This window comes from Trichosurus vulpecula, chromosome 6 (assembly GCF_011100635.1).
Source record: "Trichosurus vulpecula isolate mTriVul1 chromosome 6, mTriVul1.pri, whole genome shotgun sequence".
Classification (NCBI taxonomy): Eukaryota; Metazoa; Chordata; class Mammalia; order Diprotodontia; family Phalangeridae; genus Trichosurus; species Trichosurus vulpecula.
Window position 1 is genome coordinate 92,808,770 of NC_050578.1, and position 113,323 is coordinate 92,922,092.

General features: G+C 38.7%; 1 protein-coding gene across 1 annotated transcript; it reads left to right on the forward strand.

Moving 5' to 3' along the window:
- Positions 1 to 3,484: 3,484 nt before the first annotated feature.
- Positions 3,485 to 108,271, forward strand: C6H4orf45 (chromosome 6 C4orf45 homolog). Its single transcript, XM_036764984.1, has 6 exons — positions 3,485 to 3,488; positions 6,351 to 6,583; positions 36,520 to 36,578; positions 105,398 to 105,587; positions 107,216 to 107,338; positions 108,215 to 108,271. Exons 1-6 carry the CDS (start codon positions 3,485 to 3,487, stop codon positions 108,269 to 108,271), a joined length of 666 nt encoding a protein of 221 aa, XP_036620879.1.
- The last annotated feature ends 5,052 nt before the right edge of the window (positions 108,272 to 113,323 follow it).

Genomic DNA, 113,323 nt, shown 5'->3' on the forward strand with positions numbered 1-113,323 from the left:
TTTGGGTTGGTTTTTTTTTTTTGGTTCTGTTTCTTCTTTCTCATTATTCATTCCATTGGTTGTAATTCTTCTCTGCAACTTGACTAGTATATAAATTAATTCAATGCGAAGTCATACGTGGTAGTTATATGAGATTCCATGCCATCTTGGGGAGGGAGGGGGGAACTCAAAATTATGTAGAACCACCTGTTGTAAACTAAAAATAAAAATAAATTAAAAAAAAAAGAATGGCTGTCCTATGACATAACTTCACATGTCAGATGGATACCATATATCCCTAAGTGAATTCTGAACAGAATTGTCATCAGCAGCCGGCATTCCAAATGATTCTCTCTTTGATTATGTTTGAAGCAGAGTTACCTGATCTAAATTTTTGCTAGAATAGATATTTTCAGTTACATTTTCAGAATAATAGCAGGATGGCAGCCTATCTCAAGATTGCGTCTATCAGAAATCAATCATACCAACATAAAAAGAATGAAATAATGATAACAATAATAATCTAGGTCTCACTAATATGCTTCCCTGCCCTGGTTTGAAGATTTCCTTATATGAGTCTATATAAGACTATATAAATCTATATAAGTCTTAATAGATAATACTACTCAGACCTTCCTGAGCCAAATTCCACTAATGGGTCCTATCCCACAAATTCAGTGATATAGAATATAAAATTGAATTAGAACCTCTTGTTCAGCTTGCTTGTTGCCCACGTTTTGTGCATTTATGTATAAACATTTGAGTCCGTGTGTTTTATTGCAAGTTCTTGCATTAGATTTTGTCTCCCATAAATTTCTGGGCAACTCTCCATTTTTTCCTATGTTGTAGCTATTCTCTAGTGGATATATGAAGATAGTCTTCTCCCACCATATCTTTTTTCAGTTTAAAATGCTTTTGATTAGACTTGGAAGATGCCATGTGCAGACCAATTTTTATCGACCCTTGTTAAGTGCATACCAACCATGATCAAGAGCCTACCATTTCTACATTTTAGGCTGTGGTCTAAAAACTGAAATCCTGATCAGACACTTTTCTCCTTAACCACCTACTCGCTTCCAAATTAGCCTCTCTCTTACCAAATAAGATAATATTTGTAAAGCATTTAGCACAGTACCTGGCCCATGGTAAGTGATTAATAGATGCTTGTTCCCTTCTCTTCTCCAACCTTTGCCTTTGATTGTCAGAGGTGTTGAAAACACCACCTGTGCTTCAAGGGTCTCTGTTTTTTGCCCAAGACTTCATAACCTTAGTGATGCTTTGTTAGATTCCTTCTGGTAGTGTCATTGGTCTACATGTAAATCACTGGAACAGTTATCTGATTTGACAGATACATGCAGGTTGTCTGTCTAGACAGTAGAACTCTAACTGGCCACAAGAACATTGAACCTTAAACTGCTGCAGGAAGTCCCCAACTACCACTCATCATGACCGTTACTTGGTGAAATCTTCCCTGATGTTAGCTATGTATCCACTTCATCACATCTGGGAGGACAAACAGCTGTTTCTTAGCAGATGCTCTCTCTTTTCCAGGAAGAGCCTCATGTCTTTTTGTCTCTGGGTCTTTGGGGAATATCACAGAGTCCATGATTCTCTTTGTCCTTTGTGCTTTATCAAAATTTTTGGATCCAGGTAAAATCTGGGACACACATCATCAACCTCATCATTTATTTCTCATGTGGGATTTGCCATTCAGTAAGCATTAATTCATTATCTGGAAACAAAGTGATTAAAGAGCTATGTCTATACCCACATAAATTTTGTTTGGAAAGAATGATGAATCACACATCCTTCTCACTTTCAATATTTTCTAAATTTTCTAAATCCTATGTTTGTTCATAGGCTACATCTATTTTCAATCTTTTAGTAGGAAGTGGGGCATTTGAGGATGTGTTATTTCTTTCTTTTTTGCATATATTAAACATACTACAAATTCTTGTGTAGATTCATTGATAAAAGGAATATATAGAAAATATACTACACAGGACTGTGCACAGGCCAGAGGTACCAGAACCAGAAGCTTAGATCATGACTCTAAGGTTTGTAGCCACATTTTTTTTAGGAAAGGCACCTATCCCCTACCAAATTTTGGTAGAGGGGGCATCATGTCTTCCCTTTTAGTTTCAAACTCTTAACCTGATTCTGCATTCAATTTCTTTCTGTGTTTGTAGTTCTTAGGTCTGGTCCTAAGTTATGACACTGCCTATTTTTAAACATTACATCACACTCACAATATCTCTGGCATATTCATCTATTCTATTTTAAAATTCACTTTCTCTAGATTATGTAGAATTATATATTTTTTAAAAACTTATTTAAATGATCTTTTAAAAAGTTCTTCCTTTATTCTAACTTGGTTTCCCAAATGACCAAGTACTTTTCCCATTTTTGGTCCTATCTATCATTAACTTTATTTTTTTAAAATAAAAAAATTGAAGAATGTTATTTTAACACAGCTAACAAGCATAAACACACAAAGCTCTAAGTATTCTTCATGCAAACCATTAAGTGGAAAAGCATAAAAGGATGTTTATTTATGAATGTAGTAGAATATTATTGTGATATAATAAATGAGAAAGAGGAGGAATTCAGAAAGGGAACACTAAACACAAAGGCAGAATCAAGAGAATAATATTCACAATGACTATAATAATACTAATAAAACTAACACTAAAACACAGCCAAGTGCAGATCAGAATCTAGGAACAATCTTGGTGGCAGAGAACAGGTGACAAAGCACATGTTTTGTCCTGGTAAGTAGAGAGATGGGGGAACGGGTGTACAATGCTATATATAATACATGCTGACCAATGCTGTTGATTTGTAGGTCAGTATTAGTTAACGGATTTTCTTTGCTCTGAGGGAAGATTCAAAGGATGGTATACATCAGGAAAGGACTAGAATGTATAGTGAGGTAATGGGAAGAGAAGTTGATCAGAATACCCTTAATCAATTGATTCTGCCTACCCCACCCCACCCCACTCCTCATCCCCATTGATAAAGCACTGAAGATAAGTGGCAGATAACAGAGACAAGCCTGTGTTAAAGTCATAAATGAAATGCAAAGAAGGACTTATACTTTGTTACTTACTTTAAGAACTGTGAATTTCTCTGGTCAAAATTGATGGAATTAGAGGGCAGCAAGCAATAAGCTGAAAGGTGGTAAGCCATGCCCATGGTCCTTTAAAAAGTAAGCAAGACATTCTCTAAGTAGTCAGTTGCAGCAGGAGACAGCTCAAAAAGTGTGACCTCTGGTAGCAGAGAAGAGAGCCCGAAATGGAAGAACACAGGAGTAGCATGAGGACACCATGAATTGGGAAGGGACATTGGAGTTATGAAAAGTTGGAAACATGAGTTCTCCTTCTCACATCTGTTTTCTACATGAAATCACATAATGTCACCCAACTAGTCACAGTCAAGAGGGACCTGAAGGGGAAGCTACGTTCTCATTTAAAAGTTGCACTGTGTCTACCAAGATAAGGTCAAAATGGGTACGTGATTCAAACGTAAAAGGTGATATCATAAGCAAATTAGAAGAGCAAGGAATAGTCAGATCTATGAAGAAGGGAAGAATTTATGACCAAATGGGATAGAGAACATATGAAATGTAAAATAGATGTTCGATTATATTAAATTAAAAAGGTTTGGCACAAACAAAACCAATGCAGCCAAGATTAGAAAGAAAGCAAAAAACTAAGAAACAATCTTTACAGCAAGTGTCTCTGATGAAAACTTCATTTCTTAAATATATAGGGAACTGAGTCAAATTTATAAGAAAACAAGCCATCACCCAATTGATAAATGGTCAAAGGATATGAATAGGCAGTTTTCAGAGAAAGAAATTAAAGCTATCTATAGTCATAAGAAAAAATGCTCTAAATCACTATTGATTAGAGAAATGCAAATTAAAACAAATCTGAGGTACCACCTCACACCTATCAGGTAGGCTAATATGACAAAAAGAAAAAGGAAAATGATAAATGTTGGAATTTGAGAGGATGCCCATCAATTGGGGACTGGCTGAACAAGTGGTATTATATGCATGTGATGGAATACTATTGTGCTATAAGAAATGATGAGCAGGTGAATTTTGGGAAAACCTGGAAAGACTTACATGAATTGATACTGAGTGAAGTCAGCAGAACCAGGAGAACATTGTACACGGTAACAGCAACATGGCATGACAATCGACTTTGATAGACTTAACTCTTCTCAGCAATACAATGATCTAAGACAATTCCCAAAGACTCATGATGGAAAATGCTATCCACATTCAGAGAAAGAACTATGGAGTCTGAATGCAGATCAAAGCATACTATTTTCACTTTTTTGTTGTTGTTTTTTCTTTCTCATGGTTTTCCCCTTTTGTTTTGATTCTTCTTTCATAACATGACTAATGTGAAAGTATGTTTAATATGATTTTATATATATATATATATATATATATATATGTATATATATATATATATATATATATATATATATATATATATATATATATATCTGTATATCCTATATCAGATTGTTTTCCATCTTTGGGAAAGGCTAAGGGAAGGAAGGAGGGAAAAAATTGGAACTCAAAATCTTATAAAAGTGGACGTTGAAAACTATTTTTACATGTAATTGGAAAAAATAAAATACTATAAAAAAGAAAAAATGCTATCTACATCCAGATAAGGAACTGACAGACTCTTAATGTAGATCAAAGTATACTCTTTTCATTTAGTTAATTTTTTTCATTTTTTTTCCTTTTGGTCTGTTTCTTCTTTCATAATTGTGACTAATATGGAAACCTATTTTACATAATTGCACATATACAACCTATATCAAATTGCTTACCATTTTAGGAAGAGGGAGGGGAAGGAGGGAGAAAAATTTGAAACTCAAAATCTTGTAAAAATTAATCCTAAAAATTATCTTTATATATAATTAGAAAAAAATTATTAAAAACAGTTGCACTGATTTTGCACAAACAAAACTAATGCAGCCAAATTAGAAACAAAACAAGAAACAAGGGGAAATTTTTACAGCAAGTTTCTCTGATAAGGGCCTCATTCCTCAAATAAAAAGGGAACTGAAACAAATTTATAAAAATAAGAGTCATTTCCCAAATGATAAAAGCATATGAACAGGCAGTTTTCAGAAGAAAAAATCGAAGATACCAATAGTCACATGAAAAAATGCTCTAAATCACTAATAATTAGAAAAATATAAATTAGGACAACTGAGCTAGCACCTCACACCCAGAAGATTGCCTAACATGACAGAAAAGGAAAATGACAAATGCTGGAAAGGATATGGAAAAAATAGATACACTAATGCATTCTAGAGAACAATTTGGAACTAGGCTATGAAACTGCACATAACCTTTATCTCAGCAATACAACTATAAGGTCTGTACCCCAAAGAGATCAAAGATCAAAGAAAAAGGGAAAGGACCTATATGTACAAGAATATTTATAGCAGCTGCTTTTGTGGTGGCAAAGAAGTGGAAATTGAGGAGATGTCCAGATGGAATACTATTATGCTATAAGAAATGACGGAGGGGAATGGTGTCAGAAACATGGGAAAACCTATGTGAACTGATGCAGAGTGATGTGAGCAGAACCAGGAAATCATTGTGCATAGTAACAGCAATATTATAACAATGATCAACTGTGAAAGACTTGGCCACTTCAATCAATACGATGATCTAAGATAATTCCAAAGGCCTCATGATGAAAAAAATGCATTTCATCTCCAGAGAGAACTGATGAACTCTGAGTATAAATTAAAGTATAATTTTATCACTTTTTTCTTCTTTTTGTGGTAACATGGAAATATGTTTTGCTTGATTTCACATGTATAATTGATATCATATTCTTTGCCTCCTCAGTGGGTGTGGGAAGAGTTGGGGGGGGAATCTGGAACTCAACATTTAAAAAGAAAAGAACGTTAAAAATAAATAAGTAATTGAAAAAATAACAAATGGGTAACATGTTCCTCTATGTGGTCCTAATATATTTAAGAGGAAATTTTTGGTTTTGTCTTTTTTCAGGTAAGTTCCATCTCATTTCTTGTTTTTCATCTCTAGAACTAATTCCTCATAATTTGATGCATGAAACATTGCATCACCAACAACTGGGATAGGTGAAGAATGATCTTTGGGCTTTCTGAGCTAGTAAGTTTAAGTATATGAACACTGAAAAGCTATGTTTGAGGTTCAAGTAGTTAGTCTCTAGGCACTAATATTCTAATATTACTATTCAAGAGAAAAGAAACAACTTGACCAATATAAGATTAGCCAAATTATCAACTAACTTTTGAAGATCTCTCTCTCTCTCTCTCTCTCTCTTTCTTTTTTACCTCCTCAGGTCCAGATGGTGTAAGAGTTTGTAAACCAAAATTACCTGCTAATACTAAATACATTGGGGAAAAGCGTCCAATATTAGGAGCAACCAGTGAGCTTGATTACTTATGGAGGCCTGCCCCAAATAGAAGTTTTACAGCAAGACAGAAACATTTCTGTGTTGGTGAAATTGGTTGGGGAATTCCAGAATTGAGTTTCATCAACCAATCAAGACTTGAGACAAATATGAACTTTAAGGTATGTCATTCACACACTATCTTCTGGTTTTTCATGGGAGAAAGTTGTATATTTCCCTAAGAAATGTCATCATACTTATGTGAGATGTTATTTTTCTTGGTTTTTCCATTTAATAGTATTTTATTTTTTCCAATTACATGTAAAAATAGTTTTCGACATTCAATTTTGTAAGATTCTGAGTTCCAAATTTTTCTCCCTCCCCTCTACCCCTTTCCCCTCCCCAAGACTGCAAGGATCTGCTATAGGCTATACACGTACAATCATTTTAAACATATTTCCACATTAGTCATGTTGTGAAAGGAGAATCAAAAGGGAAAAACTGTAAGAAAAAATAGAAAACAAAAAAAAGTGAAACTAGTATGGTTTGCTCTGCATTCAGACTCCATAGTTCTTTGTCTACACATGCATAGCATTTTCCATAGTGAGTCTTTGGAATTCCCTTGGATCATTATATTGCTGAGAAGAGCTAAGTCTATCACAGTTGATGAGCGAGATGTTATTATTAGCCCTTTGTAGAATAAATTCTTGGTAAGGTACGGTTGGATGAGACAGCCTCCCAACTCCCTTCCAACCCTGAGACTAAGGGACTTCCTTGACATTTTAGTGAAGAATCACAAGCTGAGTCATTTTTAAACTCATAGTCAAGAGCTTTTGCTGGATTGCTCTTTAATGCCCAGCCCTGTTCCTTTCCTTGTACCCTGCAGTAAGTGATAGCTGTAGAACTTGAGCTTGGTGATGCCAAGGAAGAGACTTTGCTGCTCCCAATAATCTACAAAGTAGATGAACCAATCATGTACCTGTGAATTGGATCAGATGAGTGAAAAAGCATTTATTAAGTGTTTACTGTGTGCCAAGTACTGTGTTAAAAGGCTAGAGAGACATCTAGAAAAGCAGGTTGTCTGGGAATTTACATTCGAATGGAGGAAACTGCACAGAGGAAATTTTAGCTGCAAGTCAGATAGAAAGGCCCAGAGGTCCTTAGAGTTCAGCAGCAAGGCAGATGGTGATGCATTTTCTTTAATGTCATTTCTATTTATAAATCCGTATCTGTTACTGAGATTGAACCATTGTCGGAGCCAAGGACTTAAGTGACAAGAACTTTCTTTCCTGGACTTTCAGTAGCTATGGCTACTATGGCATGAGGGTTAGAGTAGATATAGGGGCAATTGCTGGGTTGCTCCTCTCAGTGTTGGCTGGGGATGGTGGTGCTGGGCTGGAAGCAGGGACAGAAGGCATGAGAATATTTCCGGTGCTGTAGGGTTTATCTGCCTTTTGATGGCAGTTAGTGGTAGTGGTAGCTGGGATGACAGGCCCATCTCCATAGAATTTGCTCCCTTGGATAATGGCTTCTAGGCAGCCTAGAAGCAAGATCTAGAGGGAGATGCAGAGGGAGGACTGTTTTTCCTAAGGCTCTCAGACATAGGGTCTTAGACTACCCCCACTGGGTTCTAAAAGGCCATGATGGTCTAGGTTAGGGGTGCAGTACCGGTGGCCTTGAGGCTATATGTGGCCCTCTAGGTCCTCAAGTATGGGCCTTTGCCTGAATCCATGTGGCCTCAAGGCCAGAGGTTCCTCACCCCTGATCTGGGTGATGCTGGTTTTTTACACACCTGGTACATCTCTCCAAAGAGTAGGACTTTAGGTACTCTCTTCACACGAGCTGTGGATCTGTTCAGAAAGTAGACTTCAATCTGTTGTTCAACATTCCAATTCAACTCATCTAAACTTGTGATGTTAATTGTATGTAGTATAGCCTCCTACCCTTAAATGAAATAACTCTTTCTCCAGCTAAAATCTGGGGGAAATAGCCTATTAAGTACCCACTAGACAGAACGAATCCAATCTTGACTATTACAGAAACCATAGCCAAAAGAAAAGACAGAGACAGGCATCTTCAGTTTGCTCCTTTGTTCTTTTCTCCCAAGCCCACCTCTCTGCCTCCATTGGTCATTCAGACAAAATCACTTATCCATCCAGCAGCCCATTCCCCCATCTTCTTTCAACTATCAGCTAAAAAAAGGATTTTCATTTTGAAGTTAGATAAGTCTATGGGGTTATCAGTCAGAAGTTTCCAACCAATTTCTCACATTCACCTACTATTTCTCAAGAAGAATGACATAATGAGTTGAGTACTACCCCATCATGAAGACCTGAGTCCAAGTCAGGTCCCTGACTCATAGCGGTTCCCTGATCCTAGACAAATCACTTAACTTCTACATTGGAAGGTATTTCCTCATCTGTGAATTTCCTCTATCAATGAGATCATGGCCCCTATCTCTAGCCCCATTTTTCAGTAGCCTTTGCACTCAATTAAATTGAAAGAGAGAATCACACTGGTGGACTAAAGTTTTCCCTTAATTGCTTGAAAAAACCTTCAAATACATTCTGAGTGCTAAATCTCCAGATGTTACTGCCAATACAGAAGGTTTAAAAAAAAAACTTTCCTTTTCCACCAAGCTATAAAAACAAAATTGAAAATGGCTTTTCTATAATTAGGAAAGATGTTGGGTTACTGTTGTTTCTTCCCAGATGGGCTTGTTTTTGGTTCTCATTTTAACATTTTATAGTTATTTACATCCTAACAGCTTGCAGTTTAATATAAAAATAATTACATCAGCACCTTTCACCCTTAAGTATTTTATAAAGCAATACATTTTGTGGTGTCATGGGAAGTGTTTGGAATGGGAGGGCCACATGTTGAACATCTGTGAAGAAAGAAAAACAACATTAATGGAACTGAGCAACTGCCGTCAAATACACACACACTAACACACACACACACACTATATATATATATATATATATATATATATATATATACACATTTATTATATACACACATGTGTGTATATATGTGTATGTATATATTACATATGTATATGTGTGTATGTATGTGTATATATACATATATACATACATATATTATATATATATATATATAGGCATATAAATATCTCTAACCTCCACATAACACGAGCCTCTCAAATCTTTACTACAAAGCTTGGACAGATTGGGTTTCTGAAGGAAATTGTAGAGAGATCCTTTTTTTTTAAAAATAAAAATCATTTTTGGATCTAAGCCTGCTCAAAGGAAATTTTTTAATTTGATACTTCAGGTTCTAAACAATCCATTCTCTAAGAAGGCATGGCCATACAGGTAAGAATAAGCTGTAGGTATGCAACTCTCAATCTTTTTCTTTTTTTCCCCAAGGCATTCAATGAAAAATAATGCATATCGAAGAGAGTATAATATATGGATGTTGTAGACATAAGCTCCCCACTTTTGTTGTCACTATGGCATGTGATAGACAATACTCCTCCCAGCCCCTGGGAGTAGTTGCTTCTCTCTCTCTTGAAAAGACTTTATGGAATAAATAATGATTTAAAGACTAGAAAACAGTGAAATTAGCTAGTTGAGGGTTAAGGATAGCAAAAAGTCTGAATTGCAAAGATTTGAAGAGAAAATTAAAAATAATATTAATAATTGATATTTCTATAGGATTTTAAGATTTACAAAGTACTTTATATATTACTTCGTCTACTTTTTGCGGTCAATTCTGCAGGAATTATTACTATTTCCATTTTAAAGACACACTAAGGATTGGAAAAGATCTGCCTGTGATCATGTAGCTCAGTGAGTGTTGCTCACAGTGGCTTCTTTCCTGATTCCAAGCCTAGAACTCATTATGCTACATCACTCTGTGAAGGTCAAGTAGGGCAGGAGGATTGATCTTCACTCTCCAGAAGGCTGACAATGAGTTATGGAGATGATAATAACTTTTCTAGTGCTTGATATTTTGTTATATATGCACCCATTACTATGCATCATTATCTTTAGAAATTAGAGTTTCTAAGATATGCAAAAAAACCCACCAAACCAATAAGACTTTTTGATACGGTAATCCCATTGCTGTGCATGACCCCTTCAGTGTATAAAAAACAGATCACAAATATAAAAAATGTTCCTTACAGAACTTTTTGTGGTAGCGGAAAGAAATGGAAGCAAAATGAGTCCCCACTGGCCGAGGAATAGCTGGGGAAAAATTCTATCATATGAATGCAATGGAATATTATTGCCTAAAAAGAAGTTATTAACACAAGCAATTTAGAGATACAGAGAAAGACATATAGGAACTTATACAAAGCAAAACCAAGCAGAACCAGCCAAATGGCACAGTGGATAGATGGACCTGGAGTCAGGAAGAAGCAAATTCAAATCTTACCTCAGATACTAACTAGCTATGTGACCCTTAACTGCTATCTGCCTCAGTTTCCCCTCTGTAAAATGGAGATGATAATTGCACCTACTTCCCCAGGGTTGTTGTGAGGATCCAAGGAGATAACATTTGGAAACTGCTTAGCACAGCGCCTGCCACATAGAGAGCACTACATAAATGTTAGCTATTATTATCTGTTTTAATGTTAGCTATTATTAAAAAAAAAAAAAGAAAACACCAAAGACAACCAACCTTGAAACAATTGCAATGACCAGCCTTGAACTCAGAAAACAAATAATACATACTTCCCTCCTGTTAGTGGAAAGGTAGAGGATATGATTGTGTTGCCTACTAGTTTTACTTAACTGTTTTCTTTTATAACAAAGGAGGGATTTGGGTGGGTGGGGGGGTCTGCAAGTATATTAGGATTTGCCCATTTTTTTAAAGTGCCAATATTCAAGGTACTGGGGCAAGAACTCACTATTCAAAAAAAAAGACATAAAACTAGAGAACAATTTGGTTGTGACCAGCTTCAGACCAACATCTCACACTGTATTCCAAGATAAGCTCAAAATGGGTTCATGATTTAGACATAAAGGGTGATATCCTAAGCAAATTAAGGGAGCGTGGAAAAATTACCTGTCAGCTCTATGGATAGTGGAAGATTTCATGAACAAACAAGAGATAAAGAGGATCATAGGAGGTAAAATGGATCATTTTGATTTCATGAAATTTAAATGGCTTTGCACAGTGTCCCAAAGAGATCATACAAATGGGAAAAGAACCCACACGTACAAAAATATTTATAGCAACTCTTTTTGTGGTGGCAAAGAACTGGAAATTCAGGAGATGCCCATTAATTGGGGAATGGCTGAACAAGTTGTGGCATATGAATGTAATGGAATTCTATTGTGCTATATAAGAAATGATGAGCAGGCAGACTACAGAAAAACCTGGAAAGACTTATATGAACTGAGGCTGAGTGAGGGGAGCAGAACCAGAACACTGTACACAGTAACACCCATGTTGTACGATGACTAACTTTGATACACTTGGCTCTTCTCAGCAAAGCAAGGTTCTAAGACAATTCCCAAAGGCTTGTGTTGGAAAGTGTACATCCACATACAAAGAAAGAATTATGAAGTCTGAATGCAGATCAGAGCATATTATTTTCTCTCTCTTTTCTGCTTTGTTTTGTTTTGTTTCTTCTTTCTTGTGGTTCATTCCACTGGTTATAATTCTTTGCAACAGGACTAATATGAAAATATGTTTAATGTGAATGTATATGTGGAGCCTATATCAGATTGCATGCCATCTTGGGGACGGGGAAGGAGAGGGAGGTGGAGAAAATTTGGAACGCAAAAGCTGGTGGAACTAAAAATAAATAAATTATTTTAGTTAAAAAAGTGAAAAAGGTTTTGCACAAACAAACCCAATTAGACGGAAATTAGAAGGAAAGCAGGAAACTGGGGAAATTTTACAAGTATCTTTGACAAAGGTCTTGTTTCTTAAATATATAGGAAACCAAGCCAATTTTATAAAAATAAGAGCCATTCCCCAATCAATAAATGGTCAAAGGTAATGGCCAGGAATTTTTAAGAAGGCAAAATCAAAGCTATCAATAGTCATATAAAAATGTTCTAAATCACTAATAATTAGAGAAATATAAATGAGAACAATTCTGAGGTACTACCTTACCCATCAGATTGACTATGATAGGAAAGGAAAATGACCAGTGCTGGAGAGGATATGGAAAAATAGGTATACTAATACTGTGTTGGTGGAGTTGTGAACTAGTCCAACCATGCTGGAGAATAAATTGGAACTATGCCCAAAGGACTATAAAATTGTGCATACCCTTTGACCTAGCAATAATGAGATTAGGTCTATATCCCAAAAAGATCAAAGGAAAAGGAAAAGTACTCATACGTATAAAAATATTTATAGTAGCTTTTTTTGTAGGGGCAAAGAATTAGAACCCAAGGGGATGCCCATCAACTGGGGAATAGCTGAACAAACTGTGGCGTATGATTGTGATAGAATACTATTGGACTATAAGAAATAATGAGGAAGAGGGTTTCAGAAAAAGCTGGGAAGACAAGATGAATTGATGCAAAGTAAAGTGAGCAGAACCAAAAAAAAAACATTGTAGATAGTAATAATATTGTAATAACGTTCAATTGTAACTTAGCCACTCTGATCAATACAATGATCCACAACAATTCCAGAGGACTCATGATGAAAAAAAAATGTTATCTACTTCAGATAGAGAAAATGATAAACTCTGAATACAAATGAAAGCATAGTGTTTTTAATTTTCTTTATTTTTCTTGTGGTTTTTTTTTTTGGCAACATGGCTAAAGTGGAAATGTGTTTTGCATGACTTCATATGTATAATGGGTACTGCATTTCTTGACTCCTCAGTGGTTTGGGGATTGTGTGAAGGAAGAGAATTTGGAATTGAAAATAAAAATTTTAAATAAAACAGAATAAACTAAAAAAAAAACCAGCAATAAGACTTAAATATAAAAAAGAATTGATGTCTCTAATGATTAAGGGCATAGATGTTTTCATGAATCCTGTCTATGCTCTTGCACACTCTCCCCTTCTCCCCACTTTCACTGTAGTATCCTCCTTCAGGTCTTTATCACTTCTACTCATAACACACTAACTCAGCAACCTCCCCATCCAGCCATCACCTTCTGTCAGGGCTGCACAACCCCACCTTTGGGTTTGCAACAGTGCTCAACTCTATCTTCTGCTCCTTTTCTTTTCTTTCTTAAGGACCATGCCTTAAACCCAAATCATTCTGGCTCTTTTCAATAGGCCAACAATAGGTCCCAGCCCTAGCCCCACCTAGTCATTGTTTGGGCCCTGATGGCTCAGAGGGTGGGGCTGTCTCCAGTCTGCCTGATCTATCTATATCTTGCCACTAGATCCAGATGGCTCCTTTCCCTTCTCTCCTTCCTTTCCTGTCCGAATGGGGTATCTTGCCCTTACCTTCTTACCTGCAGGTGCTCTGCCCAAGGGAATGTAAATTTTGATGGCTGAACAGATACATGAGGTAGTGGTTAGACTAGTTGCGTGATGTTGTGTTTAGTCATTTAAACTTTCCATTACTATGTTGGTTAAAATATATGTTGCAAAAAAAAAAAATAGATGGCTAAAGCCTAGCAAGATATTTTGGAGGTTATTGGCTAGATTTCTTTCTTAAAGGCCATGTCTTAAACCCAATTAACTCTGACTCTCATTGATTGGCCAACAATAGGTCCCAGCCCAAGCACCACTTAGTGGTCATTGTTTGGGCCTGGACAGCTCAGAGGAAATGTAAATAGCAACTGTTTCCATTTTGGCTAGAAATCCTGAGGGTCTTCCCCTCCCAAACTGATTTTTTTTTGTTTGACTAGGAGGTAAAAGAAGCCATTCTTTGCCTCATTGCTTACCTAGCCTTAATCACTGAATAGGCATTGTCTCAGTCAAACTAAAACCTGGAACAGACCTTAGTTTAAAAAGGCCAAGGTCTCCTACTGCATCAGGGCCATCTCCAGTCATCCTGATCTGTGTCTTGGGCCTAGATGGTTCCAGAGAAGAAAGTGAGGCTGGTGACTTTGCATAGTCCTCCCTCACTTAAATCCAACTCACTTGCAAGGCACAGCATCACCTTCCTGATGTCATGGTCCTCTCTGAGGACATAGGACAAACAACAAATCATTTCTACCTGGACACAAGCAACAGACTCTGAATTGGTCTCTAAGAATTCAGTCTTTCCTGCTGCAGTGCAGCTGCCAAAATGATATTCCTAAAGTGTACATCTGAGATTCTTCAGGGCTCAGGAAGCTCTAGGGACTTCTGTCTCTCCTCTAAGATTGAAAAAAAAAATACTTCACTGTTTGGCTTTTAAAGCCTTTCCCAATGTGGCTTAAGCATGTTTTTCCAGGTTTACTGAATTTTGGTTTCCTTTTATCTTCTATGTTCCCACCAAACTGGTCGTGTTGCTATCCCCCATATAGCGCATTCCCTCTTTCATCTCTGTGCCTTTCTAGAAGCTCTCCTCACACTTGGAATGATGCCCTCCTCACTTCTGCTTATTAGAATCTCTCACTTTCTTCAAAACTTACCTCAAATACCACTTCCCTCAGCAAGCCTATACATTTGCTCCTAGTTGCAAGGGCCTTGTCTCTGAATTGCTTTGTCTCCGTTTTCATAGATTTTTTTTTATTTAATTTTCTGTGCACATATTTCTTTACTCCTCCTATCCCACCCCAGCCCCAGTAACATCTAAGCTCCTTAAGTCTGGGACTCATACACTTTCCTTTAGATCTTAGCACAGTTCCTGACACATAGTAGGCTCTTAAAAATATGCTTGTTCAATGGAGCCTAAAAATGTTAAGATCTCTTATTGGTTTGTAGCTACCATCTTTTATTTATTTTGTTAAGCCTGTAAAAACCTTATTACGTTAAGCCTATAAAAACCTTGGAAACTCTTTTAAAAGGTTGTGAGTTTATTTTATAGATAGCAGGGATGTGGAAGGTGAGGGGCATGCCGCATCTAACTCTCTTCTTCTACCTTCAAATTCAAAACCTGCTCTCAGGCCTCCCTGTAATATGTGTATACATACATACACACATATACATACGTGTGTGTGTGTGTGTGTGTGTACCTATCTGATACTACCATCTTTTTCTTTATTTTGGCTTTCTCTAAAAGAGCTCTCCTAAAGGAAAGCTGTTGCTTATTTCATAGTACAGAAGAAATTGAAATCCAGTGTTTCTGGTTGGGGAAGGAGCCCAGCTATAACCGGTGGTAGTAGTAGTACCTGTTGTCCTTCAGTTATTTTGTCATATCTGATTCTTTGCGAGCCCATTTTGGGGTTTCTAGGCAAAGAGTCTTGGAGTGGTTTGCCATTCCTTCTCCAGCTCATTTTTTTACAGTTGAGAAAAATGAGGCAAGCAGGGTTAAGTGACTTGTCCAGGGTCACAGGTCACACAGCTAGTATCTGGGGCCAGATTTGTATTCACAAAGACGAGTCTTCCTGACTCCAGACTTAGCAATCTATCCACTACCTACCTACCTGCCCCTTGGTATAAATGGTAGGGGCAATCAGTGCAAGGTAGCCAGCTCCCAGGGGCCCCAGGAAGAAGAAAAAACATGACTCAGGGAACTCACCTAAAACTAAAAAACATCTGCTGATGCTTACCATGAAAAGGAAACCTTTTAAGGTACCACAGAACCCAAGTTCTTGTACACCAGTCAAATCACCCTACACCAAGTAGTGTCAAACTCAGATAGAAAAGGATTCCTGCAGGCTGTATATTGATTTAGAAAACAAGAAATTGACATTATTTATATTGTATTATATTTTTATTTTGTTAAATATTTTCCAATTATATTTTAACCTAGTTGAGGCTGGTTCAGGATGTCAAAGGCAGACTTGAGTTGATCAATCAATAAACATTTATTAAGCACCTATTAAGTGTCAGGCACTGTTCTAAGCCCTAGGGTTATAAAAAGAGGTGGAGGAGAGAGTGACACTGATGATTGCACAGCCCTGCCTCACCTAAATCCAATCCACTTGCTAGTCAAGACATCACCTTCCTGAAGTCATTGACCTTCTTCCAGATAAACAACAACAGCAACAAGAAGTCAAAAGTCCCTGCCCTCAAGGAGCTTACAATCTAATGGGGAGAAACTTGAGTCAGGCTGACCCACTAGCAGGTTATTGCAACAGTCCAGGTATGAGGTGATAAGGTCCTGCAATGGAGTGGTGGTAGCGTCAGAAGAGAGAAGGGGGCATATTGACGGACCTTGGCAACAGCTTGGATATGGGGGAGGTGGAGGTGAGTCCAGGGTGACTCCTAAGTTGCAAACCTGAGGGACTTGGGGGAGGTGTTGCCCTCTACAGTAATAAAGAGTATGGGAGTGTTTAGGGGAAAAGACAATGAATTCTGTTTTGCATATATTGAGTTTAAGACGTCTACTGGACATCCAGTTTGAGATATCTGAAAGGCTGTTGGAAATGCGAGATAAGAGGTCAGCACAGAAATTGGGACAGTGAAGGTAGATTTGAGAATTGTTTGCATAGAGATGGTAAATACGGGAAAAGAAAAGCTAGCCCAGGACATCCAGTAGGTACTTAATAAATGCTTGTTGACTTGACTTGTCAGTGGCTCAAATGAGCCATCTGAAAACTAAATGTAATACCCCTCTTAGCTATGTCCAGGTTCAGAATAATGTCTGGGTCATCTATTTAAAATCACAACGTGAGCCCTTTTTGCTACATTTGCTTAGATGTCTGGTTTCTAGACCAGGTTCAATGACCTATAAATTACTATGCAAAGAAATCAGTTTAAAACAGAATAACAAGGTAAATAACAAGGAAGTGAACCAAGTATAACACTCTCTGAATCCTTCAGGAGAAGGTTAGTCTCTATATCCCCACCAGATTCAGAGAAGGAAGACATTTGGATTAAAATAATCTCACCAGTGTTGAAGTTTAGAGTCGAGAGCCAGTCTGCTGAACAACTTTCATTTTAGTCTCCATGTAGCTAAATAAAGAGCCCAGAACCTTCAGAGACAGACATCCATTAATACTAAAGTGAAATCTCTTACCAGGTGGTTCCTGCCACCAACTTGATCCCTGGTACCATCTAGGCCACTTGTTGTCTCTCCAGATGGTTGCTGTTACCACAGCTTATCTCTCAGCTATTATCCACCAGTCTGCCATCCATAGTGACTCACTGCATACAAGTCTCTTAAGTTGTTTTCATGCTGCAGATCCTCCTTACCTGAGCAGAGTATGTAATAGATGAGGCCACTATGCTATGGGCTCACGCACAGCCTCTTGGAAAATGTAGTCCCAAGAACTCGTCCCGATGATCAAGTTTCCTTTAGACCCATGCATATGAAAAATGAGATCCACTAACATAGTTTTTATGGTGACATCATCTCTTACTATTCGTGGCCAGAAAATTCAGCTGTGGCAGGTAAATGGAGAAGTTGCAAACCCTTGTACCCTCTTTAGGTGGTGCTCGGTGTAATGCCAAGCAGGGTGGGACTTTTTTACTGTTTTCACTTTTGGAATGCTAAGGCAACCAAGTGCTTTTAATGAATCTTGTCTTTGTTTGAATCGAGTCATTGATTGGAAACAATGTATATTGTATGGCACCAGTGATTAAAGATCTTTCCCACACCTCTTTTACTAAGTAGGCACTGAGCCCTCAGGGCCCTCAACAGGGTATATGAGCTCTGAGGTTGGCATTTTGCTTTTGGGGGTACACTCGTTGGAAGGGTGTTGGTGATTTGGCCAGATGAGACGTAGGAGCTCCCTCCCACCCCACCCCAGCTTTGAAAATCCAGACGTTGGTGCCTCTCTCTCTGGTAACTATGTATGTAATGTCCTGGTCAGACAGCTTGTTGATTTCTGTGTGTTATTTGTTCTGTTTATGTAATTTCTGCTTGTAATTTCTGTTTGTGTTTACCTGAAGTTCAGGGTGCTGACTTTTTCCCCTGAACTAAGTGAATGATTTATGTATGTGTGATTAAAGTGAGATTGTAAATCCCTTAAAGTTGCTTTCCTTAGAAAAGCAGATCAAAGGACCTGTGCAAGCAGCCCTCCTGTGTGCTCTTGTTGGTCTTCCACCTCCACAGCAGCTGCCTAGCAACATTGTTGTTACACTGGGAGAGAACACCATGAGTGAAAGTGGCTACAGTGATTACCAAGGGCCGAGGGTTCTGGCCAATAGAATCCTGGTGCCGAAAGGTGGAAACATTCTATGGGGCATGACAATCCAGTCCCTAAAAACCATCAAGGTCTGGGTGGCACTATTTGTAATATGACAAGCCAAAAAGGTTTAAAAAAAAAAACAACAACCCAAAACTATATGAGTTAGAGCTGGGCCTAGAGTAAAGTAGTTGCAGTTGGGTACCAAGGGCAAGTTCTTCCAAAGTCAAGTGACAAAACTGTCAGAAAACAATGTGTTAGCTATTTTTTTCTGGCATAGGCAGGACTAGGTGCCAGCAGCATCTGTTTCCTGATTTTGGCATCCATCCTAGTTCCTTAGGCTCTTTGGGGACCCTATCAATGCATTATAAAATTAGAAGAATATTTCTCACCTATTTTTAACACTTCATAAGAAGATCTCAGAGGTCATTAGGCGAATCAGGATCCAGTAAATACTAAATGTAACTGGGAACCTGGTGATTTCTCTTCCATGCCCTGAGTATGAGTCACTGTGTATAACCTTGGGCAAGTTCAATTCACTTCAGTAAGTATTTATGGAACACCTATTATGTGGTCAGCTAGAGCCAGCTTTAGGCAAAATTGTAGAGTAGGCAAAGTTTGCTTTTGGCGTCTCTGGACTCCCCTCTGCAGAGCCTTTTACCTAGTTTCATCATTTTCTCCCTAATCCAGGCAAAAAGCATCTACTGGGAAAAGTGTTAGATTTGGACCTGAGTCCAACCCCCAGCTATGCTGCCTCTGACTTGTATGACTTTGAAGCAAGGAATTTAACTTATTTGGCTCTCAGTTTCCTTAATTAAGAAAGTGAGGGTTTGACGGACAGGATTGGAACTAAATGGTGTCCAAGGTACATCTTAGCTCCAAATCTATGATGCTGCTATCCAGTGCTCCAAGCTATCCCATCTTTCCTATGAGAAGTGTGACATATAAAAAGTTCAAGAGACATCATTTCTGAGTAATTAATTATTTTATTAATCATGTTAGCATATAATTAATAAAAAGGGTCGGTGACACTCTCCCATGCCAAAGACCCCTCATAGAACCCACTCAACACTTATATGTCTTTGGGAGAGTGGGTGTCCCTGAGGACAGCAATCACTCTGATTGGGTAACAAGTAATGAAAGAGAATGAATATTATAATGAGAAGTTGGGTCTGTTTTAATGAGGGGTCAGGAGATGTGCCTTTGTAAATCATTCATTTACTTCTAAATAACCCCCTGCCAGCTGATCCAATCTCATTATCAGAAATGTCTTTTAGATGCTGACTTGGCCTAATAGAGAATAAAATTTCATAAAGGGATAAATCCTGTGTCTCCCAAATATTTACAATTATTATTTCATAAGCATTCCAGGAGAAAATTTATCTGATCAAACTAGCATAAACCAAAGGAGGCTAGAGAGACTGACTATGACCCATTCCCTTCTCAAGCCCGACGGTGAAGCTTAACACAAAGGACAAAATCACTAATAGCAGAAACCCCGACGTTGCTACAAAAAAATTGCTCCCAGAGCCTTTTGACCAGTAAGTGACCATCAACCCTCAATACTGGACTAGGTGCTGTGAGGAAAGATCACTTTCTTTCTGGAAATATCTAGAAACATTATATTTACATACCTAGATATTATTATTATAAAGATATTATGTGAGTACATATAAAGATATTATATATAAACAAGCCAAATTTGTACGTTAAGAGTTTATTAAGTGCTATAATGGACAGTACAGAAAATAAGGGTAGTAAGAACTCGGAAAAGAGAAAGATCATTGTGGGCTGGAGAAACTGGAAAAGACCAGTTTCTGGGTGAATCTGTTTTGCCCCCTCCATTATAGCCTGTGGTGGTTATTAATGAGATATCTTTCAAGCATTCTGTAGTGAATTATATAGAGTTATAGAATTCATTACAAAAGGAAAAATTGATATGTCAAAACTGCTTTGCAATGAAAGTCTTTATGTGTTACTATTTTATTCCTTATAAAATCACAAAAATTGGGTTTTGATTGATTGGTATTGCCTGCAGTTCAACCCCGCTTTAAAAAACAACCGCCATCCAATATCTGAAAATACAATATTATGGATCAGAGAAATCTTGGGGCAATTAATCATGTTATAAAAGCATTTTTCACTTCACAAAATGTTCTGCCACAGTTTTTCTTTAAATGGAAACTCCCCTGGTGCTTTTCAGTGCTGGCTTTTGGATCATTAACTACTTTGAGAGCCCCTTAGGGTTCAAATGTTAATAGCCAACCGAAACTCAAAGGAAATGAAGATAATGTATATCAGAAATCCTGAGGGACTACAGGGAAAGGAGTCACTGCACAAAGCTTCTGAAGCGGTTTGCCATTTCTTTCTCCAGCTCGTTTTACAGATGGGGAAACTGAGGCAAACAGGGTTAAGTGACTTGCCTGGGATTACAACAGCTAGTAAGTATCTGAGGCCAGAAGAGAAGTCTTCCTGACTCCAGGCCCAGCACTCTATCCACTGCACCATCTAGCTGGCCCTATAGTCTGTACTTTCCTGAAATTTCATTTCTCTTGAGAAGCCACATTTTTTTTAGATGTATTCCTTTCACACATATTATATTGCAGTTTTTCAGAAACATGTTTACTGCTTCAAGTAGGCAATGGATAGCACCATGCTTAAAGCCAAATTCTCCTCATGGGCCAACAGTCTGTTCCAAGCCCCAAGACCATACTGTTCAACATAGGCAGGTATCTGGCAAAGGCTCGTCTCTGATCAAAGGGAGGAAGGGAGGGAGGGAGACAGAAGAACACAAATCCGTCATCAGGACTGGAAAAACAGCTCCAAAAACCTGCTCTGCAGACAATGGGTTACCTGTGTGGTTTTTGTATCTGAAGAAGGACAAGATGATCAGAAAGTAAAGGAACTAATGAAGGGAGGATCCTAGACCCTGGGATATTTACTTGTTCCAGGGAAGGAAGCTTTTCCTGATCCCTCTGGCTGATAATAATAATGATGATAATACTGGAACTGTTCAAGGAGTCACTGATGTGATTTCTTTCCAGTGAGTATCTCTTTGCCTCGTGAGATCTCAAAGTTTCTTTGCAATAAATTCACTTCAATTAATGTTAATTAAGATGCAGTCTTGCATCTTGCACAGACCTGGCTTCAGAGTCAAGAAGGCCTGGGTTCAAATGCTACCTCTGACCCATACTAACTGAGTGATTATGAGCAAGTCACCTGCTTCCTTCCCCTCAATTCTCTAAGATTCTTATTTCATGAATGAGCTGCCAGTCTTCATCAATGGAAGGAGTTTCTACTCAAGAGGGCCAAAAAACAAACCCCCAAAGCCCCTGCCATATACATGACACTGCGATAGGGGTACAAAGATGAAAAAAAGATTGAAAAAAAATTGTCACATACAGTAATAAGCCTCTCCATGTTTAGCTGGGCTGGGCATTAGGCCCTTACTCAATGCCTTTTCTTGTTTATAGAGCTTTCCAGAGCTTAGAACCCAGGATCATCTTTATACAGCATGTATCAATAATTAAGGCAGACCTTTACTGTTTTCTCTTTTAGCACTTATTTAATCAAGTGTCCTTGAAGAGTCTGGCCTTTGTTTCTTTGAATCAGGAGTCTTTGATGACCTCCTTGCCTCAAGGGAAAACCTGGTTTGCATGGGTTTGAGTCGCATGTTTGTGACGCTTTTAGGTCACGTGGTTTTGAATCAAATGTTGTGATGCCCTTTGACCCTGAACAGGATATATAAACCCAGAGGTTGACACTTTCCCTTGGGGCTCTCACTCACTGGAAGAGTGGCACATGACTCTGGGTAAGCTGTTGTAACTGCCTCCTGGCTTTGCCAACCCAGATATTGGTTCGTATTTGGTCTGTTTATAATGTATGTTTGTAATTTCTTTGTATTTGGTCTGAAGGTCAGGTTGCTGGCTTTTCCTCCTGAACTAAGTGAATGACATTTGCATGTTGGATTAAAGTGAGGTTGTTAACCCCTTAAAGTTGCTTTCCTTAGTAAAGCAGATCAAAGAACCTGTGTTGGCAGCTCTTGTTGCTGGTCTTGTTGGATCTTACACCCCGCAACAGCTGCTGCCAGCCAAATCATTGTTACACATCATTAGGGAAGGAACTTAAGGAAGGATTTCTTTTTTCTTTTTGTTCTGAACTTATGATTTCATCATCGTAGGGAGCTCTTCCTCTCCCAAGAATATTAGAAACCCCTTCCTTCCATGTTCACCATCAAGTGCTCTGCAACTTAGACTCTTAGAGAGATTCCTGAGAGCATTAAGAAGTTAAGAGACTGTCCCACAGCAGCAGTCAGTGTCAGAGGTAGGGCCTGAACCCAGACCTTCCAGACATTGAGGGCAGCTGTACCCTTTAGGTCATGTGGTCTCACCCACACATACAGCTTTCTTCATAATAGACTTGCATACAATAGGCAATATAATACATGTGAAAGGAAAACATCTTAAAAAAATGTGGCTTCTCAAGAGAAATGAAATTTTAGAGAAGTACAGATTATAGGGACAGCTAGATGGTGCAGTGGATAGAGTTCTGGGCCTAGAGTCAGAAGACCTGAGTTCAAATCTGGCCTCAGACATTTACCAGATGTGTGATTATGGACAAATCACTTAATCTTTGCCTCAGCTTCCTTATCTATAAAGTGAGCTGGAGAAGGAAATGGCAAACCAGTCCAGAATTTTTCCCAAGAAAAGCCCAAAAAGGAGTCACAAAAAGTCAGACACAACTGAAAAACTACTAGATGACGACAACAACAACACAGATTATAAGCATTGTAAATGGGTTGCCCAGAGATTTTGATAAATTGATAGGTGGAATATAATTTACTGGAATTGGGAAAATTTGCTAAAATTTTGCTTATAAAAATTGCTAAATACTCCATTGTTATTTATTTTCTCATGCAGACATAATGTGGTTTTATCAAAATGTCCTGAGTTGTCTTTTAACTCTATAAATAAGCTTTCATACAAAAATCACAGAATCTTGGAATTAGAAAGAGGATTTCCAGGACCATCTAATCCAACTTGTATCCAAATAGGAATATATTTCTGACAAGTGGGTTGTAACATCTTTTGAAAGATGCACAGTGATGGGGACCCCTGCCTTTCAGGCTACAGCATTCCCTTTGTGATTCTTGGTTTTTCCCTCATGTGGGCCCAATATGTCCATTACTGCCTTTTGAAGCAAAACAGAACAATTCCTAAACCTCTTCCATATAATAGTCCTTCAAAAGCTTGAAGGCAGCCTTTATGTTACCTAAGCCTAAAATAGCCAGTCCCTTCAAACAGTTCTCTTACAATATGGTCTCCCACACTCTCACCACCCTGGTTACCCATTTCCACATGGTTTCCAGTTTGTTAATGTCCTTCATAGACTGTGGGATCTAGAAGTGAACGTGATAACCTTGAGATGGTTAGACCAGGGCAGAATACAGCAGAAATATAACCTCCCACACTCTGGATACGATCCCTATCTTTAACATAGTCTTGGATTGTATTGGCTTTGGGGGTTACCTGTTTACATTGACTCAAATTAAGCTTGCATTCCATTAAAAACCTGCCAGTCCTCAGTCTTGGATCACTCCCATCATCCACTGGCTTCCCTCCTATACACGTGCGGCTAAATGAAGCCAGAGAAAAATCACAGAACTGTGCCGACTGGATCTCTCGCAAATTTATGTTATGTAACCTCAACTAAGCCTCCTTGCTTCAAGGCAATCTTTTTATACCTCCCCAATGAATTAACTATCCCACACTCCACAACAGCTTTTCCAAATCTTTTCATCCCTCCTCAAATCTCCCATGGTTCCCTGCCCCTCCCCCAGCCACTCAGCTGAAAAATCTTGTCTCATATTGCACTGAAAAAATTGAGACAATTCACCAAAAGCTTCCTTTTCTCCCCTCCTCCACATCTCAAATCATCGAAATGCTACTGCCACTATTTTCTCCTTTATCCCATCTCACTTAATAAAGTGGTCCTTCTTCTTGCCAAGGAAAACCCTTCTATATGCACAAGTGATCCCATTACCGCCCATCTTTTCCAGAAGATTGTCTGCTCTATCATCCCTGTAGCCTTCTGGTAATTATGGCATTAATTATGAAAGGACACATTGATATTTGAAAATTGCTTTGCAGTTAAAGTCTTTTCATATTATTTTATTATATCCAAACTCACAAAAGTTGGATCTTGATTAATTGGTGCTGAAGCCTGTAGATTGCAGTTAACCTCACTTAAAAACAAAAGAAAATCAATATCTTAAAATCCAGAATTATTTATCAGAGAAATCCTGGTGTAATTAAGTATGTTATAAAACCTTTTTTCACTCTCATTTAGTCTTCAATCTCTCTGTGTCAATTACTTCTCTATTGTCAACAAACAGGTCTTATGTGTTTCCCATGTACTCTCTAGTACCTATCAGTAACTATCATTCCATATCTCTCCTGTCATTTGAGGCTAAACTACTTGAGAAGACCCTCTACGCTAGGTACTTCCACTTCCTTCCTTCTTGGTCTCTTCCTAACTCTATAAATTCTGGCTTCTGACCTCCTCATTCAACCAAAAGCGCTCTCTCCAAAATTACTAGTTCTATCTTAATTGCTCAGTCTAAAGACCTTCATTTCCAAGTGATAAATATTCAAAGGATATGAACTGGCAACTTTGAGAGGGAGGAATCTAAGCTATCATTAGCAATGCAAAAAAAATTGCTATAAATCACTAATAATTAGAGGAATGCAAATTAAAACTAATTTGAGGCACTTTATACCTATCAGATTGGCTAGATTGACAAAAAAAGGAAAGGGAAAATAACAAATGCTGGAGAGGCTGTGGGAAGACAGGTACTTGAGTACTAGTTGATGGAGCTGTGAACTAAGCCAACCATTCTGGAAAGCAATTTGGAACTGTGCTCCAAAAATTATAAAACCGTGCATACCTTTTGACCCATTGATAGTGCCATTAAGTCTATACTCCAAAAAGATCAAAGAAAGAGGAAAAGGACCCATATTTGCAAAAATATTTATAGCAGCTCTTTTTATGGTGGCAAAGAATTGGAAGCTGAGGGGGATGCTCATCAATTAGGGTATGACTGAAAAAAGTTACAGTATATGAATGTGATGGAATACCATTGTTTTATAAGAAATAACTAAGAGAATAGTTTCAGAAAAACCTGGGAAGCATGTATGAACTGATGCAAAGTGAAATGAGTGGAAGCAGGAGAATAATCTATACAATAACAACAAAATTGTAAAGATAATCAGCTTTAAAGACCTAGTAACTTTGTTCAACCAACTTGAAAAATAACCAACCACAATTGCAAAGGAATCATGCTGCCCATCTCCAGGTTGACAGGTGATGGACTCAGAGCACAAAATGAAGCATAATTTCTTCTCTTTTCTTTCTTTTTTAGACATGGCTAATGAGGGAATTTGTTTTACATGACAATACATAGTTGTTTTTCTTACCTCTCATTGGGTAAGGGAAGGAGAGGAGGTAAAGTATTCAGAACTGAAACTAAAATAAAATTAAATAAAAAACAAGGAAAAATAAAAATAAATCTAATGGCCTTTATTTTCATCTTTCTTAACTTCTGAGCAGCCTTTGACACTGTTGATCACCCTCTTCTTCTTGATACTTTCTCTTCCCTAGTTTTTAATGACTCTACTCTCCTCTGGTTCTCTCCCTCTGTATCTGACCACTACTTCTCAATCTCCTTTGCTGGATCTTCACGTCATACCTGCTAACCGTATGTGTCCTCTGCTCTGGACCATCTTCTCTTATCCCTCTCTACTATTTCACTTGGTGATCTTCCTTGGGTTCAATTATCATCTCTAGGCTGATGATTCTCAAATTAACTCACTCAAACCTACAGTCTCGCTGACTTCCAGATTCCTATCTCTAACCACTTTTTGGACATTTTAAACTGGATGTCCAATGGACATCTTAAATTCAATATGTCCATGACTGAAATAATTATCTTTTCCCCCCAAACTTTCCCTCTTCTAAACTTCTCTATCACTGCTGAGGGTACTAACTCTACTACCACTGCGGGCACTACTGTCATCCAGGCTTACAATCTAGATGACATACATCACACTCAACTCTTCACTCCCTTATACCATCCTATCCCATGTGCCATCTGTAATCAAGGCTTGTTAATTTTACCTTTGTAACATCTTCTCTCCTCTCTCTCCTCAGACATTACCACCACTCTGGTGCAAGCCCTCATCACTTCATGCCTAAACTATTGCAACAGGGGGCTGGTTGGTGTTCCTGTCACAAGTCTCTCCCCACTCCAGTCCATTCTTTACTCAGCTGTCAAAGCAATCTTCTTAAAGAACAAATCTGACCATGTCACACCTTTACTCAGTAAACTCCAGTGTGTCTTTATCACCTCCAGGATCAAATATAAAATCCTTTTGATGTTCAAAGACCTTCATAATCTAGTCCTTTCCAGACTTCTTACACCCTACCCCACTCCCACACACATACATATTCTTCAATCCAATGACCCTGGCCTCCGGGCTGTTCCATGAACAAGACATTCCAGCTCTCTGCTCAGGCCATTTTCTCTGTTCTGCATGCCTAGAAAGTCATCCTTCCTCATCTCTACCTCCTGGCTTCCTTTAAGCTTCAGCTAAAATGCTACCTTCTACAAGAAGCCTTTCCCAAACCCTATAAATTCTAGTGCCTTCCTTCTGTTGATTATTTATCCTTCATATAGCTTGTTTATACAAATTTGTTTATATGTTGTCTTGCTCATTGAGCTCCTTGAGGGCAGGGGCTGTCTTTTGCCTTTCTTTGTATCCTCAGTGCCTAGCAGAGTGCCTGACACATAATAGATGCCAGACCGACTAACAAGGACTGAGGAATTGAGGGCTAGAAGTCATCTAGTCCAACCTTCGATGAGAAACATGGTTTTGGGGATCACTGAACTTCCTAGGCAGGGCCAAAGTCCTGAGGAAGAACCCTGTGATAATCCTTAGGGAAGGCTATACAGACCACAGGACTCCCAGAGGAAGACCAAATGGTAGCCGCCCCTTAATCTGTGGGGATCACAGGGCCTCCTAGGGGTCAGATAATCACAAAGCCCCTGAGACAGGGCCAGAAGTTTCAAGTGATGTCCCCTTAAGAAGGCTGTGCAGAACACAGGGTTCCCCAAGGGAATCCAGAGTGGTAGCCCTCTTAACACCATAGTGGGGGTCACAGGACACCCCAAGACAAGATCCAGGAGTAAACCCAGGACGAACTTCTGCTGCCTATTGCTTCCCTTCACTTGACCTTAGAAAGATCCATGTGAGTTGCCCATTCTCATCCAAAGAACTCAAGACCAGAGTGGGCAGAGGAAGGCATTTTATTACGCTCCTCAAGAGAGCAGCTGTAGTGCTCACTGGAACACTCACACTGATACAGGTGCAGGAGCACCTCCACTCTTGCTAGAGTTATGGTTACTTTACAATCCTTATTTTTTACATAGTTTTCCTAGGTTATACAGTTTATATAGATAGGATAATAAGGATACAGAAGCAAAAGTAAAGTTAATTAGATTTTCCTTGTCTTAGTTTAGGATTAAACTACATTCTTTTACTTCCCCTACTTTCCCTCTTTAACCTATGCAAATTATGCAAATCGGTAGGTCTGGATTCTTGACCAAGACCAGACCCTAGATAAGCTTGAACTGGTTCAAGTGGGTTTGGCCTCTCTAATTCCCCAGACTGCCTTCTCAAAAAGCATGCACATGTGTACAAGCCTCTGACCTCTCACCTGACTGACCTTGAGGCCTGGTTTCTGCTAAAGCTGTTGTGGGGGAGGGCGGGGAAGCACACCTTTAGTTCTGTGGAAACAAAACTCCTCCTCCCATTTCTTACACTTCTTAATTCACAAATGAGGAACTAAGACCCATAGAGGGAAAGTAACCTGTCTAGGGTCACACTGGGTCTAACTGGCAGAACCAGGAGTTCAACCCAAGTCTTCCAACACCAGTCCAAAAAGAGGAAACTCAGCTGATGAGAACCTGAGTGCCTACTTGTTCCTGAGATTTTTTTTTTTCTGGAGAATTTAGAAAATTTCCTAAATGAATTCCTAAATATGCCTGAGTTTATAGTCTTAATAGCAATGGACTTAAGCCAGCTACTCTATATTTGCCTTCCATCTTGGGTAGAAGTTTATGTACAGTGCTAGGTTTACCTTCTCTGGACAATTTCCTTGCTGTGGTATTAATTGGATGTTGAAATTAAGAAAAGCAACTTCAGTTTAACACCATTAGTGACACATGTTTAAACACTGCAAGGCCAAAAATAGATATCCTGGCTATGTTTCTGAAAGTGGGTATCAGCCTCACAAAAAGCGAATATTTTATATCTATCTTTTCCCACAGTCATCATATCAGAAACCATCTCTGGCAACAGATTTGAATCACTGGTTGACCTCATCAACCAACTTGGGGAAAGGGCCTCTTTATAAAAGAGCCTGACTAGTCATTACAATGCCCAAGGGGAAAAAACCCCAAACTAGTTTTGTTTTCTTTTTTAAAAGTACTGCAGCACATTTTACTATAAAGAATTTAAAAAGTTAATACTTCTCTTGAACAAGTAACATAGGGAGGAAACTGAAGAAATCTGATCCAGCATGGAGTGGAATGGGCCCATCTTGCTTTACCATCGGCCTTTAAGAGGACGCATGGATTCTTTCTCAGGATTCGGTTTGGGCAGTGACAAAACCTACATATAGCAAGCAGTTCCTCAAAGTAACAACTTCCCCTCGACTGGGCTCTTTGCTTTCAATTAGCCCACAGCTAATCCCTGGTGTCAAAAAGCAGATTTTGGGGAGAAGATAGCTGACTCCATTTTGTGCTATATTTGCTGTTCTTATATAAATGTACTCAGTGTCTCCTTCACCACCTCCTTTCCCCCATTACTTTACAGTTACAAGAGGAAATTCAAAAGGACTTTGAATAGTTCCTAGGAAATCACCCAAGTCTCTTTATCCTGTCTAGTGGAGTACATCCTGGGAGCTTAACAAATGTTGATTAACTGACAAAGAAAACAAGGCATATGCTGGTCCAGTGTAAATGGCTATGCTAAAGAACACACTTGTTTCTTTTGTAATGATTTAAGCATCCTTTTTCTTTTACTAAAAATTACCTTTTCCTGTCTACGTGCCCTACCTCATCCTACCCAAAACTGCTTTGTAAGCCTGCCTACGTGACCTACCTGATCTTTCTTAGCCAAAACTCCCAGTCAAGTAGCTCAGGAGGAGAGAGTCAGTCTCTGTCTCTGTCTCTCTCTCTCTACACACACACACACATACACACACACACACACACACATATATATATATATATATATATATATATATATATATACACATAAATTTATACATTCACACATAAACATATACATGCACAAATATGTTACATATATATCATCTGTGAACTGTGAGACATACATGTCTGTCACCTGTTGACAGTGTGGGTCACAGTCTTGAGTGGATAAACAACCCACAGTATGCCTGTCTGTCTGCAACCTGCAAGGACCCCAACAATCCTGGTAACACTGGGCTATTGATTGCTAACTGGTTTTATCCATTCCTATTTGCATCAGTTCTTAACAGATATCACTACAGCAATTGAGAAATGCTGGGAATTACAGCGTCCCTTGGCGAAAGCAGAGAAACCCACAAGGTATCTGAATGATATGCACAAACCCCATGTTTAGTCTGTTTGCAAATAGTCGATATTGTATTAACTCAGCATGCTTAAAGGCACTGCAGTAGAAAGAGATAATGTGACCACATCATAAATGTTGGCAGGAGCTCAAGCCTGTGTATTTGGGGGCAGAGAATGAAGCAAGGTTCTCTGCCCTATTTTTTTTTTCTTTCCTTTTTGGGCCAGGGAAAAAAGCAATGCAAAATTCATGCATCACACAATGAAAAAAATTTTAAACTAATGTTGTACTTTTACTCACACTCAAAATAGGAAAAGAATCTACTTTAGATGTTCCATTCACAAGCACTTCTCTGTGTTTCTTTTGGCTCTTTTCAGAGAGCTAGTCTACAATAGGCAACTTTAAACAGCTCAACTCAACATTGAAGGAACAAAGGTCTTTCTTGGGCTGTGGCAAGTCCAGGGCTTAACTACAATATTTAGCAAAATGAACCAAGCAAAGGGGCGGGGGTGGGGAGAATGGGGGAGAATAAGGGGGATGGGGCAGGAGGGAGAGAGGGGAATTAGCATAAGAAAAGATATTCTCAAGTGACTTTCCACTCAAATTTGTTCTAAGGCAAAAGTTCTTGGGAGCTCTGTTAGAGAGAATAGAAATTCTAAACAAACAAGCTTAAGAACTCTTGAAATTAGTATTATTCTACTATTCATTCTAGTGGTAGAGAAAAAAAAAACCCATAGATTTGCAATCCATTATCTGATTTGTCATCAAAAGAGCTGACATTTATACAGTGCTTACAAGTGCCTAGGTACAGCGAGCTTTGTCATTCCCGTTTTGCTGATGAAGAAATGGGGGTTCAGAAAAATTAGGTGACTTATCTAGGGTCACAAAGCTATTCTGGGTTGGAGGTGGGATTTAAACTCACCTGCTATCAATCCACTTTTGGAATCACACCTGTCTCTCTAAAATTATTTGAAATAAATTTGAGTCAATTTAAGACTCACATTTTGAAAAGCAGTTTAAGTCAACAATGCAACCAACAAAGCTATTTAAGCCAAGATTATGCTCAGAAAGGATATGTTTTAGGAATTCATGAGTAAAGTGGAAATGGATTGAGTTCAGAAGCAAAATTCCCTTGCCTTGAACTCATGCCAATAATGGAATGAGGATTGCATTTCTGCAAACTAATTTAAATTGCAAAAAAAATTGTTCATTACTTCTTCCCAAAATTTACCTTTATGTCTGAATTGTAGTGGAAGGTACCAGTATATGACTTCGGTAGGAAATATCTATTTTGGAGTTCCGCAGTGACTGCAAATTTCAAGGTAGATACAAATGTATCATGGTCAGCCATGAGTTCCTGAACACTGAAAAATTCTAACCAGTTGAATAACTTGTTTCTATGGAGATGGTGGTGCTATTTCTAGAACTGGTCTGTCTTTACCTACCTGAAGCCATTTTAGGAAGCAGCAGAGAAAGCTGCTTTTTAATTCCTTAAATTCACTGATTTAACACCACACTGAACACAAGAATCTATATAAACTACAAGTTTCATTAATAAATTAAAATAGTTCAAAGAACATTCATTTTAGAGTAAAAAATGTTTCGAGAAACTTATTACTTATTATTGTCTATTACCCTAGACATCTGTAAGATCAATGCCAAAAACCAAATATCACCTCCCCACCCACACCTAATGACCAGATATAGACATCATTTTGTTTCCCCAGTAGTATTAGATAAAGATGGTGGAAATATTGGTTACCAGAAAAAGCAAGCTCAAGGAAGATTGTCTTAAAAATAAGAATTATTGAAATTATTGAAAGATTTCAACTCAGCACTGATGCCGAAGTCACAAATTAAAGAACAAATTCAGCTTTCAATGAAGCAAGGTGTCAGGAATGGGGTGAGGAAAACAAAATCTGTACAGTCAGCTTTCCAATAGCCACAGGCTAATTAGTTCCTTTTAGATTATTTATAGAGAGATGAGGGGATCACTCCTCCAGCCTATTTATCTTCTTACTTCTACTGTTTCCACCTTTCCCCTATATCTTTCTTTTAAGGAGATGGCCCTGGGCAGCATCCTTTCTCCTCTAGCTGCCGCTCTTTATCATCCTGTTTCCTCCCCTCTTCCTCCCCCCACCGGATCCTCTTCCTTCTCCCCCTTTCCTAGGTTTATTTTTTGTTGTAGTCTTTCCCTATTACTTTGTGAGTTCCTTGAGGTTGGGGACTGTCGCCTTTCTTTTTCATCCCAGCGCTTAGCACAGTGCCTGGCATTTTTAAGTTCTTAATAAGTGTTTATTGATTGACTACAACTGACTTATTACATTCACCTGTAGTTCCCATTGTCTGCTGGAAGAGAATAAATTTTCAGGTCTTATCCTGAAACAGGTAAGTGAATGGAATTTTCTTCACTTATTTAATTAACAGTTCCTGATGGGGGGATTTGGTCCCCTAAAAGGCCAACTTTTAGGGGTCCAGATCCCCGCAATAATTCTCACTACCATAAAAAGCCCCCAATCTCAAAACACTAAATCCCTTGCCCCATCCTTGTGAGGGGTGGGGGGTGCACTGCCTACAGGGTTGGACTCCAGTATTGCCTCGAGGTTGTTTTGCCTGTCACTATTATGAGGAACACAGAGAAGGGATAAACAGGAGATCCCAGGAGATCTAGGTAACCTATCTGCACCTTTGCTTCAGATATTGACCCAATGTGACCAGATTTTTTTTTTTAAGTTTGTGAAACTCTCAAACATACTGACATTCAAGTATAAGCGCAAAAATGCATTCCCAAGCCTAAAAGAAATAACTTTTCCCTACATTCATAGATATACCAGGGTTTGAACAAGGGCACGAATATACTTTCTGTGAAAGTCAAACAATTTGATTCACAACTATATTTTTGATTGCAAATGTAACACATATGAACATTTGTAAAGCAAAGAACAGGAAAAGGTGAAATTGAGCTTTTATAACAGTTTTTAAAAAGTGGATGCAATACATTTAAAACAATAGAATGAAAACTATGCATCCCCATCTGATCTCTTCTCTTCTTCCTCTTTCTTCCTTTTTGACATCACTCACTCTTCCTTCCAGTGACATTGGCTTCTTTTCTGTTCCTAGAACAAGATCCTCCTTCTCCCAACTCTGAGAATTTTCACTGGCTGTTCCCCATGCTTGGAATGCTCCCCATCCTCATTGCCACCTTCTGACTTCCTTTAAGCTCCATCTAAAATCCCACCTTCCACAGGAAGCCTTTCCCAATTCCTTTAAATTCTAGTGCAGACCTGCACAACTTGGCAGTAGGTAGGGACCAAAATTAAAACAGGCATAACCCCTCTGGGCCACAGAGAGGTTTCTAGCAGCCCACCTTCCAAGTAAAGGCATAACTATTGAATAATTGATTTTGCAACTAAACCATATTTTGAAAAAGGGAAAATTCAATTATATCAATTAATTACACTTATTACTTAAGATTTTTGTTTATTATGAAATCATACTAATGTTTAAAAAAATTACTTTGCTAAGCAGTACAAGTTTTACTACATTTTTCAGGTTTTCTTACTATTAGTAACTATTGAAAACACAGTGAAAAGATAACGATTCTCACTCCTCTCAGACTAGAGACAGACTGATGATGGTTGGTTGCCACAGGTCCAGGGACAAACCCAAAGTGGCCACTCACCTGCCAGGTTACATGATGGGCACAATAGTGACTAGTGGAAGGTGGGTTAAGGGGGCCTGGACAAGGTGCTTGTTACATCTTTACTTTCTTTTTTATCATTCACATTTTTTTCGGGCCACCCAAAATCCTTTCGTAGTATTCAAGCAGACTGTGGGCTGTATGTTGTGCAGGCCTATTCTAGTGCCTTCCCTTTGATTATTTCCTATTAATCCTTATTTGTACATATCATTAACACGTGTTCTCCCCTATTAAATTGTAAACTCCTTGAAGGCAGGGACTGTCTTTTGCTTTTCTTGTATATACCCTCAGTGCTTAGCACAGTACCTGCCAAATAGTAGGCACTTAATAAATGCTTAATGATTAACTACTCAACACCTCTCTCCAGAATAAAGCCTTCCCTTGTAACAAATAAGCATAGTTTTTTTTCTTTTAAAAATCCACACATTGGCCATGGCTAAAAATGTGCATTTCCTTCTATATCTGCAGTCCGCTACTTTACTTTGAAGAGGTAAGAAGGATGCTTCATCATTAGTCTTCTGATGATTGTTGGTCATTACTGTTCACTTCGTAGATCAGAGTTCTGAAGTCTTTCTATTTTAGGAATTATATTTTCCATGAAGTTCCAAGCTCCAAAAGTTGGACTGGCTTAACAACTGGGCTAAGAATTTGAATTCCTATGAGATGCTAGCCTAGAAGTACTATTTTGGCAAGGAGATAATTGAAGGAAGATGTCAGAGCTGCTCTGTGTCACAGACGTGGTAGCAGGTCATGAGTCAGAGATGTTGAGGAATGCAGCACCAAAAGGGCTAGATTAGAAAGCTGCCTGCTGAGCTACAAGGAAAACGTGAGGCAATGAGGAAAATATGGAAGCTGTCTAGTGTGCCAATGCTACAGAATGATGACCAAGGGCCATGAGCAGCAAGTGGCCAACAGCAAATGGGAGCAACCATCTGGACCCCCAGATTCTGGAGGTCTGAAGCCTGGAATTCTCCCAGAGTGGCCTGGGCTACTGAAACTTGCTCTGTCCTCCAGGAACTAAGGAAGAGAAACTTCCTTCTTGGACTATACTGGGAGAGAGGGTAAAGGGTTAAGCAAAGGCTGCAGAGAATGGTTCTGTTCTTGTTAGTATTTACTTTTTTATTCTAATTAAATGCTTTTACTGCTTCTAGGCATTTGTTTGCCTAGGTTTCTCTTTGTACAGTAAAAATTAATTATTTAAGATCTGTGTTGACTTTTAGAAGTTCCCAGACTGTGAATGGGTAAAGATATAGCAAATCAAGACAGGTGATTTGCCAGAGATTTTTCCCACAATAGGACCCCAAGTCCATGAGGCATTGATGCCCATTGGGTGAGCAACATTTCTGGTTTCAACTCCATAGAACACGTTGTCCCTCCAGGGTTAAACTCCTTACCTCTAGTACCAAGCTGCCAACTGAAGTCTTGATTGACATCACCTCCCTCAGCCTCCTCTTCCCTTAGGGCTGGAGTACCAAACTCTCCCCCCTTAATGTTTTCCTTTTTAGAAGGCAGAAATGGGATTTTTCCAGCTCACTCCATTCAGCATCCACTGTTCACCCTATTCTAATGCCGTGAAACCAGATGCCTACATGCCCAGTACCTCTTAGTCTCCTCCCAGCCCTGCTTTTCTTCTTTTTATATGTCATCTCCTTCCATTAGATTGTATAAGCTTCTTAAGGTCAGGGACTGTCTCTTTATTAATGATATCCACAGTGCTTGGCACATAGTAGGTGCTTAATAAATATTTATTGGATTGGAGATATTAGGGGATAACTGTAGGCCATAATCTCTTTTCATTCTAAATTTGATCTTTATGCTTTTAATGGAAAAGGCATGAGATGAGGATATTTATGAGAGCAGAAAATAATGGGACCAAGCTGGAAAAAATTGGTAACAAAATATAGGGAACCCTAGATTATTAATAATAGGAGATAATTTTTGTAGATGATCAAAATGGTGAATAATGATGTATATTAGTGGGTTTGAACGTTAGTTCTCTCCAAGTATTGTCAGAACACAATGCTTTTGGAAATAAACACCATATGATCATCCGTAACTTAAGTTTCCTACCCTACCTTATCCTCAAAGTAGGGAATTGTAGATGTGTAAATTTCCTCCTCTAGTGTGGGTCAGTAACTCTTCTATAACAGTCTTACAGAGTTGCCCGAGACACTGAGAGGTTAAGTGATTTTCCCATGAAATAACCATTGTCTAATACTCATCTATTTATTCAATAAGCATTTATCAAGTATATAGTGTTGAATATGTGTACATCTATTACATCTCTTACCATCTTCTGCACTCTTCCCCTTTACCCTGCTATATTTTATTTACCTTTTTTCTTCCTGACCATCTAGCATGGTGCTTTACATATAGCGAACGTTTTAATAAATGCTTGTTCAATTCATACAAGCACAAATGAATGAATAAATTTATTTTTTCCTCTCAGTCTTTCTGTCCAGGAAATGAAACACTGGCTTGCTTGCCTGGTTTCTCCTTGAAATACAATTCAGATTTACCTCTATTGTTCTGCAGACCACCTCAGGGATTCCTCTCTCCCTTTCTGCTAGAAAAGTCTTGGATCCAGTCAGTAACTGTGGTATATTATTTTGTCCCCTTTACAGAAAGGAGAATTTAGAAGACTGCTGGAGGATACTATCACGCATCGGTACCAAAATCCGTGGTGAGTATTTACTAATATATTTTAAGCCCTCCTATGTTCATTGGTGCAATGCTTTCCTAAATTAGAAATTCAGGACCAAATTTTGTTCAGTTTCACCAAAGAAGTCAATGATCTCCTTTCTTTTATATCAGCTGGAGGAGGATATCATTTTGTTACTTGTTTTCAATAAGTTAGCATTAATAAGTACCTAACATTTTTGCTAAGTTCTAATAAGGAGCATGGGAGAATAGGCAAATGGTACAATACAGCATCCAGAACTCTGGGTCTGGGTAGGACAAGATGAGAGACAAGTCCCTGGATTCAAATACTAGCTCTGCATGTGATCTTGGGCAAGTGACTTAACTTCTCTGGGCCTAAGTTCCTCTACTGAAAATTGAGGAGGTTAGACTCAAAGACAGATCTCTAAGTCTATGATCTACGGAAAGATGGGAGAGGAGCTGAGCTATTAGGTTAGGATAGAGCATCAAATAGAAAAAGGAACCTAAGCTCTTTAGACTACCAGCTGGCTGGGACAGAGGATTGGCTAGCTGTTCAGGTTCTCATGGTAGAAAAGAAAAGGCAGTATTAAATTATTTCTGTAAAAAATAGACTCATTTTTCATGCTGCTGGCCTAGAAACCATCATTAATGGCTCATCATGCTTAATAAAGGTAGCCCTGCTGAAGTCACACAATGGCTTACATTTAAGTTGATTTAAAGTCAACTCTATGCCCCGCACTAATCGTTTCTAACTAAACTCAAGATATGTTGAAGATTAATCCCAGAGAATTGTGTTTTTACTGGTTCACAAAATTAGAACTGCCAACAATTCTTGCATCCTAAAACTGATAAATTTTTTAAACTGACACTTTGGTTCTTTTTACATCTTCTATCTTTTCCTCATGGCATCCTCCTCCTCCTTCCTAGCTCCCTATCTCCATTGCAATAATGAGGTTTTAGAGGTAAAGAAATAAACACTGCCATTGAGGATCACATAGAGAAATAGTCTTATTACCCTAAATCCCCAAAGGAAGATTATCTTTCAAGATGGAGGAGGGGCCAAGTGTCACATATTAGAAGTGCAACTGGGAGCATCACCAAGTAGGAAAAAAGCCAGAGTTTAACAAGGTGACCACATGGAAAGAAAAGGAAGCCTGGGTGGTAACTGAATTCAGTGGGCCCTAAAGGTGGCTTGTGTCAGGAATTGGGGTCTTGGACAAGCGCTGTAGTATACATAATTGAAAACATTTGCCTACAGGCCAAACCTTCCTTTTTGTCAAAAGAAGGAGATAGTTTGAGAGGAAAGATAATGAATTTAATTTGAGGTTACAGTGGTATATCTAGGTAGAAATGACGAGTAAGCAGCTTAAGAGATGAGCCAGAAGCTTGGAAGAGAGATGTAGATTGAGAAATTATTGGCATAAAGGTGATAATTTGGGGAGGCGGAGGTCATTTCACTGGCAGAGGAAATAAACTCCCTCTACCTCTTAACTGAGGCTGGTTCTCTAACCTTTCATAGAAGTGCTATTTGAAGTCATGAAAATGGATAAGACCTCTGAAAGAGAATGTAGAAAGAAGAAAAGAGGGCTGAGGACTGAGTCTCTGGGTATATTCATCCTTAGGAATCAGAAGGAGAAATGTCTGAAAGATGAGAGAACCAGTACAATAAAATATCACTGAAGCCAAGCAAGGTGAGGTTTCCAAGATGGGAGGAGTCAGCATAAGTGAATGATAACATATTTATTAAATATTTTCAAGGCAGCTAGGTGGCTCAGTGGAGAAAGTCCCAGGACTGGTGTTGGGAAGACCTGAGTTCAAATCCTGCCTCAGACTCTAACTAGCAATGTGACCCTGGGCAAGTCACTTAACCTCTATTTGCCTTAATCAGCTGGAGAAGGAAATGGCTAACTATAATAAACACATGTTGCTCCATGCTAAACACAGGTAATATAAATTGAAAAGCAATCCTGGCCTTCAAAGGAACTCACATTCTAAAGAAGGAAACAACACACAATGGAGGGTTGTGGCCAAGGGAGGGGCACTTGGGTGTAGAAAGTTAATGGTATGGTGTGTAAGTCTCTGGAAGAGAAAATTGAGACACCTCATCCAGAAGCAATGGCAGAGTTGATTTAAACATGAGGTGGAGGGCGGCATAGTACGAGAAAGTGGGGAAAAGGACTAACTTGGGGATAAAGTGTTCCACAGAGCCGCAATTGCCCCACCCTAGTTATGGCTCTTCCCCTAAGGAAGAGATAGAGCTAATGATCATCCTGGTAAATGGAAGGGCCTGAAGGAAAGAAGTAAGTCAAGTAAGTATAGCAGTTAGGGTATTCCTTTGCACACTTGGCATTTCCAGAACAACTACCCTCAGATCCAAGGTATTCTCTTGATTTATGTCTCCTCAAAAGCATAGATCACAAGCCCTACCCACTTCACTTTTTCTCTAGTCAGACACAAAGCAATCAAAAAAGGTCCTCTTATGAAACAGCATAGTAAAAAAAGGAATAATTGAACATTTTCCCCATATACCTGAGATTCAACTCTCCTACTAATATCATTGGTAGGAAAAGGTGTGTGTGGAGTGTAAGACCCCTACCAATATGAAATAAAAATTCATGAAACAAAGAGATGTCTTGAGGAGGAACAGAAAGAATTTTATTCAATTCTCGCGAGAAAGGGGCATCACCTCCACTAGGACAGACTAGTGGAAGGAGGCGAATCACAAAGGCAAAGCACCAACATATATCCTATCGAAGAAGAACTCCCACCCACCAATGTCCCTCCTCTCCATTGTCTAGCAGGCGGGCTTACAATCTAGGCACGAAAAGCTAGACAAAGAACCAGGAAATTGAATATAGCCAATCCGAATTGTATCTCATTTAGTAACTAGCCGCTGATGTGGCAATAATATGGCTAAGGTAAAGAAAAGGAATGAGGAAAGAGGGAGGGGGCTTCCTGGAGCAGGGAATGAACAACCCGTATGTGGTCCTTTTTGTCCTCATTTCGTAACAACTCTGTGCTAGCGTGGGGGGGGGTGGGGAGCACTTATTGCCCCAGGCCCTGAATTCCTGAGAATTAGGTAACCACATTCCTACAAGGTTAAATCCCAAGTCTATCCCATCCTCTCAGTGCCCCTGTTTATTCCAGAAATTTAAAAAAAAAAGTAATTTTTATATTTTCTCTCTCTGTGAAGTCTTCACAAGAATTATCCCTCACTGAGGTGGAACACATTAGGCCAGAGCACACATTTGGAGAGTTTCGTATGTAGAGAATGTATATGACACGGATCCATAAGTGGAAGAGGTAGTCATATTTCTAAAGCCTATGCCTTCTGGTATGACTGTTTTGTTGCTCTCAATGAGCTGGCTTCTTGCCTGTGTTGGTGTCTCCCCTGGGTGAGTTGCCCTGCTGGTCTTGAATGATCTCATGGTGACTATTTGGTGTGGTCACTTCTGTTGGGGATTGTGCCGTCCTATCAACTTTTGGGCTTCATCTCATGAAAGCCACTTTTTTGCCAGCCGGGGCTTCTTACTGCTAGCTGACGAAAGATGCTGGCTTTTTAGTCACGGCCTCACCACTCAATTTATAAAAGCCAGGCATGTTGTCCCCAGATTAAGATTGTCTTTCCTTTTCAACACCTGCCTTATGTCTGCTGAGTAGATCACCATCCTCTGTTGCAGAGAATTACCTACCTAGGACTAGAAATTCCCAAGATCCCCTCTGACTTAGTACACGAATCAATTAGATCCCCCAGGAAAGGTTAAGTAGGTAAGTAATGTCATTTTTCTCTTCCCTTCTAGGCACATTCTTGTCTTTATTATGTACATATAACAGCAACAAAACTAGTCACTTTGGATCTTGCTACATTTTGGGAGACAGAAGAACTTTCCAGTTCCCAAATGACAGAGTTCATAGGGTGACTGAATCCAAGGATATAGGAAAAAGGAGGCAAGAGAAGGTTGTAGCAATGGTCCAAGACTGAGGATTCAACAGAGTTTGGAGGAATATTCTACTAAGGGTTATAAACTAGATTATGGTTTGGTCCCATGTAACTTCTTTTTTTTTTTATAGCAATGTTTTTCTAGGCCATGTCTGTCACCTTGCTTCACTCTTTCATCATTGCCTTGATCTCAGGATAGTGCAGAAAGAAGTTTTAGTGCTAGGAGTGTAGGGAAAAAAGAAATGCAATAGAAATACTTTCCATTTTGACTGAAATTGTTTTACCTTGCTTATTTAAGAAGAGGGAACTGACCCAGCATTTAAGTGAGCTTAAATGTTTTTCTTAATTTGGGCTGGATGGATCAGCCCATTTGGAAATAGTCACATCTGTCTGTAATTGAACTAGTTTCTGAATACATACCCGTTTTAACTTGAACCAGAGATCAGTGGAGAAAAAAAGCTGAAAAATGACCAGCCTGGATGAGATAAATGACACCATTTCTGATCAGATAAGAAGAGTTACAACAGAATGTCCTGATAGATAATGGACTGGCAGTTTTTTGAAGCGTGTAAATGAATTCTCTGGTACGGACACATGGTATTGACAAACATGGTCATCTCCTCTGTGTCCTTTACAATGATATCATTGCTTAGACCAGTAACCCTTTTGTTTCTCTTGTTCCCTAATTAAAGTAAAGCTTGCTTTTGTAACACATGTCACTGCACTTTTGAAAAATTGGTCAGAGCCAGGCATCTCACAACCACTTAACTGGCTATTGGAGAGCACAGAACACCTCATTCTGGCTACTGTAAAGGCCTCATTGATTAGCGAGCAGTTAAACACTAGTATCATCTGATGACAGCAGGTTTGTCTAAAACTGCATTGTAGGAGATAAAGATAATTAGGCAAGAGAAAATAATTCATTTTGAATCTGTCAATGAAACATTTTCTAATGGGATTAAACTGGATTAAAGCCTGCCTCTGATGCTTACCAGGTTTGTGACCTTGGGGCAAGTCATTATCCCTTTCTGGGCCTCAGTTTCCTTATTTGTAAAATAAAGTTAGACCAGACGAGGTTCTTCTAGGTCTAGTTCATTGATCTATCTGTGAGGAGATGTGGTACAAGAGTGCTGGATTCAGAATCAGAGGGCCTTGGATTTGAATGCTAGCACTGCCATTTTAGACTTGTATAACATCAGGCAAGCCGTTTTTATCTGGGACCTCAGTTTCTTAATCTGTAAAATGAAAGGTTTGGACAAGACGACCTCAAAGGTCCTTCCAGGTCGAAATCTTTCATCATGTGAGAATCTCTGGTGGAGCTTAACAGTGGACCTGAAATGACCTTGGCTAGTAGGAACAACCCCAATGAGTAGGAACATCCCCAACGAGTTGCTCCAGCCTACTTGGAGGAGTCTAGCAAGCACTGTATTTCATTGCATAATCATCGCAGATTTTATGCCAAATTTTTTTTGTAAAAAAGTGGGGTGTGACCATTATCTGACGCTTTTTTAAAAAAATTGTGCCCGTGTTACTTAAAAATCATTTACTACTAACCTGTCTTTGGAGCAAGATTAGGATGCATGGAATATTCATGAATATACATTAAAATTGGGAATTTGTGAGTCTTACCATATCATGTGACTTATCCATGGCAGCTTCGCCCTTCTTCCAGCTCCCCTGTTGCTATGGCTCTTCCTTGGATTGAGGGACAACACTGTTAGTATTGCAGCTTTCTAAACAAACCATGCAAGTCGGCTTTCAGAAATGTGCTGACAGTGCACGTGGGCTGGGAATTCTGGGCTCGGGGCTCACAATGCGCGAGAGATAAATGCGTATTCATATACTGCTGGTGAATACGCTGCTGCTCTGTCTACCTTTTAAGCTATGGATGAACAGAATTATACCATGTGATGATAAAAGGTTATAAACCAATTTTTGGACCGAAAAAACAGGGTGCGTTGATTATGCAGAGGTGACAATTATGCAGTGAAATACGGTATAGCTAGGGTCTGGAAGCACGTGTGTTTGAGTCTATTTCTGGGAGTGCCTGATGAAAGTAATGACAAGGGCCCAGCTCTCCACTCCAGGGATGCACTGGTGGCTCAGTTGGATGACCTGATAGTGAACTATGGCCTGAATTCACTTCTAGACCCTTGGTAATCCTCAGACATTTCAAAGCTCCCAAGGTCATAGCCCTCTCCAATATTCCTTTACCTATAAGCAGAAAAGAACAAAGTCAAGAGTAAAGAACAAAGGCCCATATTATAAAGTCCGAGGCCTCTCCCCAACCAGAGTCTTACAGTGTGTCTTCCTCACTTGAACCAACCTTACAGGAAAGGGGACCAAGTTTCTCTCCTTTTGTCTGAAGCTCAATTTTTGCTCAGTAGCCAACCAAAAACAAACCCTTTTTACCACAAAGTGATCACATTGAAATGGATCAGAATACCTGTTCATTTGGAAGAGATAGGCTCCCTGACCTCTTCCAAATGGGCTGGCAGCATACTGCACATGACTGGAAGCGAAGAGCCAGTCCCCTCCATTCCACATTCATCCCATATACTTCTCAGAAACTGGCTTACCTAACTTGCTTGCTCCCAGGACTCATTGGCCAGACCCCCATTACATCAGGGAGAACATATTGCCTTCTGAAGGTCTGTTATTTACTAAGCTGTGAGACTGTGGATGAGTGTCTGCATTCAGCTGGACCTCAGTTTCCCACATCCATTTGTAATTTGGCCCACCCAACTTGGGGATCCTTTTGGGTGTCACTCAACTTCTCTGTCAGGATTTCAAGGAGCAGGTGGCAAACTTACCTTAGTTCCACCCCAACACAGATGGTTCCCAGGGCTCTCTCTCTCCTTTGGATCTAGGGATGTGTTGTTGTTTTTGTTTTCACCAGTCAGATGATTGGCAGCTCATTTGCCCCCACTCACTATCCATTCCTGTTCCTTATGTCCCTGGCTGTGTTCCTAGTTAATTAATCTATTTAATTTTGTGCATCACCTAGGGCTGAAATACAACCTTGATTAATGTAGGTCATGGGCAAATAGTTAATTAACACATAGGACTACATACACATACATGTATACACATACATGCACATAGGAATGTGCACATCCCATGCTGAGTTAAAAAGGGGAAGCCCTGGACAGAATCTTGGTAAGGGCTGATGTCCTTCAGGGAGAAGGGCTTTCAATCCATTACCTCATCTTTGAAGCTGTTAGAGCATCTTGGAAAACTAGTCCCTACCCAAAGTCTGCAAAAATGAAAGCAGAGCATTTAAAGGATGTCAGCCAGTGCGTGTAATATCAATTACAGTCTGTTCTTCTGTTCATGCTTGTATTACCTTTGGGGAGACTTATGGGAGATTTGATCCTGGGGATTTGGAGCGGAGCAGAGGAGAGGGGTGAAAAAGGAAGGACAGCCTGAGCAAAGAGGTCAATGACCCTGCATCTTTCTGGGGCTAGGGTTTTCATGTCTTCTATGTGACTCGCCCTTTTACTATTTTAAATTACACATAAACAGACACCGACTGGACCAAAAGTGCCTTTCTGTTTTTCCATTGGGGGAAAGAGAAGACATAAACAAGTATGGCATTCTGGACAAAAGTAACTTTGAGAATTTACTTTGGAGACTGAAGGGTTCGTTAGTCAGGGAGACCCATTTACCCCCACCTCCCCTACCTGGAGTGGTTCATACTTTGTTAATGATAACTCAGCATCCTCCATGAATTTTGTATTTACAGTCTAAGGAAGGAGTGGGAGGCCAGGGGTAACTCTCACCTTGTCTCTTGGTTTCCTAGCATAGCCATTCTCCCAATGGTCCCTTGCCAGGAGAAGCTGAGGGGACTCTAGGTGATGCTTGAAGCAAGAATTGCACAAGATCAAGTTAATGCTAGATGAGGAAAGCATCTTTTTTTTTTCTGCTCTGAGCCAAGCAATTTGTTATTATTCAATTCTTTCCCATCCAGGGATAAATACTTCTCAATTGCTTTTGTCTGCTTTCAGTTTTTCTTTTAGTTCTGTTTTCTGTCCTGTCTCTTCCTGCCTTTATTTTTCTCTCTCCTGCCTCGGTCAAAGGAGTCCCTTCTCTCAGAGGCTACTGAGTTCTTCTCCTCCAGGCTCATACTCTTATACTCACAAGGACCCCAGGCTTCCTAGGCAGGTCATTTAATCTCTCTGGGTCACAGCTTTCTAGTCTGTAAAACTAGAGAGTAGGATGAGATGGCCTCTGTGTTCTCTTTAAACTCTAGATCTATGATTCCACTGTCTGTGTATTTCTTTAATCACATAAAGAAAGGCCTCCCCCATGCTTGAAATATGTTTCTTCTTCTTTACCATGTCTACAGTAAGAAGGTTAATTGATTGGGCATCAATGAGTGAAAAAAACTTTGACTACTTCCCTCCTCTAGAACCTGGAAGAGACAGGTGCAAATGAGAGTGAAGAAAGAGAGGTTTTGCTCTCAGCCTATCCCACACTCAGTCCCCCGTTAATGGCATCTGGCTCCTCAGTGACTGTGGTCATGGTAAACAGTCCATATCTGAGCTCTTCTGGTGACATGGAACTATTTGACTATCTGTTGGAATTCCCCCTTCTGAGATGGACATATCCAGTGCCAGTCTCTCCCCTGACTTAAAATCCTGCATCACTGGTTTCCTATTGGACATTTCACAACGGATGTCCAAGATACCTCTGCCTCTGTGCGATTAGAATAGAACTCATTATCTATCTGTCCCCCTAAACCCTCCTCTCTACAAAGGTTCCTATATCTGTTGAAGGCACCTCAAAGGTTCCTAACCTCATTTACATCCTCAACTTCTCAGTCTCCCTTGCCTCACATCAATAACCATATCTTGGCACGTCTATTCTTACAACGTCTCTTGAATCTGACTACTAACCCAATCACCCTCATTCAGGCCCTTAACACCTTTCTCCTAAGTCATTGTAATGGACTCTCAATTGATCTCCAAGTCTCTTCCGCCCTCCAATCCATCTTCCACACTGTTGCCAAGGTGGTAGAACTGACAATGTCACCCTCCTCAATACACTCCAGTGGCTCCCCCTGGCCTCTAGGACAGGAGTTCTCAAACTTGTTGGTCTTGAGATCCTTTACACTCTTTAAAAATTTATTGAAGACCCCAATAGAGCTTTTGTTTATGTGGGTAATATTTATCAGTTTTTACTATATTAGATATTAAGACTGATAACATTTTAAACTATTAATTCACTTAAAATAACAATAACAGACCCATTAGATTTTAATATAAGTAACATTTATGAAAAAATAATTTTTCCAAGATAAAATATAATGAGAAGCATGGTATTGCTTTGTATATTTTCACAAATCTCTTTAATGCCTGGCTTAATAGGACATAACTGGATTTTTGTATCTGCCCTTGCATCATCTATTGTATTTTATTGTTTTGGTTGAAGTATATGAAGAAAAGAAAATACAGCCTCACAAAGATGTAGTTGGAATGGAAGAGTATTTTAAAAGGCTAATAATAATAGCTAACATTTTTATAGTGCTTACTATGTGCCAGGCACTGTGCTAAGAGCTTTACAATTATTATCTCACTTGATCCCCAACAACCCTGGAAGGTAGGTGCTACATTTTACAGATGAAGAAACTGAGGCTAATAGAGATTAAGTGACTTGCCCATGGTCACAGAGCTAATAAATTGTCTGAGGCTGGATTTGAACTCAAGTGCTGCTGACTCTAGGCCTGGAGCACTATCCACCGTGCCACCTAGCTACTGAGAACCAGTGGAGCCAGATTGCAATAATCCATGGAAATTAAAAATCAGGGAGAAACAAAAAAGCAACAGAAACTGAGAATTGAGGAAAAGAGGGAGACATAAGAATTGAGTAACCTGGGAGGCAGAGAGCAGAATGAAACAAAGGTGGAGAAAGAGAGAGATCTGGAGCCTGGGAATGGGTGCATGAGGAAACCCAGGGCAAGGATAGAGTGGGTGACTTGACAGATTGTGTTTGATGCTAACAGTGTGTGAAGCTGTACCCTTCCAGGTTCAGCTGCCAATCCCAGATTTTCATTAAATTCCTGGGAGCCTCTTTGTCATTGACTGGGTCCTTGTCAGTTTCAATTGGTCCACCTTTCCGTGTTGTAGAATTAGCACTGTGTGGTGGGAATGCACTGGGGAGTCCTGGGTTCTAATCCTGACTCTCTGTTTGATATTAGGCAAATCATCCTATTTCCCTCAGACTGTTTCCTCATCAGTAAGGTGAAGGGGTTGGGTCAGGTGACCCCTAAGGTCCCTTTCAACTTTAATCATAAACCATTATGGATATGGATATCAATACGTATGTATGTGGGGCAATAGATATAGCTCCAGGCCTGGCGTCAGGAAGACCCAAGTTCAAATCTGGCCTCACACACTAACTAGCTGTGTGACTCTGGGCAAGTCACTTAGCCCTGTTTGCCTTGGCTTCTTCATTTGTCAAATAAGCAGGAGAAGGAAATAGTAAACCACTCTAGTATCTTTGCCAAGAAAATCTCAAATGGGGTCACAAAGAGTTGGACACAACTGAAATGGCTGAACAACAACATGTATGCATGCATGTATGTATGTATGTGTATACATTAGATATGTAGATATGTATATATACACACATGTATATATGAATATATATGTACATGTGTGTGTATATGTATATATATTATGTATATTCACTGAATGGGCATTACCTCACTCCAAGTGAGAACCTGAAAAGACCTTAGCCTGAAAGGGCCAGGATCTCCCACTGTATCCTGGGCCATCTCCAGTAGTCCTGATGAATATCTGGTCACTGGACCCAGATGGCTCTGGAGGAGGAAGTGAGTCTGGTGACCTTGTACAGCCCTCCCTCACTCAAATCAAAGTCAACTGCAAGTCATGTCATCATTTCTATGACGTCATGGTCCTCTTTGAAAAGGAAGGACAAACACAACAACAACAATATACATGTACATATACATACACGCACATACACACACAGATATGTGTATATATCTATCTCTAAAAGATCCCTCTCTGCTCTAAATATTATTCTGCTATCAGTTGCTAGTTAGTCAATGAATAAACATTTGCAGTGTATTGTCCAAAGTTCTGTGAAGACTGCATAGGTATTTATTATCTAGTTGGAAAGACAAATCAGGATCACAGAGTCTTGAGTGTCAAGGATTTTCTAGTCTAACCCATTCCCGAATAAGAATACTGTTTATGACAAAGCCAGGAAGAGACCATTCAACTTCTAGGGGTGGGGGCAGGGGTGTGCTAGTAAATGATTTAACAACTGGCTCTTTGGAGAAAACTCAAGATATGACTTTTAAGTAGAATCTTCATTGTTAACATTTCCTCCCTCACTTTCTTAAGGGTAGACGGTCAATACAACAATAAACCAAGCCCTGATGTGTAGTTTTTATTTGTTTGCTCCTTTCTGAGGTACAAATTCAAGTATAACAGCGGGCTCTTGAATGCCGGTTTGAGCTGGCTCCAGCACACTCCTGGATGGGGGTGTGCCCTACCTTCTGAAGTAGCCCATTCCACTTTGGGACAGTCTTTTTTTTTTTAATTAATTAATTTATTTTTTGGGGTGGGGCAGTCTTAATTGTTAGGAAGTCTTTTTTTTTTTTTGCATCAGTCCTCAATCTACAATCTTTGTAACTTCCACCCATTGCTCCTAATTCTTCCTTTTCAGTTCAAGCAGAGCAAATAGAAACCTCCTTGCACCCAAGAGCTTTGCAGATATGTGAAGACTAGCTTGGCCCTCTAAATTTTCTGTTCTCCAAGCTCACCATCGCCATTTCTTTGGTGTGATCTTGAATCCACTCGCCATCTTGATTGCCCCACTCTGGACATGTTCCAGTTTATTGGCATCTAAACTACGATGTGGTGCCAGGAATTGAACGCAAAACTCCCGAAGTAGTCTGACCAAAACAGACACAGAACTTTGGAACCCATACAAAATGCCATACATGCATTGAAGTACTGAGGTAAATGGGTTGATGCAGAAAAATCTTCTGGATTGAGGTGAGTTTTTTTAAGTGGTGGTGCTCATCTTAGCAAGATCCATTTTCTCTTTATAAGAATTCTTCAAACTTGCTAATAAAAGGCTTGCTGCAATTGGATAGACAACAGGGTCAAGAAAAAAATGTGGAGTTCCAGAAATAAGCTGTTGGCCTGATGCAGACAGACCTCATCATTCTATCATAGTTTCTCCATCTGTCAAATGGAATTAATGATATTTGCCACCTACTTGCCAACTTCCAGGCATGTCCTGAGGAATAATCAGCAAATGTTAGGAGAGGACTCCTTGTTCCCAGGAGGACTGGCATTTTAAGCAGATGGAAAAAAAAATGTATATTCCTGCAAATGTGCCCTTAGTTATTTACAACAAATTTATATGTTAAAGGGAGGAAATGAGGGCATTAAGCGACCAAAGGATTTTGTACACGTATAGAACATAACCTTTCCATAAACACTGTTGTTTTGCTTAACTACAGCGTTTCCAAATTTGAAGGATTTCCTTTGCTCGTAATGGAAGAGTCCTGCCTGGCTTCAGGGCCAATAATGGTAGACAGAGGAATTATTCTTGCCTGGGGGAAGCTCCAAGATGTCACAATCTCCTGAAGACAGTCTTGGGTTGTGCCTGGATATATCTAGAGAAGAAAACTCAGAAAAGGAAGAAAAGTTCACTTAGGGTCACAGATGGGAGGGTCACTTAGAAAAGTAGCATTAAGGGAGAGGCTAGAAGAAAGCCCTGAAGTATACTAGTCTAGAGCAGCCCAGAACAGAAAACTGAACTGAGCCTTTCAGGTTTTGTAGGCCATGATCCTTGCAAAGTAGGAGATACTGTCACTACTGCTGTACCAACTCTACATAGAGGGATCTGGCAGCCCCGAGCTAGTGTCAAGGCAAATCTAGCCCCAAAGAATCATGGGATCATAGATTTAAAGCTAGCAGAAAACTTCAGAGTTCAACCTCCTCCTTTTACATATGAGGAAACCAAGCCTAGGGTGGTTGAGTTACTTCCTTAGGGTCATACTGCTAAAGTGTCTAAGTCAGGATTTTATACTATGCTGTTTCAGGACTTCAATAGATAAATTTGGTAGCCGCCGAGAATATGCTGAGAGGGTGCAGGGAATGCTCAACAGTTGTCGATGTGTTGGGTAATAGTTTCCTTCCCCCATACATACATACACATACACGCACGTACTAAGGTTTCTATTCTATCCACTACCCCAGGATGTGTAGATCACATCCATCTGTGTCCAGGTGCAAAGAATTGATTTTGTTCCCTCTTGCTATTTATGTAACAACACCATACAACTTCTAGGCACAGGGGAGATTGGGTAGCTTTGCCTCTTCCTCCTTTTTCAAGGATCCCATGGGCTAGAATCAGGGTTGGTAGAACCGCTTCTCTAAAGAAAGGCTCTCCTTTTAATTTTCTGATTTGTTATGTGCTTGCCTTTGGAGCCCTAGAGACAATTCCTTCAGACTTAAATTTGGCTCATGCCTAGGTTCTCTCCAAAAAGGGAGTGAATTCTCAGTACATAAGGTAATTCAGGTATACGACAGTTACCTATTTTCTCCACCGCAAAAGAAATGTTTGGAAGAGGAAAGACTCATAAGCACGCATTAACAAAGACTTAAAATATGAATCAGTAACATAGCTATAATTGTACTATCCTGGGATATTGATATCCATACACACGTATCAATATCCATATATGAATATCAGTATCCACACATATGTATATATGTTTATCAATATCCATATATATGTGTATATATATATATGTGGATATCAATATCCATATATCCATATATATTTTTTTCATCCAGAAAAGGAGATTTATATGTGTTACATTCAGACACAGAGAAAACAATCAGTCCAGCACATCATGGGCATTCGTGGTACATAAGTAAATAAATTGATTTCACACAGAAAGATATTATTCTCTTACCTAGAATTTAATAAGAACGGCTTGCATTTCTGTAGCACTTTAAGGTTTACAAAGCACTTCGTAAATATTAACTCATTTTTGCTCACAATAACCCTAAGAGGGAGGTGCTATTATTGTCCTCATTTTTACAGACGAGTAAACTGAGGTAGACAGTGTTTGCTTTATTCACTGTGCCTCTCAACAGTGCTTACTCTCTTCCAGGCACTGTACTAAGCACTGGAGAGACAAAGAAAAGCAAAAGGCAAAAGAAAATTCTTGCTCTCAGTGAGTTTAGTGGATGATTAAAATATGGGATATACTGAATATTATGGAGTGTTTGAATGATTGTAAGAGTTTTAGATCAAAATGGAGAGTTGGTGCAATCCTGGGTAGGTAGGATGACATCTCCAAAGGTGTTAGCCATGTGTGAGCAGGACTCTGTCCATCCGTATCTCTGCTGCTGTGGCATCTGCTCAGCACAGTCAACCTCCTCTTCCTCCTCTTCCACTCTAACCCTTATGTTTCTTCTCTAACAATCACTGCTTTAATGGTGGATTGGGAATCAACAAGATGGCGCTAAGACCCCCTCCCAGGAGGGAGATATGTGAGATCGATGAAGTGAAATTCACCTTTTTGGGGCTGTGCTATCCCTCACAATCGATGCTCTTTGGCAAACCTTGGCAGGGATTGAGCTCCTCCTTCTGGTGGTCTTCTCCTCCAAGAAGTGCTATAGAGCTTCAGAACACCAAAAGTCAATCTCTCATGACTGTTGTCTTATTCCGTGTGTGTGTGTGGGGGGGGGGGGGGGCGGGGCGGCGGAGGGGGGGGGGTTGGGCGGGAGAACAGAAAATCAAAAAGGCAGCCAGAGACATGGAGTTCTGACTCAGGCTTGCCTATGTATGCAGCAAATGTATTATTACAATTGCTGGGAGTAGGGGCAGCTAGGCGGTGCAGTGAATAGAGTGCCAGCTCTGGAGTCAGGAGGAAGTAAGTTCAAATTCAGCCTCCACCACTTGCTAGCTGTATGACCCTGGGCAAGTCACTTAACCCCAGTTACCTCAGAAAAATTTTTTAAAAAGATATAACTACTAGGACTAGAGGAGAGGACCTTCACTGATGCATCATTTCAAATCATCAAGTCCCTCAGCATTGAGCCCTACAAGTGGCCCACTACAACTAAGCCAGAGTTCCATAGATCAGGGCAGGATTGACTGATTATCCTATTTGATTTACATCGCTTTTTTTCCCCCTTTAAATGCTTTTGTTATTGGATTGGTGGCTTGCAAGGTCTGTAAGTAGACTATATTATATTGCTTGGGCTGTGAGTTGCAAAATTGATTATCCAAAACACCCCATACTGTTTCTGGAAAAATGTCAAGGGGTTCCCATCAGAGTTGTTAATAGTTTTTAGGCTCCCATTTGTTAAATCTGTTTTCCTGTTCCATGTTCCCACTTGATAATGAGACAAGTTTCTTTGCGCCTATACTAAACAGGATCTATAAGTATTCAAGGAATAGGAAACTGTTGTTAAGGCGCCAAATAGAAAATTCTTCAAACTAAACCTTCCAGACTCTTGATGCTAAAGAAATATTTGTATATTCAAATAAACAGGCTCTCTGTGAATTGGATATAAGAAAGACTAAAGCGTGTGTGTTGGGATTTGTTGGGTAATGTAGGGGAGATGTTTTCCTAGTTTATTCCATAATGAAATGCTATAAAAACCAGTCATTAAACTTGCACAGATGTTATTGACAGTATTTTAAAATATATTCGTTCATAAATACACGCTTTTTCTGAGAGTTGTTTTCTTCAAACATCCATAAAACCTGACATCTTTCTATTTTTAAAGTGAATATCAGTGCCTAAAATGTTAGAAGGATTCAATAAACATTAAATAGCAATGTCTAGATTTTGTTTTTCAAGTCATCTGTTGTCATTTCCATAGAAATATTTTTTTTCCTGTCCTTTGCTTAATAAAACTTTCTCTGACTGGGTTGATTTTAAAAGTCACTGGTTCTATGCCCTTGAAACCGTGTCTTCCCTGCTTTTTCTGCCTTAATCTTCTATTGAGCTGATTTTCCATGGTGAGGAAAAAAGGCTCTTGGGGAAGGGTTGGGAAGGGAATTATCTTCATAAATTGGTCCCTCGTTATCCTAGCACAAGACACAACACCCTTGCCATTGACTAGTGTTGTGAAAAGAGAGTTTACTCGAGGAGAAAGTTTAGCAGCCAGATTAACCTTCTCTGTGCTCAGCTCAGATGATGGCACTCTTCTGTTCAAAACCCTTCGGCAGCCCCCTGCTGTCCTCTTGGGCTGCTTTCTGACTTGTGCATGTATATACTGCATGTATACATATATGTATATGGTTATGGAGAAAAATGATAGTGATAGAGAAATAGATGATGGATAGAGAGACAGACTGATGCACACAACACCCCAAAGTAGGTGGGCTTGGACAGATCCTTGAAGAACAGCCCTGTGATCTGGCCTACATTCAGGGATTATGACTCCTGATTGCTGAGAGCCCTCTGAGCCTGTGTACGGTAAATAGTTTGCATGAGGGAGACTTGACTCTTGATAGGTGGACACACTTCATAGAGAGAATTAGGGGAACAGAGTTTGAGGTGAGAGGTAAGGCATGAATTTTAAATGGACAGGAGACCTCCCTAGGATCCTAGAAAACTGCTCCCTCAATGTATTCCTTGATTCCTAGTGCCTATAGCCCCAGAGACTTCTAAGAATGGACTTTTTGCCTGAGATCATTCTCTCCTTAGCTGTTCAGATTTCACCTTTCTTCCAAATACAAGAGCCCATTTAATTCTGTATTATTATCTATTCTAATCTATACAACTCCCTCCCAATTTTTTTTAACACTTGCTTTGATAAATATATTTGTTTGCTATCTGTGATTGTCTTTTGCATAATAAATGTTTGGTGGGAGCAGAGGGTGCTGGAACCAATTCACACCAGCTCTCAAGAGTCTGTTGTTAAATTTTCAGTGCAAACACTTACACTTCAGAAATCAGCAAATGCCGATCAGGGCTTGATTCATTTAGTTTTGTTCATTGGCTAGACTTTAGAAAGTGATAAAGAAAATGTTAATAATGAAGATTAAATTTAAAAGTATGTTATTTGTACATTTGGGAGGTGCAGAAGTGAGTTTGTTTCATTTACCTGCACATCCCTGGATGGGGGATAGCTAAGCTGGCCTTACTATTTTAGAAGCCTCCCACTTGGTCTCCTTGTCTCCAGTCTCACCCCCTCTCCAATTCACCCTTTAGAGCTGTCAAACCAATCTTTTTAATGCACTTCTTATCACTTTCTTGCTCAAAAACTTTTAGTGGCTCCCTATTGCCTTTTGGATAAAATGCAGAATGCTCTGCCTAGCATTTAAAGCATCTACAATCTAATTCCAACCTACCTTTTACTTTCCTCTTTATTTTTTTTTATTCCTCTTCACATTCACTATATCCCTTAACTGGATTACTAGCTGTTCCCAGATTTCATCATGAACTTTCTAGTTTTTTTGCAACCACATAGGTCACCCCTCATGGCTGGAATGTACTGACTCCCTTATTCAGAAGTCTGATCAAGTATCACCTTCTCCATGAAGCCTTCCATGAAATTTATCCCTCCTTCCTGAAATGTCTTCCATCTGTGCCCCTAAGCGGCCTACTTTGTGTCATACATAATTGTACACATGGTGTACTTCCTCTATTAGATAGTAAACTCCTTTAAAGACAGGGTCTGTGTTTTCATCTGTTATTTTTTAATCCCCAGCACCCAGAACAGTGTCTCGATTTGGGGGAGGAGGGAAGTAGGGAGGGTAGGAAGGGACGGGAGGAGTCCAGATCTGTGATTTCATCCATTTAGGGAAGTTCCAGGGGGAAACTTCCTTCACTGATACAAACTGGTAAGTCACCTTTGGCTTATAGTTTGGAGAGCTGCCTGAGGTCCCGGGAAATAGAGTGATTGTCCCATATTCCCACAGTTAGGGGGTTGGGCTGGCTCTAGAATCTATGATGCTATGATTCCAAGGCCAGTCCTCTATCCAATCACATGCACCACTCTGCCTCTCATCTGGCATTTGGTTGAATGCATGGGTGCCTTCCATTCCATGTTGGGGTAGAATGGTAGTAGCAGACCCATTAGGAGGACACAAAAGGTTGTATATATCAGGAAACCCAATGGAAATAGGAATTGAGTATGTCAGCAGATGTGCTCTTATTCTGTAGCTAGTTTACCTACTGAAACCAGTAGAGTTCAGTCAACTAAAATGGAAAAGGCCAGCTCAGGCTAAAGATATTTGGGTTGTTTTCTTTCCCCTCAACCCCCACCCCCCCCCACCATTGCCATCCCCTTTCATTTTTGCCAAACCACAAAGCACACCCTCATTAGGATCATATCAAACAGCTTTCAATTTACCAATGGCTGCACTGACTAGTCTACATAAATGCTGTAAATAGCTGTGGTAAATAATCACCTCTGGCAAGACTGCTGCATTACCAGATGAAGTAATGGAGTATTAATCATGTGTTATATTTTATGGGCACTATTTAAATCCTTTCTGCCTCCTGCCATAAGAAAGACACTTTTACTATAGCTTTTAAACCTATTTATTTGTTATTTTAGGCTTCTATAGCTAGAGAGTCCATTAAACATTTTTTTAAGTTTACAGTTCATACCCTGATATCTAGAAATGTTCCTAGGGCAGAGTTAGCATGTCGGGAGTTTTCAGGTCAACAGCCAGAATCAGGTTAGTTCTATTTTTTATTCGCTTTGAAGAAACCTTTTTGGAGGGCCCCCTTCTGTTCAGAGTATATGCTTTTTGGACTTCTCCAATTCACTTTTTTAAAATTTAAGCAAATATTTATCATTTCATGTTATTCGTGCTATCTTCTTTCTGGAAGTTCTCCCAAGTGTTTGAAGGAACTTTTGTTTCAGCAGATTTCACCTTTTAGATCAGGAAGTCTTAATCCAGAGTTTGTGGACCCCTAAGTGTTCTGTGGATAGATCTCAGGGGGTCCATAAACTTGGATGGGAAAAAAAATCTATACCTTTTTTGACTAACCTCTAACTGAAATTTTGCATTTTCTTCAATTATTTAAAATCATTATTCTGAAAAGGAATTCCTGGATTTCCCCAGACTACCTACCAAATGTGTCCATGACAACAACAACAACAAAAAAAAAAAAAAGAAAAGAAAAGGCTAAGGGCCTCTCTTTTAGACCATGAAAGATTTTTGAATGGTCTTTCCTCCCCCTTCCCCTTTTTGTGAAAGTCAAACTAACAAGCATTTATTAAGCACTTACAGTGTACCAGGTTCTGTTCAAAGCACTGGGTGATAGAAAGACTTTTGTTTTTACTTTATAGTCATCTGTGACTACACACACACACACACACACACACACACCACCCTTCTAAGGAGCACCCACCTTATATCAAAGAAAAATAGTTAACCAAAGCTAACCGACACAAGGATAACTATTGAACAGTCCACAGCCCTAGTCTTCTAACTCTCTCCTGAAAGGAGGGGGAAGTAGATGCATTCATTTATTCATTCATTCATTTATCATCTGTTTTCAGGGGCCAATGTTGGTCTTGCCAATTTAGTGATGTTCTTGTCTTCTCTCTGGATAGTCTTATCTTTAAGCTCACCGTTTTGTTCCTTTCTCTCTGCTCTTCTCCATGTGTTGCTATGACAAAAGAGAATTTTAACATCTGAAAGCTAAATGTAAAGATGTTTTTGGTGCTTTGTCAAGCAAACAAGCCAAAAGCGTAAGTGTCCATGTAGCCAGAGCAGTTTGAAAATGTTAATGCAGTCTGAATGGAAATTCTCCTTCAGCATGTGCATCATCTCTAACTACCTGCCAACACTAATTTGGTTCCAAATTACTGTTTCGTTCTTAGCATTCAGAGAAGAAAATACCTTTTCCTGAACACTTGTGCTATATAACTGTCCATTCTTTTAATTAGAACAGGAACTCTCAAACCTGTCTCTTATTTTCATATTCTAATACCAGATCATTTTAAATGTGCCCATAAATTATCACGCTCATTATAGCCAATATATTCTAGTTTACTTCACTCAACAAATATTTACTAAGCATAGACTAAATGCACCGTACCAGGTACTAGGGAAGATATAAAGTGTTGATATCTAGTCCTTACATGGAGCTGACAGTCTAGTAAAGGTATAAGACACAAACAGATAATTAAAATATAAAATGTTACAAAATAATTCATTTGGAGGATTGCAAAACAAAAATACTGTAAACTTGAACATAAAAAGGTCATACTACAAGAAATTAGAAAACAAGATCAGATACTTTTCTCATATGGCTATTTTTCAATGAACAGTCATTTAATTTCTCTCCTTCCCACTCCCATTGAGAAAGAAAAAAAAACTCATAAAAATACATATAATCAAGCAAAACAAGTTCTACGGGGAAAATTCTTTTAAAAAATCTTGGGATAGTAGGCATCACAAATGAAAAAATAATTTTTATTATAAGAAACCAAAAACCTTTTGCATGGATTGAACACAATCTAAATAAAGGAATCTATGTAAAGGAAAGTGTCAACTGGAAAAAATGTCTTTGCACTAAATAGTCTGGTAGCCAAGCTATATAGGCCATAAGCATAGCTATATAGCTATAGGGAATTAACACAGCTATATATGAATAAGAGATATTTCTCAGTGGATAAATGGTCAAAGGCTATGAATGAACAAGATTGTAAAAGAATAATTTAAGTGTTAAGAATTATATGAAAAATTGTTTCAAAACATTAATGATGAGAAAAATGTGAGTTTTTACCTCGTGTCCAACAAAATGGCAAAGAACAACATTTGGAAAATTTTTCTTGGTAGAGGGACTAGATCAAGACAGGTTCATTGTCTCCAGTGTTAGTGATGGTCTTATGTCATCCAACCATTCTTGAAAGCAATTTGGAGCAGCTGATCAGTGAAATAGATTAAGCACCCTATATACAGAGTCAATGTCCAAGGTAAACTAGTGTTTGATAAACACAGAAATCCAAGCTCTTGGGACAAGAACTCAATATTCAACAAAAACTGCTGGGAAAACTATAAAGCAGTCTGGCAGAAACTAGGCATAGACCAACATCTCAAATTGTATACCAAGATAAGCTCAATATGGGTACATGATTTAGACATAAAGGGTGATATCCTAAGCAAATAAAGGAATCATGGAGAGGGGTGGGGTGGGAATTACCTGTCAAATCTATGGATAAGGGAAGAATTTATGACCAAACGAGAGAGGATCACAGAAGGTAAAATGGATGATTTTGATTACATTAAATTTAAAAGGTTTTGCACAAACAATACCAATGCAGTTGAAATTAGACAGAAGAGCTGGAAACTAGGGGGAGGGGAATTTATAGTAGTTTCCTCTGATCAAGGTCTCATTTTTCAAACATATGGGGAACCGAGCCAAATTAATAAAAATAAGAGCCATTCCCCAATTGATGAATGGTCAAAGGATATGAAGAGGCAGTTTTCAGAAAAAGAAATCCAAGCTATTAATAGTCATGTGATAAAATGCTCTAAATCACTAATAATTAGAGAAATGCAAATTAAAACAATTCTGAGATATTATCTTACCCAACAGATTGGCTAACTTGACAGAAAAAAAAATAACAAATGCTGAAGGGGATGCGGAAAAATAGATACATTAATACACTATTGGTGGCATCATGTACTGGTCCAATCATCCTGGAGAACAACTTAGAACTACACACAATAACACTACTGAGTCTGCATCACAAAGAGGTCAAAGAAAAAGTAATCCATATGCACCAAAATATTTATAGCTGCTCTTTTTTGTGGGGGGGGGAAGGGAAGTTACATTCCTTTTTTATTATTAGTTAATTTACTTTTAGTTTTCAACATTCACTTCCATAAGATTTTGAGTTCCAAGTTTTCTCCCCCATCCCAAGACAGTGTGTAATCTGATATAGGTTCTACATATACGAGAAAGAAGAAACAACAACAAAAAAAAAGAGAGTAAATAGTATGCTTCGATCTGCATTCAGACTCCATAGTTCTTTTTCTGTGTGTGCATAGCATTTTCTGTCATAAGTCTTTTGGAGCTGTCTTAGGTCCTTGCATTGCTAAGAAGAGGCAAATCTATCAAAGTTAATCATCTCACAATGTTGCTGTTACTGTGTACAATGTTTTCCTGGTTCTGCTCACTTCACTCAGCATCAGTTCATGTAAGTCTTTCCAGTTTTTCTGAGGTTCACCTGCTCATCATTTCTTAGGGAACAATAGTATTCCATTACATTCATATACCACAACTTGTTCAGCCATTCCCCAGTTGATGGGCATCCCCTCAATTCCCAGTTCTTGGCCAACACAAGAGAGCTGCTATGAATATTTTTGTACATGTGGGTCCTTTTCCCATTTTTATGATCTCTTAGGGATACAGACCTAGAAGTGGTACTAATCAATTCTGAGTGCAGATTGAAGCATATTCTTTTACTTAATTTTTATTGGTTTTTTTCTTTTGCAATATGACTAATGTGGAAATTTGTTTGTGTGTCTTCATAGGTAGAATGGGCATTGGATTTCTTGCTTTCTCAATGGGTGGGAGAGAAGATAGAGAGAGGGAGGGAACTGAGGGCTGAAAATAAAATTCTTTTGAAAAAAAAATTAACACTATGACTTGGTATGCTTCATACCCAGACAGAATACAGGGTTGGTTTGGTATGAGAAGATTATAAACATCATACTAAACCATATTAAAATAATATAATAAAAATCACATTGGCTTTAGCAGTTTTGAAATTTGCTGACAAGTACCTAAAATGACTATTCCCTTTGTCCTAGATACATTTCCCATTTCTAGGTATATTCTCTAAAGAGATAAAAGACAGAAAGAAAAGTCATATCTGCACCAAAATATTTATAGCAACACTTTTTGTAGTAGTAAAGAACTGCAAATAAAGCAGATATTCATCAACTGTGAAATGGATAAATAAATGGTATATAAATCTAGTGGAATATTACTATATTATGATAAATAGGAAGGATAAAAGGAAGCATGGGAAGATAGCTGACAAGGGTTGGCTTTTCTGAGTCCTTATGCAGGGGGCAAAGATGTCCAGTAGAGTTTTTTTTCTGCAGGCTTCTTAAGTGGATATCCAAATACCTGCTGTGAGTCAAAGACAAAGTCCTGTAAAGTGATGATGTTGATGATGATGATGATGATGATGGTGATGACCACTTCTTATCTACTATTGAGAGTTTGGGGGAGTAATTTGCAAATTTTCACCTAGAAACGATTTGTCAAGAACAAATTCTTCTGGACATATAAATGTTCAGGCAATAGAACCATTTGAAATCACTCAGGTAGTTTCCATACTTTCTACAAAATTTGTACAGCTGGATAAGATGTAGTTTGGCATGGGCCTCAAGATGGCTCATTGGTATTATAATCTATTACATCAAGTCCTAGAATTTTAATTGCTGCAAATTAGTCTGAATTAAGTGCAGCAGTATCATCTCTAAGTCTTAACCCTGTGAAGAAAGGTGGCTCAATCATTTGGTCTTTTCAAAATAGAATCAAATCTGTAAAAATCAGAAGTAAAGAGAAAAAGTTGCCAGAACTTCAAAAAGTTGTGGGAAAAGAAAATATAGGTTTGATGGTGTTCTCTGTTGGTGTGTAGCTGTATTATAGAAGTTGAAAAAAGAGGCAATCAGGAAGTAGGCTAAGAATGAGCTTCAAAAGGTGTATGAGAAGGATAGCAAGGCTGTTGTTCTTTGTGAAAACCAGAATCCAGATATAAAAGTATTAACGGAGGTTCTGAAGGATTACTTAAGAGATCTGCCATCTTTTTTTGATAATGAACAGACTCTATGAGGCATTAGAGGCCATGGCCAAAAGGCCTTTGAATGTGAGTGGAGATGGTTGTTAGAATGAAGAAGACTCCAAACATCCCTGAGATTTCTGGATTGCTTACTAGATGTTGAAAAGGCAGCTTTGATGATGCTTTTGGATCATCTTAAATTGATAGCTTCCCATCATAAAATAAATGTGATCTGCTGTAACTTAGCAGTTTGTTTCTTCCCTGTGTTGATGAGACAGAGGCAAGAGACTTCACCCCTTAAAAACCCACCCATCACAGATTAGAAAGGACTTGCAAGTCCTCTGGATTTCAAAAAACACATAGAGGTTCTTCCTTATTTACTGTAGTTATGGTCAGTGCCAACTTTAAATCCCAAAGAATCAACAGACAGTCTGTCTCTAGAGCAGAAATTTCTTGTTTTGTTTTGTTTTTTTCAGCAGTGACGTTATATGGTCAACTTGAGTAGCCCCATAGCCCAGCAAAAGCCAGACTAGCCAGTCCTCTGAGGAATTACTGTATTTCCCCATGTATAAGATGCACTTTAATTTTAGGTCCTGAAAGTTGAAAAAAAAATGTATTACATAAAATTATTGAGCTCAAGTTTTATTCATCTGCTCATAGCTTTTGGGCATCTTTTGGGCAAGTCTGGTGTGTGTATGCCTGCTTAGTCCATTCTGTTTCATGAACCTGAAGAACCAATTGTGTCCTCCTTTGAAATCAGTAACTTCTTTTTCATCAGCAATTCTTCTTGCCTCATGCTGAACCATCTTTGTGGACACAGGAATCCCAATTGCCCTTTGCTCTTCAATCCATATCTTCAATTCCCTCTCTAAATCAGGCCATTTTGCTGACTTGCCTCTCATGGCCTCCTCCTGTCCTGGCATTTTCAGTAGGGTTTCTTCTTCCCGCAGCCGGTCTTGGATTGTTTTCTCAGTTGGAGGAGGACCAAACTTACATTCAGCAGCATGATTTCCATTCACTTTTGCAAACTGGATCACTTTTAACTTGAATTCAGCACTGTATGAAAATCTTTTCTGAGCCATTTCTGGGCAGAACGTGGCAAAACGTAACCTAATATACCAGTAACAAATGCAAAACAATGAGCACAAAGACAACAAGCACAAAAAAGCGGTATTTGCAAGTAACAAAATCTACAACCACTGTATAAGATGCACCCAGTTTTTAGACCCCAAATTTTTCGAAAAGGGTGAGTCTTATACATGGGGAAATACAGTACCATGCAGAAGACTGGCAGTTGTGGAGAAAAAGACTATATCAATTCAAATGAAAATACTTTTTTTTAAGTCAAGTTCCTTCTGATTATGTGGAACAGCAAAAGGCCATTTCCAAAAAATAATTCATTTCAAATGTACTCACCAGTGTAAACAAGAGATTCTTCAGTGGAAGAAAAGACTAATTTCATAAATTTTCAAGAAAATATTGATAATTTCATTGGAAATGTAAAGCATGAGCTCAGTGTTTGATTTAAGAGACTTTTCCATTATATTTCTAGCTTTCTGCTCTCACATTCTCGATACTTAGCTTCTTTTTTTAATTTTTATTTCATTGTTTTGCAGTGCAAAAGCTTTTACAAAGTTATATTTATAACCATTAAAATTCTTATATTTTTTCATTAATTATTTAAATGTGAAAACACGAAATATTTTTCTCACCTAAAAAAATTTTGTATATTTATATATGCATATGTATTGTCACTTGGAAGAAGACCTCAAATAAAGTCACTTGTGTCATAAGACATGTGTCATGAGGCCAAAATTGGAATTTACTCCAAAACATATCCCTTTTCAGGAGATTTATAAAGTGCAGAATCTGTATAAAAACCTATTCCCAAAATAATACAGAATGAAAATTATAATTTGTAACTTACCTAGTTATTTTGCTGCTAGTGTCTTATTAATAGATCAATCATGCATGACACTATAGAGATTCTGACTGAGTTAACATCTGAAATTTCTTGGCTTTTTAATGAATTTGTTAGCTATTCAGGTTTCAGCATTGGGCCTTATTTTCCTAATTTCTTTCATCTAGATGCTAAGAATTTAAGAATTGCCCAAAATTAACAATAAGGGCTGTGACTAAATAGCTAAGAAAATACATCTTGGCTTTTAAGTTATTGATTTACATTAATAAATATAAAATAATTTTCATTCTTATTTTGGCTTTACGAATCCAGAAAACTGTCACAACAATGACTAAAATTATGTTTTAAAATGCTATGTAGTTTGAATCAATAAAAGTGTATTTTTTAAAAAGTTTTTTGTATTTAGAGTTTATGTAATTTTAAAATTACAGGCAAATACAGTTTAAATTGCCAATGAAACTTTAAGACCTTATAATCATTTAAAAAATTCTCAATTATTTTCAGCTTTAAGATAATTGGCCTTATGTTCTTATGAGATAATACCTTTGTAAACATAAAACCTAGTTACTTGTTTTCAAAGTCAGATAAACTGGCCTATTTTTGTAACTAATTCATCATTTTAAAAACAATATTGAGAAAAGACAAAAAGAGCAAACGAAACAGATTTTTATATTAAAACTGCTTAAGTAATGCAGAGTCATAGCCAAGTGGAGGAAGTAGATGATCTGCAAAGTCATGGCTACATTCTTGGTGACAGAACAGCCTGAAAAGTGTCTGAAGTTCAATTTCTTTTTCAGGTGATCCTTTAAAGAAAATGTTCCTGGTAGCATAAGCAAACAAGGAGGCCTTAGAGAGGCCACATAGTAGCCAGGTATGCTGTCTGGCTTCCAGCCTCATCATTCAACTGAAAGTCCTCTCTCCAAGTGATAATCTTAATTGCCAAATCTAATGGCCTTTTCTCAGCCCTCATTCTTCTTGACCTCTGCAGCCTTTGACACTATCGATCACCTTCTTCATTCTCTTCTCTCTAGGTTGTTTGACAATGCATCTCCGGGTTCTCCTTCTACCTGTCTGACTACACCTTCTCATTTTCTTTTGCTGGCTCTCCATCCAGGTGTAGCCAGAATGGACTTTGTTTTCTTTGAATGACTCAGCTTGCCTCGTTGAGCTTCCCTGGACGCTGGGGCTTGCTCTTCCGGGGCAGGACCAGAGCTTCCTGTGTGATGAGTCGTGGCACTGGCTGAGGGGAGGTGTGTTAACGTGGTCTACGCTGGGGGAGGGGCCAAGTCAAGAACCAATCGGCCCTGGTCGTTCAGGCGGCGCTTGATGATGTCAAAAACTCTATAAGAGGGGAGAGGACAGCTTGAAGATCCTCCTTTCCTTTTCCGGTTGGAGCCAGAGACACCTACAGCCGAAGCTGAGCTGCCGGTAGCAGAGCTGACTAGAGGCTAGTGGGTAATCTTCTTACTGTAGAGGGGAAGCATGTATACGATTTTGCCTTATACCATCTTGCTTCTCTGTGGCCTCCTGGTTACCCTTATAAGGCGGACTTATTGGGCCTGGAAGCTTTTGATGAAAATATCAAAATGGGGATGCTGGTTTGTGGGCTTGTTATTGTGGAGTGTAAATACATGCTTTAGTTCTCCTGCCTTCTGCCTAGAGAATTCCTTATATCCTGCGGTTCCGGACTTTTTAGGCACATATGAGATTCTCTTTGAAATCATAAATTCTGCCTTCCTAATATACCAGGTCATGCCCATTAATAGGCGATGCTCTGTCCTGGGCCCTCTTCTGTTATCCTTCTATACTATTTCACTTGATGATCTCATTAGTTCCCATGGTTTCAACTATCATCTCCATGCAGATGATTCTCAGATCTCTTTTCCGGTCCTAATCTCTCTCTGGACCTCCATTCGTGCATCTTCAACTGCCTGTTCAATATCTCTAACTGGATGCCTCTTAGACATCTTAAATTCCACTTGTCCAAAACTGATTTTTTTATCTTTGTCACCAATCCCTCCCCTGTTAACTTCCCTATTGCTGTTGAGGGGTATCACCATTCTCCCAGATACCCGTGATCACAATCTAGGAGTCATCCTCAACTCTTTCTTACAATGCCCCCATTCCATCAGTTGTCAAGCCCTGTTCTTTCCATGTATTATCTTTATTTTACAAATGAGGACACTGAAGGATAGAGAGGTTAAATGACTATCTGAGAAAAGAATCAAACCTAGGTTTCTCTCGACTCCAAGATGGGGGCTCCTTATCTTGCCCAGGATGGAAGTGCAATGTGGCCACTTATAGACCAATCCTACTCTGAAAGTACAGTATCTTTGATCTGTTTCATGTCCAAGCTAGGTCAGGTCTTCCCTCCTTCAGCAACCTAGTTACCCCTTGCTTCCAGGGACTCTCCATATCAATTCTGAGCTTAGCGTGGATACCTGATTACCTGAGGCCACTGCCGCTCAGAATTCCAGAGCTCAAGAGATCTGCCAGCCTTATCCTCTCCAGTAGATGGGATTATGGGTCTGTTCCACCAAACCTGGCTAATGCCGTGCTTCTTAAGCTATAGCACTGACTAAAGTGCATCACTGAGTGTTTTTCTTTATTCAGTCCCATGAACTTTCTATCTGTCATTCCACACTGATTCTGGAGAAATGAGGGGAAGGGAGGTGAAAGGATAGGAGGCTATAGTTAAAGGGGTGAATTTCAAATGTTAAGAAGCATGAGGCGGATCAGCAGCCCTGAGTGATGATGAGACAGTGCCAGCAATAAGTGAACATCCAAGTCAAGATGAAGGTCATTAGCTGTGAGGAATGCTGTGATGCTAGTGTTTTATGAGTATTTGGCAAGAATGTTGAAGTCACTATGGTTGATGGCAGGGATGGGGTATTAGATGAAGCAGCATGGTGGAGAGGACATTGGTCTTAAAGTTAGGAAACATGGTTTCATCTCCCATTTCAGATTATTGCATGTATGTACAGGGTGGTCAAGCCATTTAACCTCTTAGAGACTCAATCTTCTCTTCCATAAAATGGGGAAAGAAAAATTCTTGCAATAACTGCCTTAACGGGTTGTTGTCAGGAAAACCCTTTGCAAAACTTAAATTGCTTTTTAAAAAGTGGCCTGAAATACGCAGATGGATCTATGATCTCATCAATGTAGATATTCTCTCCAGTAATGCAAATCATAACTTATCCATCTCTGCTCCTCCACTTACTGTGCCTTGAACATGATCCTCAGTTTCCTCATCTGTAAAATGGTAGCAACAATACTAATGCTATGGACCACAAAGGAGTTTTTTGGGCAAAGTTTTGTGAACCTTAAATGTGTTGGTAAATGTGAGCTGCAAGTATGACTTGTCCTCATCACAACCTTTAGGACCCTTGGTTTCTCTCTATTCTTCTACTCTATCAATTCCCTTCTGGTTTTAGGTATTTACCTAGTCATTGATTGACTTTAGGATAAATGAAGGAATCAAGCATTGATTAAGTGCTCACTATGTTTAGAGCACTGTGCTAAGCGTGAGGGATACAAAAAGAAAAATGTCACTGCTCTCAAGGTGCTCACATTCTAGTGGAGGAGATGGTACATAGGAAGGTTTCATTTGCATACGAGATGGGAAAGTCCCATGGTCCGGAAGTACGCTGGCAAAGCAGACATTAGAGTCTCTTATTTAATGCCATTACTAATGATAAAATCATATCAAATTCTGATGTAGAAGCATTTAACAGTGCCAAGGACTTCAGTGGTGAGAACTTCCTTTTCTGAGTCTTCAGTAGTTGTGACTTTATGTTAGAAATATGCTTGACACTGAAATTCAGGTATCAAGGGCAATTTATTATTATTGAGGAATCCAAAGGAATTGGTGAATGTTCCTGGCCAGGAGTGGACTCTGCCCTTCTTTAGGAAGAGGGAGTACTGCTTACAAAAATGAGATCAGCTTTATAGTGTTAGACCGATGCAGATTGATGCGCCATCAACTCAGTACCTCCCCTCAGAGAGCAGATTGGTCTGCTCCACTCTTCCTGATACACCTCTTCATATGTCCTCTCCTTGATATGTGTAAGCATGTCCCCCTCTCCTTATCATACATCCCATGTTCAAAAATGGTGGAAAACTCCTCCCTGTGGGTGTTTAAGGTAATATTCAATTAGCCAATTAAGCATACATGGTAGCCATTTGACCCAATTCTCTCTTCAACCATGACAATTATCTGGCTGGTTAGGCCAGTTTTCCTATCATTCTGAGTCTGTGGTTTTTGCAAAACCACAAGCTTTATTTGGATTGGCTGGGGACCCTCATCCTGGTTAATTTTTACTCCTTTGTTCAACTGACAATTAATTATTCTGTAGTACTTAATTATTCTGTGGAAACCTAACTTTTCCTAACTTTTACCAATCTCTCACACTTTAGCACCTGCAAGAGCAGTTACCAGTCTGTGTCTCCACAGGGGTGGCTTCCTAAGATGATGACTTGGGGGATACTGGGCTGGAAACATCAGGTTCAGTGTCCTGGGCTGTATCCATCAGGATCTGAGAGGAGAGAGTGGACATCCCTCCCAGGATCCCTATTTGGTCATCTACGCTCAGGGAAAGAAATGAAAAGCAGAGGAGATACTGGGGTCCTTGAGGTCCCATCTCAGGTTCTCCCAGATGAATACACATTCTACCTGCCATGTAAAGAGTTTGGGAGGTGGGGAGGCACCCTTTCTCTACCTCATTGGAAGCCCGAGACACTCAGAGTCCCCATATACTTGGCATATAGGAACAGAGAGAGCAAGAATAGAAGTTGCTTTTCATCTTAAAGTCTACTAAATGGGCATTTCTTCTTGGTTTAGTAACCAATCCTCTTAAGATGCATTCTTTTTTCCCTGCTTGTTATTACGGGGACCAAGGTGACTTTGGTGTCATCCCAAAATTCCAAGTCCTCCAGCACTGACCCAGAGTACATGTGGCCTACCAGAAGTAGCCAGGCAGCTCATGTCACATTCATGCATGCTTTATGGGTTGGCTCTAGCCATGGCACTTTAAGTAGGGTAGAGAAGGGACTTGGGGTTATTTCATGACTATCTCCATTACATTATCTTAAGGTATGTAGGTTACATGACCTAGGTCAAACTGGACAAGAAAATTTCTCCACAGGCATGAAGTAGGCCCTATTGAAACTGTATAAAAACTTTTGGGCCATTAAGGTACTATTTAATCAATTTCCCTAGGGCTCTAAGTAATACTTTGGCAGTAAGGAACATATGTGACCCATGCCATAAGGTACAGCCTGTCCATCTGACTCTCTTTGGTCTGTTGTTTCAAAGAATATTAGAGCTGGAAGGTACCTTAATGAAGGGACATTCCTAATTCCACACAGCAAGTTAGTGGCAGAACTGCAATCAACCCAGGTCTCCTGAATATGATGCCTCCCTCGCTTAATCCTCTCAGGAGTCAAGCAGTGTCAGCTTTGGATTATCCATAGAGAGGCAGGGAGAACAGCCTGGATAAATGAAATCCATTGTTAATCCCCAAACCCAATTGAGCTAATAGCAGTATCAACCTCCTTTCCCACCTAACCTTTTACCAAATGTTGCTTCCAAGCAGCTGACTTGTATTTTGCCTTCTGTCATTTGCTTGGCATGGGAAGAAAGCACAAAACTTGCTAACTAGTTGAAAGTCAGCAGCATTTTCTAGAATGTGAATTAAAAAACTTCCCTCAAATCACCTCTGTCTGTGACATTTGGTAATAGACTTCAATTCTGGCCAGAACGGCATTGCTTAGTTCTATTTTTATTTATCAAATTTTATTGCAAAAGCATTGTCTTCAGACATAGATTTCCTTCTGAGAAGTACAATTATTGTAGGGGCCTGGGAATATGTTTTATGCACAATGTGGAAATATCTATATCTATCTACCTACCTATCTAGATATAGAGAGTCAATTTCTTCCTTCCTTTCTTTCCCTTTCTTCCCTTCCCTTCCTCACTCCCTTTTGTCCCCCCTCCTTTCCTTCCTTCCTTCCTTGCTTCCTTCCTTCTTTCCTTCCTCCTTCCTTCCTTCCTTCTTTCCTTCCTTCCTCCTTCCTTCCTTCCTTCCATCCTTGTTGAACTTGTGTTTTAAATAGCAAGTGTGTCCTAATCAGAAAATCTCATTTTGAATACAAACTGTGCCTTTTACTACCTGCATAACCTCGGGCTGAGCACTTGATCTCTCTAGGTCTATTTTCCTCATATATCAGTCACTGAAACAGGCATTTTAAAACATCCTACTATGTGCCAGGTACTGTTCTAAGGGCTGGGGGTACAAAAAAAAGAGCCCTTCAAGGAGCTCACATTTGAATGGGGGAGACAACAAGTACATAATTCAGAATGTACAAGGTAAATATAGAGAAGATGGAAGATGACCTTGAAAGAGAAAATACTAATAGCTATGCTGCTTTCCTTGAACTGGGAAAGTCATCTTGAAGAAGGTGGGATTCTAGCTGAGTCTTGAAGGAAGCCAGAAAAACTAAAAGGCTGAAGTGAAGAGGAAGAGCATTCCAGGCACGGGAGACAGCCAGTGCAAAGGAAGACAGGAAGTAGAATGTCTTGCCTAAAGGATAACAAGCAGTCCAGTGTAACTGGATTACAATGTATGTGGAAGAAAATAAAGTATAAGATTAGAAAGGTAGGATGAAGAGGTTGGACAAGACAAACTAACTGGACATCCTTTCCACTTCCAATGTTCTATGACCCTGTGATCAAACTGTTCTGGCTGCTGGGTTTACTTGCTGCAGAGTCCACATCTGATAAGATTTGAGGCCGAGGACATACTTAAGGCTGAGCAGGAACAGGCCCTCAGGGGAAATGATGGTTACAACCAAGAGAAACTCCTAACTTGAAAGTTCAAAGGGGAAATGACTTCACGAATTTATATTTGGCAATTGAAAAACAGTTTGTCTGAAAAAAAATATCTGGAGGGGGTGGTTTACAGGGCTACAAATTCAATGTGAGGCAACAGTATGCCACGGCAACCACAAAATCTGATTTGATTTTGGGTTGAATTAAGAGATTTAGTCTCTAGCAATACAGAGGTGATCATCTCCTTGTATTTTGCCCTGATCAACATTTAGGAAGATATTGATAAACTGGGGGAAGTCCAGAGAAGGGCAGCCAGGATAGTAAAGAACCTTGAGTCCATGCCAAAGGACTGGTTGGAGGAACTAGGTTTGTTTATCCTGGAGAATATTGGACTCCATGGGACAAGACTGTATTTGAGGTGCTGACATGTGGAAGACAGTTTCAGAGGTGGGGAGCCTACGGCCTCGAGGCCACATGTGGCCTTCTAGGTCCTCAAGTGCTGCCCTTTGACTGAATCCAAAATTCACAGAACAAATCCCCTTAATGAAAGGATTTGTTGTATAAAACTTGGACTTAGTCAAAAGGTCATACCCAAGGACCTAGAAGGCCATGTGTGGCTTTGAGGCTGCAGGTTCCCCACTCTTGGTCAGATTTATCCTGTTTAGTTTCAGAGGTTAGAACTAGAAGCGATAGATGCAAGATGAAGAATAGGAAATGTAGGTGTGATGTAAGGAAAAATTTCTTAACCATTATGGGCTGCCTTGGGAGATCATGAGCTCCTCTCATTGAAGATTTCCTAGCAGAAGCTATATGACCACTTATTGGGAATGTTGGAAAATTTTTGTTCAGATATAGATAAACTAGATAGCTTCTGAGATCCCTTCAAATTTTAAAATTCTGTGACTTAAAAATCAAAAACCACTGGTCAAAATCTTGTATGTTTGCGTCTGAAAAGAAAGGAAACATGTGTAGTTTAGGTTGTACAGCCTGTGTAATTGGAAAAACAGCTGGAACCCATAAATTGCGAACGATGCTGGTCTTGTGACATCACAGTGGCAAAGGAAGCATTTTTCTCATTCTGGAGTGGTGGGGAGACAATCTGGCTGACTAATGAAGAATTTTTCACTTTGTGTCATATGATACCTTACCCTGCTCCACTTAAATCTTTATTCCAAGATAGAATATTTAACAAGTTATTTCAATCAAGTGGCTATCTTTCTTACAAGAGGCTTACAATTCTAAGTCCAACAAAAGTAATCCAAGGTTGAAAAGCAGATGGCACATGCAGATAGCCTTGTAAAAGGATGCCACACACACACAGTACGTCACTAGGAGAGAAGCACTGGTATGTGCATGGGGAGCAGGGAGGAGGGCATGGGGGAGAGATTTTCTTGCTTAAAGGAAACACAAATGCTCTTACATTTCCCCCCCACACACACACTTTTTTTTTTAATAACCAGAGCTTAGGACTGAAACAGCTGCTTTAGCAAATGCGGAGACTTCAAGGGTTGTTGTCATTTTTTTTTTCCAATCCCATTTTGTGGGGATAGGTATTTAACTTTTAATTGAATACTTGATGCTTTTTCTGCTAATCAGAAAGTTCTATTTAATTTGTAAAGTTAAACCATTGCTGCCTAACTTTATTTTTTAAATTAAATTTGATTTTCACAAAGATCTTCCTGTACCTTTAATTCTTTACCTCTCTATCAGGAAGTGACTAGCCTGTTTTCACCAAAGGAATCTAGAATCATGGTTGGCCAGTGCACTGATCAGAGTTCCCAAAGTCTTTCAAAGTTGTTTTTCTTTACAATATTGTTATCTTTGTATAAATTGCCCTATTGGCTCACTCTGTTCTCTGCCTTAGTTCACAGAAGTCTTCTCATGTTTTTCTGTAACCATCCCTTTCATCATTTCTTTCTTTAAAATGTTCATTATTTATTAATTCTTTTTTATTTTAAATTTTGAGTTCCAAATTCTTTACTTTTTCCTGCCACTCTCCCACCCAATAAGAAGGCAAGCGATATCAATTATACATGTGAAATCATGCAAAACATATTTCTTATTAGCCATATTGTACAAAAAAGTCAAGAAAAATAAAGTAAGAAAACCGTGCTTCACTTTGCACTGAGTTTATCTGTTCTTTCTCAGGAGGTGGATAGCTTTTTCCATCCTGAGTCCTTTGGAATTTCCTTGATCATTGTAGCTACTTCTTTCACAGTTGATGGGTACAATCATCTCCTAGTTCTTCACTCTGCATCAATTCACACAGGTCTTCCCACGTTTTTCCAAAACCATCCCCCTCATCACTTCTTGTAGCACAATAGTATTCCATCACGATCATATACCACAACTTATTCAGCCATTCCCCAATTGATGGGTATCCCTGCAATTTCCAGTTCTTTGCCACCACAAAAGTAGCTACTATAAATATTTATACACATATAGGTCCTTTCCCCTTTTTCTTTGATCTCTTTGGGGTAGGAACCTACTAGTATATTGCTGAGTCAAAGGGTATGCACACTTTTACAGCCCTCTAGGCACAGTTCCAAATTGTTCTTTAGAGTGGTTGGACCAGTTCACAACTCCACCAACAGTTTATTAGTGTAACTATTTTCCCTCATCTCTTCCAGCATTTGTCATTTCTAATTGGTGTAAAGTATTACTTCAGAGTTGTTTTAATTTGCATTTCACCACTCAGTAGTGATTTAGAGGATTTTTTCACATGACTATAGATAACTTTGATGTCCCCTTCTGAAAACTGCCCATTCATAACCCTTGACAATTTATCAGTTGTGGAATGGCTCTTCTTTTTTTTAAAAAAATTTTTAAAATTTGAGAAAAGAGGGCTTTATCAAAGAAACTTGCTGTACACATTTTTGATATTACTTCATTGTCTATTGTACCTTTTAGCAAAATGTAATTTCCCTGATTATCTCTTTTAATTAGAGCTATTTTTGCTTTTGCTTTGTCTGAAATCATGATTGCTACCCTTGAATTTTTTTTTTATAAATTTCTTTATTTATTTTTAGTTTACCACACATGGTTCTACATAGTTTTGAGTTCCAGTTTTTCTCCCCTCCCTCTCCCCTCCCTCCCCAAGACGGCATGAAGTCTCATATAACTGTCATGTATAACTTCGCATTGAATTAATTTATGTACTAGTCAAGTCGTGGAGAAGAATTTTGACCAATGGAATGAATCATGAGAAAGAAGAAACAGAACCAAAAAAAAAAAAAAAACAAAAACAAAAACAAAAGAGAAGCAGAAAAGGCGAGCATGTAGTGTGCCTCAGTCTGTATTCAAACTTCGCAGTTCTTTCTCTGAATGAAGATAGCATTCTCCATCCTGAGTCCCCTGGATTTGTCCTTGCCCTTTAGGTTGCTGAGAAAAGCGCAGTATGTCAGGGTTGGTCCTCACGGAATCCATATATCTGTGGCTGTGCACAACGTTCTCCTGGCTCTGCTCCGCTCACTCAGCATTATGTCGTGTAGGTTTTTCCAGGTTGTTATGAAGTCTGCATCATCCCCATTTCTTATGGCACAATAGTATTCCATCACCTTCATATACCACAGCTTGTTCAGCCATTCCCCAATTGATGGGCATCCCTTTGCTTTCCAATTCTTGGCTACCACAAAGAGAGCTGCTATAAATATTCTTGTACATATGGGTCCTTTTCCCGCTTGCGTGATGTCTTTGGGATACAACCCTAGAAGTGATATTACTGGGTCAAAGGGTATGAACATTTCTATAGCCCTTTGGGCATAGTTCCATACCGCCCTCCAAAATGGCTGGATCAGCTCACAACTCCACCAGCAATGCAACAATGTTCCAATTTCCCCACATCCTTTCCAGCATTTATCATTCTCCTGATTTGTTATTTTAGCCAATCTGACAGGAGAGATGTGGTATCTAAGAGTTGTTTTGATTTGCATTTCTCTAATCAGCAGCGATCCAGAGCATTTTTCCATATGCCTGTAGATAGCTTTAATTTCTTCCTCTGAAAACTGCCTGTTCATATCCTTTGACCATTTCTCAATTGGGGAATGGCTTGTATTCCTATATATTTGGCTTAGCTCCCTGTATATTTTAGAGATGAGGCCTTTATCAGAGATACTAGTTGCAAAGATTTTCTCCCAATTTTCTGCTTCCCTCCTAATTCTTGTTGCATTGGCTTTTTTTGTACAAAAATATTTCAATTTGACATAATCAAAATTATCCATTTTGCATTTTGTAATGCTCTCTATCTCTTGTTGGGTCATGAATTCTTTACTTTTCCACAAATCTGATAAGTAAACTATTCCTTGCTTTCCCAAATTACTTAGAGTATCAACTTTTACTCCTAATTCATGAACCCATTTTGACTTTATTTTGGTATATGGTGTAAGATATTGGTCTATGCCCAGTTTTTGCCCTACCATTTTCCAATTTTCCCAACAGTTTTTGTGAAATAGTGAATTATTAGCCCAGAAACTGGCTTCTTTGGGTTTATCAAAGAGTAGATTGCTAAACTTGTTGATTTCACCTACTTGTGTACCTATCCTATTCCACTGATCCACACCCCTGTTTCTTAACCAGTACCAGGCAGTTTTGATGACTGCTGCTGTGTAGTACAGTTTAATATCTGGTGTGGCTAAACCACCATCTCTAGCATTTCTTTTCATTAATATCCTAGATACTCTAGACCTCTTGTTTTTCCAAATGAATTTTGTTATTATTTTGTCCAGCTCAGTAAAAAAATTTTTTGGTAGTTCGATTGGTATGGCACTGAATAGATTAATTTAGGTAGAATTGTCATTTTTATTATATTAGCTCGGCCTAACCATGAGCAACTGATATTTCTCCATTTATTTAGATCTGATTTTATTCGCGTGAAAAGTGTTTCATAGTTATGTTCATATAGGCCCTGGGTTTGTCTTGGCAAATAGACTCCCAAATATTTTATAGTGCCTTCAGTAACTTTGAATGGAATTTCTCTTTCTATCTCTTGCTGTTGGGCTTTGTCAGTAATGTATAGGAATGCTGAGGATTTATGTGGGTTTACTTTATATCCTGCAACTTTGCTAAAGTTGTTTATTATTTCAAGTAGTTTTTTACTTGATTCTCTAGGATTCTCTAGATAAATCATCATATCATCTGCAAAAAGTGATAATTTAGTTTCTTCTTTTCCTATTCTAATTCCTTCAATTTCTTTTTCTTCTCTTATTGCTACAGCTAATGTTTCTAGTACCAAATTGAATAATAGGGGTGATAATGGACATCCTTGTTTCACCCCTGATCTTATTGGGAATGCATCTAGTTTATCCCCATTACAAATAATGCTTGTTGATGGTTTTAGGTAGATGCTATTTATAATTTTGAGGAAGGTTCCACTTATTCCTATGCTTTCTAGTGTTTTTAATAGGAATGGGTGTTGTACTTTGTCAAAGGCTTTTTCTGCGTCTATTGAGATGATCATATGGTTTCTGCTAGTTTTGTTGTTGATATGGTCAATTATGCTAATAGTTTTCCTAATATTGAACCAGCCTTGCCTTCCTGGAATAAATCCTACCTGGTCATAGTGTATTATTCTCGTAATGAGTTGCTGCAATCTTTTTGCTAATATTTTATTTAAAATTTTTGCATCAATATTCATTAGAGAAATTGGTCTATAATTTTCTTTCTCTGTTTTAACTCTACCTGGTTTGGGTATTAGTACCATATTTGTGTCATAAAAAGAATTTGGTAGGACTCCTTCTTCACCTATTTTCCCAAATAGTCTACAAATACTTACAAAGTATTGGAATTAGTTGTTCTTTAAATGTTTGATAGAATTCACATGTAAAACCATCTGGCCCTGGAGATTTTTTCCTAGGGAGTTTGTTGATGGCCTGCTCAATTTCTTTTTCTGATATGGGGTCATTAAGAAATTTCACTTCCTTCTCTGTTAGTCTGGGCAGTTTATGTTTTTGTAGATATTCATCCATATCTCTAAGGTTGTCAAATTTATGGGCATACAGTTGGGCAAAATAATTCCTAATTATTGTTTTGATTTCCTCTTCATTAGAGGTGACCTCACCCTTTTCATTTTTTATACTGGTAATTTGATTTTCTTCTTTCTTGTTTTTAATCAAATTGGCCAAAGGTTTGTCAATTTTATTGGTTTTTTCATAAAACCAGCTCTTTGTTTTATTTATTAATTCAATAGTTTTCTTGGTTTCAATTTTATTAATCTCTCCTTTGATTTTCAGTATTTCTAATTTGGTATTTAATTGGGGGTTTTCAATTTGCTCTTTTTCTAGCTTTTTCAGCTGTCTGCCCAGATCATTGATCTCCTCTTTCCCTATTTTATTCATGTAGGCATTTAGAGATATAAAACTTCCCCTAAGAACTGCTTTTGCTGCATCCCATAAGTTTTGGTATGTTGTTTCATTATTGTCATTCTCTTGAATGAAATTATTAATTGTTTCTCTGATTTGTTCTTTGGCCCACTCACTCTTTAGAATTAAATTATTTAGTTTCCAATTAGTTTTTAGCTTATTTTTCCATGGTACTTTATTAAAAATGATTCTTATTGCATCATGATCTGAAAAGGATGCATTGACTACTTCTGCTTTTCTGCACTGGATTGTGAGGTTTTTATGCCCTAGTACATGGTCAATTTTTGAGTATGTGCCATGTACTTTTGAGAAGAAAGTATATTCCTTTTTATCCCTGTTCAGTTTTCTCCAGAGGTCTATCATATGTGCCTTTTCTAAAATTCTGTTTACCTCCTTAACTTTTTTCTTATTTTGAGGTTAGATTTATCAAGTTCAGAAAGGGGGAGGTTGAGGTCTGCCAATATTATAGTTTTGCTGTCTATTTCTTCCTGTAACTCCCTTAACCTCTCCTCTAAGAATTTGTATGCCTTACCACTTGGTGCATATATGTTAAGCAATGATATTGCTTCATTGTTTATGGTGCCTTTTAGCAGGATATAATGTCCTTCCTTATCTCTTTTAATTAGATTTATCTTTACTTTTGCTTTGTCTGAGATTAGGATTGCTACACCTGCTTTTTTTACTTTAGCTGAGGCACAATATATTTTACTCCAGCCTTTTACCTTAACCCTATGTGTATCCCCCTGTTTCAGATGCGTTTCTTGTAAACAGCATATTGTAGGATTATGGTTTTTAATCCATTCTGCTATCTGCTTCTGTTTTGTGAGAATGTTCATCCCCTGCACGTTCAGGGTTATGATTTCTATTTGTGTCTTTTTCTCCATCCTAATTCCCCCTGTTTATGCTTTTATTTCTCCCTTTCCCCTTCTCCTCCCCAACAAAGTTTTGCTTTTGACCGCCGCTTTCCTCAGTTAACCCTCCCCTTATCTTACCATTACCCACTTGCTACTTCTCCTCTTCCTTCTGCCCTCCCCCCTCCCTTTTCCCCCCTTTTCCTCCCACTTCCCGTAGGACAAGTTAGATTTCTAAACTTATCAGAGTATGTTATTCCCTTCTTGAACTAGATCAGATGACAGTAAAGCTCAAATACTGCTCTTCTCCCTCCCTTCTTTCCCTCTACTATAATATGTTTTTTTTTGCCACTTCCTTTGGTGTAATTTACCCTTTTCTACAACCTCCTTACCACTTCCCTCATAGCCTTCCCTTTATATCTCTTATTTATATTTTATATCTTTACATCAGTTAATTTATACAGGCATTCACAACCTATGTATATCCCTTTCATTTGTCATAATAGTTGTACCATTCACAAGAATGACTTATATATGTATATGTATGTATATATATATATATACATATATATATATATGTATATATATACACATAAAAAACATACATAAGATGATATAATCCCACATAAAGATGTAAACAACCTAAGCTTATTGGGTAATGAGGTTTGTGGGGTTTTTCCCCCTGGTTACCTTTTTATGTCTCTCTTGAGGTTTGTATTTGGAGATCAAATTTTCCATTGAGTTCTGGCCTTTTCATCAGGAAGGTCTGGAATTCCCTTATTTCATTGAATGTCCATCGCCTTGCCTGGAAAATTATGCTTAGTTTTGCTGGGTAGTTGATCCTTGGTTGTAGTCCCAGCTCCTTTGCCCTTTGGAATATCATATTCCAATTTCTCCTGTCTTTTAATGTGGAAGCTGAGAGATCCTGCGTGATCCTGACTGTAGTTCCACGATATTTGAATTGTTTCTTTTTGGCTGCTTGCAGTATTTTCTCCTTGAGTTTATAGCTCTGAAATTTGGCTATAATATTTCTTGGTGTTTTCAGTTTGGGATCTCTTTCAGGGGGTGATCGGTGAATTCTTTCAATGACTATTTTGCCCTCTGGTTCTAGGACCTCTGGGCAGTTGTCTTTGATGATTTCTTCGAAGATACTGTCAAGGCTCCTTTTTTCATCATGGATTTCCGGTAGACCAATAACTCTCAAATTGTCTCTCCTGGATCTATTTTCCAGGTCAGTTGTTTTGCCAATCAGATATTTCACATTTTTTTCTATTTTTTCATTCTTTACGTTTTGTTTTATTACTTCTTGATGCCTCATAGATTCATTAGCTTCCACTTGCTCAAGTCTAATTTTAAATGAGTTAGTGTTTACATTTTACTTTTTGAGCCTCCATTTTCAATGGGTTGATTTCACCTTTCAGGATGTCCTTTTCTCTCTCTAGATTCTGAATCTCCATAGCCATTTTGCCAATCTTATTCTTTAGGGACTTGATTTCATCAGTGGATTTTTTCTCCCTTTTTTCCATATTTTCTTTTAGCTCCCTAATTTGGTTTTTAAAATCCTCCTTTAGCTCTTCCAGCAGTGCTTTTTGGGCTGGAGACCAGTTCATATTAGCTTTTGAGGTATCTGATGTATCTACCGTGTCATTGCTATCCTCTTCTATGTTGATATTTTGATCCTGCCTGTCTCCATAAAAAGAATCTATTGTCCTCGGTTTTTTTGTGTTCTTCTTCATGTTGGATTGCCTTTTGCTGGCTTTACAACGAATTTCTATCTGTGAGTCTCAGGGCTTTCTGTCCCAGCTTTCTTATTCTGGGGGTTGTGAGTCTAGAATTATAACCTTCAGTTTCCTGAGGTGTGGGGGAGGGGTCTGGCTCCCTGGCGTCTCACTCCCTATGGGTGCTCTCCAGCACTTGCTTATCAGCAATGGTCTCAGCTGTTTGTTGTTTGAGCTGATGTCTGGCACTTCCCCTGGGGGAGCAAGATTACGTCTGGGCTCCCGGTGTTAACCCCTGCCACTCTGCCCCTCTGGGACTAATGAGCTTCTAGTATTTGTCCTGTGAGGCCCTGCTACTCTCTCCTCTGTTTCAGTTCTCTTTTTTTTTGTCCCCGAGGAATTCTCTGGGTGAGGGGGGGAGGGATTAGAGCCTTTTACCTGGCCATTGAGTCTTCCGGAAGTTCAAGAAGCCGAGTTCCTGGGTTTTGCAAGCGTCAGGACTGGGTGTTTTCATGGCCGGTGGTGTTGCGCTGCCTCTCGTCGCTTCCCCAGACTGCCATCCTGTGTTGGGAGGCCTGGGGATCTCTGCCGGTTCCGGGCGCCCAGCTTTCTCCCAGCCCGTCTCCCACGTGGATTTCTTGGCCAGCCGCTTCCGCCTTGGTCTGGAGCATCTCCGCACCGAGCACTCTCCGAGCCTGCAGGTTGGTTCCTCCGGCCTTTCAGACTCTCCCAGCTCGGAAATTTGCCCCACACAGACTGCTCGCGGTTTCTGACTCTCTCAAATCTGCTCAAATTCACTTTTTTATAGGAATCTGACAGACCTTGTGAGAGAGCTCCGGTAAGACGCTGCCTTCATGCGGCCATCTTGGCTCCGCCCCCGCCTACCCTTGAATTTTTAACTTCAACTGAAGCATAACAGTTCTGCTCCATCTCTGTATTTTAACTTTCTTTGTGTCTTTCTGTTTCAAGTGTGTTTCTTGTGAACAATATATTGTTGGATTTGATTTCTAATCCATTCTGCTATTTAATTCTGTTTTATGGGTGAGTTTATCGCATTCACAGTCATGATTACTAATTATTTCCCTCATGATTATTTTCTTCCATTTATCCTTTCCTCTCTCTTTTTATCCTGTCCCTCTTCAAATGTCTGTTTTAAACCACTACCTCCTTTAATCTGCCCTTCCTTTTATTATCCTCTCCTCCCCTTTCTCTTATCTCCTTCGCCTTCTATTTCCCTGTTGGATAAGATAGATTTCTATGCCCAATGAGCGTGTGTGTGTGTGTGTGTGTGTGTGTGTGTGTGTGTGTGTATGCATATATATCTATTCTTCTTTCTTTGAACCAATGCATTGCCTGCTTACTCCACCCCCATTTTGTCCTACTCTAAAAGCTCTTCCTTGCATGCTTCTTTTACATGAGATAATTTGCCCTATCCTACCTCTCCTTCCCCTTTCTCCCAATGCATCTCTTTTCTCACCTCTTTATTTTTTAAAGATCATCCCAACACAATCTGCTCATACCTGTGCCCTCTGTCTATGTGGACTGCTTCTAACTGCCACAACAATGATTAAGTTATTAGGAATTACATGTATTATCTTCCCATATGGGAAAGTAAATAGTTTAACTTTATCAAATCTCTAATGATATCTCTTTCATGTTTATCTTTTTTATGCTTCTCTTGAGTTTTCTGCTTGAATCTTAAATTTTCTATTCAGCTGTTTTTTCCTCCTTTCCCCTGAAGGATTATACTCAAGTTTTGATGGGTAAATTATTCTTGGTTGTAATCCTAGATCTTTTGCCTTCTGGAAGATGATATTCCAAGTCCTCTGCTCCTTTAATGTAAAAGCTGATAAATCTTGTGTGATCCTGATTGTGGCTCTATGATATTTGAAATGTTTCTTTCTGACTGCTTGCAGTATTTTCTTGTTGACATGGGAGCTTCGGAATTTGGCTATGGGAGTTTTCATTTTGGGATCTCTTTTAGGAGGTTATTGGTAGATTCTTTCAATTTCTACTTTACCCTCTGAATTCAAGATGTCAGGGTGGTTTTCCTTGATAATTTCTTGAAATATAATGTCTAGAATCTCTTTTTGATCATGGTTTTCAGGTAGACTAATAATTCTTTTTTTCCCCTTAATAGTATTTTATTTTCTTCCAAATACATGTAAAGGTAGTTTTCAACATTTATTTTTAAAAATTTTGGGTTCCAGTTTTTTCCTCTCTCCCTCCCTTTTATCCCTCCTTCCCAAGACAGCAAACAATCTGATATAGGTTATATATGCACAAATATTAGACCAATAATTCTTAAGTCATCTCTCCTTGATCTATTTTTTTTAGATCAGTAGTTTTTCTGATGAGATATTTCACATTTTCTTCTATTTTTTCATTCTTTTGACTTTGATTGTTTCTTGATGTCACATGGAGTCATTGTCTTCCAGTTGCCCAATCCTAATTTTTCAATTAATTAATTAATTAATTAATTCTTACTTTTAGTTTACAACATTCAGTTCCTCAAGTTTTTGAGTTTCAAATTTTCTCCCCTTCCGTCTCCTCTCCACTCCCCCCTCCTCACCCAGGATGGCATGCAATCTGATTGAGGTTTTACATATACTACATATACAATACTAAACATATTTCATAATAGTCAAGTTGTAAAGAAGAGCTATAACCAATGGAATGAACCACGAGAAAGAAGCAACAAAACAGAAACAAACAAAAAAAAGAGAGCAAATAGTTGCTTCAATCTGCATTCAGACTCTGTAATTCTTTCTTTGGATGTGAATCATCATGAATCTTTTGGAGTTGTCTTAGAACCTTGCATTGCTGAGAAGAGCCAAGTCTATCAAAATTAGTGATCAGAGATACTGTGTGTCTGCAATTATGTATAATGTTCTCCTGGTTCTGCTCCCCTCACTCAGTATCAGATCATATAAGTCTTTCCAGATTATTATGAAGTCCATCTGCTCCTCATTTCTTATAGCACAATAGTATTCCATTACATTCATATACCACAACTTGTTTAGCCATTCCCCAATTGATGACCATTCCCTTGATTTCTAGTTCTTTGCCACCACAAAAAGAGCTGCTATAAATATTTTTCAACACATGGGTCCTTTTCCCACTTGTATTATTTCTTTGGGATACAGCCCCCAATTCTAATTTTTAAGGAATTATTTTCTTCACTGAGCTTTCATACTTCTTTTTAAATTTTGCCAGTTCTCCTTTTTAAGGAGTTCTTTTCTTCAATGAATTTTTGTGCCCCCTTTTTAACTGTTAGGCCAATTCTGTTAAGGTGTTATTTTCTTTAATACTTTTTGTGCCTCTTTTATCAAGCCAATAATTTTTTATCATAATTTTCTTGCACGACTTTGATTTCTTTTCCCAACCTTTCCTCTACCACTGTTATCTTTCGTTAACTTTTCCAGGAATTCTTGTTGGGCTTGTGTCCAATTAGCATTTTTCTTTGAGGCTTTGTTTGTAGCTGTTTTCACATTATTGTGCTCTTCTGATTTTGTCTCAGTCTTTCCTGCCTGTGCTAAAGTTCTTTATTCTTGTTGTTTGTTCATTTTTCTAGCCTATTTAGACTTTGAATTTTATGTTCAAGTTAGGTTCTGCTCATCTGGAGTGGGGAGGCACTGTCCCAAGCTTCAGGCTTTTTTTTGCGCCTGAAGAGCTAATTCTGATGGTCTTCAAGTTTTTGGTGTTTTGAAGGTAGTGTGATCCAGAGAGAGGTTTGGTGACCATTTTCCTGGTCTCTTCTCTGGTGTTTACCCAGGAAGGGCCTCTGTTCCTTGTCAACTACAAGCTCTAGTGGTCCTCTTGGCCCTCAAATTGTGACCAGTGCTCCCGCTCCTTTGTGGCCTATCACAAGTACTCCTCTCTGCCCTAGAACTGTATACCAGAACTGTACATGGGTAACAGAATTGCCAGTCATGCTAGCTGTACCCAGTGACAATAAAGGTCGCTGATCAGTTGTACAACCCCCTTAACATCTCTGGGCTGAGAGTGCCCAAAACCACTCTTGCCTCTGTTGCTGCCAAAGCTCCAGCGCCCACCGCTGGTGCTGCCATAGGTATTCTCCCAGTGGTGCCCACCCTGGGGTCACACCTCTCTTGTCGACATCCCAAGTTGTCTCAGGCTGGAAAAATGTCTCATCCTGACCTTTTGTTGGCTCAGCTGCTCCAAAATTCCATTTGAGGTATTAAAGTTGCCTGGAGGGAAATGTTGGGAGAATTCAGTGACTGGTAGCCTCTCCCCTGCCATCTTGGCTCCACCTCCCTGCCTGTACCTTATTAATTATGTCCCCCTCAGCACAATAGTATTACATCACATTCATATGCTATAAGTTATTAAACCACTTCCCAACTGATTGGCAAGTTCTTAATTCTTTGTCTTGCTGCTTTAAATATTTTTGTGCCATATATATCCTTTTCTTTTATTTCTTTGGAGTATAAACCTATCAGTGGTATTACTGGGTAAAAAGATATGCATAGTTTAATAGCATTTTGGGCATAGTTTCAAATTGTTTTCAAGAATCATGCCTTATTTTATTAGAACATATGTACCCATAGACGCATAGTTCCGTTTGAAAGTATGAGTAACCAATCAAGGAACAGACTGGGGTAGACAGGATGGAAGAAGACAGTTTTCTTTTAATTGGCCACAGTTCAGCTCATGTACATGTACAATTTCAAGAGAACAAAATGTTTCAGTCAAGTTATTACCTTAACATCCCAACCATCAGCTAGGTGATGACATCTAATGGACTTGCCCATTTTGCCCCAAAGGCTGGTGAATGCAGGCAAGAAGGTGAAACATCAGAGGAGCACAAGGACTTTTGAAGATAAAGAGATAGAAAATGGGAAGGCATGGCAATTAGGACAGAGCCAACCTGCCCTTTCTCTCTAGCCATTTATCTATACTAAATCTAATCTCAATGCCCCGTGCCTTTGGTTCACGAGGCAGATGCAGGTATAAGTGGTGAATGCATTGAGATGAACGAGGAGCAGTCTTGCTTGAAAAGAGTGGTAGTGAGCCTACCACGAGTAGAGCTGGAATTGGAAAGGTACCACAGCTGGAAAGGTCCCTATGGCAAAACTCCACACCATGCAGGTACTATGTCTATTGTGGTGAGGGGAAAGTCTCCCAACATTCTTGGGTTCATCCCCTTGCTCTCCTTGCTTGGGGACTTTGTTGTGATGAGGTAGCTTAGGATGGGATATTAACATATGTGTGAACAGATGAAAGTTAATGATGTTTTAGCAGCACATGGAAGCCTGAGAAATTAGGAAACACAGTGAGGATCGGAATGGAGGGGAATTTTTCTACAGCTGAATGGGGAAAATGAGTCATGATATGATTGGTTTTAGGTTTTGTTGTAAATTATCCAGTGAGAGAAAAAGTGACCCTATCTACAAAGGAATGGAGCCAAGGGAAGGGGAGCAGCCAGTTCTCTGATAGCAGAGGAGTGACCGCCCAGAATTCCCCTGATGGTGGCTGGTGTGCACAACAGATGTATTTAGCACTGGATCGACAGCATTTGCTTTGGTACAGGCAGCAGTCAGAACTCTCCCTATCTGACACATAACTTCCATCGTCTACCCCATCATTGGTGATTATTGCTGAAACATTAATCCAGACACTCCTGCAATCTTTCAATTCCCATGTATAGTAGGATTGTACAGTTAGTTGTTTATTTCTAGGCTTCTTTTCTAGGCATTTAGTCTTATTTGTTCCATTAGATTTTAAACTCTTGGTGATGGGGGCCATGCTGTCTTCCTTTGAACCTCTGCAGCATGCCTAGTAGCCTTCAGTGTACACCAATGAGTATTCAATAAATGTTTTTGTTGATTACTGTTCCCCCTAAGGCTGCACAAACTTATGCCGAGGGTGTGATCTGGGGTAGCCTCATCATCACAGTTAGCATAAATAATGAGGCTTTTGTTCTGGCCTTAAAGACATTTCCTTATAGAAGAAACGGGTATTGCCACTGACAGTTGTTTGTAATGTCTTCTTCATTAGAGTATGAGCTTCTTGGGGGCAAAGAAAGAAATCCTGGGCCCTGGGTGCTTATCAGTCCGTTGAGCTTATCAGTCCGTTGAAGCTGATGGCATGGATCTGTGCCAAAATCTGGACTTTCATTATAAAAGAAGTGCCAGAGACCAGGAACAGGGACAGACAGAGAGCTGAACAGAGGGTCCCTGGAAAGAAAGAGGCACACTTATTCATGTGATGGGGCCCAGAGAACCTCCTCTGATCCAGAGATGCCAAGTATGGAGGGTTAGTCTCAAAGCAACAAAGAAATTCACAGAGGAGACCCTAAGTGGCCCAGGAAAGGAGGGAACTTAATGACTTGAGAGTTGCCAATAGCCTTTAAGATTTATAAAGCTTCCCCCCCCCCATTTTTTTACAGTAACCCTGTGAGGTAGATATATGGATCCCCTACCTGCTTCACTCCCTCCCCGAATGTCTTAAGAAGTAGAGAAAGGAAACTTGCCCTCTCAGGACATGCTATAAAGGTTTCTAAGTAGGATTCTCAGATTTTTCCATCTGCTATCAATGTCCTCTTAGTAGTTTTAGGAAACAGCCGGAATGGATGAAGCCAGAAGAAAGCAAAATGCTTAAGGTACCTTGTTAGGGCAATAGGAAATCATGCTTTTATGACAGAATGAAGACAGGCAGCCGAACCTTTGAACTGCTCAGAGCCAGTTACATCACTCTCAGAGGGTGCAATGTAAGCATCTGAAGTCCTGAAATATGCACACAAAGTGACTAAACTTTTGATTCATCCATGCCCCCTCCAAGATATATACCTGAAGGAGGTCAACAACAGAAACAAAAGCCCAGTGTAGTAGCCCTCTTTGTAGTAACAAATATCTGGAAACAAAGTGGGTGCCCACCCGTTAGGAAACGGCTAGAAAAAAACTATTGTTTCATAGTAATGGAATTATTACTATGCAGTAAGAAATAATTGTAACAATAAGACCCTCTGGGCTTGGACATGGTCAATTTTTGTATAAGTTCCATGTGGTATTGAGAAATATATATATTTATATATGCATATACACACATACTTATATACATATATATATTCTTTTGCCATCCTATTTAGAAGATGCCATAAGATTTTCCGTTCTAATTTCTTCAGCAGTTTGTTCAGTTCCCTTTGTTTGTCTTTTTGGTAGAGACTCGTCTAAAAGGAGAGAGGGATGATAGAGTCTCCTGTCATTACTCTATTACTCTTCATGTTGTCTTGAAGCTCTTTATGAATTTGGATGCTAAAGTATTTGTAGTGTGCAAATTTATTACTGATGTTGGTTCACAATCGTTCAATGTGTTCAATGTTGGTTCCTTTCAGCACAATACCGTTTCCTTGCTTAGCCCTTTTTGGTTTTTTGAATGTTTTTGCTTTGTCAGTCACCGTTGTTGTAAATGCTTTTTTTATTTGCTTGGTGTATAGTGATTTTTTCTCATTCTCCCAGTTTTATTTTTGTGTATATCTTTTTTTTTAAATGTGCTTCTTGTAGGCGACATATTGTAAGGTTTTGTTTTCTTAACCAATCTGTCATTCTTTTTCATTTAATTGAATTATTTAATCCATTTACGTTTAAAGTTATGCATTAGGTTTCTATTTCTTCCCTCTGTTTCTAATATTGTTTTTTCCAAGTCATATTTTCCCCATTCTTCTGTAAACATAATATTATGTTCCTTCATTTACTTTAGCCTTTTTTTAACATGGCCCATTGTATCTTTACTTCTGACCCCTGATTCCCTCTTGTCTTTTGTCACCCCTTTGCCTTTGGGGTTTGTTTATTAGCTCCTTTTTCTCTTGTGCTTTTATCTGGTTATACAATTCTTCTGCTTTTTCCCTCTCAGTTAATCAAGCAGAGATTCTCCCTTACTCCCCACCTTCAATTAGTCCTATTTTTTAGTTTTCTAAATTTCATTTTTTGTACCTCTTTCCAGAAAAGATTTCTCTCACTCTACTCATTATTAATCCTCTCTTTCTGTCTACTTTAGACTCTGAGTTTCTGATACATGGCCCCTATAATTACCTCTTTTCTCTGTATTCTTCATGCAATCAAATCTTCCAAGGCATCCATTCTAAGCTCCCTTCTAGGTGCTTTTATCCACTGCCTTGGAGGACTTGCATCATGGATATTCCTTTTCTATTTTGCCTCACTCCTAGAATAATGCCAGTTACTGCAGGTGTCAGAGGGGACACTGCCCCAACGGCAGGCCCCTTTCCTACCATGTCCCTAACTATGCAGTCCACCACTGATCTATACCTCCCCTAGTTACCTTTGCCTCCACATTTGCCTCAAAATTTCCTTTCTGTGTCCATGCTCTCCCACTCCCCTAGGTGCCACTTGCCACTGGGGTTCCACAACCCTCCCTCCCAATTTTGGATGAATAGACGTTTTATGCACCAAATCTCCCAGGCCACCTCTAGTGTAAGGCCTCTATCTCCCTTTACAAATCATCTCTTTTCAACCATAGGAGAACTCATTTAAGAAACCCCCTCCCACCACCAAAGTAAGGCCTTCTTCTTTTACTCTCTTTTCAATCCTTTCCCTTCCTCATCACCCACTCCCCTGTAGGTTCTTGTCTTTCTGAGACCATATAGGTCACCTTCCCCTCATTACTAGACCTTGACTTGATTCTGACACATCACTCACTCCTCTCTGCTCCCCTGCCTACCATTTATGTGGCCTCCCATGTTATAATATCCCATTTTTCCCCCATGGTCAAAGAAAAACAAAGTTTATTAAAGATTCATCATACTGGGAGACGCTAAAGAGGCTGAGCATTTGTGACGCCTGTAATACAAGTGGGCCAGATTGAATCTGAAGTAGATTGAATCTGAGACATAATATCCCATTTTAAAAAACTGGTTCACCTGTAGGCAGGGTGACTCCGGGTTAGTTTTCCCTAATTGCCTTTTCACTGTTACTGCTACCATATTTCTGACTTTATCTCTATCTCCTTTCATACATTTAGAAGTCTTTCACTGGTATTTTTGTTGTCACTCTGTTGTTGTCCTTGCATTTCTAATGGTAGGGGTGTTTAAGAGGCAAATAATCTCTTCAGTTCTGGGTTTTTTTCCCCAAAATATTTCAAACTCTTCTATATTATTGAAAGTCCATTTTTTTTTTCATGTAGGGTTAGGCTCAGATTCGCAGAGTAGGTCACCCTGGGTTGTCTCCTGAGCTCCATTGGTCTTTGAAGCACATTATGCTATTTCCTCCTACTTCTTCTAGTGGGTACAGAATAGTCTTGTGTTATTTGAATTCTCTTTCCTTTGCATTTGAAGGCTTTTCTTCTGATCATTTACAACTCTTGTTTCTTAATTGAGTTGTTATATTTAATCAGTATATGTCTTCAAGTTCATAGCTTTGGGTTTTTTTTCCTGGAGGTGATCTGTGAATTCTTAAGACTGGAATTTAATTTTCTAAGCTCAAAAGTTCTGGGAAGTTCTCTTCTATTATTTCCTTAATTGTGTTATTAAGGTTTTTTGTCCTGTCATGTTCTTCTGGAAGACCTATGATTATTAGGTTGTCTCTACACATCCTGTCAGTATGTTTTGATTGCATAGTTAGCATATTTTCTTTTAATGTTTTTTTTTTTTTTGCTTTTCTTCCTCTAGATTGTCCTTAACTTCTCTGTTTGCCTTCTTAATCTATTATTCTCTATTGTTTCTTTGGTAAGGCTTGCCATTGCGAATTCCAATTTGGTTTTGTTTTTTAAAGTTCCCTCATTATCTTTGATTTACAGGCCATAAATTCTTCTCTCATAATTTTCATTTCTCTTTAGAATTACTCAAGAACAATATGTTATGATTCCATGTTCTCCTCAAATTCCACAGTATCTTTGTCCTATCAATGTTCAATCACTTTCCTTTGTTTTGCATTATTTATTCCTGGATGCCTAAACTCATTTATTAGATCTGGAGGCCATATTTCCTCCAGTTGTTACTCTTTTTCCTGTTGATTTAAATGTTTATGTTCAAAGTCTTTTGAGTTTACTTCTTCCTGCAATCTTTAGTGATTTCAGTCTTTCTCCCCTTATTTTTTTCTATCATTTGCTTTCTGATTTGCTCCTGTACCATTGTGGTTTCCTTGAGGGCTGAATCTCAAAGCATCTCAGCCTCCTTCCAGACTGAATAATTTACCATTCACTAGCCTAGACCTTTGCCTCAGATGACTTTTGGGTGGTCAGAACTGGCCCTAGCTGGATGCTGTGCTCTTTCCCTCAGTCTTGGTAAAGTGCTGCACAGACTCCTTTTCCCCTCCCCCTGCCCAGGCCCCAGTATTCTGTCTTGCTCCCTTTATTCCTTAGTTCTTTGCCCCAGCACTGGCAATTCAGAGCTTTGCAGTTTGGTGCTACAGGGTTGTAGCTCCTGAGGGGGCAGTTGCCACCTAGCTGTCTGTTGCAGCTAGGGCAAATTTCTGTAGCCTGGAGCCACAGCACTGAAAAGAATAAAGGGGGACCCGGGTACGTGGATAAGGTTGTAAGCCTGTATCGTGGCCTTGTGTCTGCTATTGCAGCCTTGCTGCCAGTTGGTAGCTTGGGAGTTAGAGGAAGAGTGCTAAATGGTCGCAGGGTCAAGTATCAGTTCATGGCTTTTTTTTCTTTTAACCTTTTGGCTCCTGGGTGTCCTTGGCCTTGGTGAATGCCTAAGTTGCTTTATCTTCAGTGCATAATTTTTGCTTTGGAGAAGTTTTAGGGATCAGAGAAAATCTCTTGTTGCTCATGTGACCTGGAAGTTTCAATGTACATTATAAATCACCTATAGGGCAACTATTTAATTCCTCCATTAAAAATGCTTCGAACACAAAAGACTCAATGGTACACATCAAAAAAGACTTAAAGCATGATATAATAATAATATATATGTGTGTACACTATATATATATATATATATATATATATATCCTGTTATACTCTCCCAGGAAAGTGACATCTACAAGATTAAGACATGGGGCATTTAATAGTACTGCTCAATAGGCATCTTACCTCCACCTTAGTCCTATATTGTTGAAACATGGTCCATAGCTTCTGGAAAGCCAGGCCAGGGCTTGGAGTGGAGTTATCTTCTTCCCTGAAATGTATTAGAGTTGCTGCAGGAAGCACTTTCCACAGGGCATTCCATACCCAGCTAAGAATACAAAAACCTACAATCTATTTAACTCATGAGGGCCCCACCAGCTGAAAATATGTATCTCAAGATCTTTCACTGGCTGGTCAGCTATGTTTATAGAAAGAAATATCAAGCAAAAGATGAAGTGAGGGGCCCAATGAATGGGTTCACCTAGGAAGTATATTCTCTGTTCACCATTTGTAGCTGCCATTCCTCCAGGGGGCAGAGGAAGAAATTCCTTCTTCTGACTGTCACCCAATAAGAAGTCCAAGAGAAATTTTTTATCTACTTTACACATTGCATTTTAGAGGGAAGAAGGAAAGAGAGTGAATGTTGTCTTTCTTTTAAGTCTACTGAATTGGCAGCTCTTTATGGATCAATGTTCAATCCTTTTGGAATATCATACTTCCTCTATTGCCATCACAAGGATCAAGGAATCGCTATGTCATCTCAAGGTGGCAAGCCCTTCAGCATAGAGCCCCATACTTGACCTGCCAAAAATAGATCATGGTTCCTGTTGCCAGCAGCAGGTCCAAGTTCAAATCATAGGAGCATCAGAGTAGTAAGAACCATAACATGATAATGAAAATAATATATTAAAGGTAATAGAAATTATATTGGGGAATTCATGCTTCTAGTAGCTAGAAGAAGCCCTAGTAAAAATTTCTGGGAAAATAGCTGCATTAGTCAGCATCTCTGGCTGGACCCATATGTAGGTTTCCATAAACCAGTTAGGCCATACCTTTTATCTACACTACTCTTAGCTATGCAACCTAGAGACATAGGTCGCAGAGGCGCTTGTTATAAATAAGGGAGTTCTGCTGGTCACACTAGTTAAACACCCAGTTGTTGAATGTTATTGGGCACGTTCAAACAGCACTCACCACTCCAGCTAAAATTAAGAGACACAATGTATTCATTCTGCCTTTTAATATGAGGCCTGCAAATTCCCTGTCTTCTGTAGTCCTGAAGATCCTCAGGCAAGGGACTTGGTTAATTACTCCCTTTTCATTACAGATGTGAGGAATTCAGGAGAATTTGGGAAGATTTGTTTGAATTGATGTAGGGTGAAATAAGTTGAACCAAAAGAACAGTACACATGATGACTATAGCAAAATAAAGAGACCACTAAAAGGATGCTAACCTCTGAGTATGGAAAAAAATCAGTGAAAGTCCTAGGTAAGGACCTTCTTACATTCTTCCTCCTCATGGCAGAGAGGTGCAGAAAAACGAACAGAATATATTGTATACAGTATCAGATATGCTTACTGTTTTTGCTTTATTGTTATTGTTGAGGAGATTCAATCTAAAGGAGATGGTAGGAAGTGACTTCAATGTAAAAACAAAAGACATCAGTAAAATGCATTTTTTAAAAAGGACATAAGATTTGGCAGTTAGATCGTTGGTAACTTTGGGGAGAGCAATTTCGGTTGAGTGATAAGATTAGAAGCCAGATTGCAAGTGGCTAAGAAGTGAGAGGCATGAAAATGTCAGCAATGAGTATAGTCAGCTTTTGCTCGTAGGATGACAGCTTGAGAAGAAGGTAGAATCAAATGAAGATTTTTTTAAAAGTTTATATTTTATATTAATTTAAAAAAAATTTAAGTTCCAATTTTTTTCTCTTTCTTTATCCCCTACCCCACCCATTGAGAAGGCAAGTAGTATGATACATATGAAGTCATAGAAAATATATTGCCACATTAGCCATGTTGTGAAAGAAAAAAAAAACTAGAAAAATAAAGTGAAAAATAACGTGTTTTAATCTGCACTCAGAGTTCATCAGTTCTCTTTCTGTGGGTGGATAGCATTTTTCATTATGAGTTCTTTGGAACTGCATTAACTCATTGTATTTAACAGAGTAGCTAAGTCTTTGTAACAATAATGTTGCTTGCAGCTGCAGCTAAGACCAATAATACCAGCACACAGGAGGACTGCTAGCACAGATTCTTTCATTTGCTTTTCTAAAGAAAAGCAACTTCAAAGGGGTCAACAATCTTACTTTAATCAAACATATATATACCATTCACTTAGTCCAGGGGAAAAGTCAACACCCTGAACTTCAGAGCAAATACAAACAGAAATTACAAGCAGAAATTATATAAACAGAGCAAATAACACAAATCAGCAGACAGGCTTCTAACTGTCTGTCCATACCAATACATACATAGTTACCAGAAAGAGAAGCACCAACATCTGTGTTTTCAAAGCCAGGGGCCTCTTTAATGGCTACCCAGAGTCTCATCTGGCTGTATCACACGAACACTCTTCCCATGAGTGAGCCCCAAAGCAAAATGCCAACTTCCAAGTATATATGTACTTCTTCAGGGTCAGAGGGCATCACAACCCTCATGACCCAAGCTCATGTGACTTAAGCTTCCGTATGACTTAAGCAGGTCACATGGGCCCATTAATGGATAGAAAAGATCTTCCCATTGAGCAAAAAGTACATTAACAATACAGTCTTTCACTGCTGATTGTTGTTACTGTGTACAATATTCTCTTGGTTCTGGTCACTTCACTTTGCATCAGTTCAAATAAGTCTTCCCAGGCTTTTCTGAAACTATCCCCCGATTATTTCTTATAGCACAATAGTATTCCATCACAATCACAATTGATGGACATCTCCTCAGTTTCCAATTCTTTGCCACTACAAAAAGAGCTGCCATAAATTTTTATACATATGGATCCTTTTCCTTTGATCTCTTTGGGATACAGACCTACTAGTGATATTGCTGGATCAAAAGATATGCATAGTTTTATAATCCTTTGGACGTAGTTCCAAATTGTTCTCCAGAATGGTTGGACCAATAGACAACTCCACCAACAGTGTATTAATGTACTTCCTCCAGCATTTGTCATTTTCTTTTCCTGTCATGATAGCCAATCTGATAAGTGTGAGGTGGTACCTCAGAGTTGTTTAAATTTGCATTTCTCTAATCAGTAGTAATTTAGAGCATTTTTTCATATGACTATTGATACTTTGATTTCATTTGAAAACTACTTGTTCAAATGCTTTGACCATTTATCAGTTGGGGAGTGGCTCTAATTTTTTATAAACTTGTTTTAGTTCCCTATATATTTGAGAAACAAGGCCTTTATTAGAGAAACTTTTGGTAATTTTTTTCCTCCCAGCTTCCTGCTTTGATTCTAATATTGGTTGCATTGGTTTTGTTTCTGCAAAAGCTTTTTAATTTTATGCAATCAAAATTATCCATTTTCCTTCCCATGATCCTATCTTTTCTTTGGTCATAAACTCTTTCCTTATTTATAGATTGACAGATACATTTTTCTCCTAATTTGCTTATGATAGCACCATTTAGACCTAAATCATGTACCCATTTTGACCTTATCTTGGTATGCAGTATGAAATGTTGGTGTATGCCTAGTTTCTACCAGATTGATCCCCTTGATATTCTTGACCTTTTGTTCTCCTAGATGAATTTTGTTAATATTTTTTCTAGCTCTATAAAATAATTCTTTGGTAATTTGATTGGTATAGCACTGAATTAATACATCAATTAAGGTAGATTTGTTATTTTTATTATATTGGCTCAGCCTGCCATAAGCAATTAATATATTTCTCCAGTTGTGTAGATCTGTCTTTATCTGTGTGAAAAGTGTTTTGTAATTATATTCATAGAGTTCCTGGATTTATCTTGGCAGTAGACTCCCAAGGATTCTATTCTGTCTGCAGTCATTTTAAATGGGATTTCTCTTTCTGTCTCTTGCTGAATTTTGTTGATAATATATGGAGATGCTAATGATTTATATGGGTTTATTTTATATCCTGCAACTTCACTAAAGTTAATTGTTTTAACTAGCTTTTTAATTGATTCTCTAGGATTTTCCAAGTATATCATCTGCTAAGAGTGATAGTTTTCTTTCCTCATTGTCTATTCCTATTCCTTTGATCTCTTTTCCTTGTCTTATCGCTATAGCTTAGCATCTAGTACAATATTGAATATTGCTCATTGGATGCCTTTATCTCACCCTTGATCATATTGGGAAGGCTTCTAGCTTATCCTCATTACAGATAATGCTTGCTCTTAATTTTAGATAGATACTACTTATCATTTTAAGTTAATCTCCATTTATTCATATGCCTTCTAGTGTTTGTCAATAGGAATAAGTGTTGTTTTGTGAAAAGTTTTGTTGGCATCTTATTACATGATTTTTGTTTTATTATCAATACAGTCATTTATGCTTATAGTTTTCTAATATTAAACCAGCTCCGCATTCTTGGTATAAATCCCAACTGGTCATATAGTATATAATCTTTGTGATATAATGCAGTAGTCTCCCTGCTGGTATTTTATTTTTAAAATTTGCATCAATATTTTAAAAGAAGTTGGTCTATAATTTTCTCTGGTTTTACTCTCCCTAGTTTAGGCATCAAAATCATATTTGTGTCATAAAATAAATTTGATAGGACTCCTTTTTAACCTACTTTTTTCCAAATTGTTTATATAATATTGGAATTAATTGTTCTTTAAATGTTTTGTGGCATTCATTTGTAAATCCAGCTGATCTTGGGTTATTCCCAAGGGTTTTTCCCCCTTAGGGAGCTCAATTTCTTTTTCTGAAACAAGGTTACTTATATATTCTATTTCCAGGTCTGTTAATCTGGACAATTTATATTTTTTGTAAATATTCATCCATTTCACTTGGATTTTTGGTTTTATTGGCATATAATTCTTCTAATAATTACTTTGATTTCCTCTTCATTAGTTTCCTTTTTGATACTGACAATTTGGTTTTCTTTTTTTAAATCAAATTGACTAATGATTTATCTATTCTATTAGTTTTTCATAAAACCAGTTTCCAACTTTATTAGTTCAATTTTTTCTTACTTTCAATTTTAATAATCTTTGATTTCCAGGATTTCTATTTTGGTGTTTCATTGGGGATTTTTAGTTTGTTCTTTTCCTAGTTTTTCAGTTGTATGTCTAATTCATTGATCTGTTCTTTCTCTCTTGTCGATGTACATGTTTAGAGATACGAAATTTCTCCGAAGTATTGCTTTGGTGAACTTCGGTATGTTATCTCATTGTTGTTATTCACTTTAATGAAATTATTGATTTGTTTGAAATTGATAATTATTATTATATATTATATTATATATTATATTATATTATATAATATTATATATTATATATATTATATATTCAATAATTATTGAAATTATATGATTTGTTCTTTGATCCACTCATCCTTTAGGTTATAAGTATTTAGTTTCTAACTAATTTTTAGCCTGTGTTTCCAAGACCCTGGTAATTATAGGTCATTAAAGGTAATATGTGGTAATTATAAAGAAATATGATTTCGTTTCTTTTTTTTTGCATTTGTTTGTGAGGTTTTTATGTCCTAATTCACAGTCAGTTTGTGTTAAGGTACACTGTATAGCTGAAAAAAAGATATGTTCCTTTTTATTCCCATTCAGTTTCCTCCAGAGATCGATCATATGTAATGTTTCTAAAATTCTACTCACCTCCTTAATATCTTTCCTATTCATTTTATGGTTAGATTTAGCTAGTTCTGAGAGGGAAAGTGAAGTCCCCCGCTAATATAATTTTACTATTTCCTCCTGTAACTCATTTTAACTTTCCCTTTAAGAATTTGGATGCTATGCTTTTGCTGAGTATATCTATCATACCTTTTAACAAAATGTAGTTTCCCTGTTTTCCCTTTTAATCAGGTGTATTTTTGCTTTTGCTTTGTCTGGGATCATGATTGCTACCCCTGCCTTTTTTACTTTAGCTGAAGTATAATAGATTATGCCCTAGCCCCTTATTTTAACTCTGTGTATGTCTTTTTGTTTCAAGTATGTGTCTTGTGAACAACATATGGTTGGACTCTGGTTTCTAATCCATTCTGCTATCCACTTCCATTTAATTCCATTCTCATTCACAGTTGTAATTATTAACTGTATATTTTCCTCCATCCTATCTTCTTCTATTTATCTTTCTTTCTCTCTTTTTTACCCTGCCCCTCCTCAAAAATCTGTTTTGCTTCCGACCATTGCCTCCCTTAATGCACTCTCCCTCTTATCATCCTCTCCCCCTTTGTCTTGCCCCTTTTCCTCCTACTGCCTTGTTGAGCATGATAGATTTCTATACACCTTTATATGTATGTGTGTATATATATATATGTGTGTGTGTGTGTGTGTGTGTGTGTGTGTGTGTGTACATATTCTTCCCTCTTTGAACCAATTCAGATAAGATTGGGGTTCAAGCATTGCCCCACCCTTCTTTTCTCTCTAATGTAAAAGCTTCCTTACTGGACTCTTTTGTTTGAGATAATTTCCCCCATTCTTCCTCTCCCTTCCCCCTTCTCCTAGTGCATCTCTTTTTCCTCTATTTTTTTGGAGATTATCCCAACATAATCCATTCATTCTTGTGCCCTCTGACTATGTAGACTGTTTCTAACTGCTCTAATAATGATAAAGTTTTTAGGAGTTACATGTATCATCTTCCCATATAGGAATGTAAACAGTTTAACCTTATTGAGTTTCCTGTGATTTTTCTTTCATGTTTACCTTTTTATTGCTTCTCTTGAGTCTTGTATTTGAATGACAAATTTTCTATTCAGCTCCAGTATTTTCATCAGGAATGTTTGAAAACCCTCTGTTTCAATAAATATCCATTTTTCTCCTGAAGGATTATACTCAGTTTTGCTGGATAGGTTATTTTTGGTTGTAATCCTAGCTCCTCTACCTTCTGGAATAGTATTCCAGGAGTTCCACTCCTGTATCATGTGAGATGCTAGGTCTTGTGTGATACTTATTGTGGCTGTGTTGTATTTGAATTTGGATTTTGAATTTCCTTCTGACTGCTTGAAGTATTTTCTCCTTGTCCTGAAAGCTCTGAAATTTGGCTATGATAGTCCTGGGAGTTTTCATTTTGGGATATCTTTCAGGAAATGACTGGATTCTTTCAATTTCTATTTTGCCCTCTGTTTCTAAGATATTGAGGCAGTTGTTCTTTACAATTTCTTGAATTATGACGTCTCGGCTATTTCTTTGGTCATGGTTTTCAGGTAGTTTAATAATTCTTAAATTATCTCTCTTCAGTCTATTTTCCAGGTCAGTTGTTTTTCTGATGAGATTATTTCACATTTTCTTCTATTTTTTTCATTCTTTTGACTTTTTTTTTAATTGTTTCTAGCTTTCACTTGTCCAATATTTTTAAGGAATTATTTTCTTCAATGAGCTTTTACAAACATTTAGCCAATTCGATTTGAATTTTTTAAAATTTATTTTAATCTTAAACACAAAATATTAAAAGAAAAAACCATTACCATGTGCACAGCAGAATGTAAGAAAGGATTCAAAATATATAGCAATACATTTCAATTTCAAGAAAGCCTATATAATAAATACTACATGTTGTATTCAGAGCTATCCATCTTTTCTTTGCTTCCTTGTAAATTTTCTTTTTTCTCCACACTTTTTCTTTGTTCTTTTTTCCTCCTTCCTCCCTCTACCCTAAGAAGGCTATAATTAAGCACAGATATAGTTATACACACATGCACACACATACACACACATACAAATATGCACACAGACATATATATTCATACATACACATATGTATATACTTAGATACCTGTAATCATACTCATATATAGAAATATAAATTCATATGCATCTATGTAAAATGTATTATAACAAGTACTATATTTGTTTGTCCTCTGTTTCTCTGAGGGTAGGGTGGATAACATCTTCCTTGATAAGTCCAAGTCTTTCCATATTTTTCTTAGTCCACCAACTCATCATTTCCTATACCACAGCAAAATTCCAATCTTATACTGTCTAGGTATTTTAAATAGTCTAGAACAGGGGTGGGGAACCTGCAATCTCGAGGTCACATGTGGCCCTCTAGGTCCTCAAGTGCAGACCTTTGACCGAATGAAGTTTGGATTCAGTTAAAGGGTCCCACTTGAGGACTTAGGGGGTCACATGTGACCTTGAGGCCACAGGTTCCCCACCTCTGTTCTAGAACAATATTGATTAATATGGCTACCATATAGTGTAGTTTCTCTATTTTTCTCTTTTGAGTAAATCTATTTTATCTTTAACTTTGTCTGAGATCCTGATTACTACCTCTCCTTTTTTTCATTAATAAATTCTATTCCTGATATTTATTTTATGTTTATATGTATCTCTTATTTCCTATCCATCTTGACTCCTCTACTTCTACCCACTACCTTGCCCTCCAATTACTTAAACTACCCCTTGCAAGATCCCTCCCTTATCTTCTCCTCCCCACCCAGACCCTTTCCCCTTATCCTCGCTTTTCTATCTGAATTTAGAAGATTATTATTGCCTTCCAAATATATGTTATTCCCTCTTTTTTTCATTCCCATTAATCTAGACACCCTTCTATACCCCCTCTTGTCCTATTCTCTCACCTCTTATTTCTTTATAAATTTAGAGGACTTTTGTTCCCTTCTAAATGTATATATTGTTCTCTCTTTTAATCCAAATCTGATGTGAGTAGGGTTCCCTCTAAAAGTCCCTACCTTAGCCTCTCCCCCATCCCTTTGGCCTTTTATTTCTTTCTGAATTTAGAAGACTTTTATGCCCTTCTAGATATATGTGTATTATTTCCTCTTTAACCCATTCCCAACGAGAATAGGGTTCCAGAACTACCAGCCTTGCTCCCCCATATAATTCCTCTGTGTCAGTTCTTCCTCTTGCATCTCATTTGTAGAAGATAAATTACTCATTTTACCTTTTCCTAAATGATTTTACTTTTTAAAGCCCCATCATGCTCAGGTCTACTTCAGTCTTTCTTTCAAAATACTCAATTACTATCCAAATTAAGTTTTACAATTCATTGAATGTCTATTTTTCATTCAGGATTATGCTTAACTTTGATGGGTATGATATTTTTGGCTGCAACCCCAGTTGTTTTGCTTTTTGATATACAGTGTTCCAAGACCTGAGGTCTTTTAGTATAGCTGCTGCTGTCTTGTGTGATTCTAATTGTGGCTCCAACATCTCAATTGTTTTTTTTTCTTGTTACTTGTAATATTTTCTCTTCGAGCTGGGGGCTTCTAAATTTGACTATGATATTCCTGTAGGTTTTCCTCATAGGAGCTCTTTCAGGTGGTGATCAGTGGACTTTTTCTATTTCTACTTTCCTATCTTGTTCTAAAGCTTCAGGACAATTTTCTTTAATCATTTCTTGTATTATTGTATCAAGATTCTTTTTTGATCATAGCTTTCAGGTTGTCCAGTTATTTTTATCTTTTCTTTTCTTGATCTGTTCTCCAGATCAGTTGTTTTTCTTATGAGATGTTTCACATTCTCTTATTTTTTTCATTCTTTATATTTTGTTTTCTTATTTCTTGGTCTCTTAAATCTTTGCTGGCTTCTCCTTGCCCAATTCTAATTTTCAAGGAGTTGTTTTGTTCCTTAAGAGTCTGGATCTCCTTTTCCAGTTGGTTGACTTTTTTCATAATCTTGCCTTTTTCTTAGATTGTTCTTATTTTTTAAAAAAAATTTCCTCAATCTCTCTCATTTGGTTTTTAAAGTCTTAAAGTTCTTCTGTGATTTCTTTTTGGGCAGATGACCATTTGACATTATTCTTTGGGGTAGGAGATGCTTTTTTTTTTTGTTTCAAAATCCTTCTCTGAAGATGAACCTCAGTCTTCTCTATTCCCATAGTGAGTTTCTTTAGTTGAGTTAATTTCTCTTTTGCTTGCTCATTTTAAAAATTTGTAGCAGCTTATGATTGAAATCACCTCTAGTCCTGGGGTTTGGGGGATGGGGCCTCTGGCCTCAGATCTTCCTTCCACTCTCCCCTCTGGCCTGGAACTGAAATCAAAAACTCCTCCCTCCTGTAAGCACCCAAAGCCAGTGGCATCCTCACCTCACTGCTTTTGCACTCACCAGGCATGTGCTGGTTCCTTCTCACCCAGGGCAGTGTCTCAGCAGGACAGCTGGGCCTGGCATCCCTTATCAGCTGAGGTTTCCCCAATATTCTCCTGCTCAGATGCCTGACTCCCCACATTGTCTGAGAGGTGAAAATTCTTATGGAGGGGGCTGAGGCTACCTCCCAATCCAGCTAGCCCCACTTGTTGTTTAAATGGAACTAGCCTTGAGGTGTTTGTTCTTCACAAGCACCAAACCTTGGTCCTGGGATTTTTCTTTGGATCTTTTCTGGTTGTCCCGGATAGACCACTGTTCTGCCCCAACTCTTATTTTTACCGCTTTGTGCTTGCCCTGAGGTGCTATATTGTCTTATTTGTGGGGGAAATCTGGAGAACTTGGAATTTTCTGAGCTACTCTGCCATCTTCCCAGAATCCTCCTGATTCTATTTTTTAAGGTGTTATTTTCTTCAATATTTTTTGTGCCTATTTTACCAAGCTGTTAATTCTTTTCACAGTTTTCTTGCATTGCTTTCATTTCCTTTCCCAATTTTTCCTCTAACACTCTGATTTTTAAAACTTGTGTGTGTGTGTGTGTGTGTGTGCGCACGCACATTCTATCTTTGACTCTCCAGGAATTCTTGTCAGGCTTGTGTCTAATCTGCACTTTTCTTTGAGCTTTCACTTGTAGCTTTTTTCACGTCATTGTCTTCTTCTGAGTTTATGTCTCACTCTTTTCTGTCACTGTAATTGCTTTTTATGGTTAGGATCTTTTTGTTGTTGTTGTTGTTTGCTTATTTTTCCAGCCTATTTCTTGCCTCTGAACTTAATGTTAGAGATAGGCTTTCTTCAAATGATAGGGCAGGAGAGACTTTCCTAAGCTTTAGACTTTTTTTGGCTGCTGTTTTCACAACTAGTTTGGGGGTCTATATATTTTTGTTCCTTCCAATTTGATGTTATCCTGTGACAGATGTGGTCATTATTCTCCTGGTCCGTGCTCTGGTTCTACCTGGAAATGGCTCCTGTTCCTTTGAAACCACAAACATTAGTGCAAGGGTCCCTGTAATCTCTTTCTGACCTATTGTACAATCCCCTTCCAATCTTTGGGCCAAGAGTTCCTGAAGTTTCTGTTGCTGTTGCTGACTCCAAGGCCCACAATTTACCTTGCTGCCTGTGCTTCAGGCCAGCCCCCATCCCAGTGTGGGCTCTCAGACATTCTAAGTTGTCTTAGACTAGAAAAATGTCTCACCCTGACCTTCAGTTGGCTATGCCATTCCATAATCAATTTGATGCATTATTTCTAAGTTATATGGAGGGGAGTGTTAGGAGAGTTCAGTCGGAATGCTCCATGTACTCTGCCATCTTGGCTCCATCTCTGAGGTGTTTTTTTTTTTCCTTAAGGAGTTTAGGGTACATTTTAAAGTAATAACCAGTGGATAAGTGTTATATAGAGACAGCAATAATTTCTGCCAGACTCCTGGAGCCTTCCTATTGTAATTTTGTTCTTTAGGTTCATGAAAAAACATTTCTTTTTTATTTATGAAAAATGAATTGGCTTGGGAATTCCTAGCTTGTGTAGTGACAAAAGTTTGACTAGAAGTTGCCCATTCAGCACTACTTCCCTCATTTCCAGAAGCTTTACTTGCTGTTTACTATTTTAAAAAATGTTTTATTCTAAACTGAAACACCAAATAAAATGAGAATTTCCATATACAATGCAGAACAGAAAAAGAGAATTCTGTAGTCAACTATGAAGCTATTCCATATACAGCTTGCTTCTCCCTACCAGTGTACAACATATTCAACAAGTTATTTTCAAAGCTGGCCTGCTTCTCTTTGTTTCCCCCTGGACATACTTTTGTCCTCCCTTGTTCATTTTTTTTCAATGCTTTATTAATTCTCTTTTCTTATTTTTCTTTTCTTTTTTTGGGGGTTGGGGGTGTCGGGGCACTAGTTCAACTCTTCTGTTTTTCCTACTGATCCTTGTCCCAAAATGGAAGAAAAACATGACTTATGATGAAAAATGCTATCCACCTCCAGAAAGAGAACTGATGAGCTCCTGAAGCACGATGGTTTTTTTTCTCTTTCTTTATTTCCCTTGCCTTTTTTTTGTAACATAGCTAATATGGAAATATGGGTTTTTTGCATGATTTCACATGTATAATTGATATCACATTTCTTGCCTTCTCACTGGGTGGAGGAGGGAGAGAATTTGGAAATCAAAAAAATGTTAAAAATAATTTGTTTTTAAAAGAAAGGAAAACAAAAATCATGTATCAAATATGCATGGCCAAACAGAAAGAGATCTCCACCTTAGCCATGACCAAAAGTATGTTTCAGTCTGCATCTTTAGCTCGTTACGTCACTGACAGGTGGTTGGTGATATGTTTCACCACTGGTCTTCTAAAATAGGGATTCGTCACTGTAGTGATCAGAGTTCTGTGTTTATTTATGGGTTACTACTGGAGCTGGTAATTCCTCAGAGCATAGTACCAGCCTGTGCTCAGTGCCCTCTCCCCTCCCTTACTAACACTAGCAAAAGAGATTCGGTGCATGGGCATTTGCAGGGTGAGGTGTGGAGGGAGAACAGCCATTTTCACTCTCAGTGAGATGGCTAGGAAAAAATTTCAGGCCAGAGCTGAGTAGGGCTGTTATCCTTCTCTTTGCAGTGAAATGGTCAGAGGTTTTGTCCCACTAATCAGAGATGTAGTGGTAATAATGAGTAATGCCAGAAGTAAGCAAGTCAGGGAGCCATAGCAGAGAGAGGCCACAGTAAGAATGTGCACAAGGATGGCAGTATATGAAACAGTGGTAGACACGGACTTGTCCTTCATTGAAGTCTTCAACTCCAGGGCCACCCAGGAACACACTCTAGCAATAAAGAGATTGACACTGTGCTTGCATTACCAGAGTTATGCATTTGGAAGAGTATGGGTCCCAAATTACTCCAAAGAACAGGAGTAACATTGTACTCATTTGAGAATCTAATCTTCTTTTGATTGTTTTCGTATTAAGTTTTATACCAATTAGATGTTTTCTGTTCCTTGTCTGAATCTGTTATCATAGTGAGCAACAGAATATCCAGGCTTGAATCAACATGTACAAGTTCCCTGTCTGGGGAAAAGGCAGAGATGAGTGAGACAAAGTACATAAATTAACATTGAAACTATGCATGATTTGAATCAAAGTTTGTGCAGATTTAGTAGGTGGGACCCAGGAAGGGACGCAGTTTTGTCGTCTTTAAGAATCAAAAGTTAAGTTTTTCTCCCCCCTGCTTTGCAAATTCTTTGAGAGAATCTTCCCGTATTAATTCCTTCTGAATTTCTTTTCCCACAATAGCCATTAATTCATGTATTCATTCAGTGAACATTTATTGAGTACCCAAGGATGCCCAGAAAGATACAAAGTGTTGAATTTTGCTGCTGACACTTAATCAGTTAAATGATCATAAATGAGTCATTTCACCTTAAGCGGAATTAAAAGTATCTGTGGTCCCTACTTCAGAGTATCATTAAAGAGATCACAGAATCATAGATTTAGAGTTGGAAGAGACCACAACAACCATCCAGTCCAGGGATGGGGAACTTGCAGCCTCGGGGACACATGTGGCCCTCTAGGTCCTCAAGTGCAGCCCTTTGACTAAATCCAAACTTCATAGAATAAATCCCCCTAATAAAAGGATTTATTCTATAAAACTTGAACTCAGTCAAAAGCCTACACCTAAGGACCTAGAAGACCACATGTGGTCTCACAGCCACAGGTTCCCCTCCCCTGAGTCCAATCCTCTCAACGTACAGATGAGGAAACTGAAGCCCATGGAGGGTACGTGACTTGTCCAAGGAGTAACAGCAAGCACCCTGGCACGCCCAGGATGGCCTGCGAGCACAGGTTCTTTGATCTGCTTTTCTTACAGGAAAGGCAACTTTACAGGGGTCAACAATTTTACTTTAATTACATTCACAAGTTTGGGGAAAGGTCAACACCCCGAACGTGGGGAAAACACAAGCAGAGAAAATACAAGCAGAGAAATTAGCACAGAGAACAACAGACAGGGCACCTACCGTCTGAACAAAGTAATACAACCACCTACAAACACCACTGAATCAGGGGAACACAGATACGTCTGGGTAGTTGGGAGGCTCTTAACAAATGTCTACTCAGAGTCCCGTCCAGGGAATCAAAATCTCACCTCAGAATATATATATATACACTTTTGGCTAATGGGCTCAGAGCCAGAAAGCATGACGACCTTCGTGACTCAGTGTCTAATTATCTTAGTACCAAAAGCTGTGAAAGCCTTCCTACAGCAAGCCTCCCAGTAAGCAAACCTTCCCCTAAGCAAGCTCCTCCTTAGGTAAGTTCCTCCCCCAATGAGCTCTATGTGACTCAGGATGTATCCCAGCTCTGCTTGAACACATGTGGTCACCCAGGCCTATTAATGGATGGGGAAGATCTTCCTATTTCATTAACATTACACAAGGTTACACATGAACAAACTAATTAGGAACAAATGGTTAGAGGCAGGATTTGAATACAAGTCATCCGTTTGCAGAACATGTACTTTTCTCACTCTACTCCCATACCTCCCATCAATTGAGATAATGTATGTATTACTCCTCCTCTTCTTCCTCCTACCACTACCATCACTACTACTACTACCACTGCTACTACTTCTACTACTACTACCATCACTGCTACCACCACCACTACCACTACTAGTACTGGCTTGATACTGAAGGGGCACAAAAGTGAATAATTCAATTCAACAAATATTTCACAATCATTTATCAAGTGCCTACTTGTTAGACATTGTGTTTGAAACTGGGCGTGTTTAAATGAAAAAACCCAACAAACTTTTAAATCCTCTGCCATAGGGGTCATCCATTCCAATCCCTTATCTTAGATGGATGGATGGAAGAAGGAAGGAAGGAAGGATGTAGATGATGAAACTGAGGCCCAGAGGTGAACTTGCCCAGAATCTCCCAACTAGTAGGTATTGAAGGGAGAATTTCAACCCAGTTTTTCTGATGCTAGATCCAGTGCTCTGTCCACTACATCACTGTTTTCCTGTCTACTGTGCCAATTATTAGACTTTCTCCACTTACTTTTCTTGAGATACTGATAGGTAATAATCCATACTTGAAAATAGCAGAATGCATACAATAAACCAGAGCTCGATAGCTGGGGGCTAGAAGTCATACTTTTCATCTGGAGAAAAAGAACAGTAAGAATTGGGAGTGGGAAGAATAAAAGAGGTAGAAGCAGAGGAGTAGGAATGGCAGGATAGAAGCAGGAAGATTGGGGAGCCTATCTCATAACAATGCTTACTCATGTAGACCTGCCACAATTCTGCGACCCTTAGGAGTCATCCTCTGGGAAGGGAGTTGGTGTGAGGAGAGGAGATTCTTGTATCATACCTTGACACAGATAAAGAACAAATGGGACCCCAGAATAGTACAACTCAAGGGGCTTTCTTCAATGAAGAACAGCTTTTCACAATGCAATTTGTAGTGCCCCTCCTAAAACTTGGAGCACTTGAGGTGACTGCCCATTTTGCCCTTGATCTATGCCCGCTCTCCCTGCCTGGCATGATAGGGACCCCTCAGTGTGGTACTAGCAAGTGAAAGTCAAGCCAGGGAGCTTTCAGTGAGGAGCCACATTGGGTTTTCCAGTCATGTTAGAAAGCCCAGCAACCTCTCAAAAATGGAAGAGAATTTGTACTCTGAGGCCTTCTTGTTCTGAATGGCTGGATAGGAGCTAGAATTTGAAGGCTGAAGTCATCTTAGAGATAGCATGATGGAGCCAGTCCTTTTACTGGGAAGTTCCTGGGCCTGTGGAACCCTGAGAAAAGAGCCAGAGGATCTTTGGAAGGGGATTGTTCCTATGGCTGGAGCTAAAGCTGGGGCAGTTGATGGGATTGTAGATTTAAAACTGGGAAGAACCTTGGAAACTATCATGTCCAACCTTCCCATTTTACAGATGAGAAAACAAACCCAGCAAGGGTTGGTGATTGGAAGAGAGTCATACAGCTACTAGGTGAATTCCCAGTAGAAGCACTGTGAAGGAGAAGGAAAGCCACGGAGGGTACAAGCATGGTGTCTGCTTGAAAGAGTTGAGAATATAAGCAGCATTAAGAAAGCTTCCTATATCAGTCATTCACCTATGAGACAAGGCCTGGGTGCTCCTGGTCCTCTTTACACTCAACGTATTTAGACTCAACTCTTCCATTCCTTCCAGTGGTCTGGAAGAAACAGCCTCATAAATGGTTGGGATGTCACATAGTTAAGTTTTCTAAACTTATTGGCAAAAAGTGGACTTCTTTTGTGTCACAAAAGAAATATAGAGAACTCTGAATTTTATTACCTAGTGACCATTTCCAAGGCCCTTTCCCTTTCAGACCTGACCTCTTTTCCTTTTTTTTTTTTTTTTTTTAGGCAGCCTAAGCCTCAAATTCTGGATCTGCAAGGATCAAACGGTCGAGCCTGTCTTGCCTGGAATGTGGGTGATTACGAGAGTGTCAATGAAAGACATTCCAAGTGGGCCACTATTGTCAAGAACCTGAAGAACGCTCCCATGAGATTTTCTTCCTGCCCAAAGCTCCCCAAAGTGACCGAGAAGCAGAGTGTAAGATATTTTAAGATATTTTCCTTTCTTTGTTGTCGTGCAGTTCTACAGCATTGTAATGCACCAGAGGTACCCATCACTCTACTGAAACTGCTATTTTAGTAGCAATAACCTTTTTTTTCATTTCCCATCCTTCCTTGGCCTTTTTGCAGAATTTTTTAAAAATTGATTTTATTTTACTTTTGGTTCCAAATTCTCTCTCCCTTTACCCCTCCCATTGAGAAGGAAAAAAAAATAGGATCCCATTACAAATATAGTCATGCAAAACAAATTTCCACATTATCCATGTTCTGAAAAAAGAAAGAAAAAGATATGCTTCATTATGCACTCTGAGTCCATCAGTTTTCTATCTGGAGCTGAATAGTATTTTTCATCATGAGTCCTTTGGAATTATGGTGGCTCATTGTGATGATTAGAGTGTCTTTCACAGATGATTATCTTTACAGTATTTTGTTACTGTGTAAATTGTTCTCCTGGTTCTGCTCACTTCACTTTGGATCAGTTCATGTAAATCTTCCCAGGTTTTCTGAAACCACTCCCTTCATCATTTTTTATGGCTCAGTAATGTTCAAACAGTCACACAACCATAACTTGTTTAGCCATTCCTCAATTAATGGACACCCCCTTCACTTTCCAATTCTTTGCCACCATAAAAAAGGGCTGGTATAAATATTTTTGTACATAGGGGTCCTTTTCCTCTTTCTTTGATCTCTTTGGGGTATGGACTTAGCAGCAGTATTGCTGAGTCCAGAGATGTATCAAGTTTAACAGCTTTTTGGAGCATAGTTCCAAACTGGTTTCCAGAGTGATTGAACTAGTTCATAGCTCTACCAACAGTATATTAGTTAACCTACTTTTCTTTATCTCTGAATTTGTCATTTTCCTTTAACATAATCTTAACTAATCTGATAGGTTTGAGATAATGGTACCTCAGAGTTTTTTTTACTTTGCATTCCTCTAATTATTAGTGATTTAGAGAACTTTTTGACATGTTCATATTCCCTGGCCATTTTTCAATTGGAGAATAGCCTTTATTCTTATAAATTTTGCTCAGTTCCTGATATATTTTAGAAATGAACCTTTATTGAGAAACCTCCTGCACAGATTTTTCCCCCAGTTTCCTACTTTCTCCCTAATTTAAGCTGCATTGTTTTGATTTGTGTAAAACATTTTAAATTTTATGTTATTGAAATTATCCATTTTACCTCCTATGAACCTCTCTATCTCTTTTCTGAACATGAACTCTTCCCTTATCCATAGATCTGACAGGTAATTTTCTTTTCCATACTCTCCTTATTTGCTTATGATATCACCCTTCATATTTAAATCATGTGCCCATTTTGAGTTTATGTTGGTATGTGGTGTAAGATGTTGCTGTATGCTGAGTTTTTGCCTGACTTCTTTCCACTTTTTCCAGTAGTTTTTGTCAGATTATAGGTGCTTGCCCCAATAGGTGAGATCTTTAAATTTGTCAAACACTAGGTTACTGTGCTCATTTGCTTCTGTATGTTGTGTACCTAATCTGTTCCAATGATCAATCGCTCTTATTTTCTTATCCAATATAAAATCATTTCGCCAATTATAGCTTTTTGCAGAATTTGACACTGTTGACCACCTGCTCTTCTTAGGTATTCTTCTTTATAGACATCATTGGCAATTTTTTTGGAGGGGGGCACATGCAGCCAGTAGTAGAACATGCATCTGGGGTAACCGCCATAAAGCCAATGCTCAGTTCCTATGGGGTGGGGAAGGTATAGGGAGACTCAGGTGCAGCAGAGACACTTCCAGGCATCCAAGGCATTCCGAAGGTGGGCTTGGGTGGGAGAGGGGTTATTGAGGATGCAAACATCTGGGGAAGGAGCCAGAATCTGATCAATTCCCATTTTAATTATTTTTTTTCTGTTGGTCAGGTAAAATTGGTTGTTCTTATTCTACTAACGGTCTGAAAGAGCTGTGCAAGCCTTGTTAATTATAGTGACCTGGACTCAAAGCCCCTGTATGTCCACTCTAGTTATGGCTCTGTTATCTCCTCCCTTAAGTTCTTTCACACTGTTTTTTCCTGGCTTTCTTTTACCTGTCTAACCAATCCGTCTTGGCCTCTCTCTTCTCAGCTATTGTGTAGGTGTGTTCTCTAATGCCAGGTCACAGTATCACAAAATTTCAGAGACAGAAGGGACCTAAACAGCCATCTAATCCAAACCAATCCTAATTTTTAAAAAAAATTCTCATTATCATACACCTAAAAAGTTTTTGCGTGAGGAACTGCAATGTGGGGAAACCCACCTCCTCCCATGGCAACTCACTTTACTTCAGATAATTCTAATCTTTGGCAAGTTTTTCCTGATATCAAGTCTCTATCTACCTCTTTGCTACTTTCACTTGTTGTTGGTTCTTCCTACTGGGGCAAACAGGACAAATCAAATCCCTCTTCCACATAACAGCCTTTCCAGTACTTAAAAACAGCTCCCACATTCCCCTGAATCATCTCTTCTCTAGGCTAAATATTCCTGGTTCATTCAGCATTCAGGTTTGGACTGGCTCATCATAAGACTTGAACTCAGAGCCTTTTTACCATTCTCACTGCTCTCCTCTGAGTGTTCTTTAACTGCTGTGTCTTTCCCAAACAGGACAGCCAAGATAGCAGCCCAAGACTTTCGGTATCATCTGACAAGGATGAAATCTAGAGCAGGACCATCGGATCTCCCTATTGTTTGAGGCTGTTCCTCTTGGTGCCGAACAAGATTGCGTTAGCTTTTTTATTTTGGCTGCTACATCACAATGCTTACTCATAATTCTCCCCTCACTGCCTCAAAATCTTAATGTTATAAAATCTTAGGTTTGATTTTTAGGTTTTTTCAATATTAATATCAAACATGAAGCTTATCACTTAAGTAATTTATGATTTTGAGCTTATTAAACACTGGGTTGAATTCAGTTGTTTCAGATTCTTCCTCACATAGGCAGCTAGGTGACACAATGGATAGAAAAGTAGGCAGAGACTCAGGAGGCTCTGAGTTCAAATCTGACCTCGGTGACTTAAGTCACTTAGCCTCTCTTTGCCTCAGTTTCCTCATCTGTATAGAAGGATAATAATAGCAACTGATTCACAGGGTTGTTGAGAGGATAAACAAATAATATCTGTAAGGCCCTTGGTAAACCTTGAAGTCCAATATAAATGCTAGCTATTATTAGTCTGTTTCATAGATCTAGCTTCTCTATTTTTCAGTGGTGTGAAAAGTCTTATTATTTACTGAAATACATTACTAATCTAATCTGAGGGCAGCTAGGTGGCACAGTGGAGAGAGTGTAGGGCCTACAGTCAGGAAGGTTGATCTTCCTGGGTTCAAATCTGGCTTCAGACACTTACTAACTATGTGACCCTGGGCAAGTCACTTAACCCTGTTTACTTCTGTTTCCTCATCTGTAAAATGAGCTGGAGAAGGAAATGGCAAACCACTCCATTATCTTCACCAAGAAAACCCCAAATGAGGTCACAAAGAGTCACTCCCCACTGAAAACGACTGAACGACAATTCTATTCCCCCTTTATTCTTGCTCTTTTGCACTATTTCTCTTGGTATTCAAGTCTGCTTATTTTTCCAAATGAATTTTCTTATTTGTCCAGCCCTTTTAAAGAACCAGATTGTTGTTTAGTTAATATAGCACTACACCTATAAATTTCAGTAGCACTATGATTTTTACTCGGTTGGTATGATCAAACCATTAATACTAAGTATCTCTCCAATTACTTAAATCTTTTCTTTTTTCTTTAGAGAGCATATTGTCCTTATATTCCAGTGTGTATTGGTAAAATATTTCCCATATATTTTATGCTCTTTGTAGTTATTTATAGTCATATTTTTTACATTTCCTTCTAGATTTTATTTAGAAATTCTATTGATTATTGTGTATTTATTTTGTATCATGCTACATTGCTGAAGTTATTGCCAATTAGTTTCTTTTGTTGATTCTCTGAGTTTTTCTAAGTCAACTCTCATATAGAAAACAACTAGGTATAACCATGTCTCCTACTTGTCTGCATTGATGGCCTTAATTTATTTCTTTTGTTTTATTATTATCACTAGCATTTCTAAAATTATGTCAAATGGTAGTGGGGGAGAAGGGAATCCCTACCTTTCCCCTGTATGTGCTGAGAAAGTTTCTAGTATTTCCCTATCACAACTAATGCTATCTTTTGGCTTTAGATATGAATATCATACTTTGTCAAAGACTTTTAAGAATCTGTTAACATAATCATGTGGTTTGGGGTGTTTTTATTTTTAATATGTTAATTATGTTCATTTTTTGCCTAACATTGAACCATCTTTCCTTCCGTCTGTGCTATCCATCCAACTTAGTCATAATGATTTTTGAAATAGATTACTATAATTTTTACAGCTAGGATTTTATTTGAAACTTTTCAATATTCATTAGTGAAATAGGTCTAGTTGATGAATAAGACAGGCTATCCAACTTCTCCAGCTACTCTAGCAAAGCCCCAAAGTTTCTACCAAAGCAAAAGATGACCAAAAAATCCAATGAGAAACTATAGTAAAGGACATATTCCACCCCAGAATTGCATAAAAAAGCCATCCAGAAACTTAAGCTAGTGGCAGTGCAACCAAAGAAAGGACAAGTACGGACAGGATTTTTACGTGTGCTTCATCTGGGCCAGTCACTCAGGCTTCCCCTTTCCCATAAAGTGTCTTTTTGTTAACAGGAACTCTGAATACTTCTCACCATAGCTTGCACATTATTCATGGAGTAACAGGCCCCTGTAAGGAGCATTTGTGGCCATTCTTCCCTCTATTCTCTCTCCTGACACCTTCTTCTGTCTCTCTCTTAAAGTAATTTATCAAAGCTATTCACATATAGTCCATACAATTGAGGGAAATCTGCATACCCCCATTCCACTGTATATCATAGAACAGATTGGTTAGCATCAGATTTGCATTTCCTTACACAGCATGGAAACTAGGTGCACAACGGATATCCAAAGGCCAGAGATCTCTTACCTTAACAGTGAGTTGATGGGAATGTTATTCATGGATACTGTATACTAGATGTTAAGATCCTTGAAGAAAGGCACTGTCTTTTTTTTTATTCCTTACACATAGTAGGTGGTTAGTAAGTACTTATTGAACTGTGAATATGAAGACATAAATCTTCACTAGAATAGAGGTGATAAAATGGATTTATCAGCTTCCCCCATCAACCAACTGGGTCAAAAAACAAAAAAACCTCCCAATGCTGAAAGGACCATAATTAGAAGGTCTCTTTTGCTTTGCCTTCTTAGAAACATTTGCCAGTTCATCAGAGAATTGCCTGTCCTCTGACAGGAGCAATCTAATTTATCTAAGATTTCATCTGTCCTGAAACTCTTAACAGGAGGGCAGTTGGAAAAGACTTTACAATGTCTTGACCTTCGGGGCTCACTGGTTAGAAAGCAAGGGAGAGCTTGGATAGCTGACATTCCAAAGTAGTCTTAGATTTAGGATGGGACCAAGTCAGATGATTTATTACTATATGTTGTGTATGATTGTAGGATAATTGATGTTAGCTGCTTATGGCCAACAAGCTCATTTTGTGTAGATTCAAACAATCATGGGTCAAAGGCATATGTGTTTTCCCACATACTTCCTTGAGGCATGAAATCTTGTTTTGTGGGTGTGTGCGCATATGTATGCATGTTCCATTTTAGTAAGTTTCCTTCTTTTCCAGAAGAAAATAAATCTTAAATTAAAAAAAAATTTTATTTGGAGGACTATACATGTAAATAAAGGTCACATAAAAACAAAAAACTGTATTTTTTTTTCATTTAAAAGACCCTTTGGTGTTCATTTCATCAGACCAAATTTCTATGGAACTTCCAGGATTACACTGGGCGCTTTAGTATTTTTAGCACCCTATGATATGGGACTACCTCAAAATGAAGTGGTTTTGGGTTCTTCAATAAGTAAAACTATTTAAACTCTAATAGCTGAGGGTCCTTAAATATTCCTGCCTTCATAATCTCCCCCTCCACCTTCCCAGTCTTTTTACCCCTTCCCCCCATCTCACGCTCTGATCCAGCCACAGTGGCCTCCTGGCCTTTTCTCAATCCTCAATCTCCTTGACTTCTCTGCAACCTTTGACACCTTTGACACTGTTGATCTTTCCTTCTTCATACTCTCTTGTCTCTGGTTCTTTCCTGCTTCTCCTCCTAGCTTTCTGAATGCTCCTTCTCTATTTCCTTTGATGGATTCTGCTCCAGATCACATCTTCCAACTGTGTCCCTCAGGGTTCTGTCTTGGAGCCTCTTCTCTTCTCCCTTTATCTCACTTCACTTTGTGATTTCATCATTTCCCATGGATTTAATTACCAACCCTATGCTAATGGTTCTCAGATCTACCTTCACTGCCTCAATCTCTCTGCTGACCTCCAATTTTGTGTCTCCAAATGCCTTTCTCAAACTACATGTCCACTAGACAGAAACTCAATATGTCCAAAACAGAACTTATCTTTCCCCCTAATCCTTCCCATCCTCCTAATAAGGAAGGTACTATTTCTGTAGAATCATCCCAGTCCCCCAGGCTCACAACCCAAGAGCCATTCTAGATTCCACACTCTGTCTCACCCCCATATCCAAGCTGTTGCCAAAGCATGCAATTTTACCCCCTCTAACAGCTCTCCAATATGTCCCTTTCTCTCTTCTAAGAGCCCCTACTCTAGTGTAGGTCCTCATCACCTCTGCCTGGATTATTGCAATAGCCTGATGGTGAGTCTGCCTGCCTCAAGTATTATCCCACATTTTTTCTAATCATAGCTTTAAGGTAGTCCAATAAATCTTAAATCATTTCTCCTTGATCTATTTTCCAGGTCACTTGTTTTTCTGACATTTCACATTTTCTTCTAATTTTTCATTCTTTTGACTTTATTTTACTGTTTCTTGATGTCTCATGGAATCATTATCTTCCAGTTGTCCAATTCTAATTTTTAAGGAATTTCTTTCTTTAGTGAGCTTTTGTACCTCTTTTTCCACTTGGTGAGTTCTGCTTTTTAAGGAGTTCTTTTCATCAGTGAAGTTGTGTACCTCTTTTTCCATTTGGCCAGTTCTGCTCTTTAAAGACTTATTTTCTTCAGTATTTTTTGTGCCTTTTTACCAAGCTGTTAATTCTATTTTCATAAGTTTTTTGCATTGTTCTCATGTTTCCATCCAAATTTTCCTCTATCATTTTTATCTCTCTTTTTGAAGCTCTTCCAGGAATTTTTGTTGAGCTGGTGTCCAATTTGCATTTTTTTTTTCCTTTGAGGCTTTGCTTGTAGCTGTTTTCACATTGTCTTATGAGTTTGAGTCTTGAGTTTTTCTGTCATTCACAGTGTCTTCTGAGTTTGCATCTTGATTTTCCCTGTCACCATAGTAGGTTTTTATGGTCATATCCCTTTTTTGTTGTATTTATGAATTTTCTAGCCTATTTCTTGACTTTTAACTTTATGCTAACATTGGGCTTTTCTCCCATGGCGGGGCAGATACTTTCCCAAACTTTGGGCTTTTTTGTGTTGCTCTTTTCAGAGCTAGTTTTAGAGGTCATAAGTTTTGGGTTTTTTTTTTTTTTTGGTGCTTCCAAGGTGGAGTGGTCTAAGGAGAGGTGTGGTTGCTGTTCTCCTGGTCTGTGCTCTGGTCTTTACCCTGGAAGGACCCCTGCTCCCTTATAGCTGTACATGCTAGTGCTCCTCTTGGCCCTGGAATTGTGACCA

Bases quoted from the DNA above. Each gene is read 5' to 3' on its own strand.
- C6H4orf45 (XM_036764984.1), top strand. The intron at 105,588-107,215 runs GTAAGATATTTT...TGCTCTTCTTAG, and splicing joins AAGTGACCGAGAAGCAGAGT to GTATTCTTCTTTATAGACAT. The intron at 107,339-108,214 runs GTATAGGGAGAC...TTTCCCAAACAG, and splicing joins GTTCCTATGGGGTGGGGAAG to GACAGCCAAGATAGCAGCCC.